This window comes from Castor canadensis, chromosome 12, assembly GCF_047511655.1.
Source record: "Castor canadensis chromosome 12, mCasCan1.hap1v2, whole genome shotgun sequence".
Classification (NCBI taxonomy): Eukaryota; Metazoa; Chordata; class Mammalia; order Rodentia; family Castoridae; genus Castor; species Castor canadensis.
In genome coordinates, this window is record NC_133397.1 from 40,885,149 (window position 1) to 41,029,327 (window position 144,179).

At 46.4% G+C, this 144,179-nt stretch overlaps 1 protein-coding gene across 1 annotated transcript; it reads right to left on the bottom strand.

Moving 5' to 3' along the window:
• Positions 1-222: 222 nt before the first annotated feature.
• Positions 223-48,428, bottom strand: Kcnk12 (potassium two pore domain channel subfamily K member 12). The gene is made up of 2 exons (XM_020171708.2): positions 46,884-48,428; positions 223-5,180 (listed from the first exon to the last, which is right to left on the bottom strand). The coding sequence occupies exons 1-2, from the start codon at positions 47,272-47,274 to the stop codon at positions 4,279-4,281; spliced, it is 1,293 nt and encodes a 430-aa protein (XP_020027297.1). The 5' UTR covers positions 47,275-48,428; the 3' UTR covers positions 223-4,278.
• Between the last annotated feature and the right edge of the window lie 95,751 nt (positions 48,429-144,179).

Consider the following 144,179-nt stretch of genomic DNA (forward strand, 5'->3'; position numbering starts at 1 on the left):
GACTTTGAGCTTGCTGGGTAAGTGGTCAAACATTTGAGCTATGCCCCCAGCCCTGTTTGCTTTAGTTATTCTTTAGATAGAGTCTCAAGCTTTTGCCTGGGCTGGCCTCAGTCCATGATCTTACTACCTCTGCTTCCTAAGGAGCTGGGACAGCAGGCATTTGCCACCATGCCTGGTTTGTTTTTGAACTAGGTAGGGTCTTGATAACTTTTGCCTGGGCTGACCTCAAACTTCCATCCTTCTGTCTCCCTCTCCTGAAGAGCTGGGATTACAGATGTGAGCCACCATGGCTGGTCTGCCTTAGTAGCTTTTGAAGTTCCTTTTGGGGACTCAAGTATGCAGCCAGGTTGGGGACCATGGCCATGGTTCATCCCCAACTTCCCTGCCATGGCTGGGTCTGGCCCAGAAGTTCCCTGGGCTCAGATGTAGTCACTGCTGTTTTGTAGTTAACTCCCCAGGAACCTTGGGAGAGACGGGCGTAAGCAGGACTCTGGGGAGGCAGGCGGCTCTGACAGAAAGCAAACAGCTTAAAGGGTGGCAGGCTGTATTTTATTCATCGTTATTTTAAACACCCTTCAAAGCCCTCTCTCCAAGTGCAAGTGTTGTTTAAGAAGCCTTGCAGGCTCACCTGCATGCTCTAACCCCCTCCTGAGAGAACAGCAGCATGGAAAATGAGTTGTGAAGCAAGGGACAGCTTCTTTAGGGAGGAGGAGAAGTGGCCTAGGGCCAGGTTAGTACAGAAAGCTCATGGCTTCTCCTCAATGCACAGTGAGGCTGGCTTTGCTCCACGCATTGAGTGATGTCACACTCCCATGTGCACAAGTGGACAGAGGTGCTCCAGAGGCAAGAGTCCAGGCTCCAAGTCCGTGCTGCTAGCCCATTGGGGGTCAGAAATGGCTCCAACGGGTCCTTCCCTCTTCCCACCCAACAGGAGGCACCTTCAGAGTCACTGTAAGGTTATACAAAAACCCCTGCGTGCAAAAGGCCCAGAGACTCTTCTGGACTCAAAACCCTAAGCTGGCTGTCTGGTTTGGCTTCCCAGACAGTGATGTAGAATTGTGCTTTTTGTTTTCTAAGAGTGTAAAAAGTTACAGTAAGACAGACCTGTATGGCCCACAGCTTCCCTGGCCTCTGCCTCAGTGGGCTGCTATCCGCCTTAGCCTCCCAGAAGCTTTTCCTCTGGCCCCTCAGCTCAGAGCCTGCAGGAAGAAGGGCCTGTCTGAGGGAGGGAGGGGCTCCCAGGTCAAGTGAGCAGCTATTTTCCAGGGGTGGGCTTGGGTTTGGATGCTGGCTTCTGTGTAGATAAAACACAACACATGCACATTATACATAAAACTCCCCCAAGGCAGAGAGGGGTCTTCCAGGCCCAGGTAGATCTCTAGTGAATTAAACATGAGAAATCTTTCTCTTTAGAGTGGCCCATGAGAGGGCTTTTCCTTGGGGAAAATGGCTAGTAGCTCTTGGTAAGGCTGCTGTGTGTGTGTGTGTGTGTGTGTGTGTGTGTGTGTGCGCGCGCGCACGCGCGCACAAGTGCATGATACCAGGCAAATGCCCAGGACCATCTGATACTGTACACAGGCTGAGGGCCTGAGATTGCCTGACTGCACCTCAGAGGGCTTAGGAGAGGACCACTTGGGTTTCTTTTTTTTTTGATGGTGGTAATGAGGTTTTAACTCAGGGTCTTGCTAGGCAGATACTCTACCACTTAAGCCACACCTGAGCCAGGACTCCCAGGGTAGCGCTTATTGTACCTTAGAGGACTGGTGTTTCTCTGGGAAGCTGTGAGAAGGAAGGGAGTTCCCCTTCTCTGCCCCCTCAAACCGTGCTTATGAAGAAGCTTGCTCAAACTGCCCCTATCACTTCTTTCCAAAGCCAAAGCATGGAAAAGGAAGTGAAAACTGCTAAAACTACAGAATAGGCAACTTAAGATAGACTCTAGGAAGCACTGGAGACAGAGAAGACTACCAAGGAATATTTAGAGTTTCTTTTCTCTAGAGGCAGGACCTGGTCCCTCCCATGAGACAAGATTCTGTATAATGCCATGCATTGGTAGGTGGGGTGACTGGGATGCCTCATTAGACCTGTGTAGCCAAGGTGACTCCTTGGCTGGAATTTACCCTCCTGTCCTGTTGCCAGGGCTCCCTTCCTATATGCAGGCTGCTATTTTGCAAGCAGACTAAGTCCTCATGGTCCAGATGCTCTACCATGGGGATCTCCACTCCCCCCTGCATGGCTCAGATCTTTAAGCTATTTCCCGTTGCCTAGGTGACATCTCTAATTGGATGCCTTTTAATGGTTCCTTCTTTTAATGGGATAAACCCGGTGCTTTATTTCCAGGTCCTGTCAGAGGCTCTGTACATGTCACTCTAAGCATACAGTCCCTTTGTGACCACAGCCATTGTTCAGATGGGGGTTTACAGAGCTGGCCTGACTGAAGGTCACAGTGGATCCAGGAAGCCAGGGCTAGGAAGAGCCTACCGCTTTAGGATTTAGTAACACTGACCTGTGTCCTGGGCAGTCCTGCCTCTCTGGCTTTGATTCACATTAGGGCCTGGTTTAAAAATCAGTCCCAACCCAGATTGGAAATGACCTAAAGACTCACTACGTTCTTGCCCATTTTTTCCCTTTCTGCCATAAACTGGAAGAGGAAAGAAAGAGGACTGCGACATCCACTGACTCTTCATGCAGTGTGTGAGTGAGCACACGCACATGTGGGTGTATGTGCATAAGTCTGTATGTGTACATGAGTTTGTGTACATATGTGCATGTGTATATGAACTTGTGTGCATAAATTTCTATGTGGATGTATGTGTTCATGCATGTGTGCATGAGTGTGTATGTGTTCATATGCATGAGTTTGTGTGTGCTTGTGTCCTCCAGGCATACTCCTTTGCCAGCAAGGGGTGTCACACTGTTGCTGGAGCTGGTGCTTTTCTAAGACTTCTGATCGCACCGTGTGCCTATAAACTCTGCCATTTTCCTCAGGGTGGCCTTCCTCCTTGTTAAGGACCGACATGATGCAGAGGGCAAGTCTGGGAGAATCTGTCTCCACTTGAGGGTTACACAGAGCATGACTTTAATCCTAAAATTACTTCCATTTACAGTTCCATCGGCTCCCTTCCTCCATCCTCACTGCATTAGAGGAGAGCCCAGTATTGAGAATCTGATTCCACTGTTCCTCACTGCCAAACACCTGAAGAGTACTGGAGACAGATGCCCTGACATTTGAAGGATGGCTGCTTTGGGTTCCTGGTGCTGCATGCCTGGGTCCCCAAGGACTGTGGGGGCCTGTGCTGTGTACCCTCAAGCTCTATAAAAAGAGGAAAGGATAAACTGATCAACAGTAGTTAAGAAAAAACCCACCCAAATCTTGTCTGAGAAAAGTCTCTGACTCTTCTTCTTGATTAATAAGGAAACGTATTCTTGTGTGCCCACAAGGGTGTGCATGAAAGGAGGGCTGGGGGATTCAAGATGTGCCGGGGCACCTTGGAGCTCAGTGCTGAACCAGAACAGGGTCTTCCCTGTAGGCCGCCCCAAGCTTCCTGCCATTAGAAATAGCTGCCCTGTGTGCTGTGTGCTAAGTGGGCTGATTCCAGGCTGAGAAAGGCCAGCTAAGCCCCTCACCATTTGCAATTTCCCAATCTGGGGGAGATGCCACAGTCCGCAAGTTGGTGCTATGTTTCATCTCATTGCATAATACTACACCATTCTCTGTGTGTAGTGGCTGTTCTATATATACACACAGGGAGGCAGCATATGGCTTTCCCCACCCCCCCCTGTCAAAACTGTGACTATATCACTTCTGACGACCAGAAGGAAGCTGCTAGGCTGGGCCAGGATTCTAAATGCTGAGGAGGTATTTCGGAGCCATGAAAAGCTGCACCATATGCTTTGGGGTTGCCAGCTGCTTATGTGCATGGGGAAGGGCTTAGTGCCAGTCTGCAAAGCCCAGGAATGGCACTCTCCTTGCTGCGCTATGCACCGGGTGTGTGTGTGGGGGGGGGGTCTGGGGTGCCACTTTTTCTGTCCCTGGAGGAGGATCTGCTGTGGGCCACAGTTCTCCAAGAGGGAACTCACCAGGAACATAGGCTCCCCCAAATCCTGCCCTTGATAACATCAGGCCTGGCCAAATAGTATTTCTTTAAAAAAAATTTTTTTTTTGGTTTCATTTTATTGGATAAAGATTAAGAAAACGCCAGCTCTTGAGAGAAGTGAAGCCAACACGCCCGGCAGCCGGCAGCCTGGTGAGGGTCCGCGGCGCAAGGGCGGGCGGGCGGTCTACCTGGAGGCGCTGGTCTCCGCCAGCCGGTTGTTCATGATGCCCAGTGCGCCCACGCCGCCCGAGAAGCCGTTCTGGCGCGTGTTGACGCACACGCTGCGCGGGTAGCCATTGGCCGTCTCGGACAGCTGCTTCTGCAGCAGTGCCAGCGACACTTTGTTGGAGGCCGTGAGGTCGCGCATGGAGATGAGCTCGCCCGACAGGCGGCGGCCCTCGGCGTCGCTGTCGCGGGCCGCGGGGTCGGCGCCGAGCGCGGCCAGGCGGCGACGCAGCCTGGAGCCCGGGGTGATGGCGTTGCGCCGGGCCAGGGGCGCGCCGGGCGCCGGGCAGCAGCGCGCGCAGCAGCGGCAGCTCAGCTTGCGCAGCATCCAGTTGAGCACCTGCTTGATGAGGATGGAGATGACGTTGAAGAGCGAGTAGATGCAGCACACGCCGAGCAGGATGAAGAGGAAGTTGCCCAGGCGGTAGAGCCCCTGGTTCCGGTAGGCGGCTTGCTGGCTGCTCACCAGGTCCCCGAAGCCGATGGTGCTGAAGGTGACAAAGCAGAAGTAGAGCGAGTCCACATAGTCCCAGCCCTCCACGCTGGTGTACATGGCCGAGGCGCAGCACGACAGCAGCACGGCGAACAGGCCCAGGATGAGCAGCACGTGGTACACCGAGGGCTTCCAGCCTGCCAGGCTGTCGGCCTCCGAGAGCGCCGAGCCGCGGCGGAAGGTGGCGGGCAGCAGGCCGCTGCGGCGCAGCTGGCGTTCCCGGCACGCGCGCATGATGAAGGCCAGCAGCGAGATGATGCGCTCCAGGAAGAGGTTGAAGAACAGGATGGTCCCTGCACAGCCGAACAGTCCGTAGGCGATGAGGAAGGCCTTCCCCCCTACTGTCGCAGGGGTGGTCATGCCAAAACCTGGGGAGATACAACGAGGGTCAGCCAGGGCAGGTGGTCCCTACGCCTCCTTCCTGCCCTCCCTCCTTCCTCCCTCCCTCCCTCCGTATAGAGGTGTGAACTCAGGACCTCGTACTTGCTAGGCAGGTGCTCTACCACTTGAGCCACTCCGCCCTCCCTTCTTTTTGGATGTTGGGTATTTGAGATAGGGTCTCACTTTCATTTTGCCAAGGCTGGCCTTGAATTGGGATCCTCCTGATCTCTGCCTCCAGAGTAGGTAGGATTACAGGCGTGAGCCACTGGCACCCAGTAAACCCTCATAATTCTTAATCTTCCCACTTGTTCAAAGTGCCAGCTTCCGAAGACTTTATCAGCTGATTTCTGCTGAGGCCTTGCTGCTGACCAGTGAGCTCTCCCATGCTATTCAGGACAGCTCTGCCCTCTAGCCTGAGCTCCCTGCTTTCTGTGGTCTTCTTGTGGACCCACAGTTGTCTGACTCCAGTTAGGGGAGGAGGCTTAACCTCTGGATAGAAGATTCACTTGCTGCTTAGAAGTCTGTGCTGAAAGTGGTCTGTCTGAGTAGCACTATGGCACATTTCACATCTCTGGCTGCAAAACTTTGGAGGTGCCCTACTTAATTCATGCCCAATGGTAGGAGAGCAGTCTATACACTGCCAATGGGGTAGGGCCAGTCCTGGGAAAGGGGTAGAGAACTTTCTCCTATTTGGATTTTTTGGCAGTACTGGGATTTGAACTCAGGGCCTCAGACTTGCTAGGCAGGCACTCTTACACTTGATCCACTCCACCAGCCCTTTTTTGTGTTGGGTATTTTTGAGATAGGGTTTTGCAAACTATTTGCCCAGGTTGGCTTCTGTATGTGATCTTCCTGATCTCTGCTTCCTGAGTAGCTTGGATTACAGGTGTGAGCCACTGATGCCTAGCTCCATTTGGCTTACTGTTTCCCTACGCAGACCAGAGAAAATATTTCTTGTAATATTCTCAGAGTAAAATCCTTAAACCTGTATGCTAATCATTTTCTAGATTTCCTGGAGGAAATGCCCAACTACTTGAACATGGTGTAACAACTCAAGTTCAGGGAAAACCCTACGATTTTAACCATTTTGAGAAAGATGGGTTATGTCTCTACATTTAGAACCAATTAACAAACAAACTAGTGGTCTACCCAGGAACTTGATAGCAGGATTTTGCTATACTTTAAAGCCAAACTTAAGTTCTTGAGTTCATAAAGTCAACTTTGAGTGGGGTGTGGTGGCTCATATCTGTAATCCTAGCTATGCAGGAGGCAGAGATCTAGAGAATAGAGAGGTTCAAGACCAGCCTGGGCAAAAAATTCATGAGAGCTCAATTCAGCCAATAAAATCTGGATGTGGTGGCACACACCTGTCATCCTAGCTATGCTGGAAGCATAAATGGGATCGCATTCCAGGCCAGCTTTGGTATAAATATGAGACTGTTTGAACACTACATAGAGCAAAAAGGGCTTGGGGGTGTGGCTCAACTGCTAGCGCACCTGCCTGGCAAGTAGAAGACCTTGAGTTCAAACTCCAGTACCACACACACACATGGATGCATGTGCGCACGCACGCACACACACAGACAAAGCTATCAGCTCTGAAGTTACACGGCTATATGGAGAGTGGGAGTGTATGTGTGTATGCTTGATCTTAGCCAAAAGACCAAGGAGTAATGCATGTGTGTTTATAAAAAGTCCTAGATTGATAATCCAAATGCCCAGCAACATATCTAAATCATGATGTACTCATTACACAGGAATACTATACAGGAAAAAGCATAAACCACTTCCAACATGGATGAATCTCACAAAAAAGAATGCTAAACAAAAGCTGTACACAAAAGAATACATTCTGTATTATTCCATTAATATAAAATCCAAAATGAGGCAAAACCAAGCTGTGGCTTTTTTTTTTTTTTTAAGGGATGCACACTTGGTCAAATTGCAAGGAAAAGTGGGAAAGTGATTTGATAAAAGTCAGAGTTGGGGCTTCCTCTGGGTGTTGACAGGGGCTGAATTGGAAGGGACTAGGGGGCCGTTGACTGTTCTGTTGACCTGGGTGGTGGTCACCCATGTCAAAAATTTGTTAAATTGTTAAATTGTGTTTTAGGAGTTTTCACGATAAGAAAACCTAAAATTTCTAGACTATTTGACTCTCAGGGACCTTAATACCCATCTACCCATCATTGCCGAGGGGGTGGGACCTGCGGTTTATTTTGGGACAGACTACCTCCATTTGTCCTGGCTTCAAGCCTGGAGCTTAGTCCAGTGTACACAGCACTGCTTCCACTCATTCAGGAAGACAAAACCCCTCATAGATCACTTTGTTAAACTCCTAAAGAAATGGGAAATCTTAAGCTTGGAAAATTAATGTTTTGTTTAGTTAAGAGAATGTTGAATTGGATTTTCCTACTCGTTCAAATTTTTGGCTAACATCTCAAAACAGAACAATTTGTGGTACCTAACTTCCCATTCTAAAGAGAATTCCAGACACAACATGTAGACTTACTAAATCTGCAAAATGGGTCTGACAAGTAGCAACAGCCCCTCTCCGCCAGGCTCTATGAAAGGCTCAAAATTGTCCAGGGGTTGGTGGAAGATGGGCGTGATGTGGGAGAGGTATGGTTGTGGGGAGTGCTCAGGCAACACAGGGTGGTGGTGAGGGGTAACCCAGAGAACCTGGGGCTGCATGCTGGGAGGTGCAGACCCTCACACGTGTCAGAGTAGAATGAGGGGAGAACTCCAGAAGAACCAGAGTGAGTCTCCCAGAGTCAGAAGCTGTGCTGGTGAGTTGTCTGGGTGGGGCTGATGGAGGCCACCCATGTGACCATGGGAGGAAGAGAGCAGCAGTGATGCAAGCAGTCTGTACCCCTAGGGTGCTATGCTTTAGATCTTTTTCTTTCTTACTTTGGAATGGGGTCTCATTATATTGCTCAGGCTGGCCTCAAACTCCTGAACTCAAGCCATCCTCTTGCCTCAGCCTCCCTAGTAGCTGGGACTACAGGTATGTACCACTACACTTGATATGTAGTTTGGATTTTAAATATCCCTGAAAGGTCCATGTGTTGAAGGTATGGTCACCAAGGTGGTGCTATTAGAAGGTGGTGAAACCTTTGAGGGGTGGGGCCCTGGTGGGAGATTCTTAGTCACTGGGGCAAGTGCCCTTAAAAAGGGACTGGGAGGCCCTGGCCCCCTCCTTATTCTCTTTTGCTCCTTGGCCATAGGTGAGCATTTGTTTGTTGGTTGGATGGTGCTAGAAATTGAACCCTAGGTCTTGCACATGCTAGGCATGTGTTCCACCCCTGGGTAGCATCCCCAGTCCCTAGCTGACTGGTTTTGCTTCACCATGTGCTTCCACCATGATGTGTGACCTCACTATAGGCCCAAAGCAATGGAACAAAAGATTGGACTGCAGCCTCCACAGCTGTGGAGGAAATAACCTTTTTCACTTTATAAGTTTATGGGGAGCGGATGGTGAGAAGCCTATGAGAACCTGACGTAAGCACAGCTACACCCAATAATCTGTAGGCTGAGTTGGCATGGCCCCAGCCACAGAAAGGGGTGAGGGCAAAAGGCAACAGCTGCTTTTCCTAAGATGTTTATGTTCAGAAAGTAGTGATCGCAGGTTCCTCCTGTTCCCGATAACTACAATGTCTGTTGCTCCACCTCCTTGTCTGCTACTGTATATAATAAACTCGCTGGAGGTGGAGGAGGCTGTTGTGTGTCTCCATCAGAGCACCCAACCCACCTGACCCCAGCTTTCTGCATGTTTGTCTTCTGTCTTTTGTCCTTTCTTAGTGTCCCGTTACTCCCAGTTAGGTTTCTAGGACGAGCTCGAAGGTTGCAAGATAAGTTGATTATCTCAAGTGTTTTGTTATAGTGACAGAAAGCTGAGTAACACATAGGGCTTGCAGCCTCAAGATGCATGAAAGTGACAGGGTCAACTGGACACTGGAAGGACGAGGTCTTCAGAGACTTAAGAGGGCCACACTCTCGAAAAGGGACTCTGTCTCAAAACAACAAAAAACAAACAAAAGGAAGTACCAGCTTTGAGATTGAGACTCATTTTCAGATGTTAAATCCAACCTTCAAATTCGTGTGTGTGTGTGTGTGTGTGTGTGTGTGTGTGTGTGTGTGTGTGTTGAGACAGGGTCTCACTCTGTGACCCAGACTTGCCTTGAACTACGTAGCCCTGCCTATCCTTGAACTCGCTATCCTTCTGCCTTAGTCTCTGAGTGCTGGGATTGTAGGTGTGCACCACAATGCCTGGCAAAACTGGTGCTTTCTTTTTTCTTTTTCAGTACTGGAGATTGAACCAAGGGCCTTGTGTTTGCTAGGCAGGTACTGACCCATGGCCCCAGCTCCAAACTAGTGCTTAAAAAAAAATATTTGGAAACCAAGGCATCTCTGCAAGATATTGTTAAGAGATGCAAAAGGAAGTTCTTTCAGACAACAGATGAAGACAAAGCTGTTTCCTGTGTTGGCCCAGTTAATAAACCTGTTCCACCTAGATTTGTTCTGTGCTGGGGTGAAGGCCACCACTTAACAGTGCCAGCCTCATGCCACATATGTGCCAGCCTCACACGTGTCAGCGTGTGTCTACCGCACAGTTGTGGAAACTGTGGGTTACAGGCTGAAGCAGTTGCCAGGCCCCACAGCTGGGAAATGAAGCTGAGACTGAAACCCAGGTCTGCTGGCAGATAAGGTCCATGCTGCCCACCTCACTGGACCATCCTCTGAGAGCACCACAGAGGATGCTGCTCTTACACAACCACATTGCAGCCCTCCAGGGCTAGCCATTTAGGTAGGACTTGACCCAAGGCTTGGGGACATAGGTGGAATGTGATGCAGAGGGGACTGATGCCTAGTTGACCACAGGCAGGGTACTTATCTGTCCCTCAAGATCTGCTCTACCTATTTACTTCCAGGTGGCCAAGCCATCTCCTCCACCCTCCAGAGCCATCTTCAGAATTTTTCTGGTACTGGAGATTGAACCCAGGGCCTCACACATTCTAAGCAAGCAATCTACTACTTGAGCTAAGCCCCTAGCCCTTTTGTTTGTATTTGGTTTTTGAGACAGGGTCTCACTAACTTTGCCCAGGCTGGCTTCATACTTGTGCCTCTGGAGTAGCTGGGATTATAGGTGTGTACCACTATGCCTGACCACATCTTTAGTTTCTAAACTCCTCTGTGTATGGATTCCTGGATTCTGCTTAAGGATCTCCTTTGGCCTTTGGGTTTAGGTTAAAGCCCTTCACCTTGAAAACTGAACCTAGAATAAGACCTGCTTCCCCACCCACCACTCACCCCCCCACAGGAGGTGGTCTTATCCTAGAGCCCCAGCAAGGTGACCAGCACCTGATATGTAGCTATTTACACCAGCCTCCCCCATTCATTCCTTCAGCAACATTTCCTGAGGACTCAGGTGGCAGCCTAGCCAGTGGACAGCTAGACAGGGTCATTCCTGTCCTCAAAGAGAAGCTGAGCTGCCTTTGTGGAGGCCCCTTGTAGTGTTTCTTTGGGGTTTTCTATGGTCTGCACCCCCTTTGCTACCAGCAGACACACCCCTGAGAGCACAGTTCTGACCCCAGAGTCTGTCCTGGGGTCTTCTTGTGGCCCTGGCTCAAACTGCATCCAGCCCAACCACTTGGTCAGGTGGTGACTGCAGGCCCCAAATGATGCTGGATTCTCTGCCCAGAATGCAGGGTACAGGCAGGTCTGCAGGTTCTCTGATAGCACAGAGGACAGCCAATGCAAGTGTCCCTCTTCCTGCCCTGTTCCGGAAGTCAAGCTCCCTGGGCCCTCTTTTCCTCCCTTATTTTCCTACAGGCCACAGTCAAGCTCAGCTCAGAAAGATAGGGGGCTGCAGACTGTCCATTCTCCTCCATCCACACAACGGGCTTCTAGCTCTGGGGGATGCTGAAGCCCTGGGTCAGGTCTATGCCAGGTACTACTGCCTAGTTATTGCTTTCCAGAGTTGGGGAGCAGTCCCCTAAGCTCTGGCAATTTATGGGGATCCAGGCTGACTCTAGAGGGCCTTGAAGCTCCAGCCAGAAAAAAGGCAAACCCTGAGAATATTCTACCCCCGCCCCACAGTCACACCCTGCAAAGGCGTAATCTGTCCCCAGGTTCACACCAAGCCTGCTGTTTTGTTTATGCCACAATTGATCTGCCATCCCAGTTTGCAGAGAGCAGACACTTGGGGGCTTTATTGTGCTGCTCTGACAAAAGCTGTGAAGCTTGTTCCCACAGCCTGTCTGGTGCCGCCTTCGCAAATGAGGCCCTGGTGACAGGGCCTTCAAGAGTTCAGCGCAAAAAGCCTGAGAGTGAGACAGGGAGGCTAATGCTGATCCACGACATGCACCCCTGGGTGGCAGCCTCTGCTGGACACACAACACATTCTTCCCACCCAGTCCCCACTACCACCCCCAACAACGCAGGCAAGGAAGCTGGTCAGGGAGGAGAACGTCTCACAGCCGGAGTTTATAAGAGGCTGAGCCGCCCTAAAGCCTGTGCCCTTTCCACTGTGCCAGACAGATGGGAGGCTTTGGCTCATTACCTTCAGGGACCTTTTCCTGCTGGGTGCTGCACTGTCAGCTCTGAGGGGGACAAATATAATTTATAGTCCAATCTCGGATTCTTTTGAGAGTAAAAGTGACAGTACTAACAATTAGTCCAGGTCAGCATGTATAAACCAGGGCTGTTCCAAGAAACTGGACTGTGTGATTAAAATGCAGATTCCAGGGCAGATTCCACTCCAGAGGGTTTATTTAGAGGGACAGGAAATGGAACCGGGAGTCCATGTTTTAACAAAGATCTTCCCACCATGAATGTGTGTAAATGAACTAAAGTCATTAAGATGCAATGCTAATAAGGCATCTCAGATGACCCTCGTGGTTGGGATCTGTCCAGCTGCAAATATTCGATTTCAATTTCCATTGACCTACTGGTGGACATTTGCTATCTCCTTAACAATCATTCCCCAGCCCTGCACTGAGCAGCAGCCAGACAGCTTGTCTGAACTGACCCAACACCTGGAATGCAATGAGTCTAGGCCAATCAGGATAATCCAGTCCTTTTTCATGATTGGCTCAAGGATGGGAAAGCCTAAGCCAATCAGTGCAAGGCATGTCCAGGAATTGGCATGTGACTCCATTCAAGCCAATGAGATGACAGCTTTTTTGAGCATTTCTGGGTTAAAAGCTTGGATACTAAGAAGCAAGAGGTAGTCCCAGGGGTGGTTGGCAGCCATCAGGAGCCAGGAAATTGGGCTCTGGGATGAAGTTGACACTACAGAAGGTTGAGGGTGAGAAAGGAGATCTTGATGACCCTAAACGCCTTGTCTAATCAAAGTAGCCACACTGCCTACTTTATCTCTGGACTTCCCTTGCACTAGCCTGTGGATCGCCTTTCCTGGGTAAGTCTTCTGTGAGGGACTCCCAAACACACTCCAGGGGACCAATGGCTAAGCAGCCCAGTGTCCAGGAAATAGTACCAGGCTTGAACTCCGGTTTGCGTTCTTTCGTGGCTGCTATTGGTCAAGCGATTGAAACAAGTCACTAACACTAACTTCTCTGAGCTTCGATTTCTTCATCTGTGAAATGTAAACCTTTCACTATAACTGTCTTTATAAAATTTAACACACTGTGCCAAAGTGTGTTCTCAGGCTAGGGGTGTGGCTCAAGTGGTAGAGCACTTGCCTAGCAAGCACAAGGCCCTGAGTTCAAACCCCAGTATCACAAAAAAACCAAAGTGTGTTCTCAGGATGACAGAATAGATGTAATTGGGGGGGGGCAGTTCTTATGATTACAAAAGAAGGAAAGGAAGGAAGAAAGAAAAAGAAAAAGAAATAAAAAATATGAGTTAGGTGCTGGTGGCTTGCATTTGTACTCCTAGCTACTTGGGAGGCAGAGATCAGGAGGATTGCAGTTCGAGGACAGCTTGGGCAAATAGTTTGTGAGACCCTATCTCAAAAATACCCAACACATAAAAGGACTGAGTTGTGGCTCAAGGTGTAGGCCCTGAGTTCAAACCCAAGTACTGCAAAAAAAAGAAAGAAATTTTAGGTAGATAAGAAATAAGTATGTTCCCCAAATTGCATGGGGCATACTTACATTAAAAATGATTTTTTATCTGAACTTCCAGTTTGCTAAACCTGGCTACTCTACCTGTGACCCAACTTGTCTCTTGCCACACCCCTCCAGGAATCCTTTCTCAGAATCAGAGTCAGGACAAAGGGCTTGCTTTAATAGTCAAGAATCCCGAGGTTCACATATAGCTGAGCCTTTGCCCAAGGCCAGCCAACTGCCTGACTTTCCAGTGCCCCTGCTCCAGACAGGGAACAGTAGGAGATGTGGGTTGTTAGGGGGCTACTGTCAGGCTGCCCTGTGGCTGGGACAGAGACCTGAATCTCTGGGAGAGGAAGGGGGACTCCTGACCATGAATCATGGAGGAGGACTGTCACTTGTGAAGGCATTGGGTCAGACACTTCCCTGGGCCATGAACCTAAGCCTTACACCTGAGGGTTGTACATATCAGCCTGCTCCATGTCACTCCCCTGGTTGGACAACTAACTGAGCTGGATGAACCTGAACCTTTTGGGAGACCAGTGCTGAAAGAAGGGATGGGATGAGTCAGGAAAGCACTGACAGGGTGATGGAACCATAGAGGGTTAAGAACTGCTGCCATCTATTGAGCCCTCACTCATTCCAGGCACTGAGCCAGGTCCTCCAGGAATATCAATTCACTTAATCCTTGCAACAGGCCCAACTGTGTTTCATTGATTTAAATCACAGCTTTCCCCCTCACAGTTGAGCACCTCCAATCATGATGCACCTTACAATCAATGGTCTGACGTAGTTCATTTGGCAGCATTTGTAATGCCTCATGGTATATACAATGTTCTTAGATTTCATGAACTGCAGTGGGAACTATCATCCCCACTGGTGACATTCATAAACTGTCAGTTTAGCAGACAAAGATGTTGAGGTTAAATAACTTGCCCCAAATCATGGAGCAAGAAAGTGGCAGAACCTGTATTTGTAGCTAGAGGAAGGAGCTTGCGATGTGACAAGGGCAAACATACAAGGGTTTGAAAGGCAGAGAAGGGCTTGCCTTTGGTTAGGGCAACAGTTCTCAACTCAGGCAGACAATACAATCACCTGGGGACATAAGACAGTCCCATTCCCCCCATCCCCAGGTGCATGGTGACCAGTTTAGGAAACGTCAGGCTGAGGTTGTCCTGGGGAAGTGACTGGGAAAGAGGTGTGGAGGATGTGTTGATGCTTAGTCCTGAAGACAGGTGGGGTTTCAAACATGGGGGAACAGAGGCCTAGGTTTGAGAGAGGCCTTGCCTGCTGGGAGTGCAGTGCCCAGAGCCAGGGTTGTATGTGGGGCTCAGCCTGCTGGTGCCTGCCTGTAGTTGTGTTCACTTCCCGTGGCTGATGGAGCCAGTAGTCTGTGGGAGAAGTTTCTGTCTACCTTGCACTCAGCTTTGTGGGAATGAGCACTGCGTGGGACCCTGGGAGCTTCTCCAGTAATCTGCCCTGCTCTGAAAAATTCTGGAAACCTCATGCTCAAAAGAAAAGTTCAGTTTCCTCAGGCTTGGACAGGGCCAGTACCACCTCTCTGGGTGAGCTGAGGGCACAGTGAGGGGTAGGGGCTGTGCCCATAGGTTCAGTGCCTCCACCTGCTAATGGGGCTTCTCCCTCTAAAACACCCAGTGCCAGTGCCTACCTCCAATGGACTTAATCGTGAGGACTAAATGAGGATGGATGTGGATCTCAGAGGCTTCCCACAGTGCCTAAGACATGGCCAGTAGCCCCAAATCACCAGACTTAGTTGGAAACACCATAGGCAAAGCATGGCCCTTTTACCACAGCCAAAGTGCTGAGTCCAATCAATCACCACACTCCTGAGGAATTTCAGCATTAGAAAAAGACCCTGTATAGACACTCAAGCCTGGCTCTGCCACTAACTCCTCTTTTCACCTCACTGGGCCTCAGTTTCTTCACCACTGGGCTCACTGCCAGCTCTGGCCTCTGTGCTATGTAGGAGGCCCAGCTAGAGAGAAGCACTATCTTTTCTGATCTCAAAATTGAGCATGTGTATGTGATATTTAAAAATGGGACAGTTGGTAGAAAAGCTGACATCTTGTATTTGTGGATGCTTATGGATTTGTCCATTTGCAGAACTAGATGGTCAGCAGCCCAAGGGCAGAAGTGTTTGGCTTCCCTCCTTCCACCATGTGAGTGTGGGGAGCAAAGACTGGAGCATCCATCTCACCCTGGATGCTCAATGAGTCAGGATAAAGAGGCACAAGTCAGCAAAACACCCTAGAAGGTGCTCCCTCTCCTGTTCTCCTGCCTGCCTTTGGCTTGCTTTTGGGATGATTTTCTTTTTCATGACGGTAGGCTGGGGGGAGAGGAACTAGGAAAACAGGGCAGAACCCAGTGGTGAAGACCAGTGTCTTTTATTTCTTTCTTGGTGCTGGAGATGTAACCCAGGGCCTTTTGTATGCTAAGCAGAGTTACCCTTCCCCACCCCCCACCCCCCACCCCCCAGACCAGTACTACTTTTTTGTTTTTTTGTTTTTGGTGGGACTAGGGTTTAAACTTAGGGCTTCACACTTGCAAAGCAGACCCTCTAGCCCTTGAGCTACACCTCCAGTGCATTTTGTTCTGGTTATTTTGGAAACGGGAGGGGTGGGAGGACTCTCGAACTATTTGCCCTGGTTGGCCTTAAACCACAATCTTCCCTATCTCATCCTTCCAAGTATCTAGTTTACAGGCATAAGCCACAGGTGCCCACCAGGCGGGTGCTTCTTAACAGAAGAAAGGTTTTGATAAACCATGAGTAAAGGTAAGTGCCTCTGTGAAGTCTCCACGCCTTGGCACAGATTTCCTGCCAGTGCTACTGACTTCCTCCCCCACTCTGTGCTTTATCTCTGGAGTTAAGCGCTTTTCTCCTCACCAGAAATCATTCAGCAAAATGAGTTATTAAAAGCTGGTTAACTACTCCTGCCTCCGGGTAGCTGCTGCTTAACAACCTCTCCTGGGGAGCAGCTGACAAGCAGACCCGGTAGAGCTGGCGGGAAGATGACTCATTTACATAGAGCCTGACTCCATCCTGCCCCCCAGATCTGTCCCTGTGTCTCTGATGACTAATTCTCTTCTGGGATGAGATCACTGCCCCTCCTGCCCCCCACAAAAAGAGCAGGGCCTGATTTTGGAGACTGAATCCAAAACCAGACGCAGCCTTGGATGGGACAAAGGCCTTGGCCAACAAGAACCAGGCATTAGAGGCAGTGAGATGCGGAAGTTCCAGTGTGCCCTCCCTCCCAGCCCGCCCCTTGCTTTTCCCACCTGAGGGTGCCCACAGGGCTGTGGTGGAGCAGCCAGTGCTGCCTCTCAGAGGAAGGCAGACCAGCTGCAGGGAGAAGGTGGGTCCACTAGCCTCTGATCAGAGCATCCATGCAATGTCAGTGTTCAGTCCCATTTTACCTTGAATCCTCCCTCATAGAGGAGCAGGGCTATAAGGACACTTATTGAGATTCTAGAGAGCAAAGAATCCTATTCTCAGTTCAACTCCTCTCAGTCAGCTGTCTTTTCATGTACCTGGAGCCGTGCTCCCTCCTTGCCAGCCATGCCAGTTACAGACCACATTCGAGGATCTCTGTAGCCAAGCTGATGGGGATACGTAGGGAGATAGCTAGATACCAAGCCCTTACGGATGACTTGCTAATGCATGCAGGCTAGTCCTCCAGGGTCTGGCTCTTTCTAAGTTGTCCCCATATTTGGCCTCCCCTGTCACCCCCCCATAGGTCCTCCCACAGAAGGCAGTTCCAGAGGACAAGAAGGCATGATGCTGTAATGCTGGAGCAGGGAGTACTCAGGAAGGTTCAGGAAAACTCCAGGTCTGCCCTGTGAGCCACTGACCTGCCTTACCCAGGGGCCTCTGTTAGGGCTTGGTGGGGGTCAGCAGAGCTGGATGAGGCAGGGCTGGTTCTAACCAAATATTCTGCTTTTTAGCTGCCCTCGCTGGGGAGGCTGATGGCTGGTACACAGGAAGTAAGGGGCAGGGGAGGGGGGACTGGATTTGCAGAGCCCCTACTCCAGGCCAGGCCCTCACTGGTACTGTCAGAGTTGTAGTCCCCAGAACAGGAATCATCACACAGGTGAGGAAACCGGGATGAGTGAAGGAAATGAAAGAACAAGGCCAGAATGCAGAGCCCAGACTCCACACCACAGCTCTTTCTATCCCTCCCGCGCCACACTCGGCCTCCAGTCAGAGAATGCAATGGTGATTTTGCTCTGAAACATTGTGCCCAGTTGTACCATGCAGGGGGACTTACTTGCTATGGTCTGAACACCTGCCCTGGGTCTGTGGCAGGAGTTTGTACTATCTCCTGTATGACAGAAGGGGCTGGGGGCTGAGGTTCAGAGATATGAACCACCTTGTCCAAGGTTACAGAAAATAACACCATCAGGAGTGCAATTCAGGTCTGCCCAAAGATCCTTCCACCTTATTGCTCTGCCCTTTTGCTCCTCCCCATAAGCACAGAGATGGCCTGTGATCCAGACTCTCTGGTGTTCTGGTGTCTCCTTTTGGTTCATTCTGAGCATCTCACATGTCCATCTCATTGGAAGTGCAGCCTTCCTAGTGTCACCCTCCTTCTCAAGTTGTCTGAACTGCCTGGACCCACCTTCCCCAGTCAGGAATGACTGACTCCCTTTCCCTTCATCTGTGTGAATCCAATTAGTCACCTGGCAGCACTTTTAGCTCATCGGGTATTTAGTCATGCACTGCCTGTGACCAGCTCTGTCCTGTTTACTATTGTTCCAGAGCATTATTTAAGACTTTGTTTTTCTACAGTGCCTTGCCAGTGAGCACGAGGCCCATGTTCTAAATTTCCCGTCACCCTCTATCATACAGGGAATAGCTGTGAAGTTCCTACCAGAAAGGCTCTTAGTCTCCATCACCGCAGATGCTGTTCCAGAATCATGGCTTCCATCTTGGTTTGAGTGTCATTCATTTATGGTTTTGAAGCCTCTCTTAGCCTTTTGGTTAAGATTAAGTATGCTATATTTCTGAGATATGGAGCCAGGGAAAGAAAACTGTGCTGTATATAATATTGTCCGTGTTCTTCAGCCAACAACCACCGGGAATACCCCTGCAGCTGAACAAAATTGGGTTTATGAGCTCATTGTAACAAAAGCTTGTTGTACACTGTGGGGAGTTGTGGAGCTTCTGTGAGATAGGACATCAGAAGGGACTAATTCTGGAATTTGGGATTGAGTTAGAGGACTTGGGGGAAGGGCTTGAGGGAGGAGTCTTTGCCCTGGATTAGATGCTGCCAGGGAGTGGGAATGAGTCTATGACGTGGGCACCTTAACAATTCCTTGCTGGAAGGTGTGAACAGCAGAGCGTGGCCAGCTGCTTGTATTAACCAGATGGGGGGTGTTGGGTCATTTTTGTGGTTTGGGTGATGTTCTTGTGTTGGTCTGTGTTTGAACTTCAGTGATGGGGTGAGTGGTCTTGTTTTCAGCTCCCCCCCACCATAGTCATAAAGCAGCCTTGTCTCGGTGCAGGAGTTCTGCGTTGCTATGTCCTCCCAGCAGAACAGTCCAGCCCCTCTGTGGGCAAGCACCTGGCTAGCCCCTGGCTCTCAGGAGCTGCCTGTGTCCTTTTCCAAATGGTTCTGCCCTCAGCATCCTAGGACAGCATCCTATGCTGTTCATCATTTTTGTAAAAGAAATTCTTTTCCAGTTGCCCGATTTATTTGGCAATGTATGTGCAGGTGTGTAAGTACACACACTTATTTTGTTCCATATATGTGAAGCATATCTCTAGGTGGTGGAAATATAATTCTTATTTTAAGTTCCTTCTCTGTACTTTTATAAATATATTCTGGGGGGACAAATGAAATAGTTCCTACTTTTAAAGTCAACAAGGCACTCCAAATAAGTACTGTTACTTTTTTTAAGTTTTAAGTTATAAGTAAAAATGAGTAAGATAAGGTCCCTAACCTGAGAACAAACAATGAGCATAATATCCTATGAAAATGACAGCAAGGGAGCTGCCAGGGGGTGCCAGAAAGCAAGAGAAGCCAAGAGGGCTTCCCAGAGGAGATTGTACTAGAGCCCACCTTAGCCAAGCAGGCAGAGGCAGTGGTCTCAGGGTCTGGGAGGTCTGTGTTGGGGCAAGGATTCAGGGGTCCTGAATAGGATAAGCCTTCCTTTGGGGCACATATGCTATGAGAAGGAAGGCCTGCAGGGAACCCCAGCCTTGAAATGCAGAAGCCTATGAAGGAGGCTTCATTCATTTAACAAATCCTGAGGGCCTACTGTGTGCCAGGACTCTGTGCTGGGCCTTGGGGTTGGTTCATCAGTGATCCAAACAAAGTTCCCTGCTCTCATGAAGCCTGCCTTGTCGTGTACAAGATAGATAATAAACTACAAATAATATACAAGTAGTTATGTGGTGTGATAGAAAGTGCTAGAGAAAAACAGAAAATAAAAAAAAAACAGAGCAGGTGAAGTGGAGTGGGGAGTCTCAAGGGGTGGGAGGAGGCAGGTGGTACAAACTCAGGGCAGGCCTTATTAAGGATGTGATCAAGCACCAGAAGAGGTGACATCTGGATAAAAGTATTCCAGGCCAGTCAACAGTGGAGCAAAGGCCCTGAGGAGAAAGCAAGGTGGAGATGGAAGAGGGGAAAAGGAAGAAAGCAGTAAAGACGAGTCAACAAATCCCTCTGCTCCCACAGCAGAGCTCAGGTGACACAGATACCACCAAAAATGAGAAAACCTGACACTCTCAGTGACTTTACCATGAAGGACAAACAGATAAACCAATGGTTTTACAAAAAAGTGAAAAAAATATAATAATATTCAAGTAGATACCAAGTGACAGTAGAGATGCTGAATGTATTTGATAACTGTTCTTTTTCTGTAAATATCAGCAAAATTGCATGCAATTCTAGAAGGAAATTGGATTATAACAACAGCCATCAACATTTTTAATAGTTCTGGACAATGTGGAGCAAATTTTTATGGCTTATCTAATTTGGTTATCATTATAACCCAGTAAAAACAATGTCATCATTGTCCTCATTTGGCAGGCGAGGAAACTGAATCCATAGAAATATCATGGCTTACAGGACATCTAACTTCCTCAAGTTCTAGCCAGCATTTGTCTCCCCTTTCTCAACCTCTTTCACTCCCTCTTTCTCTCTCTCTCTCTCCTCTCTCCCTCCCTCCCTCTCTTCCCTTCCCTCTCTCTCTTTCTCAGTGATTTGAACTCAGGGCCTTTGGCTGGGCAGGTGCTGTACCACTTCAGCCACCCCCCAGCCCTTCAGCCTCCTCGCTCAATCAGAGATCTTTCAATTATGACATGGGAATGATTGCAGAGAATATCCATTTGTATTTTGTAGTATTTAGATGCTCTTAAAGTTTACCTGTTAAAATTTTCACATGGTAGTTAGAAAAAGGAAGTGTGTCTCAGCTGCTGTGGTGAGGACAGACTTGGGGACTGGAGCGAGGAGTCCAGCTCTAAGGCTACTGGTATAAAAAGGGGTGTAGGGGGAATGACCTAGACCAGCACAGGAGCCAGGAGGGGATAAGGAAGGGAACCAAAGTGAGGCCACAAAGCAGGAGAAAGAATAAACTCGCCAAACTAGAGGAGGTAGGCAGTTCAAGAAACAGGGGTATGGGTCCACCCAGCCCCTCCTATTTACTGGGACCTTCAGCAAGCTACTTGCCATGCCTCAGTTTCCTTGTCTGTCAGATGGAGAGAGTGCAACCTCACAGGGTGATCATGGGATGGCACAGAGTGAACACTCCAACAGCTACATCAGCCCATTACTGAGGTCAGGCACCTTGCAAAGTGCAGAACAGAGAGCAGCAGGCCATAGTGGCCGAGTTCTGTCTTACCTACCGAAGATACAAATGATGGAAGACACCATGTCAACCCCCTCGCTCACCTCTGTGCTCACCTGTTACTGGGTTTCCTAACACTATGCATAGCCTGTTGTGTGCCAGCCATGGAGGTGAAGTTGCCGTGCCAAGGGGCCTGGCATGTAGCCTGGGATGAATGAGGGCACAGCTCACCCCTCAGGGCCTCCATGAGGGCTTAGTGACTGTAAGCAGTAAGTCAACTCTGATGGGAACTCCGAATGCCACCTCTGTATTCATATGCGTAACCAGAAAATAGCTCTCCATGGAAATGTCCTCTATGATGTTAATTAATGTTACTTTTTCTGCCTTCATGAAGGGATACTAGTGACATCCCTCTCAAGACCTTTTCTGTCTTCTGCAAAACCAAGGAAAAACCATCATTGCCCACGTCCCTTATTTAAAGATGCATGAGCTTCCTCGCTCTTAGAATTCAGTCTCCAAAGTGTTGGATCCTAGGGCACGCACGGTTCACTTGCTTCCTTTTAGCTCACTGTTGCCTGGTTTGACCCTCCCAATGGGATGCTCAGAGCCAACACCACAATGGATGATTGCTGTCATGCTGTGTCCCAGACCTGACCCATTGCTCACCTGTCTTCACATATTTCTTAGCTTCCTTCACCCCTCCCTTCCTCCTCCCCTTGTCCTCTTCCTCTGGTCCACAGAGCTGTCAAATGCAGGCGTTGTGCTAGGACTTGGCCCTGCCCTCTTAGAGCTTGTGGGTCAGCGCATTCTAGCTCTCTCACATAAATGTGTTTGAATCCTTTGTGGAAACAAACTGGCTTTTGGTCATACAATGATACAGGATAGCAATTTCCAAAAATCACCAAATCACAGTAGTCCCACCAAACAGATGGGATGGATACCTTTCTCTAGGGTAGTCTTTAAATTCAGACCAACTCTCTTCATCTAGGAAGGTTCTGCTGTTTCCATCTGAATGCAGAAGGTGGTGTCTGGGCCCCTGTTGAAGGCTGTATTGTGTACCCCAAAATTTACCTGTTGAGATCCCAATACTCCAAATGTCACTGTACTGGTAGAGAGCTGCTTTAATTGGTAACTAAGGAGCTGGGTGTGGTGGCACATACCTATAATCCCAGTACTTGGGATGTGGAGACAGGACTGTGAGTTTCAGGCCAACCTGGTTTAGATAGTATAAGACCCTGTTTAAAAAACCAAAATAATAATAATAAAAAGAGGTAACTAAGGTAAATGAAGTCATTAAGGGAGGCCCTAATCCAGTCTGACTGGTATCCTTGTGGCAAGAGTTGATGAGAACAGACACACACGGAGGGACAATCAGGTGAAGACACACAGAGGAAATGGCTATCTATAAACCAAGGAGCAAGACTTGAGATGAGACCAACCCCACAGTCCCCTGGCCTCAGCTTCTAGCCTCTGGGACAGTGAGGAAGTAGGCATCTGTTGGCTAAGCCTCTGGGTCTGTGATACTCCCTTGCCTGACTGCCAAAGTCCAGTATGGCTGTACCCTGGCTCCCTGTTTCCTGCAGCAGCAGAGGCAGCAGGGAGGCCAGGATGCAAAGCTTCATTCCTGAGCCCTGATCAGAAGGCTGTGTTTATATTTATCCTGCTAACTGCAGGGAACTGTTTATTCCCAGAGAAATAGCCTCTCCTGAGAGATGGGGCAGCCAAGGAGCCAGCTGCTTCCGTCAGGCCTGCTGGGCTCCCCCAGGTTCTTGTGCCACCTTCCCCCAGTCTTTCTCTGATGCTGTCTCCTCATCCCCACCTTGAGCTCAGGGCCCAGGGCCACAGTCCAGTCTTCCTCAAGATGTGTGGGTAGCTGGAGTTAGCTGCCCACTGTGCACAGCCCAAGGACTGATCTCTCACAGTTAGGATAATGCTTGGTACTTAACAGATACTCAATAAACAGAATAACAAGGGGTTTTGCTTTTAAAAAATTAGGCTAATAGCCTGCTAAACTGTAAAATGCCTCTGGTTCCCACCCTTCCTTCTTGTTCTCTTCCTGAGAACTCTGTGGGCAACATCTTCTGCGTGGTTTCCTGTAGCCTTGGGCTTGTTCTGGGGTCTTGCAGCCAGGCTGGACTTCCAGGAGCCTATGAGGGTTTCAGCTAGCCTCTGGCCACACTGCCTAGATTTTGTCTTATCTGAGAAATCACTGCTGCACCATGACCCTTAAGGTTCAGTAGGGATGGTATGAAGGGAGAGGATCAATGCTGAGGGCACCTGGCTGCTCTGGCCTTCAAGGGCTCAGGAAGCCAATATGTGCCAGAGTGAAAAGAAGAGACATGCCAATGCTTCCAGGGTTCCCACCCACAGGCTAGTGTGGGTGAATGAACACACAGGTCAGTCCACATAGTGACATGAATGTGCTGGTTTCTGTGGTACTGGGGTGTGAACTTAGGGCCGGGTACTTGCTAGACAAGTCTACTACTTGAGCCATGGCCAGTCCTTTTGCTTTTTGAGATAGGGTCTTATTAACTTTTGCTCTGGCTGGCCTCAAACCATGATCCTCCTGTGTCAGTCTCCTAAGAAGGTGGGATTACAAGCACGTACCACCATACGCAGCCCCTAATGTGTTCCTTATAAAGGAATTATTTGAGGCTGGAGCTTTATTTAAACAGATGTGTCCACGTAACTGTCAAAAAAAGAACTGTCAGGCCCCTCTAAGGCAGACCTTAACACCAACAGCAACAACCACCACTACAGGGGCTGGCAGAGCAGCTCAAGTGGTAGAGCACAGGCTTAGCAAGCATGAGGCCCTGAGTTCAAACCTCAGTGCCACCAGAAAAAAAAATAACACCACTACAAGTGCAGGTGATGCCTACCTTTTTTTTTTTCAGTTCCGGTCACTATACTGTGACACTTTCCTCACTAAGTACATGTGACATTTTATGATTGTAAAGATTATTTTCATACATGGTTTATTTTCCTTTCTCACAATCACCTAGTGGGTGGGTGCTGTTACCTTCAGTTTTCAGATGCACAGTTAGAGGTTCAGAAAGACATGGTCTCAGGTCACTTAGTGAGTGGGACAGGTGGAATCAGCCACTGTGGCTGCCTCCTTTCAGGTCTCTGACAACTCGGTCTGAGGCTCTCAGAACAGAAATCTGTGGGCAACTCAGCTGGGCCATGAGGGGCTTCAGCTCTGAGGCTGGACATCCCAAAAGGTAATAGGGTGCTTTTTGACTCTTTAAGAGAAAGGTTCTTTCTCCCAAGAAGCCAGAATGCCAGTCACTGCTCCTGGGGATGGGGACTCCTCAGACATGGTGCTGAGGCTCCAGACCCTGCTCCCCCTCAGCTCTTGGTGGCAGTGAAAGGCCAGTGACATCTTAGGAGCACACCCTCACTCTCAACTGTCTTTCTTTCTTGAGGTGACTGGCCTCACCTCAGGAGAGTGCTGTACAGGTGGACCCCCTCTGACCTGAGACACACAGACACATAAGTTCTCCCTCTCCAGCTGGCCTGTGTCCTGCCCATCCTCCACAATATACAGGTGTCCGGGGACAAAGCTATGCCAAAGAAATTCTCCTCACATCAGACCCAGGGACTGTCTTTGCCTGGGTCACTTTCTTTTGCAAAGCTGCCTCCTCAGCAAGGCTTTGTCCAGGGGCGCCCAGCCCCCCTGCTTCTCAGCTACAGGAACTCCGAACTGCAGGGGTTGCCTACTGGGAACAGCAGCTGGGGAAGCCTTTCTCGCTCAGCCTTCTCACCCTAGCCCTAGTGATGGCCCACCATTGTTCCCAGTGCTCTCATTACAACACATGGGTCCTGCGTACTTTCCTGTCTGAGTAACTCGCAGACTACAAAAGCTATAATTTCCTGGGCTTTGTTTTAAGTGCCCTGTGTTGGCAGACGTGGGCTTAGTATGAGCACTCTATAATTTTCCTGCCTCTTAAATGCCCCCACCCCCCCGAAGCTAAACATGTACCATGCACCAAACACAACCCACACTTTTTCCACCCTCCAGGCAATCTAATTACTCACAGTCTTCACCAGGGCCATCCTGCATGGTCCCTGAGCTAGGTCTCATGGGGGATATGCTCATGCTTATGACAAGCCATAGTACATTCTCTCCAAGGAGTACTATGTACCCAGTAACAGAGATGCCCTAAAAAGTTCATTTCTACATTATTTATAAATGCATGAAAAGAAAGACCCCAAATTTTTATCCAGAAGAAAGACTCAGAAGCAAATCTCGGTAGCAATATTTTAGTGGTGAAAATATGGGGATATTTTTTCCCTTTCACTTTTTGACTTCTCTCCTCATTGAATATTCTATAATAAGCAGTTTTTAAACCAAATTGAAGACAACTCACTTTGTCATGATTTTATAAAGGCAGAGTTTAAGTCTGAGTGGGGAGGGAAGCATGAGGAGATAGCAGAGCGGTAGGAGGTCAGATTATCACTGACAGAGGCCAAATGAAGAAAGATGATCAGTGAAGCTCAAATGCCCAGGGTGGGCTCTGCAGAGGAAGTGGCCTCTAGATGCTATGTTAAAGGGGAAGACAGGTGAGGGCAGAGGTAACTTGTGCACAAAGACCTGGATGCAGGAGGTCTGCTGACCTTGGCTAGAGCTGAGTCCATGGGCAGCATTAGCTACACGAAGGCTTGGAAGGGCTGGGGACAGTGTGTGGAGCCTCACATGTAAACTAGGTTTTCCCAGAGGAAGCAGTGATGCTGCCATCAGAGGAGGCTGGACACAGATTGGTATCTGAGGAGAACAGGCTGGGCCTGTTATATAGAATAGCAGCTTTCAGTCCCTGCCTGGCCTTGAGTTACTCCATTTTACAAATCAACAGTTTTGACCTAAGCAACTCCATTTTAAGTGCCAAGTTAGAACGATTGTATCTTGTTTGTACAAGTGAACAACCACCATCTGCCAGCACACCATGAGGCACAACTGATAATTTATTTGTGCCAACAAATAATTGCATCTGTAAATATATCAGATCATATCAGAAACATGAGACATAAACTTATCAATCACATCATGTGGGAGTATAAAGAAGGTGCCCCCCAAGACTGAGATGTGAAAGGCACACTCACCTATCACCTGGTCACCTGCCATGAGTCCCAGTTAGGAAAATTACTAGTGAAGGACCTCTTCCTGCTGTCCCTAGGAGCCAGCTCAAACAAAATTCTTCTTCTGCCCATGACACACAGCCCATTTCCAACTGACTCAAAATTGCATGCATTTGACAGCTCCGTGCACTGAACAGCTCTGTACCTGAGGTGCATAAATATTTTGTGTGTGGTCCTGGGGTTTGAACACAGGGCTTCATGCTTGCTATATACACATAGTTGTGTGAAGTGTAATGTGTGATCTGAGAGTTAATATCAGTAATTAAAATTATAATACAGGCACCTATGATTGCCTGTGGCTATGGCTACCAAGTGAACCCAGTCATACCTGGCAAATTAAAGTCAATAAAATTGATGTCGCTTATGAATTTACTGTTATTCAATAAATTCTGATACTTGGGGAAGACAGCTCCTGACATAGCTCACTCATGACAGTGTCTTTCTCCAATTCAGTCAATATAAGTAGCTTTCTGTCTCCTCATCATCCAGGCAGCACCAACTTTGTGGGGGAGGGACTAGCCATGAAGTTGGGGACACCTGGGTTAGAATCTCATTTCTGTCACTTGCTAGCTCCTTGATCTAAGAAAGTCACCTTACTGCTCTTTGCCTCAGTTTCCTTATCTGTAGATGATGGTATGAATTGTAGCTACCACCACAAGACAGTGATCAGGCAAAATGAGTACAAACACCTCTGAATGCTGATCATTTATCCCACTGGTAGAGAACAAGGAGTAGAATTTCCAAAAATAGAGGATAAGAATGAAGAAGAACTAGTAGTAGTATAAAAACCCCATGCTGAATCTCATTTAACTTCCTTTGTCGTCTTTGGATAAATAATTCACTCAGGGCTGAGGCCAGCTGGCATCATCTCCATGCTCCCTTGGGAAGAAGCCCACCTGGCATTAATTTTCCAGAGACAGAAACAACTGTTGACAGGGAAAGAACTATTGCTGAGAATCCTCAGTACCTCAGGCCATCCCTGTTCCTAGTTGAAAACTGCCAGTGGCTTCCCAGGAGCTATGGGCTGATGTTCTGGCGCAGAGTCCCGATACTCAGCAATTACCGCAAAGGCACATGAATCTACCTGTTCACCCAGCATTGTCCATGGCTGACTTCTCCTCCATGCTTAAGCCATTCATTTCCAAATGTATGTAAACGGTTTTGTGACGAGGAAAAGATGCACCACAAGTGCCACTGAATTAATTCAGAGGACTTTGTGGGTTAATATGTATCTTCTCTATTAATTCATGGATACTGAAAGTATATTAACTTCTACCATCTGGGCGCTGTGAAAATATTAGTCTTGTCTTTTCTTTCTTTCTTCTCTCTCTTTTTTTTGGCAGTAGAGGGGATTGCACCCAGGGTCTCACACACACTGGGCAAGCACTCTATCACTGAGCTGTACCCCCAAGCCCTATTTCTTAGCCTTTAAAGTGATGCTCACATTCAAAAAGTTTGGGAGACTTCTGGTTCAAAGTAATTATTTAATCACCTCTTAAGACCCCATTACTATGATGGCAAAAGGACAGAGAGGTGTAAATCAGCAACAACACAGATAATGGGACTGGAACGGCTCATGTGGGTAATGGCTGACCACCCGACTTGCTGACCCAAACAGAAAGCTGTCAGTCCACAAGCACTGCCTATGCATACCAAACTTCTGGGGAGACTGTCTGTTTTTAATTCTTAAATGGAAGTCGACAGCCTCAGTTCAGACACTGGAGGAAAGCCTACAACCCATCCCTAGCTTAGCTTCCTTCAGCTCTCCTCTGTCTTCAGATCTCCTCTCTGTGACTTCCATGGTCATGCCCTAGGACTCCATGAATTGAACTTTGACTGCAGTTGGAGTTACTTGAGGAGCTGGATAAAATACTAATTCCCAAGCCCCACCTCCAGAGAGGAAGATGCAATTGTTTGGAGGGGCAGAGGCACAACCTGCCCATCAAGACTTCTAAAAACTCCCAGGAAAGGACTGGGGGCTTAGAGGTAGAGTTCCTGCCTAGCATGTACAAGACCTTGGGTTCCACCTCTGGCACTTTGCAAACAAAACAAAAACCAAGGTCCCTAAACCCCAAATCTTTTAAATATGCAGCCAGAGGTGAGAACCACCACCCTAGGGTTCTCACCCCTGGCTGCACATCAGAATCATCTGGGGAGATTTTAAAGATTTCAGTGCCAGGCCTGGCTGCCAGAGATGCTGACTGAATTGGATCTCTAGAATTCAGTCCAAAAATTGTTTTGTTTTTACATTCTTTGGGTGATTTTGATGTCACTGTAGCCAGGATTAAGATTATGTACCACTGAGCTACAGGCTGGCAAATGTCAAATTTATATCTCAGTCCCAATCTGCTCCTTGAGCTCTAGACTCAAAAACCCAACTGTCTAACTGGCATCCAGCTTGGAAGCCCAAGAGTCATCTTACTGAGTTTTTGATTCTCAGTGCCTCCCAACTCTACGCCTCCTGGATCCTACTTCAGCCCTCCCCATCTCCACAAATGGCAAATCCAGTCTTCTAGTTGCCCAGGTCAGAAGTCAGTCTCTTCTCTTTCTCTCATTCCTACATCTGATCCATTAGCAAACCTTGTCACTCTACTTTCAAAACATATCCAGAATTTAACCACAGACTTTTGCTTCAGGCCATAAGAGAGGAGCTGAATACAGACTCCTCTCCCCCATAATTGATTAGAAAACTGGACAAGATCTATGAGACGATTATATCCAGACACTAGAAAGCAGCTAGTATAGAGCTATGGTCCATGAGAGAAGTGGCACAAACAAGGTGAGCCCTTCAATTGCTCAGGTTTTCTACCTAGAGGCAGTTTTCAGAGACAGAGAGATGGATCCAGATAGAGCCCAACTGTCTTCAGCCGAGTTGACCTGAGGAGACAGAGATGAACTCAGGGAGGACAAGGCAACCATAACCTGGGGTAGAGGACTGGAGAGGAGGCAACTGCCAGGAGAAAGAGCTTCAAAATTCCACATAAGGGTTACCTCGAATCTTTGCAGGTATAATGTAAAAATTCTCAGATCAAGAAAACACAACTCCCCAGAAAGAATGATTCCCAGAGCTCTCACAGAGTAGGAGTCTCTTGAGTTCCCCTCGTTGAAGGTTGGGAAGGTTTCACTGAATACTCAAGGCACTCAGTAGAGGCCCCAGAAAGGATGTGCCTTAATAGCGAAAAGGCTACTTTAGACCTGTCTCTAAAAAGCTTAAAAATGAGCCTGCTTCCTGACCTACATGTAGCTTAACTGTCTGCCAGAACCAAGCCCAAGCCTTTTTAAATAAGCACAACACAATCCAGCAGCAAGAATGTAAAATTCAGAGCTGGTTATGGAGGTACATACTGGTAATCCCAGTGCTCTGGAGTTTGAGGAAGGAGGATCATGAGTTCGAGGCCAGCCTGGGCTACACAGTGAGACCCCGACTCAAAAACAAACAAGAGCTGGGGGCATGGCTCAAGTGGTAGGGCACCTGCCTAGCAAGCTCGAGGGCCTTAGTTCAAACCCCAGTACCACCAAAACAAACAAACAAACAAAAACCCCTAAAAAAGCCAAAAACCAAACCAAACCAAAAAAGTAAAAATAAAAAATAAAAGAATTTCAAATTTATAACGTTCTATTTTCCAAGAAAGTTGTCAGACATTCAAAGAAGCAAGAAGTTGTGCCCCTCAAACAAGAGAAAAAAAATGTGAACAGAAACAGACCCAGAAATGTCAGAGACTAGGGAATATGCAAAGACATATTCTAAATATATTAAATGTGATCAAGATTTAAAGAGAAAGATAAGCTAATGAGGAGAGAAAGGGAAAGAGAGGAATCATGGACAATGTAACATCTGAAATGAAAATTTTACTGGAGCCGGGCACCAGTGGCTCACACCTGTAATCCTAGCTACTCAGGAGGTAGAGATCAAGAGGATTGCAGTTTGAAAACAGCCTTGGCAAGAAGGTCACGAGCCCCTAGGGTGACCGTATCTCAAAAAAAGTCTATCACCAATAAAAGGGCTGGTGAAGTGGCTCAAGGTGTAGGCCCTGAGTTCAAACCCAGAAACTGCAAAAAAAAAAAAAAAAAAAAAAAGAGAGAGAGAGAGAGAAAATTTCACCAGATAGAATTAACAACTGACTAGAAACTTAAGAAAAAAGATTGAACTCAAAGACATAGCAATAGAAACTGTACAAAATAAAGCACAATGAGGAAAGAAAAGGTAATACCTTTGCCTACCTGTCAAACAATATAAAATGGACTAATATATGTGTAGTTGGAGCCCAAAAAGAGAGAAGGAGGGTACAAAAAAGAATATTTAAGAAATAATAACCAAAACATTTCCAAATTCAAAAAGTTTATAAACACATATATACAAGAAGCTCAATGACCCCCAGTTACACAAAGTGACATAAAAATCCACTTGCTGAAAATCCAGGATACAGGCAGTATCAGTGGGCAGTTGAGGAAAAGGGCACATTACCTACAGATAAACAGAAATACAAGTAGTCACAGGCTCTTGTGAAATACTACGGAAGGCAGGAGACAATCTCTAAGGTGTTGAAATAAAACTCAACATACTCTGCAACTGGAATTCCATATCCAATGAATGGATATTTTTGTAAAGATCTTCTGAGAGATCTAAGCACTTGTCCTGGTTCTACCAGTCACATCCTGGACCATCCGTCACCATCATCTCTCACCTGGAATTTCCCCCCGCCAATATCCCCGCACACGGTTTTCTCTCAGCAGCAGCCAAGAGTGACCGTGACCACCTCACTCCTCAAGTCCCTGCAGTGGCTTCCCGTTTCATGCAGCCTTGCCATGACTGGACCCCTGGTGTGATGCAGTCTCTGGTGACTGCTCTGACTTCACCCTCTCACCTAACACTATCCCAGCCACACTGCCCTTCTTGCAGCTCCCATTTTAGGGATGTGGCACTGCTTTAACGGCTGGACACTCTCCCTCCAGGTAGCCACATGGCTCACTCCTTTCCTCTGTTTCAAATCTCCACTTAGAGGCCGTATTAGATATCCTTTCCCACCACCCTGACAAAAACAGCAGCCCCTTCCATCACTCTCTTCTCAAACCCTGCTTTTTCTTTTTGCAGCATTTATTACCACCCAATACTTACTCATTTGGTTGTTTGTCTCTCATAACTAGAATTTCAGCTCCATACTGCAGTGGACTTTGCCTATGAGTTCACTGCTGTATCCCTGAGGATTTTAGCAGTTTGGGAGGCACATAGCAAGCACCCAATAAGTATTTGTTGAGTAAACAGATGAATGGGGATCAGGTGTTTTAGATGCTAAACTGGAATACAGGACCTGGTCCTTGTGGGAAATGTAGACGGGTGGTCAGTGTAACACACACCTACTCCATCCGTAACACAAGCACTTTAGTCTAGACTGTTTGGTGCCAGCACCGAGGAACACGGGTTATTGGTCTAAGGTTCAGCTCTAGCTAAGGCCCTGTGCATAAGTCTAAAGGGCCAAGAGGAGCTCTGAATGACCTACGCATCTCATCACTAAGGTCTTGCAAGGAAAGCCTGGAAACATCACAAGGAGGCAGAGCCAGGCCTTGCAGACGCCGGCCCATTCAATCCTGTAACATGGGAAAATAGGGCCTCTCGCTGCAGGACCTGAATCCCCCTCCTTTGTCCTCTCTCAGCCCTAGGAGGGGCAGGGTTCTGAACTGGGATAGAATTAATCAGAACACCAGCTTGGAGTCTGCAGCGAGGGTGCCCTTCAGCCATAAATGGCTATAAAAGAAGTTTTATGGAAACACATTTAAAAAGAAACAAAGCAGGGATTTAGATAAAGGTGAAGGAAAGTCTAGGGACAAAGATTCCATGAAGTAAGGTCATTGCTACACACAGAACTCTGTGGCATCACAGCCCTGCCCCAGCGCCTTTCCCACCTGCAGGCGCTCTGGCAGGGGAGGGTGGCTCTGCTGTGCCTTTGCTTTGGAGAAGGGGCTTCCTCCTCTAGCCGAGGCTGACTTTGCTCCTCACCTCCTGTGAGACGATAGCATCTTCAGCTCTCTCCAACCATTATTAGACACATACATGAATCTCCAGATGTTCTGTAGCGATCCCCAGGCCACTACCAGCTCTTCTCTGGATCTCTTGTGTGGCCCTGATGTTAAGAAATAGAGGAATAGAAAGCAAGGAGACTGAGATTCACCAGGTATGGCGGTGTACTCCTGTAATCCCAGCACTCAGGAGGTTGAGGCAGGAGGATTGAGAGTTTGAGGCCAGCCTGAGCTACATAGTGAGGCCCTGTCTAAAAAAAAAACCCAAAAAGACTGAAGATTAGGTGAGTTACATTGAGTGCCCATCAAAAAAATCCTGCCATTTGGTTCCTGAAAGCATCTTTCGCTCCTTCTCTTCTGTTCCTTTCCGAAGGCCACAGGATCCCCTAGTTCTTATCTCTGGTCCCCTCCACCCAAATCCCTCTGCAACCAAAAGTTTAGCATCCTGGGCTGCTATATAAGCAAATGAACAAACATTTATTGCCGCTGAATCTATTACATAAGGGTCTCTTCATGACCCTGAGAAGTCCTCTTTCCTTTCTCATCGTGAGAAAGACTTATTTATAGCTTTTAAGTCAGATGTGCCAAACTCCATTAACTCTGTTCAAAGGGTACACACCAGTAGCTGTAAAATACAATTCTAACTACCATGTATCATGAGCCACTTAGAGCTCATGGAACAACACACATTGGCAATCCGCTTGAAAGAGTTTGGAATCAAGCAGTACAGAGCTAAATATACAAACTCTGAAGTATTCCTCAAGGATTTCCTCCTGATAGAGACACAGGAGCTCTTGATAAAGTGAGGGGACAACTGGCAGTGGGTTGATTTAAACGTTGGAGGTAAACAGCTAAAACAAAGGACTTCACAATTATGGGGTGGTTTCTAGGCAGTCTAGAAGCCAACAATTTAGGCTAACTAAATTGCCTGACATAATGGTACAACTACATAGTGACTACACAGCCAGAATGCTCTTCTAAAACACTCATCATCACACTGCACTCCTGATCAAGAACTTACAATGGCTCTCGATTTCTCCCTCTTCAAGTCTAAACATTTTTGACTGGCCTTCAAGGCCCTCCAAAATGACCTCACTCAATTAAAGCAATTTTGTGTCACTGTACCATACTATGTTTAAGGCAGGCTAGTCTTGACCTCACTCCCACACTGTTTTCCAGGTCAACCCACCCTGTCAAACATGCTGGAAAGAACAAAAGATCTGGGGTCGGGGCCTTGGCCACCATCCAGCTTTGCCATTCATTGTGTGAATTAAGCCAAATTACCTATTAATAAAAATATGACCACCCTCCCCCATCAGTAAGGGCTGGGGGCATGGCTGAAGTGGTAGAGCATCTGCCTGGCAAGCACAAGGCCCATAGTTCAAACCCCAGTACACAAGGAAAAAAAAAAAAAAAAAGGAAATAGAGCTCTCTGTAAATACAAGGACCAGACTAAGGACCTACATTCATTGTCTCATATAATTCTCCCAACACCCATGTGAGAAATACGTGTGATTATTATTTCCACATATAGATGTTAAAACCAAAGCTTCGGAAGTTTGTTCTTTTGTTTATTCTACAAACACCAGATTCTGTGCTAGGTGATCAGAATGTAAGAGTGGACAAGATCCCTGCTCTTGTAGGGAGGGTATGGTGAGGGTAGGCAAGTAGGGGTAAGTAGAAGACACTGCTATAGTCAGCGGGACCTGGGGAGGCACCTCAAGTGGTGACATTTTAGCGCCAGACATTGAAGCTTGACTGCAGTTGAGGTCAGCCATGTTGTGACTCAAGCAATGCCCCAAGGAGTGGGGAAGCAAATGCAAACACCCTGAGGTCTAATAGGACATCCAGTGTGGCTGCACTAAGTTGAGCAAATGGGCCAGCAATACCAGGGTCTTGCAGGTCGTGGGGAAGAGTCAGCTTTTGTGCAATGGGAAGTCACTGAAGGGTTTCCCAAAGGACAAAAGGCAGGGAAATCATCCACTGAATTTTTCAGGAAGGAGGCCTCTGAGGACCTTATCAGAACAGATCAATGAAGAAGTGGGGATGGAGTCCTGATTGGCATGGATGCAGAAGAGAAGGGAAGGAAGGAAAGGTAAGGAGGGGAAATGATGACTTCTCTTTTGGGATGTTTCTCCTACAAAGGGGGGCAGAGAAATGGAGGGGTAGTTGTAAAGCAATGTGGGGGTCGAGAGCGGTCTATGAAGAAGGAAGAAAAAAGCATGTTTGCATACAGATAGATTACAAATGCATGTACGTAGGGGAGTAGGTGATGGCAGGAGTTGAGTCCCGGAGAAAGTTAGAGGGGACGGGACCCAGTAAGGCTGGCACTTCAAGTGGACAATTCGTCCACGGTTGTAGAAGCAGCTCCATGAGGCGGGTGGATCTGGAGGTGTGGCGATCAGGCAGCTTCTGTCTGATCACTTTTATCTTCTCACTGAAGTGTACAGAATGGTCAGCAAATGAGAGTGAGGGGAATGGGAGGTGACAGTGAGAAGAAGAGGATAAGTGATGAACTGACACAGAAGGAAGAATAGTGGGGGGCTGCCAGTGTGGAGTGTTCACTTGGTACTTAGGGTCACTAAGTATAAGCTGTCCCAGTGAGCATCTCTGCCTGGTTTTCTCTAGCCGTAGTCAGTGGCTTGAGTACAGGTGAAGAGCAGGTGGAAGAGTTGGCATTTTGGGGGTGTGAGAGTGGACCCAGGGATACAACACAGGAAAAGAGGGGCAAGAAAGTCAAGGCCCCTGGAAGGAATGGATCTAAGTTGGGTAAGAAAAGAAATGAAGCCAGGTGCAGTGATGCACACTTATAATCTCAGCTACTTGGGAGGCTAAGGCAGGCATGTCTTGAGTTTGAGCCAAAGTTAGCAAGATCATATCTCAAAAGCAAAATACGTAATGTCATGGTTCTATTCATGTTTTTGTCTTGTTCTTCCAGTTGGTATATACAACTTTCCCAGATCTCTTGTATTTGGAAGGCTGGAAGGACCCAGACTTTGAAATAGAGCCTTGGTTTCACTGGGTTTTTTTTGTTGTTGTTGTTATTGGTCTTTTTTTTTTTTTTTTAACTACAGCTATATAAAGCTTGTAGATTAAACAGAATAAATCTCATTTCTAAATTTAAAAAAGAAAAAAAGCAAAATACAAACAACAGGGCAGGATATATAGCTCAAGTGGTAAAGCACTTGCCTGTTATGCACAAGGCCCAGAGTTCAATCCCCAGTGAGCCCAAAGAAGATAATGGAACCATAAGAGTCAGAGTGTTAATGAACTGCAGGTTTGTGGTCAAAGGCTCATTGTGTCAGGGGCAGCGGGGAAGATGAGAATTGGTAGCATGGGAGGAAGTGGTCAGAGGTTAAGATGTTTGAAGTCAAAAACTTTGAAGGTCATGTAGGCAGATGAGATGGTCAAGGAGCCCAGGTCTTCAGTGGGCCATCTGTGGCGGACAGGAGAGGTGTGGAGAGGAACCCAGTAAGTGAAAGAGCAGGAAATGTGTGCTGGCAACCCCAAGGCCAGAGTGAAGTCCAAACCCATAGCCAGTGTCCCCAGCACTCTATACCACTAACCACTATGAGCATTGCAAGTTATCTCTTGGTGATACAGGCTTCTTCATTCTTAAAATGGAGACATGAATAATGCATACCTGACCTCAGGTACAATGTGCATCCCAGAGTGAGACAGTTTCCATACAGTCATCTGTTCAGCATACAACCCAGCCTCTGCTGGACCACTCAGTGCACTTGGGGCCTGCAAATGGTGCAGCGTGCACTGCCCACTACTGCCTTGTTATGCACTTCTGAATCACCTGATAATCTGATATTAGGGACTGAGGCTGCCTCAGTCATTAGGGGCTTTGTGAAGGGGGCAACAGCAGTAACAGGGGCTTTCTGCACTGCAAGTTTCATTTCATTTCAAATGCACCAGGATGCCTGGCTGTGAAGAGAGCCCCACAGGTAACTCAGTCACTGGAGCTTTTTTTTTTTTTTTAAAACAAAGTGAATCATCATCTGGTTTGTAAGGAGAAGTTCTCATATTTACTTTTTTTTTTTTTAACAGGTGCTCAGGTAGAATTGAGAATCTCAGCCATTCACTTAAATTTGTATTCATTCCAAAAATAATATTTCTGGAGCTCCTCCCATGTGCCTGCTACATCCTGTGCCTGGAGTAGGAGGAAGAAAAGGAACCAGGGAGACAGGGTCTTCATTTTGTAGGAACCCAGAATCTGTCAAGGGAGGCAGATGTTAACCTAGTAATCACACCAGTAATTACATGTCACGCAACAGGAAGCATGGGGTTGACAGGGAGGATGCTGGCAGGGTCCCACGTCCTTCCTGAGGGGGGCAGGACCTCCTTCCCTCCTGCCCCTGGGGCTTCCAGGCCTCCTTCAGAATTGGCTCACATGCTACCTCAGCTTCCTCTCCTGGCCTCCCAATAATCCAAAACTGCATGGCCTCCAAACTGTTGCCTGCCTCACAGGAAGTGCTGAACAACTCAGAGCAAGCAGCATCTCAGTCCTGCAGCATTCTGTCAGGTCCTGGTGTTAGCAGCTAAACAAGCTCGCAGGAGGCGCTCTGAGTTCAGAACACTTGGCAGCAGGGAAACAGATCTCGGCCATTTGGAATGGATCAGAGGAAGTCACATGGAGTACGAGATTCAGGATTTGCATGCATAGCGACTATAACTTTCCAGAAAGCTGGGACACCCGAGTCCAATAAAAGCTCCCCCAAGTATTTCTGGAGGTATTGTGGAGGTGCTGGGCTGTGTGGGTAGGTGTGGCTTTTCTTGGTTTGTGGAATTACATTTTGTTACTGAGAAAACTTCCACCAAATTTGTGAACCAATGTCCAGTTTCCAAGGAGTGTGTCCTGGGTACATAGATGAAAGGAGGTGGAACTGTGGGTCCAGAGGCAAAATTTAGGGATGGGATGTCCCAAGGCTCAAGGATGCAGCTAAGGCCAGGGCCAGAGGCGAAATCTAAGTCAGTGAGAGAAATGGGATCAGAAGCCAGGACTTTTTATTCAAGATTGAGCTTTCTGCACCACCATCCTGGTTTGGTTTTACTACAGGGATTCTGGCTTGGCCAGGCATCCTGTGGGGCCTCAGGCAGGGTCAGGATAAAGACTCAGCTGACTCAGAGAATCATGGGAACAGCACCAGCACCTAGGGGTGCTACCCAGACTGAATGAGCCAGCTGCCCCGCTGCACACCTGCCAGTAGCCACCAAGAGATCCTTAAACCACGATCCTGGGCAGACTCTTCCCTCGGACCAGCCTTCCTGCAGGAGGTTGGGTCCCAAGCTGTTCACGTTCCCAACCTTCCTTGTGGGTGTGATCTTCTTGCAGTGAGGCTTTTTTGGTTATTTCGTTTTCTCTCCTGCTTTTCCATGTCAGACCTCAGATCATGGGGTCCCCTCTCTGGGCAGGAACTTAATTGTAATGGGCCTCCCAAGTTCCCGTTACCACAAGCTCCCAGAGTTCTAGTGAGCTGTATGTGCAACACCATGCTCTGCTTAGCGGTCTCCCAGAGAGTCTTAGGCTGTGAAGGATGGAAAGTAGGCAGCCTCATTTTAGTGTAGCCACGGAGGCTGCAAGGAGCATGGCATGGCCTGATCCCAGCCTCCCTAACCTGTGCTCCAGTACTTGCTGACACCTCTTTCCCACTCCTCTACTCCTGCCAGACTCAGAGTAGGTTGTGGATCTTCCCACTGTATAGTGCACAATTCAGGGAAAGCAGAGAAGATCCTAGAAAGTCAGGAGCCTTGATCCTCGATTCTTCCAGGGACTGACTTGCTCTGTGCTGTCAAGAAAGTCACTTAACCTCTCTGAGAAGATATCATCTTCTTTGCTATCCTAGGAATTTGGACAAGCATAGACAGTGACACAGTAAAGTGGTCACACAATCCATGGTGACAAAAGGGGGATGGGGGATGGGGAGTCAGCCAGAGGGACTGATGAAGTTTGGTTCCTAGAACACAGGCCCTGGCTGCTAGTAAAGAGGAGTCTGGGGTAGGGGGAGCTGCCGGCAAGCCCTGTAGCCTCCTTTCACCCTTGATCCTATTGTGCCCCAGGAGGCTCCTGCTTGGGACCAAGTCCCTGTTGCTTTCTGCATATCAGGGGAGCTGTGGTGCTGGCATGGAGGGTGCAGCACCCTGGCTCCTGCCCCCAACAGGCTGCTCGCTGCAGCCATCCTCCGGTGCCTGTCCCACAGTCCTGACACCAGACCCACCTCAGGGATGTTGAGCAGGGCCTGACCTTGGCCAGGAATTGACCTCTGTTTCCTCTTGGCTTCACGACCTCCTCCTCCTAAGCCTAAGCACTGCCAAGAGGACTCAGGACACTCGGGGAACAAGGAGTTCGGATCTGGGGCTGAGGACAGAGAAGCACTGGACAGCACTGTCTAACCAACCATTCAATCACTCAGTCAGTCACTAGATCTTTAAATGATCATGCCCCATATGCATGGGTATGAAGCATCATGGGTAATGATGAAGACACTCTAATTGAAGACCCAAAGAAAATGCATTTTAAAGAGCACCCTTCCAGGACAGTGGTGTAACAGCATAGGACAGCAACATACTCAAGAGACAGTGGCCAAGACATACCACAAATGCGGCAGCTGTAGGAGTGCAGAGACCCAGAGGGTCCTGCACAGGAGGGTGTAGCCTGGTAACCTGCAGTGGATGAGGAGTGCCTCTGTCTCCGCCCTGCACAGAGAGGTAGTGCAGGCCTCACCAACAGGTGTACCTAAGTCTGGGCTACAGCTGCTGCTTTGGGGTCTACCAGTGTGGACACAGGAATTAGCTACTTTAATCTCCAACCCCATGGAGCAAGAACTATTGCTACCCTCACCAGAAACAGAGGCAGGGAGAAGTGTATCCCCTCACCAGGAGTACACCGCTTGGAAGAGGCAGAACTAGGCCTGGAACCCAGGCAGGTAGATTGTAGAGTTGCTTTGTTTGGAGTCTCTACCAACCCACCCTGGCAGAGGTAAGACAACAGTCCTCCCTTCTTTAAGAAATGAAGAAATCCAGCCTCCAGGTGGTGATGTATCCTGCCCAAAGCCACACAGTGAGTGGGGGTGTGGGGACAGGCCCCCAGACAGTGACTCACTGCTCTTCCCTACACCCTGGCTCTCAAGCATGGCAGAGGGACCAACAGTCTAGGCAGAGCTAGGAGGTTGTGAGGAATGCAAAATTGCAGGTTTCACCCTAGATCCACTGAGCAGAAACCTGAATGGTGACAAGATTGCAGGTGACTCCCCTGCATGTTATGGTGTGAGAAACACTGCTGTGTAACTCACCTTTCCAATCTGCAACATCTGTTATCCTGCATTCAAGGACATTATAAAACTTGAAATGGTAAGATTCTGGGTTTTGCAGCACTGGGGGTTGAATTCAGGGCCTTGTGTACGCTAGACAAATGCTGAACCACTTGAGCTATAGCTCCAGCATGAAATTACAAGATTCTGGATGTTCCACTGGAGTTACTTTGGGATGAGTCCTCTGGGACCCAGGGAAGCAGATGGAGCTGATCCTTCAAAGGACCAGCTGGTCACCAATGACCTGCTAATGAGCTGGTATCTTAGCCCCACGCTGGGAGTTGTCCAAGCCTGGGGATAACGCTGGAAGACAAAGCCTAGTTGTCCCTAAGGAACTCAGGCAGTTGCCTAGGGATGGGCAGGGTTTAATGTATAACTTCCTGGGGCCAGAGCAGTGGCAGCAAGAGCCAGCCAAGGAGCCTCAGTTCTCCCTTCACCATTGCCTCCTCTGCACTGCGATGCTCCTGTGGTTTCAAGATCTCCATCTTCCCCAATTCCGCCCCCCACCCCCCCAAATATGGAAAGTCTGCTATTGTGAGGATCAGAGGCTGGATCTCTCCTGGCACAGCCTCCCAGTCTCTACACACATTCCAGTTTGCTGGCTGCTAGCCTGTGCAGGAATCCCAATGCTGGAGATGTCAGTGGAGCTGGACAGAGACAAGGGAAGGGCCAGAGAGCTTGGGAAAGACCTGGTGCTGGGATTGACCTCAGGAACAGACCAATGGCCTTGGCTGACTCCCAGCTGCTCTGAATCTGAGGCAGCCAAGCAAGGCAAGGGAGTTCCGCCAGGGGTTGGGGGCATTTATTGAACTCTGCCTCCAAACACGGACTTGGGGGTCAAGCCATCAGCTTCATCTCAGCACATTTTTGCAAACAAGTTCTCCCCCTTTCTTCTTCATATACAGCTGAACACTTACCCCTTCTGGAAGCCTAGGTACCCACATGGCTAGATTCTGTATGTGTCTCCCCATTTGAGCAGTGAGAGAGAGAGAGAGACATACAGACAGACAGACAGAGACAGAGAGACACAGAGACAAACAAAGACAGAGAGCACCAGCAAGTATATAAGTAGGGGCATATCTAGTTTCAGAAATATTGATAAAACTCTTTCAGAACTTGAGCTCTCAGTTAGTACACCTCTGAAATGCTGTATAACTTTGCGCAAATTCTGGCCCTCTCTGTGCCTTGTGTAAAATGAAGAAAGAAGCTAAATTGGCCCTTTCCAGGCTGGTCTTGGAGGTGCTCTAGGGCTCCTCAGATTAAAAACTTTCAGGGAGAAGACAGCATTCGAGGGGTGGCCCAATCATCTGGGCTCTGGTCCCCACTCCCAGTCAGAGCAGCTTTGCTACTGTCTGTTTTCTACAACCTGCTGACTTTTGTTGACAAAATGGTGTAAATGTTTGGGGAAAGTTCTGGAGGGCCATTAGGGTGCTTCCAGCTGGAATACTCTATAGCGGATACATTTGCTCCATTTGGCCCAATTCTGGGCAATTCAGGATGGGGCCCTTGAGCACCAGCAGGACTGAGTGGAAGAATGCTCCCCCTCAGCTGGCATGGCCTAGTGACAGCAGCAGACCATGCTGGGAGCCCAGGGAACAGGAAGGAAGAGGGTCCCAGTGCCCTCTCTTGACAGCCTGGCAGTTGCCCTTGCCCTTCACCAGTTCACCTAACACTTCCCAGAGGAAGCAGCTCTCCTCAAAGCAAAGGAGACTGCAGAGACCAGACCACCACCTGGTACAGCAGGCTTGGCCCCTGGAAATGAAAACCAGAGGATGCGTGGCCTGCTTCCAGGGAGCAGTGGCTGGACAGCTGTCTAATATCTGCTAGACTGTGTAGAAGCAGAGGCTCAGCTTGGGAGAAAACAGACAGTCTTTCACTCCAACAGGGCTGGCACAAGCAGTACCTACTGACTCAGCAGTTTCACTGCTAGAAACTCATCCCAAGGAGATACTACAGAAGGAAAAGGCCATATGTAGAAATACAATCATTGTGGCATTATTCAAAATAGCCCAAACTGCAAACCACCCAGTTACCCAGTACTTCTAGACGGAGCATCAACTAGATGGAATATTATGCACCCATTAAAATCAGCATGTAAGGCCATGTGAACCGTGGAACCAACACTGATTAGAAAATGCTAATGGAAGAGAAGCAGCAAAGCCCACATGGCTTAGTCCCCTTCCTTTTCCCTATAAAAGGTAGGACAAAGAACTTCAGGGGCACCTATAGAAATGAAGAGGTATGTTAGGGCAGTGGTGTTAGGAGTGATTTGTTTTCTGATTCACTTGATGACTATTTACTATGTGCTGGGTCCAGTGCTGAGTGCTAAGGATAGAAAATTTATTTCCTGCTCTCCATCTCCAGCTTTAAATCCAGTGGTATGTTTTTCCCCTTCAATGGCCTTTAAGTCTGTCATAGCAAGTTATAATAAAAACAAGTTAGTGAGACAATGCAGTAAGGAAAGGTGCTCTTTTCCTTCCGGATAACCATGTTTCATTTCAGGTGTCAGAAACACCTCTGGCTGCCTTACATACATGTTAGAAGAAACCTGACTGTAAATGTGGTAGTGACATTTCAATCTTATAATGTCTTAGTTTCCTATACAGCAAAAACATTAAAAAAAAAAAAACCCATGTTAAAAAAAGAGGAAAAAAAGTTAGGACTTGTTACTAATCTCGTGGCTGAATAATTAAGTATGCCTAATTCTGAAAGTAGCAAGCTAAATTATGCAGTGCCAAAAGCAACAACTCTCATACCTACACCATCTCATTTATACCGGCATGGTTTTAGCTTTACAGCTAAAAAATGCTGCCAGAAAACCTAATAAAAGGAAGCAAAAATATTTCGGTTTCTATCAAGCTGCCATTTCAGAAAGACTTTTAAATATGTTCTTCCCTATGTGTAAAGCTGACAGCAGATGCATAATTAAAATCCCAGTGGAGAACTTCCTTTTAATCCTTTCAAAGTAAACTAATAAAACATCCTTTAGCATGTGAAATGATGGATTAATATTTTTTGGATTGTTTTGAATATCTCTGAGCTAGAGTGTTGCCTCCAAAAACATGGTTTAGATCTAGAAGAACACGAACCACTGTCTTCATCTTTAGTTCATATGATCACAGGAGATGCGGATAACGACGTGCCAAAGGCCACACATGCATCTGCCATGAGTTACGTTTGTCTTGGATGTTTGTTAAATGAAGGAATTAATAAGTGGATGCAGCCACATTAAAACAAACTTCATTTCAACCCCCAGGGAAAATGTCACATAGAATAAATGGGAGAAATAATAATCACCCAGGGTTTCAGCTCCATATAAACAATCAGTATGAATAATTTAGACCACAAAGTGGATTTTTCATTTTCCTTGAGCTACTCAGATTGACTTTCTACATAGCCTCAACTACTGCTGAATAATCACAGGCAAGTTTTCCTGCTGGGTCTGTACCATGTGGACATGTGAGTTTACACAACTGCAAACTGCCAGCTCTGAATATAGGGCCCTGTTCAAGTCAAATGTCAGGACACAGGGCTGGGGGTTGTGGCTCAAGTGGTAGAGTCTAGGAAGCATGGAAATCCTGAGTTCGAATCCTAGTACCACCAAAAGCAAAAGACCAAACAAAACAAAAAAACTAAATGTCAGGACACACATTCCATCTCATTATGATGTCCCATCTGACCTTGAGTATACATGGCCAAATGGAACATTTCTTTGCGTCTCCCACGAGTTGAGGGCCTGTTCTGCCCTTCTTTCCTTCCCCTGTACACATGCGGTCAAGAATGTCAGTGTGCACACACATGTATTTGCTCTTGTGCAAAAGAAGGCAGAATAGTTGGATACGGTGACATAGGTGGCACATGCCTGTCATCCCAGCTATGTGGGAAACATAAAATAGGATTGTGGTCTAGGCTGGCCCAGGCAAAAAGTGAGACCCTATCTCAAAAATAACCAAAGCAAAGACTGCTAGAGGCATGGCTCAAGTGGTAGAGAAGGCCCTGACTCCCTCAAAGCCCAGTAATGCAAAAAAAAAAAAAAAAAAAAAAAAGATGGCAGGAAGTAGAAGGCTTCTTTCTGTCCTTTGGCCAGAGTTTACTTGCTAGTGCCCAGACCTTACTCATCCTGGCTCTTGCCTGCTCCACCGTTTAGGGCCTACAGATACTTCTAACTCATCTGACCTGTAGGGTTGGTGTGATCCTTCAAATTTTCTCTGGAATTAATCAGTCCCTGCCCTGGTGTCTGTCTGTCTGTCTCTCTCTCACATACACACAGACAGTATTATTGTGAAATACTTCAATCTCAGATGAGACTATGCACCAATTACATGCATGAAATTAAGTGGAACATGCGTTGTGTAACTTGGGCCTATCTGAGCCCTTCATTAGCTGTGTAGTCTTGGACAAGTCCCTTAACACTATGCCACATGGGCTTGGACCAAAAGTCTCCCTGTCCGGAGACTTTAGCGAGAATGACCAAGATGTGATCCAGCTGCCCATCTTGGAGTGCCCTTTAACTTTGGCCATGTAGAATAAGCGCTAATCTTTCAAAATATAGTTCTGTGCCTGACACACATAATACTGCTTATTTGTGAAATGAATGGTTAGCTATACTAAAGACAAGATGAATCATTTAGCTAATAAGATTCAAAAATGGAATGTCCTGTTTGATTAGGCAGGATGAACAGCTGACCAAATCATTTTGGTCTCCTGAATTCCTCACTGCATAAACCATAAGCACGGTGGTATTCACTGATCCAATAAAACCGAATGTGTGCTCATTTTTCTCTTTAATGAATGAGGTGGCATACAAAGAACCTGACTATCCATTTATATCTGAGCTTTGGCTCCCTGAGCTGTTGAATTCCTTAAAGCACCAGTAATAATAATACTTGTCTCTGAGGCCTCAGGACATTGAAGAGAAAGGAACAATATAAGCAGAAGAGAAACTGACATGTGGGTCTTTACTTAAATCTCATCCAAGTGCATTTTTCAAAGAGAAGGCTGAAATGATAATCATGCTATCTGGGGACTCAGCAGAACTTATCCATCTGACAGAAGTGACCAATTTAAGACACTACCACAGAATGCCACAGCAGGTGGACAGCTGACAGAGCCTCTGCTAACTCAGGGCCCGTTCAAGCCCAAACTGTCCTCAGGCTGATTTGAATATTTCCTGTGGGTTTTGCAAGCAATGTTCTGGGTCATTTAAACAAGGCCACACGCTTCAGTGTGGCATTCCCACAGTGTGGCCTTCCCACACTGCTTGCTTACATCTAAAACCACAAATCAAGGAAGAGAACATGGTTCCTTTCTGCTTGGTAAAAAAAACAAAAAAACAAAAAAACCCAATCCTGCCAGTAGATTAAAGGCGGAGGCATGGAACAATTTTTCAACATGCTGATTTGATTTTGTACACAGAGTTGAGAGAGAAGCTCTGGAAGCCACAGCTCTGAAAGAGCAATAAATGGAAGATTGATGGGAGCTCATCAGAGAGGCACGGTGACCACAGGTCACTGGAACGGGGATTTACCTGAATGGACTCCCAGCCTGTGTGGGAGATAACACTACCAACAGCTTCCTCTTTGGCCTGTGGGTTCCATTCGGAACCTAGAACACACCACTTGGAAAAAAGATGCTGTGACACCTAATATGTTCATAGGTATGCCTCTAGGTGGAAGAAGCAAAAGTGTTTGATTACATTACAGAGGGAGAGCTCAAGTCAATAATGAGCTATGAATGCATGATGTCATCCTCCAGGACTAAGCATTCTTAGTACTTTTAAAGCACTTAGAGAAAAAAAAAACTCTAGTTGCTATAGCAACTTGATGCAGTTCTTCAAAGGGGATTTTTTGAGGGGGTCATTTTATATCTTCAATCACCATAACAACATGATATAGTTTTTAAAGAGTATTTTTATCCAATTTTGTGTATACTTTGGACTGGGGCCATATTTGCCTTTTCTATTTAAAATAATCAGATCCAGCATGACACATGGAAAAAAATCACTGACGATAAGAAAGCCCTTTCCCCAGACTGTACATATACACTCAGAGACATCTCTAGCTGCTCATATGCTGCGCACGCATGCAACCTCTCTCCCAGCCTCCAGCAGCTATATGAAGCGGCCTCCACTGGTCAGTCCATGCCCTCGGTTCTCACTGGTATATGGAACCAGCTCAGAACCCAGCCATGGAAAGCATATTTATGAACTCCTTCCTTCTCAGCTCTGTAAATACCGTCCCCTCCTCCCAAACTGCACCAGCCTGCCACAGAGCCTTAGGGTGACTAGTGTGACTAGCAGAGTGCCTTCTCCCACTCAAGCAAGACTTGCCAAGGTGAAAAACCTGTGTTTCTTCTGCACTCTGTATGGGTGAATAAATAAGGAGGAGGCCAGGGAAAGTATGTGCCAGGCAAAGAGGAAAGAGGTGGGGTGTGAGGCAGTGGTGGGAGGCTGCAATCTAGCCAGAAAGGGAGGGGCTTCAGAGTATCTACACAGCATTTTCCCTAAGGTTGAGAAAACGTGAACTGTTTATACCAAAAGTGGCGAGCAGGGGTAATGAAAAGCACAGGGGAACTGTTCCTGCTCCTGGCTTCCCCTTGGCACCACTACTGATGGGGGAAAAAAGAGGGAAGGACAAAGAAAAGTGGTCAATAGGAGGGGACGCTGAGGTTGTTAGGAAGGAGAAAATCAAGGTGGGGAGGGAATGCAGAACATGGACGCAGAAATCCTGGCCTCAGACTAAAGACTAACAGACTTTCCTTGGAGGGGGTGGGGCGGTGTTAACTGTAGGAGAAACCGATGGAGGATATGTAGGGAAAGTGATTTCGGGCAAGTGGCACCCTCATCAGGGTAAAAGCTACTGAGGAGGAAATACAGGGTAAAAGAAGAAATGGGGAGGGAGGAGTGAGGAAGAAAAAGGAAATAAAAACTCTGAGAGTGAAGGGAAAAGAGGCTTTCCAAATCATCCGAGTGAGGCCACTGAGGCTGGGGGTGGGGGCGGGACGTGGGAAGGAACCAGCGGCCTTCGACAATTTCACAAATCCTCATACAGAGAACTGAGGCGCGAAGAGGTTGAGGCTGCAGCCCGAAAGCGCCAGACGCCTGGGTGAGGCTGTCTCCATTTGGATCCACTGCCAGGCAAGTCACCGCAGGGTGGTCGCCACTCACGCCACCTCCCACGCCGAAAGTCAGCAAAGAGAAAGAGGCAGAAGGAACGGGATAAGCGGAGAGGACAAAGCTTGACAAAGTAGGCATTAAGGCATTAGAGGGGAAAAGAGGAGTCAAGGGACACGGGGAAAGACAGCGAGTGAAAGGCTCAGAGGAAAGACGCGCGCGGGACGCGCGGCTCACCTATGGTCGACACCACGGTGCCCACGAAGTAGAAGGCGCCGGGGAAGTCCCAGCGCGGACGCAGCGCGTCGGCGCGGACACCCGCGGCCAGCGCGGCCTCGTAGTGCCGGAGGAAGGCGCGCAGCTCCGGCTCCGCCACGCCGTGCGCCGCGCTGAAGTTGCGCAGCGTGGCGCCCCAGCGCGCGCGTGCCTCCGCCTCGCCGGGGCTCTCGAGCGCAGAAAAGACTGTGGCGCCCGCCACCAGGTAGAGGCCGATAAGCGCCGCCAGAAGCACGAAGCGACCGGTGTCCTCGTTGAGGTGCGAGCGGCGGCAGCAGCAGCAGCAGCAGGAGGGGCGCGGCAGGCGGCGGCGGCAGCGGCGGGGCGGGGGCCGGGGGCTGCGGGAGGACATGGTCCGGAGCTCAGCCCCGGGGCCGGGGCGGCGCTCGGAGCCCGGGCCGCGACATCTCCCCCCGCGGGAGCAGGAGCGTGAGGATGGTGGCCGGGGGTCGGAGGTCGGCGCAGAACCCCTTTGCCGCCTCCCCAGAGCCCGGACGGCGGGGCGCCTCCGCCTCCTCCCGGGCGCTCAGGCCACACACGGGTCGCGCGGCCCAGCGGGCGCCCGGGCTGGGGCGCTCCTCTCCGCGCCCCGACGCCTTGTGGGTTCCCGCGGCTCCTTACCCGCCGCCCTCGGGCGCGGGGCTCCGAAGCTAGGCCTCTGCCGCCCTGTGGCCAGCGTCCACGGGGCCCCGGGCCTCATACTCCTCTCCAGACAGGCCGCGGGCTGAGGGCGGGACGAACCGTGGAGCCCGGGCGCCTAGGACCGGGACGCGGTAGCGGAGCTCAGAGAATGTCCTCGGGGGCGTCCCATGAGGCGTTCCTGATTCGGCGGCTCCTAGGCGCAGGCTGCGCGGGCAGTCCTGCTTCCACCCCCGGGGCTGAGTTGGCGGCGTCGGCTTCGGAGCCTCAAAGCCGAGCTGAGTCCTGGGAAGCACTCCCTTCCCAGCTCCAGCCGAAGAGCCACCCGGCACCGAGAGGCGGAGTCACCGGAGCCCGGGGCGGGGTGTTGGGGAGGGGTGAGGAAGGAAGGGAGGGAGGGGTGGAGAGTTGGGCTGCTGCGACGCCCCCGGGTCGTTCTGGCCTTACCGATGCGGGACACCCGAGCAAGGTGTGCGATTGCGGAGTAGGTTTCCCGCTAGGAAACCCTGTCCTACCCGCTCCCTGCGCTTCTGCTCCGGAATTCCTCCTTTATCTCAAGCCTCCAGGAAACTTTGCTCAACTTGATAGTACGCTGAAGTCTCAGGGGCTTGGGGTCACGGGGCGCCCCTCCCTGACACCGGGATCTCCGGCTCCAGCCCGAAGTTTGAGGTCCCTTCGCTCACTCTTTTGTCCTGGATGCAACCGCAGCGCTAGGATTCAGAGAAGTCCTTTTGGAAAAATGACACCGCTTGGGAAGAGAGGAGAGGCAGTTACTGGGCTCCGAGCGACCTGGGAACGAGGGCGTTTGCTCCCCCTCCCGACTGAGCGGGCTGCCGGCGTCAGCACCGCGGACAGCGCATCGGTGCCGCAGCCGCTGGGCGGGTGGCTCCAGGGCTGCGGGGGCCGGTGGTGCGGGTTGAGGCTGCTCACCCCGCTGAGCGAAGCTCCCCAAACCCTCCTTGTTTTCTTTTCTACCTCCCCACATTCCGAGGCAGGTGCGGTCGACGGAGCAGCGTGCGGACAAGGGTGGGGACGCTGCGGAATACAGACGGAGGAGGAGTCACGCGCCGGTTGGGGACTGAGGACAACAGAGGAGGAGGTGCCGAGGCCCGGCGGCCTGTCGGGTCTCCTCTCCACCCCAGCTCTCTGATCCGAGTGGCAGGAGCCTGAATACGACCCTGGCAGCGTAGAGGGTAGAGGAGGTGTAAGAGAAGCTGGTCCCTGCCGCTGGTGGCAACCAAGGGTATGCTCTGGAGCGCCCCTCTCCACCCCACCACAGCGGGTGCTCAAGTGCTACCGCGGGCTCTTCTCCACCCAACGCAAGCCAGCTTGACTGGGGCCGCAAAGTTCTGAGGCAAGAAATACCCAGGGTACAGACGGAAAACAGTCTTTTTTTGGGTAGCCAGTCCCTTCTCTGTCCTCCCCACCCCCTCCCACACGTTGTGGGGAGGAGGATCTTGGTGGTGATGGTACTATATAGATGACAAAAATAAAGATAAGAATGGTGATCATGCTTAGATACTCCAGGTGAGTGAGTGAACTGTGACCAAATTCAGAGCCACCCCAGGTCCTATGGCCAATTCCTGACTGTCTGGTCTCCACAACAGGAAAAGCATCCACTAAGGTACACTCAGAATGGTGGTGGCAACGTCAGTCCCCTGCCAGGGCGCTTTTGTTCCCTGAATGAGCCTCCACCATTCACTGAGCTGTTCACAGCTATGAAACTGGGCTCCTCTGAACAACACCTGAGGTAGACTGAGGGGTGGTCTGGGGGCAAGAGATTGCCAGAAAGCTGAGAGGCACCTGACTTGGGATGTGAATTATGCCAAGCTGGGGTGTTGGAAACTTGAATGTTTCCTGAAACACTGCTCCAGTGAACTAGCGGAGTGGACTGTATTCCTGTCTTAGTGCAGGTGGGTCCCACCATCATAGTCAGAACTGGGCTTCCTGCACCGCATGGCATGAAGCATGCCTAGTTTTGCAGCCATCTTTTTAGAATGGAGCAGGGGAGCCTATGGGTTCCCCTCTCTTTCCATTGAGAAGATTGAGCCCCCTCCTCCGTTTCTGGAGCAGAGTGGGAGCCTTATTCAAATGCAAATTGTTGTCATTGCAGACTATGGTTGTCATTGTCAACTGCTCTCTCCAAGCCTTTGTCATGTCTTCCTCCCCACCCCCAACACACACACACAGGTGTTTCCCCAGATCCTATCCTCCAGTTTCCCACTAGAGCAGCACAGCCATGGACCTCAGAGGCTGAATTCCATTAGCTGGTCAGCTCTGAACAAGAGGTGTTATTTCAGGAGTTGAGCTTCCAGATGCAGCTGAAGGGCACTGCCAGATTTCTCAGTGGCTGTCTTTGCCCAGACTCCCCAAACAGGGACAGGGTGCTTTGCTGCAGTGTCCTGTGCCTCTGTGACCAGCTCCTTGCCCAGTTGGCAGAGGACCTGCCTTATCATCCAACTTGTTCTTCTAGCTTGATTAGCAGCAAACCCCTGGCATCAATTTCAACTCTGAATGACCTAATCAATTTATGTAATAGGGAAATGATGAGTTCCCTTCACAGACGTGGGTGCTTTAGGGAACAAGCCCCACGCTAAATGTGGCTTTTGCCTGCTAAATCAATATTTAAGCCATTGACTGCCAGCTGGCCACCCTCAAAGCCTTTACTTCAGCCCTGATTTAAGGCAACAGCCTCCTAAGGGTAAGGCTTGCTGTTGCAAATGTGTCTCCACATAGGTCCATCTACCCGCACCTGCCAATCATTGCTGTGATTGTGCCCATCTGATCTGATCGTGTGACTGATGCCTGTAAACCACAATCTCCAGTGGCTCCCCCGAAAGGTATAAATGCTTAGTGTTCAAACCCTTGAGATTACACTCAAGATCCTTAATGATGAAATTCCAGACAAATCATTCCTTACTTGCTACCTCCTTATTTATTCCTCAAGTACTCCATTCCCAAGTGAACCATCAGACCTTTGCTTGTGTTGTAGCTCTTACTGGAGTGCCATTTTCTTTCCTCTCTTCTCTAGTTCTTCAGATACAGAGCTCAACTCAAGTTAGACGTTTTCCAGAAAACTTTGTGGAATATTTTGAACCAGTCACTTTAATGCCATCATTTCAACCCCAATCTTGGAATGCCATCTGCCATGCACTCAAGAACTTCACACAATAGAGCGGATGCAACCTCTCTCTTTACCTGTTTCTGTCTGTGTGCCTTCCATCTTTTATAAGAGGAAGCTGAGTGTGGTGTCACATGTTGATAATCCCAACACTTGGGAAGCAGAGGCAGTAGGATCTCAAGTTTGAGGCCAACCTGGGCTACATAGCAAGATGCTGTTTTTTGTTTTTGTTTTTTTTAAAGACAGTGCAGGAATATTATTCAGGAAAATTAGATAAGGTCAAATGACAACTCCATTCCCAGGTATATAGCTTAGAAAAACAAAAAATATATGGACATAAAAACTTGTACACTGATGTTAGTAGTAGCAAAAGTGGAAGCAACTGATAAATTCTTCAATGGATGAATGGAAAAATAAATATAGTCTATTGATACGAGACAGTCAGCAATAAAAAAGGAGTGAGGTACTGATACATGCTACAACATGTAATAATCTTAAAAACTGTACTAAGTGAAAGAAGCCAGTCACGAAAGACCATATGTTACATGATTCCATTTGTATGAAATATCCAGGATAGTCAAATACATAAAGACAGGAGCACCTCAGCGGTTGCTGTGGGGTTCAAGAGGAATGGAAATGAATGTTAATGGGTATTGGGTTTCTTTTGGGGTTGATAAAAACATTCTGAGGTTGATTGTGATTAGGACTTCACTGATCTGTAAATAGACTAAAAAGCATACTTTAAATGGCTGAATTATGTGGTATATGAATTATAATTCAATATAGCTATTTAAAAAGAAGTACAGAGCTGAGAATGTAGCTCAGTGGTAGAGCACTTGCCTACAATTGAAGAGACCCTGAGTTCAATCACCAGCACTACGAAAGGAAAAAATGAACAAATGCAAATAATTGAGAAAGTCTCAATTTATCTCAAGGAAAATAATTTCTTTAAAATAGAAATGTAGAAAATTAGAGCCACTTTAGCTGTACTACAGAGAAAATTGGTTATGAAATTAAGTTTGAACAAAGTTTTTTACAGAAAAGTTCTTTCTCTTAAAAATCAATTCATGTTGTAAAATTTTGATTAAAATTTTTGTTTAGAATTTCTAAAATGTTCATTGTCTGCATTACTTATTCCCAATTAGCTGTGCAACAGGATATTTTAAAAAAATATTAAATCTGGAGATGTTAATCTTTTCTATCTTGTGAAAGGTCATTTGAGTTGCCTTCTTTTTTTTTTTTTTCCCGGTACTGGGGCTTGACTGAGGGCTTACACCTTGAGCCACTCTGCCAGCCCTATTTTTGTGAAGGGGTTTTTCAAGATGAGTCTCAAAGAACTATTTGCCTGGACTGGCTTCGAATCACAATCCTCCTCCTGAGTAGCTAGGATTACAGGCATAAGCCACTGGTGTCTGACAAGTTGCCTTCTTAACTGTACAAATGCAGCAACCCTCCTCCTTCCATTCTCCTGGAATTAGGGTTTTGTAAAACCTTTTATGTTTTAAGTATTTGGCAAATGTCTCACACCATATTTCATAGAACTAGTGGCTGGGGAGGAGTGAATAAGCACTTTCACCCAAGGTCTTCTAGGGGTGGAAGAGAAAGACATTTGGTTTAATTTGAGGCTAGGTAGTCTTGTTGAAGAAAGTAAGGAGTGTGTGTGTATCATGCATGTGTGCATGTGTGCTGGGAGGAAGGCCCATTGAGATGACATTGTTCTGAGGAAGAAGTCTAGCTGGAGACTAGGGCTCAGGCAACTGCCTAAGTGCTTTTGTGGCACAGGACATAATTGAAGCTGGATGTCCCACTGGTCCATGGGATTTGAAGATAGGGTTAAGTCTGAACTTAACTTGAGAAAAAAGCAGCCTTGGTGCCTTCATGGGAAAGCACATATGAGCAGCAATAGATAAACAATGTCACAAATGGGATGGCATCACTTACAAGAGCACTTGCAATAGCACTTTCAATGCCTTGCTCCTTTTCCTTCCAATTGGCATTTGAAGGAGGGAGTTCCTTTAGACTGAATAAACTTCATGGGAAATATACCTCTATTTCCTTGTTCATCTTGGATCTAGATATTCTATCCATTATTGAAGTCTCCAACTATTATGGCAAAACTAGTTCCCCCTTCAATGTTTGTGTCATACATTTGGGTCTCTGTTGTTTGGTGCATATATAATTAGAATTGTTAAGCTTTCTCTCTCTCTCTCTCTCTCTCTCTCTCTCTCTTTTTGTGGGACTGGGGTTTGAACTCAGGGCTTTGTGCAAAGCAGGCACTCTACTGCTTGAGCCTCAACTCCAGTCCATTTTGCTCTGGCTATTTTGGAGATAGGGTCTCACGAACTATTTGCCCTGGCTGGTCCTTGAACCATGATCCTCCTCATCACAGCCTCCCAAGTGGCTATGATTTACAGGCATAAGCCACTAGCACCAGGCTTGTTATGGCTTCTTGATAGAGTCATTCTTTATTATTATATAATGTCCCTTTTTTGGGATGCTTCTAACAATTTTTAACTCAAAGTTTTAGAGTGGTATAGCCACCCCAGCTCTCTTGTTTATTGTTTGCAAGGAATATCTTTCCCATCCTTTCAATTTCAACCTATTTTTGTCTTTGTTGTTGTTGTTGTTTATCCTTTGGTTTTTCTGAGAGAGGATCTCCCTATGTAGCCCAGGCTGACCTCAGATTCTCCATCTTCCTGCCTCTCCTCCCAAGTGCTGGGATTACTTGTGTGTACCACCATGCCAGGTCTATTTGTGTCTTTGGTTGTTAAATGTTCCTCTTGTAGACCACATGTCATTGGATCATGGGACTCTGTATCTTAAAAATCAACGTTTGCCAGGTGTTGTAGCATACACCTGTAATCCTAGCACACAGGAGGCAGTCATGGAGGCTATTGAGTTTGATTCCAGCTTGGGTGATATAGAAAGACCCTGTTTCAAAAAAATAAAACAATCAACTTTTAAAGAATTCCTTGTTTATTCAGCTGCCTCCTGGTATATTTCTCTTTTCTTTACTTTTTTTTTTTTTTCTTTGCAGTTCTGGGGAACTAATCCAGGGTCTTGAACATGGTAGATAAGCCCTCTGCCACTGAGCTATGTCCCCAGCTTCTTCCTGGTATATTTCTGAATAATGAATGAGCAGATATTTATTGAGAACCTACCAGATTCAAAGTACTATACTAGGAAACCTCTGTGTGTGTGTGTGTGTGTGTGCTTTCTTTCTCTGTAAGAGCTCAGAGCCTGGCTGAGGGGACTGGACACACATGCATGAAGAAGTAAGTGGTATGACATAGCAAATGCAGTTTGGAGATGACTGTGTGGTGCTGGTCACAGGAGGTCAGCTAAGAGAACCTGTGTCAAAGGCTTCAGGAGTCAGAGCAAGCTTTGCACGGCCATAGGATGTGGATGGGGCCTGAGGATGGGTGAAGTTTGGATAGAGTGGAGGAAGGAGACATCCACCCAGCCAGGAGAATTGTCCTGGGTGCAAGTGTGAAAGCAGGGAAAAGGAAACTGATCCTTGCTTTCAAGGATCAGTGGTGAGCAGAGGGTGGGTATAGGTGAGAGGAAAGGGAACAGTATCTTTTATAATGTGTGATTTTATTGGCTGGCCTCTCCATGTGACTTCAACTCATGTAAAAACTGACCCTGTGCAACCCAAATCTGAGGTTTTTTTTTCCTTCCAGGGTGAGAGTTGGATATCTCACATGGGTGGGCTAGGGCCTTGATGAAGCCAATTTTATGTCATATTGTCAGTTTCCCCACATACATTGCTGCACTGAGAGACATCGGCTGTGTCTGTGAGGAAAAGCAGGGCAAATGAGGAACATTTTGAGTGTACAGCCAGGAACTCTGTGTTAAAAGCTCACTGTGCTTCGGCTTCCACATCTGTCTGTGTGAAGAATGCACTGTGTATCTTCATGTCACTGTGCTGCTTGTGAATTAAGCCACCAATCACTCCTTGTTTACAAGATGTTTAGAAGTGATGACCAGAATCCCAGGGAAGAGCAGAGCCTTAAGCTCCCTGGAGACACTTTTAGCTCTTAATCTTCCTGTATAGAAAGCTATTGCTTCTTTGTCTTAAATATGTACACGGGAGTTCTTTTTTAAAACACCAAATCATTCTGTATTAAGAAGTCCTTTAAAAATATCTATTTCAACTCTTTCTTATTTTAAAATCTCATCCAGATTTATTGATTTATTTTTTTTTTGGTGAGACTGGGGTTTGAACTCAGAGCTTTGCTTGCAAAGCAGGCACTGTACTGCTTGAACCATACATCTGGTCCATTTTTTGGAGAAGGGGTCTTATGAACTCTTTGTCCAGGCTGAGCTCAAATCATGATCATTCCAATCTCAGCCTTCCAAGTAGCTGTGATTATAGACATAAGTCACTGGCACCCAGCCTTGATATAACTTTCTAAGGCTATATAAGTAATACATAATTAACTTAAAATAATTGGAAAATTCAGAAAAGCCAAAAATATGAATATCAATTACCCCAAATTCTATCCCTTGTCCAAAGAGAATTGCTACAAAACATTTTAATGACTCTGTGCCTTGTTGGTTGGTTCTGCCTGTCTCTCTTTCTATCATTTATCTATCTACCTGTCTATCCATCTTTCTGTCAATCATGTATCCTCTATCATCTATCTAATCTAAATGTATATACATAAACACAAGTTTGGATTTAAATCATACATTTTACCTACTGCTTTAAATTTACTTTTGATTTAATATAGACCATTGAAAATATTTCAACTCAAACATATTTGTTGAGAGCCTACTACATGTGAAGCATTCTTTAAAGTATCTGGGATTGATCAATGAACTTGGAGCTTATGTTACTTTCATGTTAACAAATGTATGTAAAGTATTTGTTTGCATGGATATCTTCCCAAAGGAAGTTTTAGCTAAGTTTCATTGGCAGGTATTGTTAGATTTTCAGGTTCCCATCTCTTCCTGATCTCCCCTGTCCTTTTCTCATCACCTTTTCTTTCCCCATTAATGTATCAGTAAATGTTTGGATGAGGCTTCTTAATAAAACTGATAATTCCTACCCAAATCCACACTCTACCTCTTTCTCATCAAGAGGGTGCCAATTTTATTTAGGTGTCAATGGGTTCAATTCAAAGGCCCTGTTTTCCAGCCTCCTTCATAGTTAGGTGAGACTGTACTTTATTTTATTTATTTTGATGTTAGAGATTGAATTCAGGACCTTGCCCATACTAAGCAAGCACTCTGTCACTGATCTACAGATCAGATTTAAGTTCTAGCCAAATATTATGTGGAACTTCCAGGAAAATTGCATAAAGGAAGCTAATTTACACTGAGAAGGCAACCCTTTTGCCCTTACACCATTTTTGCTTCCTCAGTCATACTTCCTAGAATGTGGATGGTTGGGGCTTCAGCTGCCATATTGAATCAGGAAGTGACTTTGGAGATCAAAGCCACAGTGTGAAGGAACAACATAATGAAATCATTTTCTACTGTTCTTTTATAGGAAAGAATTAGCATTTATGTATTTGGCCCACTGTTGCTCAGTCTCTTTTCCTAAGTGAATATTCAGAATGTTCAAAAGTCTCTGAAATGAGTCTGAGATGGAAATTTAGACCCAACAGATCTAACTGATCTGTTTGCTCCAAGTTTTCCCTCTTTTCATTCACCTTTCTCTCTTCTCTCAGGTGGTTTATCCCCTGTGACCTCATCAGGGTTGAGTTTCCTGTAGTTCCTCACATATTCTTGCAAATGGGAGAGATGAAATGTTGGTAACTTTATCCAAAAACACTGGTCTGTCAGAATCAAGAGCAAAAGCAAAGTCAGAGAGCTGAGCATAAAGGAAAGAAGCTTTGGGGTTGCCATAGCTAATGTCTCAGTGTTGAATAAGTTGGAGGTCTGAGAATATTGGACTGACCTTTTTGGGGAATTACAGAATTTGTTTTAGCTCGGAAGTTTTTTCAAAAAGGGGGTGAGGCCCAGAAGAGAAGGAATGGAAGTCAGTGTTGGAGAGTGGACAGAAATTATGGAAGCAATTGTTCTTGTAACTGACCATTCTTCATATGATAACCTTGACTGTGGGCTGTGAAATGTGTGCAAAGACAAGAGATCAGTTCATTAGATAGCAATGAGAACACTCCCATGTTGAGGGAGATCATCACACAGAACATCCTGTTAAACCAAGAGCTCAAAGGGGGACCAGAGTTAACGATTATGGTAAACAGCCAGAAAGTGAATCTCAGGGTGGGGAAGTTGGAGGAAGCGGTGCAGTGGGATGGTGTCTACAGGGGTACAGCAAGTAGAGGTAGACAGGGAATGAGGTAGGGAGAAGAGACTGGGGGATGCCTCTCCCAGTACTACTTAAGTCATTAGGACCTCTGGAGGGTTCCTGAGGATGGAAGGTCTGCTCTACAGCTGAGCATGCAAAGATGGCCTTTTTCCATCATTCACCTCCTACCTTCCTCTCTCCCTCATCAAATATTTTCAAATCTGTCCTCTGTGCCAGGCACTGTGCTATTAGGACTTCTAAATCATTGCAGATTTCTTTGTCTTAATGACTGGATTGGAAGGTCTAATCTTCCTGGATTGGAAGATCCAGGAAGCAGAGACTTCCTTTGGGAACACTGAAATCACAGATAAGGATGCTGAGGCCCAGATGGGAGTCAGAGGCACTCTCTCTGCCATGCATTCACAATTTCCATCAGCCCAGATGTCCACTGGGCTGGTGGAGCTTGAGTGGGCTGAATTCTATCTCTGAATGGTACTGGTTCTCCTGTATCTGGGTCTCTTCAGTCTCTTACTGACCACGAAGACCCTTCTGTCTAGGCCATTCAGCAACTCACTCCCTTGAAGAATTGTCAGATGGTGAGATGAAGGAGCATGAAAAGGGAGAGTGGAAGGACCAACTTCAGAAAGATTTGCTGGGAAGGTTCAAGTCTGTCTGAGCATGCTTGAGCAGGAAGCAGAATGCTGAATAAATTCTCCCTTGGACACAATGGCAAGCTGGGAGGTGTTTCTCATTTTATGCACCCTCACTATGTTATATGTAAAGAGCACAGTATACTGTGACCTGAAGATAATAAGTCAGCAAAGCACTAGCTGGATCCACGCTGGGAGCCTGGGAGCAGCAGGCAGCTGACCTTGGCATTCCTAAGCAGATCTTATGGGGAGGAAAGCACAGCTAGGACTGGGGAGACCTCCAGTGAAGACACCTCTCTTCCCACTGCCCTTGACAGAAACAGCATCTTAAAGAGCCCCAGGATTTTTGGAAAGATTTCAGTTTTGTTTGCTCACTTCTTTTTCCAACAAGTGGAATGGTTACCAACTATATGTCACATATGCTGCTAGGTGCTGAGTACAAGGGCCAAAATTGACTTGGTTCCCGCCTTCAAGTGATCATTGTCACAATAGCAATGAAGGCAAACTATGTGGTTCTGGGGAGATGCATGTAGAGAGATTTGACTTCTGCAGGGCTGAGATGTGCAGGTAGTGGCCTGGAGGAAGGTGTGTAAATGCCAGAGAGCAGCCTAGAGGAGCAAGCAGCCTGTGCAAAGGCCATTGGCAGGAGGCAGAGCTGAAGAAGTCCACTGTGGGGCACAATGGGGCAGAGGTCGGACCCTGCAGGGCTCTGGAAACAGTATAGAAATTCCTAAGACAAAGGGGAAGCCATTGTGTTCCAAGGAGAGGGCACTAAGCAGAGGATGCCTCTGCCTCTCCCAAGGTCTCCTGTGCTTCAGGAGAGACTGGTGCAGATCCCTGACATTCACTCTCTCTCAATCTCCCTCTCTCTCTCTCTCTCTCTCTCTCTCTCTCTCTCTCTGCCCTATCTAGGAAGACACCCAGCTCCTGTCCTTTCAGCCTTAGAAATCCCTCTCAAACTGACCTTTCTTGGACCCCAAGCCCCTGCCACTGCCAGAGGGTGAGTCCCAGCCTGGACTGTTACTGTCCTCCTGTTCCTCTGCCTGAGTCTCTCTCAGCAATCCACCCTCCCTGGCCTTTTTCCTTCCTAAAACACACACCTTATCTCTATCTGGCCTATGTCTCTCTGTGAGCTCCCCAGACCCTAGAAGAGCAATTCTGGTCTTGTTATAGGAGCCCCCAAAGCTCTGCTCTTTCTGATATAACTATTGCCTTATCTCCTTGTTCCCCAATGTCCCCACCTCCTACCTCCACACCTGATGCTGCACTCTAGGGAACTTCTCCACCTTCCCCAAATACACACAGCATTGCTTTGCTGCTCCTTCTTTCTGGAATGCCCTTTCTTCTCCTTTCTTTTTACTTTGTTAACATAGCAACAGAAATGCCAGGACATCATTGACTCTCCCAGTCAGAATAATTCTGCTACTGCTGGTCCTTTTCCCTGACTAGACTTGACCTCTTGAGGGCAGTCACTCATGTACTCAAGAATGAGAGAAAAAATCCTGTGCTATGCTCCCATTTATATGAAATTTCCAGAATATACAAATCCATGCAGACAGAAAATAGATTAGCTGACAAGGACTGGGGAGGATGGGGACGACTAGAAGGAATGTTAGCAAATGTATAGATTATTTTCCTACTCAATACCTTTGGTAAATGATCAAACAATTCTGAGAGCAGGTAGGAATTTTTTTTCCTTCCTTCCTTCCTTCCTTCCTTCCTTCCTTCCTTCCTTCCTTCCTTCCTTCCTTCCTTCCTCCATCCCTCCCTCCCTCCCTTCTTTCTCTCCTGCTCCTCCTTCTACATTTCTATTAGCATGCATTAGTTGTATAGGGAGGTTTCCTTATGACATTTACATATGTGCTTACAATGTGCTGTAATTATATTTACCACCTTCACCATTCTCTCTCATCTCCCTTATCCCCATTCTTAATCAATTTCAACAGGTTTCATTGTTTTATTTTCCTGTAAGTATATAAAGTACAGTGACCATATTTGCCCTCCTTTACCTTCTCCATTTACCCTCTCCCCTTCCACTGGCACCCACCTCCCAGGTAGGACCTGTTTTACCCATCTGTCTTTCATTTATTAAAGTGTATATTGATTGTCTTAAATGGGGTTTTGCTGTGGTATTTCCTTGTAGATATATCATGGCTTAATCAGATTAACCCCTCTATTAACTTTTTCTCTACTGTCCCAGGCAGGAAACTTTTTTCAGTGGCCAAAGAAAGGTGGAGGAAAGCTCACGTTCTAAAGGCACCTTCTCCCTGAACAGGTCTGTAGTCTGGTTTCTACTAGGACTAGGTTATGAGGAGGATTATATGCATGCTGCTATTCACTTTTCATGGAAAAGAGAGGAGGCTTCCAGAGGCTTACCACCTCTTTTCTTTCCTAATCTGGACATTATTAGATCTGTCATGGTGCCAGTGGGTATGTTTTTATCATTACACTTATATCATTATAAAGTATAATGAGTTTAAAGTCATCTGGAGTGTCAACATGGACTTCAAGCCAGATGGACTCCAAAGTCTGGAGTTCCCTTCCATGGTTGGGAGTGTGATAATTTGGTGGTCAGCAGTTGAGAGCAATAGCCGGCTTTAACTTTTACAAGCAAGCAGCATTGGTTAGCAAACATAGCTAACATTGAGGCAGGATAGGTAGGACAAAGTGACAGGGAATCAGAAATCAGAAAACATCTGAAGACTGGGCGCCAGTGGCTCACGTCTGTAATCCTAGCTACTCAGGAGGCAGAGATATGGAAGACTAAGGTTCAAAGCCAGCTTGAGCAAATAGTTCTCGAACCTATCTCAAAAATAACCAGCACCAAAAAAGGGCTGGCAGAATGGCTCAAGTGGTAAAGTGCATACCTAGTAAGTCTGAAGACTTGAATTCAAACCCCAGACCGTACCAAAAGAGGAAAAAAGAAAGAAAGAAAAGAAAAAAAAATCTAAAAATAAGCCAGAATCAGGAGCTATGATTAAAAAGAAATCAGAAATCACTAGAAGCCTGGTACCTGGGACTCATGCCTGTAATCCTAGCTACTCAGGAGGCAGAGATCAGGAGGATCACTGTTCGAAGCCAGCCCGGGCAAATAGTTCACGAGACCCTATCTTGAAAAAACCCTTCACAAAAATAGAGCTGTGGAGTGGCCAGTACCACAAAAAAAGTCAATTTGATCATTAAATTATATTTGGTATAATTTTGTTTTTTGACAGAAGCAATAAAAAGGTACAAGAATAATAAAATACGTTTTTTAAAAACATTTTCTAATTTGCTTTTAACCTAGACCCTTTCCCATTCTTCAACTGCTCCTCACTGGCAACCATTATAATAAGTAGAGAACTGACCAGTCACACATCACATCTGAAGTACAATAAATCACCAATTAGTTGTCTTGGATCAATGGGATTTGCTTTTTTTTTCTGTTTGTCTTTTTCCCCCTGCTCAAGTACAAACTCTGAAGAGAAAAGCTGTCTAGACTGTTATGTGTCATCTAATACATCCACCCACCTTGCTAGGAACCAAACGAGGATTAATACCTGCAAAACAGAAATCAGCTAGAAGAGAAGCCAACATTACAATTGTAGTTAGACTGGGACTAAAATAGCTTTCTAAAACGGCCTTCACACACATGGGCTCATTTGTTCATAGTGAAAACCCCTCTGAGGCAGAGAATGATGAAAGAAAGCTGTGACCTGCTCTCACTAGTGAAGGGCTTAGCAGGTAAGCAGGGCTTTTCTGACCTATCAGTCATTTCTATGGGTGAGGGAAAAGAATGCAAGATTTTCCTCTGTGTAGATTGTGCTGGTTACTCTCAAATTTCCTGAGCACAGTTCAGCCTCCCTGAGAACATTAGAAAACACTAGACAGTTACAGGCATAGAAAACACCACCGTGGCCACTTGAGGAGAAAATGACAAAGGCAAGCCCAATTATCAAAGTGGCTTATGGCAACTCCGCTTTATATCATTGACTCAAATTCCCCGTCTTTAGCCCCTAGGGACCTGTGAGACACCATTCAGTGTAAATTATAGTGATCCCTCTTCATTCCAAGATGTTCCAAACACTCTCTGACCAGAGTGCTTAGCTGAGAAACTTAAGACCTGATAGAAAAAATAGTGGGAGAGCAAGCTAATCTATGAAGACTTTTGTAAATATTTTCCCATGGTATAATAAGGAAAATCCATTCATATTACACAGAGAATTTCAACCACAGGGTGGACAAATGGTGGTAATAATCTGTTGTAAGCTAACATTTTCATAGCAGTACTCTGTTATAAGCACTATTTTAAGGACTGTACACAGATTAACCCATCTTCTCATAACAGCCCCGTGAATTCAGTACTGTTCTCCTCATTTTATCAATAAGGAAATAGAGGCATGGAGAACCTAGGCAATTTGCCCAAGTCTACACAATTAGAAACTAGGAAATGCAGAGCTGGTCCCTTGAACCCAGATAGTCTGGCTTAATAAATAGAACCCACAGGACTGTGTGGTTGATAACAAGGAAACGAACATGAGATTTGGGCTGGGAGGGTGGGGACACAGCCCCCAGAGGGAAAATTTCCCTTAGTGGGAGTTCCCAAAAGAGTGATTTGTATCCAAGGTTTTTTGTTTGGTTGGTTGGTTTTTGAAGGGCCTCTTCCATACTAGGCAAGCACTCTACTACTGATTCACATCCTCAGTACACCACAATCGTCTGTGATTGTACAAGCTTTTCTCTCATGCAGTTGGGTTTTTTCCATACAGCAGAAATGGATTGTCTTCTTGTGTTCATGAACTGGCCAGTTGGTTCAGATCAAGAGGTCAGGCGCTGGCAGGGAATGAAGTGAAGCTAAGGATCCAGATAGAGTGGAGGAGCAAGGGCATCCCATTGTCTACTCCCTCATCCTGCAGGCACGCCACAAGACTGTGCTTCTCATTGGTCTCCTGGTCTTTGCCCAGTACAATGGATCTCCCCACATTGAGAAAGGCAGCGAATTACTTCCCTGTCCTCTATGTAGAAGTGCCCTCTTGCCTCGATGAAGAGCTAGACAGAGATGGTTAATTAGATTTTCAAGTAACTCAGCAAATGCTTCTTTAGTTTCTTGATGTGAGGGTCAGCTATAATTCTTTAAAAAGATCATTGTATAGTGTAAAGCCTTGGATTTGCTTCCAATGCTGTAAAACAAACAAATAAACAAACTATAGCATTGTGGAGGCGCAACATATTCTTTTTTGTTTTTGTATTTGAGATGAGGTCGTGCTATGTAGACTAGGCTGGATTTGAACTTGAGATCTTCCTGCATCAGCTTCCTAAGTGCTAGGATTACAGGTGTGCACCACCAAATTCAGCTCAGCAGACTCTTAATACGTAAGTTGGATGTTTTCCTCATTTGGATCAGGACAAAGGACCTGATACCCACATTCTTCCTTTCCTATCCCTACTCCCACCTCTTCACTCCGAGAAGCTCAACAGCTGCAGTCATCCTTCAAATGCCCTAGAACTGAGTGACAGAGACAGAGGGAGATGCACTGAGGTGGACTGTCCCATACTCCAGGGGACAGAGCCTCCCCTTCTGATTTAACATTCATTATTGCAGAGGGCCAACTTGTTCTGGTATGGCAAGTGCTCTTAGATGCTTATAGGAGGACGGGAATGTTCGTGTGGTTGACAGGAATCTGATCTTTTTGTAATCTGAAATCAGGACAGGAAGCCTGACCCACGTGTGGCATTGGGACAGATGGATGAAAATCAGGGCTGTGCCTGAGAACTCAAGATTGGTAGCCAGGTCCACATACAAAGGAATCATTCCTTCATGCTGTGTCCTTTAAAAATGTCTCAGCACAAGGAGAGGGAGGGAGAAAGAGACCTACACTTTTGTGTTAGCATTTCACTGCTGTGTGAGAATACCTGAGGAAAACAACTGAAAGGAGGAAAGGTTAATTTTGGCTCGCAGTTTCAGAAGTTTTAGTGCATAGTTGGCTGACTCAATTGTTTTTGGCCTGAGGTGAGTTAGAGCACCATGGTGGGGAGAGTGTGATGGAGCAGAGCTGCTCACCTTATGGCAACAGGGAAGCAGAGAGCGAGAGAAAAGGGGCCAGGCCAGGGACAATATATACCCTTTACAGCCCTCATCTCGTTCTCCTCCCCCACACCTTTGTGACCTCCCACCACCTACTTCCTCCAGCTAGGCCTCATCTTCTGGTTCCTACAACCTCCAGCAATGCCATCAAATTATGAATCCATCAATGGATTAAACTACTGATGAGATTAGAGCATTCATGATCCAATCACTTCCCAAGAGTGAATCAGCTGGTAACCAAGCCTTTAACTGGTGAACCTTTTGGGAGAGCACTTGATATCCAATCCATACCAACTCTCTAGGGTCCTAGAATGGATATTGGTTATGTATGCCTACCCAGACTCCATTGACTTTGGGAAACAACTCCTCCCCATCCTCTCTCCTTCTGGTTTGGGTGGGGCAAGTTCCTATGGTGCTCACCCTACCCTACCCATGGCCACAGGGACAGGCCAAGACCCAACCTGGCCAGACAGTGCTTCATATCCACCTGGATTCAGGGATTGGTTCAGGAAAATGAGACTCAAAGCTGGGACTTCTGGTAGATCCACTGGGGAAAGAGAAGCTTTCATTCAATGGGGATCACTAGCTCTGAGGATAATGCCTAAGTAGGGTCCAAGGGCCAACATGTGGCCAAGCCTGCCAAGTGGAAAACAGAACTGAGGGAAGGAGGGGAGAGACACAGAGTTCTCTTGCAATCCTTGGAGTGCCTGGATTCTTTGGTTATAGGAGACCACAAATTCTTTTGTTTTCAAACTAACCATTTCTAGTAGAGTGTGATGATGTACACCTGTAATCCCAGCACTCAGGAGGCTGAGGCAGAAGAATTGAGAGTTCAAGGTCAGCCTGGAATACATAGTGGAGTCCTGTCTCAAAAGAGCAAAAACATTAACTAATTATCTAATTAATTAATTAACTGTTTAAAGGAGAACAAATCTGTGGCATTTATTGCAGTTACAATGTTGTACAAACACCACCTCTAACTTTCAGAACACTTTTACTTCCTCTGAATAGAATCCTGTACTCACTAAATAGTTCCTCCCCATCCTCCCTACCCTCAACACTGGCAACTGACAATCTACTTCCTAATTCTATGAATTTGCCTATTCTGGACATTTCATATAAGTGGAATCATACACTATGTGGCCTTTGGTCACTGTTTTTTCTACTTAGCATGTTTTAGAAGCTCATCCATATTGTAGCATAAGTCAGCACCTCATCCCTTATACATAAGGCTGAATCGTATTTACCGCATGGATATACCACATTTTGCTATTCATCTGAGATGGACAGTTGGGTTGTTTATGCCTTTTTTGGCTACTACACACCTTACCACTGTGAACATTCATGTACAAGTATTTGCATGAATACTTGCTGTCAGTTCTTTTGGGTATCTACTTAGGAGTGGAATTGCTAGATCACACAATTGCCAGTTCAATTTTTTGGCAGTACTAGGGTTTGAACTCAGGGATATATGCATCCTAGGCAGGCACTTTACTTCTTCTTTTTTGTTTTTTGGTCCTGAGGCTTGAACTCAGGGCCTTCACCTTGAGCCATTCCACTAATGCTATTTTTGTGAAGGGTTTAGGGTCTCAAGAACTATTTGCCTATGCTGCAATCCTCTTGGTCTCTGCCTTCTGAGTAGCTGGGGTTACGGAGCTGGAGTTAAAGAGCCTGCTGGTGAGCCACCAGCACCCAGCCACGCCTCCAGCCCTTTTTGTTCTGGTTATTTTTAAGAAGGGGTTGTGCTTTTTGCTCAGGCAGACCTGGACCCTGATCTTTCTATTTTTACACTTCCCTCCGTTGCTGGGATGACACACCAGTGCTCAGCTTTTTTCTGGTGAGATGGGGTCTTACAAACTTTTTTCTCAGGCTAGCCTGGAACCACAAACCTGTGTAGCTTGAGATGACAGACATGTGCCACTTCACCCAGCTATTGGTTGAAATGGGGTCTCTCTAACTTTTTGTGTGGACTGGCCTTGAACTTTGATCTTCCCTATCTCAGTCTCCCAAGTATCTAGGATTACAGGAATGAACCACTGGTGCCTGGCTTTTGATATTCAGTTTTTTTGAAGATCTGCCAGGCTCTTTCCACAGTTGCTGAACACAAATTCCTTTTTTATTGTCCCATTTAACTGAACAAGATATGTTATATGCCAAAGTTGTATCTTTTACTGCCCCCAGGGCCTGCAGCGGAATGCTCTTCTCTAGTTTGGAGTCATTCCTAGGCTGGTGACCATGACAGCACAATCCATAAGCCAGAAATGGTTACAGCTAAGGAGTCTTATCCTTGGACAGTCTCCCTCTTCAGCTGCTGGGAGAGGCACGTCTGGGCAGTGTGTATCCATCCACGCTTCTTCCTGGTGGCCTCTGCCAGAGCCTGTTGAGAGGTTGATGCTGATTTGGGCTGAGTTTCAGGTTGGTCAGGGCTATGGGAGGGTCTGTTTCTCTATACATCCAGGCCTTTGAGGCTGAGGTAGGCAAGGTAACAGCCCATCATCAGATGTGGAAATCCTGATATAGGTTCTGTGGTCTGAATGCTTGTGTCTTCCAATATTTGTGTGTTGAAATCCTAATCCCCAAACTCATGATATTAGTAGGGTCTTTGAGAGGTCATTAGGTCATGAGGGACAATCCCTTCTGAATGTGTTCAATGCCCTTATGAAAAGGACCTCAGATCCAGGCTTGGTGGTTCAGGCCTGTAATCCTAGCACCTGGGAGGCTGAGGCAGGTAGACTGTGAGTTTGAGGACAGCCTGGGCTACTTAGCAAGACTTTGTCTCAAAACGAACAAAAAATAAATAAAAAAAGGGACCCCCAAAGAGCTGCTTTGCTCTCCCACCATGTGAAGACACAGTGAAAACTCGTCACCAGAGCCCTCACTAGACACTGAATCTATTGACTCTTTAGTCTTGGACTTCCCAGCCTCCAGAATAGTGAGAAGTGAGTGTCTATTGTGAATAAACCACTCAGTTGATGGAACTTGGTTATTGTAGCCTGAGTGGACTAAGATACTGAGTGCCCATGGAGAGAGCTGAACCAGGGCCAGGACACTCGGGCTTCATCTACTCAATATGTGACCCTAAGCAAGTCCCTTCCCGTCTCAGTCTGTCTCTCCAGTGTCAAATGAGAGGGGCCTAGTCAATGATCACTCTGACTGTCTTGAGTCCTGGGTGACTCATTCCACCTTGTTCCCAAACTTTCTCCCTCTCTCTCTGAGTCTTCATGAAAGCCTGGGACTTTTCAGCTGTCCTGAGGCACAGATATAATCCAGACCACCTGTACTGGCCCCTTTCTCCTGCTCTCGGCACACATGCTGGTTTCATCCACCGACCAGTGTGTAGACCTGGAAGTCCTTTGTCATGAAGCACCAGTGTCCTCCTGCAACCACCGCCAAGGCAGATGAAACAGATGTGATTGACAAGAGGACAGTGAGGTGTGCTCCCCACAAATGGCCTTTAATGACATTGGAGCCTCCTGGGACAGCTTGGGATGGCAGCTTCCTGTTTAAATACCAATTCTGGAGGTGTCCAGTTCATCCACACAAATGCTCCCACATGCATGCTTACTCTGGGGGCCTTGGAAGGCTGAGCAGGATTTGGGGCATCCTCTCTTTCTCTCACACACATGAATAGCTACCCTAGGGTCTGAACTCTGTGTATTAAGTGCCTACCTGAGAATGCCTTTGTTTAATAATAAAGTAAGAACTTTTGTTACTACTGCTGTTAGTGTCATTATTACCCAACTCATAAATCCAAGAGATATAAATGACAACTTCCAGCTGTGGTTTCAGGACAAGTTTCCATAGTAAACACTTGAGCTTCCATGTAGGGAATCCAGTGCTGGTAAGTGGCATTTGTTTGGTTTTGGTTTTTGTGGTGCTGCAATTGAACCCAGAGCCGTGTGCAAACTAGAAAGGCTCTACCACTGAGCTACAACCCCACTCCATCTATCCATCTATCTATCTATCTATCTATCTAGAATTTTTTAAACTATATTTTAAATATGACACAATAGAAACCAGCATTTGGACAACCTCTGCGTGGGAGTTGGGACAGCCTGTGGTTTGAGGAATGTTGCATTCATGTCATAAACCCCTGCTTTTCAAAGAACCAGCAGATTGCCTTATTAAAGGACAGGTTTTGTATGAATGCTGAGCTCATACTCCATCCCTGATGTCCTCTGAGGAGCCTATGTTCCACGGCTGCTGACAGGGTATGGACCTTTGGTCACAGAAACACCAAGGGACCTTGATAATGAAGATCAGTGAGGGGTGGACAAGGCCCGTGTGGAGAGTGGGCAGTGGCACTCCTGCTCTTTAAGGGCTGCAATGTTGAGCAAGAAATGCAGGTGATGGATGAGGGTGGTGTGGAGGCCAAGGGATGATTAAATGGGCTGTAAGCAGCTCCCAACTCTGAGATCCAGTGCCTACAAATAAATCTCAGGAGGACTGAGATTTCCTGAGGGTTTTGTGGCATGTGGTCCTACCCTGCCCAGAAAGCATTCCGGCTGTCATCTCTCAACCCATCTGCATCTCCCCAGCCAGGGCAGGAGATGCACCACCATAGAAGATGGACTAAGGTTTACAGCATGCACCAAAAGGACTCAGCCTTGACTGATTCACTGATGTGTAAGGACTGGGGATATGTGCAGGACACCCCTGCCCTCAGCACTGTGTGTGTGTGTGTGCGTGTGTGTGTGTATGTGTGTGCAAATGGGGGTGTTCATTCATCAATCCAGTGGAACCAGCACAGACTCCTTCTAGGATCCCTCACTCTCTGTCCCTCAGGTCAGGGCTATAGAGTGGCCAAGGCCAGTCCAATCTGTTTTCAGGGGAAAGGGCTAGCAGAGCCCAGCAGCATCTTTCTTCTCATTTCTCCAGTGAGCAAGGGGGTCTCTGCCCAGTGGAGGGCCCTCCATTCATGACCACTAGGAGCCTATGCACCCTTTTGCATAGGCAGAATAGATAGCTGCCTCTGTGGTATGTTAAGAATTAGAAAAGACAGGGGTGGAGACGAGGCTTAGTGGCAGAGCACTTACCTAGCATGTGTGAGGCCCTGGGTTTTTGATCCCTAAGCACAGGAAAAAGAAAAGTGTGGAGAAAAGACTCCAGCGCTGCCCTCCATATAATTCTGTTTTGTGCCTGATATCCCCTCCTTACTGGGTCTCGCCTTTGACTTTAATGGTCTAAATTTGAAGTAGATACGTTTACAGGAAGGGGAGGGTATCACACTTCAAGAGTCCCTTTCTTCATGTTGTATGTCTCCCAAGATAGAAGGGCACAACACCCCACCCCTGAGGCTTGGAGCAGGGTGGGGTGGAGGTCCCTGCATGGGGAATGTGTGAACTCCAGTATTCCTCTTGCAACCACTTTGCTGTGGGCATCACAGCAGCACAAGGAGCTGGTAGGCAGGGGAAAGGGTAGGCATGTTGTGAGTGGCTGCTGTGAATTTTAAATCAATTCAGTCTGTCTGGCTTACTGAATCAATGTTGGGAAAACACAGCGCTCTCCTGGGAGGAGAGGTGTTTGGTATAAATAGAAGGTATTATTATTGTGAGGCAACTGGGGGATGTCATACCGCTCAGTACAGCTCAAGGCAGCAGCAGAGCCCTTGCTGTGGGCTGCAGGGCTGCCAGCGACCTGCTTTCATCTGCTTGTCCCAGGAGAAAGGGCCCTTCCTCCACTCCCACTCATCATCACGGTGACCTGAGCAGACCCAGTGTCCTCACTGGGCCCTTAATCCTTTCTCTGCCAGAATAATGGAGCCGCCCCCATTCTCAGGGCACACTTGACAAGGTCCTACCCTTCCTGGTAATATAACAGTGAAAAGGGGCCACCACCCACCACCCACCACGTAGACTCTGAGCCAGAGCTGTACCTTCCCTTGTATACCACCTCCTTCTTTATTTTTAAACAGCTTTATGGAGATCTATCTTACAAACCAGACAATTCACCCATTTAAAAGTGTATGATTCAAAGGTTTTTAGTATATTCACAGATATGTGCAACCATCACCACAAGTATAGGACATTTCCTCATCCCCCAAAGAAACGCTACACTCTGTAGCTCTCCCCTCCCCATGCCCCCCATCTCAGCCCTAAACCACAGCTAATCTCCTTTCTGCCTCTAGAGAGTCTTATTCTGGACATTAAATTAAAATGGAGTCATATAATATGTGTCTTTGGTGACTGGCTTCTTTCACTTGGTATGTTTTCCAGATCCACTCACATTTTGGTGTGTATTAATACTCCATTCCTTATTACAGCCAAATACTATTCCCTTGAATATACCCTATATTTTGTTTTCATTTTGTCAGTTGATAGATACCTGCATTGTTTCTACCTTTTGGCTATTATGCACAAGCTTCCATATGGATGTATTTTCATTTCCTTGGGAATGTACCTAGGCATGGAATTAATGGTCGGTGGTACCTCCATGTCTACTCATTTGAGGAACTCCATCTTTTGCTTAACAACAACCAAACAACTACTATCAATTGAAGGCTTGCTAGGCAATCACTCAACAAATACTTATTTAGTTCTTTTTATGTTCTAGACACTGTTCTGGAAGCTGGGGGAACAGCACTTATGAATAGAACTCAGTGTGCACGTAGCTTTGCCACTGTAAGTTTGGCTTTTATTCTGAATGGAATGAAGAGAACTTGGAGGTTTGGTTTTCCCCTGCAGGTCTTAGGATGTATAATTGACAAACAAAACCGACAAACTGCACACACATATAAAGTGCAAAACTTCATTGATGTGTGTGAAACCATTACCACAATCAAGGTAATCGACACCTCCCCCCAGAGTTTCCCGGTGCTCCTTTGTAATTCCTCCACTGTCCTTCCTTACCCTTGTATCCTCAAAGTCCTACTGATCAAACTATGACTAGCTGCACTTTCCTCCCTTCCTTCCTTCCTTCCTTCCTTTTTTTCTTTGGTGGTACTTAGGGCCTTGCCAGCTTCAGCCATGGCTCCAACCCTTCTTTTCTTTTCTCTTCATTCTCTTTCTTTTCCCTCCCTTCCTCCCATCTTTCTTTGTTTTGAGACAGACTCTCAATATGTAGTCCAGGCTGGCCTTAAACTCTCCATTCTCCCATCTCAGTTTCCCAATTGCGAGAATTAACACTATCTGGCTCAAGCTGTATCTTCTAGAATGGACCATTATGTGCACTTTTAAGTGTGTCTTCTTTAATTTGGCATGATTTTTTTTGGCAGTACTGAAATTTGAACTCAGGACCTCAGGCTTGCTATGCAGGTGCTTTATCATTTGAGTTATCCCTCAGCCCTGGCATAATTTTTAAGTTAAATTAAATTAATATTTTTTTGAAACAGGGTTTCACTATGTAGCCCAGGCTGGCCTTGAACTCCTGGCAATCCTCCTGTTTCAGCCTCCCAAGTGCAAGGATTCTACATGTGCCCCACCACTCCTGGCCTGGCATAATTCTTCTGAATTAATCCATATTGTTGCCTGTGTTAATAGTTCATGCCTTTTTATTGTTGAATAGTATTTCCTTGTATGGGTATACGACATTTGCTTATCCATTCCCCAGCTGATGGACACTGATTGTTTCCATGCTAGTCATATGGTAGATAGATATTTAGTTTTATAAGAAACTGTTTTCCAAGGTGATGGTACCATTTTTCACCCCTACCAGCAGGGTGTAAGAGTTTCAGTTGTTCTACAACTTTCCAACACTCAGAATAGTTAGTCTTTTAAACTTAATAATAAAGTTTAATTTGCAGCTCTCAGTGACTAGCAATCTCGCATGTGTTTGTCATCTGCATATCTTCTTTTAAAAAGTATCTGTTGAACTCTTCTGTCCATTAAAAAATTGAGTTAAGAAGAAAATATTTCTGTTTGCGTTTTGAGAGTTCATTATTAAAAGTTATTTTTCTATGCTTTTGGCACTTCTGATAGCAAATGTGTGGGTTTGCACACCAAGCAATTCTCCAGTTCTCCCCTGTGCCAATTTGGTGTCCTACTATTTAAACAGATTCTGACGCTGACTATCCAGAGTTAATGCCAACCTCACAGGTAAAAGGCCAGGTCCCTTAAGACTGCCCCCCATGTCAGATGCCAAAAGCAAGAACCGCCTGTACTTGTGACTAACAGCTACAAATTAGGGCTTCCCATGACTCTCTCCTTACCAAACCAAGCCTGGTTTGTCCAGCTTGCAGTGTGCTAATCACCAAAACAACATGTTTTTGCAAAAGAGAAGGCTCATTCAAGAGAAAGGCACCCATCGAAACAGGCTCCAATCTGCCCCTGAAGACAGGGCATACGTCATCAGTGGTCTGCGCATGCGTAATACAGCATATGTACAAAACGGTCGGTTAGCATGATCTGATGGAGTTTTCCATCCTCTGATGTTAAAGATGGCACCCAAGGGACATTTGCACAGACCATATTAAAGGGCCAAGAGTTTCAATAGGTTTGAGCTACACAAAAGCTGTTTCCAAGTTCCTGAAAAACAACTTACACAACCCTTAAGCTTCTGACCCAATGATCAGAGGCGGTGACTACAGCAAGGCTGGTGGGAGTCTAATAATATATTGCTCAGCTATATTACCTCTAAAACTGGTGATTTTAAAAGTCATCTAACGGCAAGAAATTAAAAGCAAGTAAAGCCAGAGGGTTTATTCAGGGTTTCTCTTGGTTTCGCTGTTCTTGTGTTTGATAATTTGCTATAACAGCTCACAAAATTCAGGGAAATATTTACTTACTTTTACTGGTTTATCATAAAGGATATTACAAAGACACATGAGGTATGGGAGCGGGGTGCATATGTGGAAAAGACACATAAGGGGAGGTATGGGAGCGGGGTACAGGGCTTCCATTTGTTGGGAGGGGCACCACCCTCTCAGCATCTCCAAGTGTTCATCAACCCAGAAGCTCAGGAGGTTTTGTTTTGTTTTGAGACATGACTTAACTATGTAGCCTAGTGTGGCCTGGAACTCACAATTCTTCTGCCTCAGCCTATGGAGTATTGGGATTACAGGCATCCACCAACAAACCTGGCTGCTCAGTGGTTTTGTGGATATTCCATCCCATAGGCATGGTTGAGTAAATCATTGGCCATTGATGATTTAACTTAGTCTCCAGCCTATCTTTCCTCCCCAGAGGTTGCTATGGAGCTGAAAGTTCTAACCCTTGATAGCTACTGCTCATCCTCTGAGAGGGTGAGCATACTCATAGCTTAAACTCAGGAATGGAATTACGAGGGTTTTAGAAGCTCTGTGCCAAGAACCAGGGGCAGAAACCAAATATGTATTTTTCATGATGTTGCAATTATGTGTTCTGGGTATCTGGGTATGTCTTTATCAGATATACAAATTGGAAATACTTTCTTCCAGTCTGCTGCTTATCTTTTTGTTTTCTTTTAGCTTTTTTTTTGTACACTGGGGTTTAAACTCAGAGCCTCACACTTGCAAGGTGAGTGCTCTACCTCCATGAGCCACTCCTCCAGCCTCTTAATAATGTCTCTCAAACAGCAGAAATTTCTCAATCTTATGAAGTCTGATTCATCAGTTTCTTTTTAGAGTCTGCTTTGGATGTTATATCTCAGAAAACTGCCTCTCCAAGGCCACAGAGATTTCTCTCAGTTTTGTAACTGCAGGTTTTGCATTTAAGTCTGTGACTAATTTTGAGTTAGTGTTTGGATTGAGGCTCATTCTTTTGCATTTGGCTATCCAGTTGTTCCAGCACCATTTACTAACGAGACTTGTTTCTCTACCAAGTCTTAAACCTTTGTCGAAAACCACTTGTCTGTTCATGTGTGAGTCTACTCTGGACGCTCCATTCTGTTTCATCTACCTATTTTTATGGCAATTCCACCCTGTCTTGATTAACCTTACAAAAAAACATGAAGCCAGGCAATGTACCTCCACCTTTATTTTTTTTATTTTTTTATTTTTATTTTTTGTGGTACTGGGACCACCTTTATTCTTTCTCCAAGCTGTTTTTTATTATTCCATGTGAATCTTAGAATCAGGTTGTCAATTTCTTTAAAAAAAAAAAGCATCCTGGGATTTTGATTGGTGTTGCATTGACTCTTCAGAACAATTTGGAGAGAATTGGCATCTTCACAATACTAAGACTCCTTAGCTTCAAATATAGTCTATCTGTCTATTTGCTAGGTTTTCTTTAGTTACTCTGTTTTTAGTTGCAGCTTGCAGGTCTCTGCAGGACATCCATGCTCCCATACACCCAGCATAGAATAGCAGCTACTGGGTGGGCTCCAGGCCTGTTGCAAAAGTTACTCTGATTTATTCATAGAGCAAGGACCCTCTGCTGGGGACACTTGCTGGGAACATGGAGACAGTGATCAGTGTGTAACATCAGCAACTGCCAACTTTCTCTGCCAGAAAGCTGCCACCTGGGGATTGATGAACCCTTTTGGCTGCCATCCTACAGACCTGAGGATAAATCCAAATGCCTTGGAACATCATGCCCAACCCTAACTGGCATCCAAATCCACAGAAGCTAGATTGAACCTGGAGGGGAAGAAAGTATCTTCCCCCATCAATCTAACAAAAGTCAGATTAGTAAGAGAACAGCATACGAACATATTTAGTACAAGCTTTCCACGACACAGGGGCCTTCATAAGGAAATGAAGCAGGTAAACCTCTGTATTTTTCATGGTAGTTTTGATGAAGGAGTGGACAATGGTGGAGAGGCATGGCTGCATAAAACAGTATGACTTAATAGTGATGAACTGGGAGAACTTAGCAAGGCTGTTGGTTCACATCCCTTTCTGGGACCTTGTATCTCCAGAGATGGGCTGTTCCTTTCTTACTGCTATAGGGAGGGCATCTCTCAAATGAAGGCTTTGAGACCTGCTTCCAAGGAGAAGGGAGATGGTGAAAGTGACCTCTGCTTGTGTTTTCTCAAATGCCAAACTGCCATATTTGGGGGCTAGTGCATCCTAAAGCCCAGAAAGCCAGCTCTTTCCTCTTACTCAGCTCTGTGCACATCCTTCCTGACATGGGTTTGTCATCTCAGCTCAGCATATGTCCCCTGAATCATTTTCTTGGCTACCACTCGAAGTTTTTCCAAGAAAATACCCACAAATGAGAAATATCTATACCAGTGTTGTTACTGCCAAAGCCAAGAAGCAGTGGAATCAGGATGAGTTGGGGGGTTCTTCTGCTGGGTGTTTCTAAGATCAGTCTGTTCCCTTCACCCATGCCCCATTAGCTCATGCTGGCTTGAAGCCACAGAAGCCCAGCTGCTCTCTTTACCTCTAGACTCTTATTTCCAAATCTTTTCTGCACAAAGTGGGCTAGATTTATCCTCGCTCTTATGTCACAATATTCCTCGTATTGCTCCCCTGCTCCAAACCATTCATGACTCCTTAGTGACCTACAGATAAGGCCAAAACTCCTTGGCCTGGCATTGAAGAAAGCCCCAAAGCTGATCCTTCCCTAGTGCCCTAAATGGTCTGCTCCAGTCTTCCCACTGGCCCAAGCAGGCTTCTACCTCAAAGCTTGTGCTCATGTATTCTCAGTCCTGCTCCTACCCTGTCCTACCTTATACTCAAATTTTACACCTCCTTATGAGTCAACTCACTTCACACCTGTTATTTCTATGAAATATTCCTGACGATTGTGGCCCACATGCCCATCTTCTGTTCCTTAGGTTTAATCAGAAGTTTTATTTCATGACTTACACCTTCATCTTAATTATTTCTATTAATTCTTCAGTAGTTATTAGTTCTACTGGTCACCTAAGAATGAGTCTTTTTATGCCAAGCACCACACACACACACACTTGCAAACTTTTTGATTGGTTTATAGAAGTTTATCTCCTTATTAAAGTTGTATCTAACTCAAACATCAAAAGCCTGGACTCTAACAACTTTCTTTGTAGATTCATTTCCCATAGCAAGTGAGTGCCATGGATGGGATTTGAGGTCACGTCCTTGTTCTCCTCATTCTCACAAAGGCCTGGAGGACAGAAAAGGCCAAAAGCCTAATGGTACACAAGAAGAAGACTGAAGCTCAGAGACATCACTCCCTTAAAGTCATACAGAAAAACAAATGAGTCCTTCCATTTGTAAAAATATTGTGGAAAAATACATCACATAAAATGTACTGTTTTAATTATTTTAAAGCAAGCTATCTACGGCAACCATCCCCACTGTCTAGTTCCAGAACATCTTCATCCCTCCAGAAGGTAACCCAGTACTCATTAAGCAGTGACTCCCAGCTACCTCCCCCCTCCCATCCTTGGTTCTCAGAACCACTAATCGACGTTCTGTCTCTAAGCATTTGCCTGGACGTTTCAAAGAATTAAGATCATATGATGTAAAGTCTTTGTGTCTAGTTCTTCCATGGTGCCCTCTCATTTCACTACTGCCATTGAGACTTCTATCTGTGGTGCAGTATAAAATTCGTGTCAATGGCCCTATCCCAATGGTCTGAACCCTGAGCACTTCTCAGCCAGGAATCAAGTTCATAGGGGAGAAGAACATGCAACTCAGTGCCTGTCCCAATGCTCTGAGGGACCACAGCCTTGCTGTACCTGTCTCAGGGAGGTCTACCTGCTTACTTTTCTTTGGACCACCTCCCATCCCCAACAACAACACCTGGCACAAAGCTAGGCATATGGGGGCTCTCCCCAGAGCTGGATGACTTGCCTGCAGGCAGTAGGGCACCAGCCTCCTCTCACAGAAAGTTTTCAGAAGGCAGGCTCAGCCACCTCCTGTGCTCCAACGGCAGTCCCTTCTCAGCCTCCTCCAGGTCCAAACCCTGACAGGCACCAAAGCTTCACGAGTGCTACTGCAGGGCTTGCTTGGCCTTGAACCCTCCTTGGGGTTGGAGCATTCCTAGCTGGAAGAATCTCTCCACAGTAGCTTGAATTTTCTTGCTGTTCTCTTTTGCTTTCTCAACTTCCAAGAGAAAAGCGTCATCCACAGATGTGGAGGCTGATGAATTCTAAGTCTGGGGCCTGTGCCTGTGCAGACACAGCCAGCTAGACACAGAATTAAATGGCCTCCAAGGACCCTCTGCTGACTCAGCAACTGGAGAAGCAGGTGACAAGGCCTCCGGTCTTTTGGAAAGCACCACTTGCTCTGGTGTGATTTTTCTCCTGCTTTCCTACCTGACAAGTAATTCCCAGCCACTCTTGCCAAACTCTCTGGGGTTTGTTTTTTGTCTTTTTTTTCTTTTGCAAGGCAGGTACTGTTTTCTGCTCTAGGGAACTCCACTATGAAGCCCAATTTTTTGCCCTACCTCTGTCACCCGAAACCTGCAGTTGGAAGGTGTTTTTGTTTGTTTGTTTTGGGTTTTTTTAGGGAGTATGTGTATTATCCTCCTTTATTTATTTATTTATTTATTTATTTTTGCAGTACTGGGGTTTGAACTTAGGGCCTACACCTTGAGCCACTCCACCAGTCCTTTTTTGTGATGGATTTTTTTCCAGGTAGGGTCTTGCAAACTATTTGCCCAGGCTGGCTTCCAACTGAGATCCTCCTAATCTCTGCCTCCTGAGTAGCTAGGATTACAGGCATGAGCCACAGGTGCCCAGCTTTTTATCTTCCTTTAGAGGTAGTGCCAAGAGGTGGCTAGGGTAGTGACCAATTCTAATCTCCTTTGCAAAATAAAAACACTGTACTTGACATGCTAACACAGCTTCCCTCCTTCTGACAAATTTTACTCCAACTCCATTCTAGATAGACATTCCAGAACCACCACTGTTCCAGTACAAATGAGTCTATCTAGGTCTTTCCCAAAGAGAGAGACACAGTTCACAGGCTGTTCTAGTTCCTGGGTTTTGCATCCTTAGCTCTGGGTGTGGATGTGAGGAGTCCTGTATGCCTCTGTGTGCACACAACATGCAGGTGGCTCACCCTTCTAGGCACTTTCCAGGCTTTGCTTCACTGTGGGCAGCCCTGGACAGAAAGAGCCGTATGTTTGGCTTGAGGTATCCTTGCCTCAGCTTGGTCCTTATGCCTGGCTAGCTCCCCATGCATTTGTCCTCTTACAGCCTTCCTTCAAGTATGACCTAGCTGAGGTCCCACAGTTTCTTTCCAGGCCATTTCATTAGTTTCCAATTGTTAATAGAATTGATGCTATCAGGATCAGCTTTGTGCTTTCTGTCTGTCCCTGGAGTGACTTCAGCAGGAGCCAGAATCCAACTGGACTAAAATATATTCAAGAGGTGCAGCTGTCCAGATTGGAAGAGCATAGAAAGAATTCAGAGTAGCAGTAGGCAAGCAACAGAGGTGCTCTGATGAAGTAAGGAGGGATCTGGGGGTGGGGGAGAGGTTTTACAAACTCAAATTAGACTTGATAATTAAGCAAGGTATGGAAAGCATATGGGAAGATATAATCCAGCTTCAGGCTGTGAGACTAGCCCATTTGGAGGGCTTGGATGGAGAATTGCAAAGTTTAAGCAAAACTTCTATACAGTTGTCTCAAGTTATTTTTTATCGGCATGAGAAAGTTTCCTAGGTGTCCATAGCTCCAGAACTCATGCCCCAGCCTGAAATGTTCTGTGGGCAACCTCAGCCTAGCAAGAAAGTCACCCAATTTGCTTGGAATGGTGACACTAATTCCTTAGAGTCATAAAAATAGTTTTCTTAGTGAGTTAGAATTTTTAATCCAGAGAAGGTTTAGAATTAATATGGACATGAAAAAGTAAATCAAAATCATAGTATTACTAACAGTTGTGGGTTTTCAAAATTAAGGAATAATTTATGTATACTTATCTCTTAAAGTGCTTGTTTAGAGAGATTTATAGATTAGCCTTGTGAGTCCTTTCCCTGCCTCTCCCACACAGTAATTAAACTATAACAGCATTAATATTCCTCTCTTCAACTAGCAAAATTAAGGTCTGTCCAATTTCAAGGTTGGGAAAATAAGCTTCACCTCTCGGGGCAAGGTTTTGGACGAGCATGTGCGACTGGAGATACTGCTGTGGCTCTCTGGACTTCCACTTCCCTGGCGTACTCTTGAGACTCTTATGTTTTCATTCACCCCTCCATGAAGGTCCTTCCAGCCTCCATTGACCACGTGGCCCAAGTGTAGACTTGTAGTAGTCCCCACTTTCAGGAACTTAAATCTACATCATATATCTAATGCCCCAAATGTAGTGGCTAGAAACAATGACAATAGTTTTCTCACAGCTCTTCAGTTTGGGAAGGAGTGGGTGGGGATAGCTCACCTCTGCCCCACCCTATGTCAGCTGGAGTAGCTTGAAGTCTGGGGCCTGGACTCCTCAGATACTCAGTCACTAACAAGTCTGGGAATGGGTTAGTGCCCTGGGACCTTTGCTGGGGCTCTCAGCCAGAAAATCCATACATACCTTCTCCATGTGACCTTGGCTTCTTCACAGCATGGTGTTTGAGTCCAAGAGCATGTGTCCAGAAAGACAGGCACAGGTAGGTGGAAGCCATGCCTACTTTTATGGCCTAAATTCATAAACTATCAGTACTACTTCCACCATACCCTATTGAAGGAGTTGCAAAAGGCCACCCAATTTCAAGGAAAGGGGAAGTAGACTCTTTCTCTTGGTGGAGGAGCAACGATGTTCTGGAGGACATGTGGAGCTGGAGGTACTGCCGTAGCCGTTTGTGGGAGCTGTGGCTGGTCATGATTCTGCACTGGTCTCACATGGGCTAAGAGCTACCTACAGTGGGGGAAAAGGGACTCCTGGGGGTTTTCCTCTGGGAAAAGTAGCTCCGGTACCCAGGGTTTATCTTCTTAAGAAAGGCCCTGGTGTGAGTGTGTGGCAAGCACACGGAAGTTGGGAAGAGATGGACACAAATACTCAAGATGACTCTAGGATTCATGGGAAAAGCATCAATGATGTCTATTTCAAGATCCTGAAAGAAAAAGTCAATGGATCAGCAGTCAGGGTAAATTATCTCTGTCGATTTTCTCACGTGATCACATGCAGAAAAGGGGAAGCTGACACCTCAGACTTTCAGTGAACATTAAGTGACAGAAACTATGGACTCAATGTCAGCTAGAGGCCCAGGTGTCACTGGGAGTTGGCTTGACCCAGCATGTTCACCTCTCACATCCTTCCCATCTCTGGCCTCTGAAGGGATGAGGACCAGTAGCTGTCCCCAAGTCATGCTATCATTTAGCTTGTTTTGATCCTCATAGGCTGGAAATCCATCACTTAATTTTCACACATGGTCCCATATACATGCAAGGTAAGGAAGTCTTTGTGTGTGTGTATGTGTCGTACTGGGGTTTGAATTCAGGACATTGTTCTTGCTAGGCAGGCACTCTATTACTTGTGCCATGCTCCCAGTCCTTTAGCTTTTCAGTTTGTTTTTTAGATAGGGTCTCATACTTTTGCCCAGCCAGCCTTGGACTGTGATTCTTCTACCTCTGCTTCCCAAGTAGCAGGGATTGCAGTTGTGAGCCACCATGCCTAGCTCAGGAAGTCTTCATTCATTGAACATGCTGTTTAAAAAATAGCTACTTAAATGCATTTTTTGGGTGGTGGGACTGGCTTTAAACAAACTCAGGGCTTTGCAAGTGCAAAGTAGGTGCTCTACCAGTTGATCCACACCTCCAGTCTACTTTGCTCTGGTTATTTTGGAGATGGGGTCTCAAGAACTATTTGCCTGGGCTGGCCTTGGACCTCAATCTTCCCTATCCTAGCCTCCCAAGTATCTAGGATTACAGGCATGAGCTACTGGTGCCTAACCTAAATGCATTTAAAGACTTTTACTAGAATACTTATCCAGTAAAGTTTTGGGTAGGGTGAACTAGTTTCTCTGAAAAAAAAAAGCAATGGGAAAGATCTTTTCTGTAAGGATGAGCAGTTGGAAGAAAGGAAGGTGGACACAAAATAGCTAAAGAACATACTCCTTGGCTGTGAAAGCCAGGATGCTTTATGGATTTGTTAAGAGGGTGCAGCAGAATAGAATTTTCCACTGTAAGATAAAAATTGTTACTCTTTCCCAAATCTAGAAGTTTTTCTCTTACTGTCAGTCTTCCCAGGCATTTACACACCTTTCGAATCACAACATAGCCTTCAGGGAAGAAGAGACAACCCATGGTGTGTGTGATGGTGGCGGGGGTGGGAGGGGTATTCCAGGACAATGGCACTCCTGTGATCTTGTGTATATCATTTCCTGTCTCTGAGGACCACCAGTCTCCAGTCTTTCTAAGATAACAACCATGGCTATGACCTCCATGACAAGGCGCTATTTCTCTGCTACATCGAGACTTTCTCCTCTTGGTCCAATTCAGTGTCTTTCTTTAATGCAGAAAAGTGTTTTAGAGAGTACTGGGGTTTGAGCTCAAGGCCTTCACTTTTAGCTTGCTTTTCAGATAGGGTCTTTACTAATTTTGCCAGGGCCAGCTTCAGACCAAAATCCTCCTACTTCTGCCTACTGAATAGCTGGGATTTCAGATGTGCACCACCATACTAAGCCTCAGGAAAGTTTAAATATATGAGGTGCCTTCTCTGGAGAGATTGCTTACCAGGCCTCTGTCTCCTTGGAAAAGTAATGAACAATCCAATACCAATAGAAAGACCCATTGCAAAATCCCTACAGACGTGTCTTGACAACCAAGCAGGGGGAATACAGCAGATTCTTCCACGGGGGTCCAGGTCATCTTCAGCCCAGCCCCTCCCTTTCTCCTCTTCCTCTGGTGGATGCCATGGGAACATCCAGACCTGTTCTAGGCTTTGTTGCTACCACTGTCTTCTCAGGCCATGGAAAATGTACCAGGTTTGGGGATGCAAGGCTGGGGGCAAGCCCCAACTCATCCTTCCTAGCTAAGTGACTAGGGTAAATCCCTTAGCCTCTCTGAGGCTGCATTCTGGCCTAAGTGTGCCTCCCCTTCATCTAGGGCTGATGTGACTTGGGGCCAGCTTGGTGTATTCCAAAACTCTCCTCCAAATAAGTCATAGGTAGCACTGGCCCAGTACAGAGGTTTGGGTTCCCTGTCTTGGGACATTCACAGAGCAGGTCGTGTGTCTTCTTCAGAATCCTGAAGGCAGAATTGAGTGTTTCAGCTGACCACTGGGCTGCCCTGGAGACAGACAGACAGACAGATAGATGCTGCATCCCTCTCTCCCTTCATGCATCAGACCATAGCATTTCAGAGTAGTGCTCTCAGAGTAGGCTGGGTCTTAGGTGTCATCAGAGGACTTGAAAAACACAGTACTGGAGCCCATTCCCCCTAATTTCTGGCTTAGTAGGTCTTGGGGAAAGAGATGAGATTTGCAATTAAAACAATTTTCCAGGTGACAATGAGGCTGTTGGGCTGGGGACAACACTTTGCAAACCACTAAGCTAGTGCATGTCTGGGGGCGGAGGGAAGGTATTTCTTTCTACGTGAGAGCAGAATACTCCCTTGTAAGCCACAGAGAGCTTTATCAGACGGGGTGAGGTGAAGCTGTTGCATAAGGAGACCCAGCAATAAAATCAAGCTTTAAAGAGTTTCTCTCCATGGAACAGTCCACAATGGAACCACAGTGTGCTACCAGAATCCTTGCAGGACCATGGCCACCAATTTCCAACTTCCAGAAGAGTTGATTGCTAAGCCCTCTCTGGGAATTGCCCTTGGACTAAAAGAGCAGCCTGTGCAGGACAGGGAACGCAAAGCTTATCCCCTGTTTCAACCCAGGGCAACCCTGCAGAGTTACCCTAGCTCCATAGCTGCCACCAGATGATCAGAGGGCTCCCGTCCAACTTTACCTAGGTTCTATTTCTTCTGTCCTAGAACCTGCAGGGTACAGCCCAGTAGGCTTCAGTGTGAGTCGGTTCCCAGCCAAGAGACCTAAGACATGGTCAAGGTTAGCGTTCCACACTGGCAGGTAGGTTTGTTGCCCTTCGTTCCTGAAAGACCCAGGTTCTCTCGATCTGTGTCTTTATCATCACTTTGGCTTTTCCTTGGCTGAAGCCAGGCCGCAGGCCTCTCTGTGCTCCAGTGTGTGGAAATGGGAAAGAGAATGTAGACAAGGTACACTGTATATTTGGACACTTGTCTGGGAATGGCCACACTCCAAAAGGAGGCCAGGCAACATTAGTGGGCAGCCATAGCAGGCTGTGTCTCAGCTTTGGAAGAGGGAAAGAGATGATGATGGAAGACCAGGAGTTTCCATGTCAGCCTCTGAACAGGGATTTGTGTGGCCCCAACTCCAGGTGCCACAGAGTTCTGTAGCCAGAAGAATATATATGATCCATTCTGGGTATGGAGACCCCCTAAGCACTGTCATTACATGGTGAACCCCCCTAGTGCTCCTCAAAATGTCACTCTCTCTTGGCTCTGGGCTCTTGGCTCTGGGCAGATTTGGCCCTATACTCAGAGTGCTGGCCATGACTCTAGTCCTTTCTCTCCACTCCAGGAAGCTTAGCCACATGTAAGTTAGTGACAGAACAGAGATAACCTTCAATAGACTCAATAAAGAAATAATTCCCAAGTTTCAAATTTTTATCATTACCCACAAAATACTTGTAAAAATCTTCCTTCTGGTTGTGACACAAGGTGGCCAGCTTCTGCCTGCACCCTCCCAACAGGAAGAAAGGACAAGAGAGTGGGTTTGCCAGAGTCCAAATGGAAGGAAGGCTGCATTCTTGCACACGGACAGGGCAGATTGTCCTTGACAGCCCCAGGAAGTGTGGCCCAAGTCTAAGGCACAGATCATACCACACAGCCCCTCCTCTGATCCTGGCTCAGAACCTATGGTCTTGTCCTAACTTCCTGGCCTCCCTCCCCTTCTGCTAAACCCTGGTCTCCACCTTGTGCCTAAGAAGTCCACACTTTTGAAGGAAATCTGTCAGGTCCACTGTGCTGCCTTGCTTTACTTTTAGGGTCCCGAATCTCATGTGTGCACTGAGCACTGTCAGGCAAACCCTCCACACCTTCCCAGGAAGTCCCCTGCCACCTCTCCTCCTTCCTCACACCTGCATGCTTCTCCACCCACTCTGCCCAGGGGCCTTGTCCTTGGTCGGGAGAATAGAAACTACTAAAGGGGAAACTACTAGTCAGGTCCCCGGTGTTCACCGGCACCTTATTGTCACCATGGAGGAAATGTCCCTGCTCTAATCTAAAGCTAAACCTTCCTCTTGGTCTGTAAGTCTTATCAGACCTGCCTCCTCTGAGCTGCAGACCCCATACAGCTCATCTGTGCTTGGGTGTCCAAAGGCAGAGGAGAAGAGTGGCCGAGTTGGGGAGATCAGGGAGGAAAGAGCCATAGATGTTCACCAGCAGAGAGCCCCACGTCCTTCCCAACATCTCTGAAGCAAATGAGAGAATTAGGCAGAGGTCTGCCAACAGGTGGTCCCAGGGGCTTCCCCTTGGCTCTGAGGTGACCTTCTTTGGAAGGAAGTCAAGTATCTTCCTGAGTAATGGAAAAAGTAGGCCAGCCTTCCTGTGCCATTCCAGCAGGTAGCAAATTGCCTGAGGCTCCACTGAGCAGGGAGGATTTGCTGCCAGCCTCTGTCTTTGTGCTTCTTGGGGTGGGAGTGTGGAGAGTCTGGGCTGGTGATGGGGAAGCTATCAGAAGGACACTTCTCTCTTACCCGCTTGAGGGTAGGAGGCTCCAAGAGCTCCAGACGCCCATCCTCAGACAGACACCTCATTAAGAAGTTGCCTGGCTCTTCATGAACTATGTAACAGGTGACACTATAGTCACCCCATGGGGCTGTGGATCACTGAAACAGATTCCTCTGTCTGTGTTTTGGTCCTTATTATTCTGCCTCCCTCTATCCACCCCCCGCCCCCACACCTCTCCCAACGAAATATAAAGAAATGCTAAGGAGTTGGAAATGCTAATTACCCTGATTTGATCAGTACGTGCTGTATACATGTGTTGAAATTTCATATTGCATCCCATAAATAGGTACAATTATTATATGTTAATCCAAAAAAAAAAATAAATCTCTTGCTTTTATAAACAGTAAAAAAAGAAGCTGCCTGGCACCACAAGGTGAGGGGCAGGTTGTTTGTTTACCTGGTCACTGACACTTCTTCTCTCCAACTCTACACTCTCCAACCAGCTCATCCCTTGGCCAGCATTTGGGAGTCAATTTATTCAGGCCCTGACGTTTGTTTTGTTAAGGACTTAGAATGTGTGAAGAAATGGGCTTTGCTATCAGTTTTCCCTTTCTTACGACCTGAGTAAGTTGGTCAGAAAGTCCCCGCCTGCCTCTTCCCCTGGCAAACCACTGGACTAGCCCAGGTCCCAGGCAGGGTAAGGAGCCAGGGCTTAGTCCCCTTCAGCCACTTCACAGGCTGTATAGGTAGATCTGAGTTAGGAAAGGGGTGGAGCCGGGAGAGGTCTTTCTCTGCTTGGTCACTCACTGTTCCGTAGAAATGGTAAGTGCCAGGAGGCAGAGTCCAGGACTAGGGGGCTCCACAGCCTGAGTGTTCATGACATGGCACAGAAGACTTGAATTGTGAGGAACAACCGAGCAGGGTGGGCAAGCTGCCCATTTACATTCCTCTTCTAGGCTGGCTTTCCACCCGCGCCTCCAAGGGATCCTCAGACTTGGGCCCAGGGTCTCTTCTGGGAGCATCTGTAGCTGTGGAGGATGTTGAGTGATGCTTTCATGTGAGCTCAGGCAGTGAGGAGCACAAATTATCTCAGAAAGGGTCTGGAGGCTGTTAGGGGTTCAATTGTGCCCTTCCCCCACAAAGTTGTGGTGAAGGCCTAGCCTCCAGGACCTGAGAATGTGACCTTATTTGCAATCAGGGTTACAGCCGATGCAACCAGCTAAGGTGAGATCATATGGGAGTGGGATCATATGAGTTACATAATTCTGTATAACTCATATCCTTATGAGAAGAGGACAGCCACCCACGCCACTTGACAATGGAGGCAGAGATCGGAGTGAAACATCCACAAGCGCCCCACGAAGCTGGGAGAGGGCTGGCAGGACTCTCCCTCGAGGTTTCAGACAGAGCTCGGCCCTGCTGACCTCTTTGCTTCAGCCTCTGGATCTGTGCCTTCTTGTCATTTTAAGCCACCCACTTTGCAGAACTTTATTACAGCAGTACTGGAAAACTAAAATAGAGGTGTGGGGCACTCTTCCCTGCAGCTCCACTATCATGGCCTTGCCATGGCCTGGGTCCTGCCAGTAGATGGTGCCAATATGTCCTGAGGCTTGCCAGACCCAATGTGCTCCTGGAGAACCCTTGATAGGACCCAGTGACAATCAAGGCAAGGTGCTACCTGTGTGACAAGCCCCATGGGGTCGGACAGAAGAGAGGGAGGTTTTCAATGCATCTGCTGGGCCATTCCCGGGAAATCTAGAAGATGCCCTTTCTCAGTCTGAGACAGTGGCATTCCAATTACTGTCTTAGCAAAATAGCACATTAATGAGGTCATGAACCTTCCCCGTCAGATAGAGAACACTGGTACTATGCGTGTTGGGGAATGTAGAGGCCATTGAGACCTTCCAGCGTGTCTCCATCCCATGCTAAAGGAATCATGCTTGGGGTCCTCAAAACACAGCTCTCTCCAGACCATGCCTGGTGACTCTGAGAACCAGGTTCATGCTCTCCAGGCATGGCTCTATTTTCTAACTCTGTGAGGTGGCCTGTTATATCCTTTTTACAGATGAGGACACTGTGGCTCAGAGAGGTTGAGGACTTGACCCAAAGTCACACAGCTGATGACTGGTCACATAGTCTTTAACTGCAAAGCCCAGCTCTCTTATTCTGTCCAAGTGGGACAGTCACTGTTCTTCCCTCAGGACACCTGCCTGCTTTCTGACAGGAAAACCATTACCCTTAGGAATTGAGGCAGTGTGACATGTTGTGGATGGAAAACGTCGGCGAGGCAAGTCCTTCTGGAGCATTCTTTATGCCTATGAATTCAGAGAAGTCTCAGTGCTCAGTTCATGGCCTATTTTTAGCCCTTCTCAATCTTCAGGGGCCCAGCTGAGGCCTGAAACTCTGCCGGCTCCTTGGGCAGAGCTGCAAGCAGATTGGACTGTACCTATTGAAATGCTTGTGGCATGTGAGTCGTTGTGCTTTTCTAGTTAATTCTAACCTGTCAGTTTTCGTTTTCTTCTTTGAAGTCCAAACAGCAATGTGCCACCTCCCTAAACAAAGGGCCAGCAGTGACTTTGGCTCCCCTCTTTGAACTGGAACCACAGAAGATGCCAGAATCAGAGTCAGGGCTTGTGATAGACATGTAGGGGAAAAGATCGTAGGGTTGCATAAATTATGGGGAGCCTTCTCCAGGGGAAGCAGCACAGCTATTCAAGTGCCGGCGTATTTCTCAATATGAAAGGGTGTTTATAACATATTCTGGAATAAAAAAGAACAGGCTACAAAACCGTGTGTAACACAAACCCATTTTGCATTTTAAAATACAGCTCCATATCAAAATTGTCAGGAAGGTAGATTATGAAATTATTGTAATTGTTAGCTCTAGGTGGTAAGATTTGGGGTGGGTTTATTTTCTTCTTACCTACTTAACTCTTTTTTTTTTTCTAACTTTCCCTCCAAATTAATTGTGTTTAAGTTTAAAGAACAAATTTACTGCTAAATGTGGAGCTGAACCAGAAACCCTGGCCCTGAATTTCCGTGGGATTCACATTTGGATGAATTCTGTGTATCTCCATATTTGGTTCATTTTTTTAGTTTGAAAAACTTAAAACCCACAGAAATGTTTTAAGAATGGTGCAATTGATACCCAGTTTCCTTCACCTGGGTGGATGGAGGAACAGAATTTTGGCCACGTTTGCTTCCTGTCTCTAGTTACATTTCTTGGTTATCTGCCATCAGCCACGCTGGATGCAGCAAGGCTGGTCCTAAGGGGCAGAGCAGGTTGGTCAGAGGGCACAACCTGAGACCCAGGGGAGGTGGCAGGAGGAGCAAATGTGGATGGGCATCCAGCAGAGATCAGTAGGACAAAGGCTGGGAAAGTAGGTAGCACAGAGCTGGCCATCCAGGGATGGAAGGCAGGAAGAAGTGAGGCTGAAGGTGTGAACACCGGGGAGGCCCGAGGTCTCAGGTCAAAAGTCAAAGTGTGAGAGGAGCTGCCAAGAGGAGCGACAAGGACAGCTTTGTGATTTGAAAGGCCTCTCTGCCGCCATGATGAAAATGGACTTCAGAAGAACTGACGGAAGGATGAGGGGGAAGACCAGGAGGCTGTTAACAAGGTCCAGGGCAAAGACAAGAGGCCTGGATGAGTGGAGGGGGCAGAAGGAGGCAGCATAGTGACCCTGGAAGTGACTGCTGGGCCAAGTCACAGCAGGAAATGGCTGGGGACTGGAGAATGGAGACCCGTGCTGTTTCACTCCCTGGGGATAAAGGCCGAGAGCCAACAGTGAGGGCAAGGGAGAAGAGGTGCTGACCTTAGGGATGGGTGTGCTGTGTTGAGCAGCCCCAGGGCATCCAGATGGAAACCCCCAGCGGGCACTGTGTGGATCTCAGGGCCCAGGACAGGCTGGAGATGGAAACTGGGAGTGAGAGAGTTATTTGGATGGGGGGGCACCGTTCCTGCTGGGTGCTGGTGTATTTGTTAACACTCCGCCTTTCACTTGTCCACTTTGACAGTCACTTAGAGGGTCACCTGACAAAAGGGAGACCAGTTGCTCCCTGGATTCTCCACACACTCCCACCTGTGGCCTGGCCTGGCTCAGCTCTGTGGGGTTTATACTGTAGGCTGACAATTATCAGATGCCTGTATCCTCTGCTTGGGACCTGTCTGAAGTGATACCTGACAGGTCTGTCCTGTGGTGCAAAGATTCACAGATCCCAACCCACTGAAGGGAAGGAAGGCGGGAAAAGCTCTATGGGGCACCATGCTGGAGGCTGGTGGATTAAGAGGCACCTTTGAGCCAAGTCCCTACAGTGTATGGAACTTAGGAAAGGTCAGAGGTGAGGAAATTAAAATGCTCCCTGTTCTTATGACTGCCTGTCCTGCTCCACCTTCACCCTCTGCTTGGGCTGTGATGGTGGAGTGGGTTTGTAAGACCAAATCAACCAAGCCCCCTCAGAGGCAGCGTGGTTGCCTGGACCTGACCGTGTCCTTCTGGAGCCCACGTGCTGATGAAAGCCCATGACTGTCCTCAAACAAGTCCCGTCTACCTGAATCTTCTCAGTCTCCTTCCCAGGACCTGTGCTCCACCAACCGGCCCCGCTCTGACTTCCCCCAAACTCACTCTGGACAGTCTTAACCTCTGAGACAAGAAAGCCTTAATTGGTTCTTTGATTTTTACTATTATTTTTTTGAAACAGGCTCTCAATATGTAGCCTAGGCTAGCCTTGAACTCACAATCTTCTTACTTCAGCCTCCTGAGTGCTGAGATTACAGGCTTGTACCACCACACCTGATGGGTCTCTGAATTTTTTTGGTGGCATCCAGGTTGAACTCAGAACCTTGGACTTGCTAGGCAGGCACTCTACCACTTGAGCCATGCCCTCAGCCCTTTTTGCTTTAGTTTTTTTTCTAATAGGGTCTCCTGTCTTTCCCAGATTGTCCGGACTGCCACCCTCCTATTTACGCCTTCTTCATAGATGGGATGATAAATGGTTGCTCCATGCTCAGCTTATTGGTTGAGATAGGGTCTCACAAACTTTTTGCTGTGGCTGGCCTGGAACCACAATCCTCCCAATATTTATCTCACCAATATCTGGAATTACAGGTATGTGTCATTGCACCTAGCCTGGAATTTTTAGAGATTACAATTTTGATGCTTTGTATTTTGCTGAGTGGAACCATTAGCCCTTGTTTACTACTTTTGGTGCTCCTAAGGCAGTGTTGGTCAGGCCAGAGTGCAGAGAGGGTCCCCTTCCCTAAGCCCGAGCAGTTGCCAATTCCTGGGCCTTGCTGATCTGCCTGTCTTGTCATGACCATTGACAGATGAAAAGCATCAGTGTGTAATCTGTAAAAACCCCAGTCTATAACCCAGACAACAGTGGCTTATGCCTATAATCCTTGCTACTTGGGAGGCTGCGATCACAAGGATCATGGTTCAAGGCCAGTCTAGACAAAAAAGTTCCAGAAACCCCATCTCAAAGGAAAAAAAGCTGGGTGTGGTGGCACACCTGTCATCCAGGGATGGCAAAAAAACATAAAACAGAAGATTGCAGTTTAGGTCTGGCCTGGGCAAAAAGTGAGACCCTATCTCCAGAGCTAAAAAGGGCTGGAGGTGTGGCTGAAGCAGTAGAATACCTGCCTAGCCAGCATAAAGCCCTGAGTTCAAAACTCAGCATCATAAAACAACAACAACAACAAAAACAGCACAGTCTGTGAAGCTCCTAAGGCAAACATCTGAGGATGCAGCATGCTTCCTGGTGAAGGTTGTCACAATGTAATGTCAACTGGCATCTTCACATCTGCTGAACTGGTACAGGGTGGTAAGGTTGTATATGCAAGGAACCCTGGAGAATAGAGAAGCTCCTGACCTTCTGGAGCTTCCCAAATAAAATGACAAAGACACAGCCTGCTGGATGCCTGCGCATCCTCACTGGAGCTGCTGGTGGGAAATTCTTCATGTCACTGCACCAAGGGGAGTGGTGGAGAAGGTGGGAAAGTTTGCTGGAAGACAGATTGGAAGCTGGGGGGTGGACTGATGGGGTGGGGAAAGAATGAGGTGGCAATGGATGAAGGAATGGTACGACAAGGCTGAGGGAGAGCCCAGGAACTGGGGCGGCAGTGGGCCTGTGCTGAGACGCTCAGGAAGCCAGCCGTGGAAGCCCATTGAGTGAGTGGCTTCTGCATGCAGGCACACGCAACCCAGCCCTGCCACTAGTCTGTTTGAACCTTGTCTAGTTAGCACCAGAGCAGAGGTTCTCAGGAACAAGGCTCCCCGCTGGAGCTGTCCTCCTGGGACCACGGCCCACGCATGCCTGGTTATAAAGGATGCTGGAGCTTCTGCTGTGTCTCACCAGGTCCATTGCCTCTAAGATGCTGCTAGCTCTAAAAGGACTTTTCCTAAGGCACAGGAAGTTGGTGGAATGGCCAATGTGAAGGACTTCCTGACCAGCCTGGCACTGGCTTTCACAGCCAGAGGACACCAGGACCAAGGACTCATCTTGCTGCCATCTCCGAAGCTCTGTGGATGCTGCTGGGGTTGGAGGTGGAGGCATGATTTGGGCCTGAATGATTCAGACAAATGCAGTGGTGATGATGCCCTCCCAGCATGCCTTGGGGCAGTGGGGGCCCATTAGTCATGGGTTGGGGTGAAGAGAGGAGGCTGAGGAGCAGGGAATAAATCAAGAGTGAGCAGTCATGTCTCAAACAGGCCTGTGAGGGCGGGAGGTGGCTACCAGTGTCCCAGGAAGGGAGGCTGAGACATGAGTCACCCGGAGACACGGACCTGGCAACACCCGGCCTCTCCGGGAGGGAGGAGGCAGGTGCTGGAGGCTCTGAACCATAGGCTTTGCGTCTCACTATATCCTTTGTCATTCCCTATCTCTGCAAAGTTGTGTGATTGAGAGGCCTCTGTTCACAGTTCTTGCGTCATGCTTTGTCCTTAAACCATCAGAAACTCCACTGCCACCCAGTCGTTGTTCTAGACTAGTTGCCAGAACATCCTCACCTCCAGAGCTGCTGGTGGGACCTCCCCGTGTTACTGGGACTGGTGTGGCGATGGGAGGAAGGCTGGTTCCCGTTCCTACATTCACAGAGGCTTGTTCCTCTCCCAGTTTTCAGTATACCCTTGTTCCCTTCTCAGTTGTTACCCCTGGATCATACAGGAGGTCTGCTGCCTAGGGAGGAGAGTTTTTCTAACATTTTGACAAGCACCAAATCCACCCCTGGAGGATGTGGTCAGCTCTCCAGCCAGCTGCAGCTAATGACCATGTCCTGCCCGGAGGGACAGGGCCAGCCCAACTGATAGTCACGGCCCTTTCACTTCCCTCTGGGACCCATTTTCAAGGGAGCTGGAGGCCTGAATCTGATCTCCTGTCCTAGATCTTGCTGGTGTGGACACTGGAGTCCAGGCCTCCCTCATCCTCTGCCCTGTGTTTCCCAGCCCCATGGTCATGACCTCACCCCCACCCAGCACGACACTGTCTCCTTCACCTGGATCTGCAACTCCACCTCACTCAAGCCCTGCTCAGAAGATGACATCGGAGGTCTTTTGCCAACCTTAGCAGAGAAGCGCAGAATCTATCTGCAGGAATTGAAGGCTGTTGGCTGCCCGTGTGAGGGATTTTGCTCCATCATTCGGGGCTTCCCAGTTTGATTCCCCAAGGGCGCATAGATTTTGCCACAACTCCACGTTTGCAGTATCTTGCCTTCTGTTTATTTATTATTTCTCTATCTGGCAGTGCTGAGGATGGAATCCAGGGCCTCACATGCTAGGCAAGCACTTTCCCACTGAGCTGCACTCCCCAGCTCAGTATCTTATCCTCACAGTTGGGTTTGATTATGCACACCTGTATCCCAGCACTCCAGAGGCTGAGGCAGGAGGATTGAGTCCAATGCCAGCCTGGGCTAGAGCGAGACCTTATTTCAAAAACAGAAAACAGAAACCCTTCCCATACGTGTTTCAGTGGGAAGTGGATACAGCAGCATGCCGTGTAATTAGCGGGTAGGCCATGCTTCAAGTAAGGAACATGCGATTCCTTCTCCCTAGTTTGCCCCTGCACATTGCTTCCAGGACTGCAGAGCAAAGCTTGCATTCTAGCCACAGATAGGCCCCTTGACCTTGAACCAGGCAAGGCTGACAGCCCTGGCACCGCTTTTCTGATGTGCAATAACTCTGAGGCATCCTGGAGCCAAAGCCACCATCCTTTCCAGAGCAGGAAAGAGCCTTCAAGGAGTCTGGATGCTTCATATCCTGCCTCTGGCTTATGAAGCACCTTACTCTCCTTGGGACGGAGCAGAACAGCCATTCCACTAAGCCTGTCTATGAGCCATCTCCATCCCAGCGTTGAGATGTGGTTGGTAATTTTGTTACTGAATCCCAGGGCAGAGGTCAGACTCTTGGCGCTCCAACAGCCCAGATTCAGTCACTCATTCCTAAAAGAAACCCAGACAGAAAAAGTGATAGTAAAGCAGGAAAGAAATTTATTTTCAATGTGGCCATACTGGTAAGACAGATGAAGGGCTGCCTGCAGGGTGTCAAAAGTAGTCTTGAGGTTATGTCGAGGAAAGAATAAAGGCAAGAGCATAACTCATGGCCCTGGTCAGGTCCTAACCTGATGGCTCATTGTCCTGAGACTGTCACACCCAGTTCTTTGGTGGCAAGGTTGCTGCACTGCTTGGGAGGGCCGGTCTCCACTTCCTTCACAGGGTGTTCATCTATCAGACCTGCAATCCTGGAATTTAAGGTAAAATGAGGAAAGAGTAATTCAGAAAAGGACAAATTGGAAGGCTAGAGGGGTAGCTTAAGTGGTAGAGCACCTGCCTAGCAAGCATGAGGCTCTTGAGTTCAAACCCCAGTACTGAGAAAGAATGAATGAAAGAAAGAGAAAGAAAAGGAAAGAAAAAAGAAAAGAAAAGGATGTGCAAGGGACAGACAAAATGGAGTCAGGTTAATCACTGGATCCTCCTTCAATTCAAGATTGTCTAGAGGGCTGGCTATCTAGTACAGCTGTGTAAATTAATTACAACTTAATAAAGTGTAAAAACCATTGCTCAGCTGCACTAGGCACATTGCAAGTGCTCACAAGCCACTCGTGGCTTTCTTGATGGCTCTATCAAATCCCCTTGGGCCGACTCATCTGTGAAACTGACACTGCCTGAATGCCTCCCTGACCTTACAGTGATCTTCAGAGACTTTATTTACCTTCCAAGCTTCTTCCCAACCCACAGCATGGGCTGCTCTGGCCTGCCTCAAACAGACCTTTCTTTTCGCTAACTCAGTGTTTCCACCCTTGCCCACTTTGAAGAACAAAAACTACCTCCGGGATTTTAATATGCCATTATTTCTCCTCTTCTTGTCCTCCCAGATATTCTATATTTTGTGTTTCAAAAATAAAGTTCCCTCCTCATTTTTCTAATAAAAATTATATGCACATGGTACTTGAAAGAGATAAAAGAAGAGTTTATTACAGAAAGAAAATCTTGCAGGTCCTGGCGGCTCACACCTGTAACCTTAGCAACTTGGGAGGCAGAGATGAGGAGGATTGAGGTTCGAAGTCAGCCCAGGCAAATAGTTTGAGAGACCCTATCTCGAAAAATACCCAAAACAAAAAAGGGCTGGTAGAGGTGGCTCAAGTGGTAGAGCAACTGCCTTAGCAAGCATGAGGCCCCCAGTACCTCCAAAAAAAGAAAAAAAGAAGGAGAATCTTATGAGCCTGTGTCAGAATTGGCTGCAGGACTTCTTAACACAAGAGCGCTGGACCCCTTGGGGTTCTGATTCAGGAAGCTTGTGCTGGGGCTTGACAATTTGCATTTCTGACAAGTTCTGGGGTGCTGCTGGTGCCGCTGGCTGAGGGGACCACACATGGAGAATCACTACTCTACAATGGTACATTCACACACGCCCTCCCTAGATAGAGGCAGAGGAAAGACCAGGCCTGCTCCTTCATCACACAGGTTGCCTTCCCTCTGCCTCCTCCCTCTTCAAAATGAAGCATCCATAAGACAGCCAGCCTTGTTCTCAATAACCTTGAGAGTGCCTCTGGGAAATTTTTTGTATTCTTATGCCTATGGGGGTCTCTGTCTCGGCAAAGATTCCATCCACTCTAGCCAGCGTGAAAGGGGAAAGGAAAGAAGGGAAAGAATGAAGAACCCTTTCTTGCCAAAGCAATATTAGGCACACATTTTCAAATCGTACCTCCAAGTTTGGGGGTTGGAGTGTGCATGGGTGTGTTTGTGCAATTGTCCTTAGATTTCTGGGCACAATGTGTAATCATCAAAGGTGAAACCTGTATGAGGTTCAGTGACTCTGAACAGCGTTGACGCAGAACACAGACTGCCTTATCAGCCAGGACTCAGAAGGGAATGGTAGCATAGCTAGCATATTTCTTCGGCTTTGACATCTCAGCAATAAGAAAGTTCGTGGAGTAAATGAGTAAAGATGGAGAACTTTTCAGTTCTGTGTTTATAGGTTTTGGCTTTTCCCGAGCAATCCATCTCAAGGTCTCATCATAACTCACATCTTGTTGGTCGTCTTACACTATTTATTTTTTGCTCTGGAAAACAATCTCCTTCTCTGCCACCAGGACTGTCAAGCAGTAACAGAGTGCCTGAGCTCATTCAATTGTTTATGGGGCTTTCTCTGAAATCCTCAGCCTTTTCCTACGGATGACAAACGCAATGGAAACTCTCTTAGCAACATCTGAAAAGGACTCAATTGTCTTCTGCGGCCTCGATTTGCTCCTTGTTTAGTATGTGTTGCGTTGTTCAGCTAGTCCTTTTCTAGTCTGGGCTGGTCAGTCACACCTGGAGTGTCACACTCAGAGAAAGGAGCTTGAAGAAGAGAAAGTACTATACCAGGAAGGACTCAAAATTTTGCTTGCAAGGAAAGGAAGAAGGGACCTGAATGGTGTTGTCTAGAAGAGGATACAAGGCCTGGAGTATACCAGGCCTTGTCCTAAATATCCAAAGAGCTGTTCGTTAGGTAGAGGCACCTTGAACTTGCCTCCTGGGGCCTAAGAGGAATTCCTAAGTTGTGGTTCAGGTTGTTCAAGTTATTCACTAGGGTCTCCTCCTTGGCCAGCATGTAAAGGCACTGTTCTCAGAGCTTTTTTTCTCTCTTCCCTCTCTCACTAGGCAATCCCATCTCTTCTTGTGGCTTTAAATATCATCTTTCAGCAGATAACTCCCAAATGTATATCCCTAGCCCAGATCACTTTTCTAAAATGTAAACTTGTATATTCAACTGCCTACTCACATCTCCACTTGATATCTTCCTGACAGCTCCAGCTTCGTATGTGCAAAAGTGAACTCTTGATCTGCACCCCCTAACCCAAACCCTGTCCTCCCACAGTTTCCCCATCTCAGTAAATGGCACCAGCCTCCACCCAGTTGTCAAGTCAGGGATCCGGAGTCGTTTTTGGCACTTCCTTCTCACTCACACCCCACATCACCAAGTTCTGTGGATTCTTCCTCTAAATGCTCATTGAGCCCCTCCTCTCTGCCTTCTTCCTTCAAGCCACCATCACCTCTCCATGAGACCATTATAGTGGCCCTCAAATGGCTTTTCTTGCCTTCGTGTAGCCTGCCTGGAATCCACCCTTCCACACAAGAGCCAAAGAAGCTTCTGCAACTCAGCACCTACTCACATCTTCCACCTGCTTGAAACCATTCGTTGGTGTCTATTGCAATTCAAATTAAGCCCAGGCTCCTTCTAAGACCTGTAGGTCCTGCACAATCTGCTCCTGGCGCCCTTTGTCATTTCACCTGGAACTGTCCTCCCCATCACTCTGCACTTGAGCCACATTGGCCTTTTTCAGTTCCACAAGTGAACCAAACTCATTCCTGACACCTCTGCCTTGGCTTACTTCCCTCAGTGTTTCCCCACTCCTCAATTTTTTAATTCCCAGCTTAGAGACCAACATTTCAAAGAAGCTTCTCTTTTAGTTTTCTACTGCTTCAGACCAAACCAATTCAGAACCTGGTGGCTTAAAACAAGCACCTCCACATTATTTCTCTTGAGTCTGTGAGTGCCTGCAACTTAACAGGATGTTTTTCTGCTGGTCTTGCTTGGAACTCCCTTGAGTGGTCACAGTGAGGATGCAGCTGGGCTGAAACATTCACCATGGCTTCTGTCCCAAGCCTGGCTTCTTGGCAGGAACATCTCAGATAGAACCTTGGAATGGCTGGGCCTCTCTGTGTCATTCCAGAGGCTGGCCTCTCCTTGTGGCCTCTCACTGTGGTCTCCCCAGCAGGACAGCCTGACTGATTTGGGCCTAGACTGATCCCACGGAAAACCTTTTAGAGTAGAGAGCTGTGGGTATGTGTCCTTGTCAGTGTGTGTGAGAGTTCAGCTGTGATGGTGCAGTATAGTGGAGAATAAGGTTCAGGTCTCACCTCCACTGTAGGGGATTCTTGCTTATTAAGACTCCCTGTGAGTTCCCACAAGGGCAAGGACTTGTTTTCTCTTACACATCTTCTGCATCTAGTACCTGGTTTATACTAAATGCTCCATAAATATTTCATGAAAGGTATGGATGAATGGGTCTGTTGTGTTTTCATTGGTATTTCGTTATAACATTGATCCTCCATTTAATCCAAATGCTACTGATTGGAAGCGCCTCTACTAGTTTGTGTCATGGAGAGAGAAAACAAGCGCTACTGATTACACCATGACTGGCCATTCTCTTACCATTTAAATGTTTGTTTTATGCTTATTGGAAAAACACTTTTAGACTTATATGGACATAGAAATTTATTGCACATGACACTTGAACTACATAAGAAAATATAAGTAAAATTGATCAGCTAAAGTAGTCCCCAAATTCCTTCATATTCAGAGTCTATCTCTTCCAAATCACAAGTATTTTTTTTAATTTTTAATTTTTCTCTTTTTTTGGAGACAGGGTCTCACTATTTACCCTAGCTACCCTAAGCTGGCTTTGAACTCTTCATCTTCCTGCCTCAGTCTCCCAAGTGCTGGGATTACAGGGTTGTACCATCATGGCTGGCTCCAAATCACATCTTGACTCTGACCACTGATGTCTTTGTTTTTCCAAACTGTGCCTTGAAGAGTGCTAGTCTGATGAGACATTTTTCTTTACTTTGGTGGGGGGAGCAGGAGGTGATCAAACCCAGGGCTCAGGCATACTACGAAGTGCTCCACCTCTGAGCTATACCCTAACCTTAATGGTACAGCATGTCTTAGAAGAATAGTCCACCATTGTCTGCAGGCTGTCTTCCAAGCTGCCATCAGTGTCCAACAGTGCTGATTTGTATAAACAGGTGATGACAAGTACATCCCAACTGCCACCTGGATGATAAGGATGGAAGATAAGCCTCAAGTGCAAAGATGTTAAATTGTAAAAACAACAACAAACAGAAAACAGAATCAACGAACTATGGCAATATCTAATAGGCTAATTCTCCCTACTTATTCATCTTGTCCAAATGTTTTTCTAGTTATTTATTTTTCCCTTATGATTAGGCACAGATCTTATTTATACAAATAAATAAGAATAAATGGCACATAAACAACTGATATAGCAATACAGGCCAAACCAGACCTAATCACTTGGTTCATCCTTTCATGTATCGATCAATTATAAGAGTGGAAATAAATACTTGGTGGTCCCTCCCAACTGTGTGCTTGACAGACATTGCTTATCCATCAAGGTTCTGTTTTTCACTGACACCGGGAGGAGGCCTTAAATTCTCAAGGCAGCAGTCCAGACGGCCATTACCAATTGATTAGAATTGGTAATGTTGCCCCCGGCCAACAGTCACCTAGCGCAAATGGAGGTGAAAGGTAGGAATGTCTAAATCTGCAACCAAGTCTTTAACAAGGCAGGATGCACATTTTCAACATCACCATTCTTCTTTAGGACAAGTCATATCCCTGTATCAATTGAAGGACACTTAAAGTCTGCCCCAGGGCCCACAGATGCATGGCCATGAAATTGAGTTCAGAGTCCTGGACCAGACTACCCATGAACAGTTCTGTAAGCCTCCCCTTCAGCAACGCTGAGAGCCAGCAGCTGTCTTAGTTTCAAGTGCTCCTTCTCCCTGCCCTCAGGTATTCTGCAGCCTCCATTCCTGAAGAGTAACGACCCCTAGCTCAGTTAGACCCACCTTAGAAGCCTAGCACCTTCCACACGGTGCTTCTGAATCACCAGGCCTCCTGTTCCTCCTGTTATATAGCACATACTCTGTCTGTGTAGGTCTGGGTTTGGACTCAGAGATACTGGTTCACAGATTAGAAAAGCAAGATGCTAAGTGTATCAGTCAGCTCCAGCTGCTATAACAAAACACCACAGACTGAGTTATTTAAACAATAGAAATTTATTTCTCACAGTTCTCTGGAGGCTGAAGTCCAAGACCAAGGACTGGCCAGGCAGTTTTCATTCTGAGTGTCTTCTTGTCACTTGAGGACAGCTGGCCCCTTGCTGTGTGATCATATAACCTCTTGTGTGAGTAGGGGGAGAAAACAAGCTCTCTGTTCTCTAAGGACACTAATCAGATTAGATCAGGGCCCCACTCTTAGAACCTCATTAACTTGAATTACTTCCTAAGGGGCCTCATCTCCAAATACAACCACTGAGGGAACACATTTGGTCCATGACATTGAAGAACAGAACACTGGGAGAAATATCCTATGTTGTGGGGTCACTGCGGGAAAGTGAGTTTTCTGTGCATTCCTATGCTAGGCCTGGCCTCAACACTTGAAACAACTATGCCAGAAGGCTTATCAGTGACTAAGACCAGCGCTATTTTTTTGCTGTCAAGAATAATCAATCCATTGTCTAATTATGAACCTTGGAGTTTCAGAAATCTGTTTTCAATGTGTTGTAATAGAGCTTCTCTCTGTGGCAATTCCTGCCAGGTAAGCCAACTCTGCAGGTGCCAGGCAGAGAGGGTTTGTGTGGGAGCTATATTTAGTGCCCAGATGGCAGGTGGACATCAGCCACACTGACCCAGCACCACTGCTCATCACCACAGCATGTCGGGATGGCCCCTGAGGGCTTGTGTGGCAACATGGAGGTGCCACATGTCAGCTCAGACCCCTCCGTCCCTATCTCAGATGGCTTTGGAAAAGCTGCCTCAGGTGGCACTGTGCCTCTTTGTGGGCACCATGCCCTGGGCCTGCTAGCTTTTTAAGGGCCTGCAGAAAATATTTCAAACCTGAATTAAAAATTTATGGGCTGTAAGAAACAAAAATTTCTAAATTGAATCTAGCAAATGTTACTTGAATGTCCATAAAATGCTAATGGTAACCTACAATTCAGCTCTATTGTTATATGTACATAATATATATCTAATAAATATGTAGTTATTTTATAATATTTGCATATGATAGTATGATCAATATGGATCATTTATTTTCAAAAAGCTAAAATTATAAAAGTCCTTTCACATTTTCTAGAGTAAAGAAATGCTATTGACACGGGTGTGTTTTTGTGTTTGATATGCTGTAGGAGATTCCCAGGTGTACCTGCTAATGACCACAAAGATCCTGGTCCTTGAGCAAGACCTGATCCCTACATCACCTGCTGCCATGTTTCTGAGGATGTTTAGCTTGGTCAGATATGATCTGGGCATCATCCAGTTTAATAGTCACAGCAAAGCTACTCACAGTGCTGTCCAGAAACCACCTGCAACATTTGGAAGGGTTGGTTTTTTTGTTTTTTTGTTTTTGGCAGCACTGGGATTTGAACTCAAGGCCTCGAGCTTGCCACACAAACATTCTTACCACTTGAGCCACTCTGCCGGCCTTTTTTTTTTTTGTAATGGGTTTTTTCAAGATTGGGTCTTGCAAACTATTTTTCCCAGGCTGGCTTTGAACCTCTATCATCCTGATCTCTGACTCCTGAGTAGCTAGGATTACAAGCACAAGCCACTGGCATCCGAGTTGGAGGGCTTCTTAAAGATGCAATTTCTGGAGTCTTGGGACCTGTTGGATCAGATTATCAGGGATAGGGCCCCAAGAAGCTATACTTTTACCAGGCTTCTGGTGACTCCAATACACAATAAGGAGTAAGAACCAGAACTCCATGGTACCTGTGTCCTGTTTGGCAAAGAACTGAGCAGAACTGGTGAGAAGTCAGTCCCAGGATATGAAACCAGGACTCTCTAAGGTAGATTCTGGGATCAGAGTCAGGACCCAGGGACAGGGTCTGACTGGGTGGGATAATAGGTAAAGCCACAGATGGGGACTCAGAATTCTCTCATGTACCCCAAGCTAGTCCTCAGGGCTGGTGTTTCAGCCCTGCCAAGAGCTCTTTGTGCTGAATTAAAAATCCACAGCAGGATCAAAGGGTATGAGTTATTCAGTATGCATCACCCATCAATATTAATTGAGTCTCTACTCTGCCCCAGGCACTGACCATGCATCAGTGAGCAAAAGTACACATTCTTATCTGCTTGTGGGGCCCACAGAGACCTAGCCCAGCTGCTGCAACGATGCTACTCCGCCTGCTGGGAACTAGTGGGAGTTGCTGGGAAGTGCAGATGAGGTCACTGGCCAGAGGAAGGGGCCTCTGTGGAATGTCTGCTTGCGTTAGTCATACTTTCATCACTGTGACAAGTACCTGACAGAAACAACTTACAGGGAGGAAAGATTTATTGTGCCTCACAGCTTCAGAGGTTTCCGTCCCTGGCTGGCTTGCTTCATTGCTATGGGCCTGTGGTCAGGCAGAATACCATGACAGCATGAGCCTGTGGGGCACAGTTCATATTCAAACTGTAAGACTGCTGAAGGACTGGATGCCATCAACCAACGAACCAGGTTCGTTAAGTAGGGCTTAACACCTATGTCTCTCACCCTCTGTTCCTTCCTTTCTGTTTCCTGCCCATTCTACTTCCAAAATATCTCGTACAACCTCCTCTTCATTCCCACTGCCACTATTCTAGAGAAGCCACTGTCATCCCTCCCTAGGATGACTACTTTTGCTACAGCCTCCAGCTTAGCCATCTCCAAACCACTATCTTTATAACGTGTGCCAGGGATTTGGACACCAAAGTGACTTCCTGGTGTACTTAGGATAAAATCCAAACTGCTGCACATCATTCACAAAACTTCTTATGGTCTGCCTTTCAGCCTCTTTGGAGTCCACGTCCCAGGTCAGGGACCCTTAGGTCACTCTGCTTCCTTTTCAAGTCTGTGGGCTTCAGGACGTGCTTGAATACCTGGAATGCTTTTCCTAAGTTCTTTCCTATTACCTGAGTGGATGCCACTCCACTCATTCTTGAGGCATCTTCTTAAATGTCACTTCCGCAGAGAAGCCTGCCTTGATATCTCCTCACCCCCAATAAGAGCCCCTTTCTCCTTTACCTTTACTATTTTTTTTTTTTTGAGATAAGGTGTTGTTATGTAGCCCAGGTTAGTCTTGAACTTGTGATCCTCCTTCTTCTCCTGGGTGCTAGAATTATAGGCATGAACCACCATGCTTGGCCTTGCCTTTACTTTTTATTCATAGCAATTATATGGTAATTATATATATATTTGTGATTATTTGCTTAATGGTTAGATCATAGGCTTCTCCTTTGTTCCTTCTGGTGAGCATAATGTCTAGCACATAAGTGCCCAACAAATATTTCTTGAATGAATGAACAAGAAAGTACATCCTCCTTCTGTGCATGTTCTAGAGTATTCACCTTTGATACAGGAACCATAGAAGTCTGTGTTAATAGATTTAAGAACATACATGTGGAACAAGACAGTTGTATGAGTTATATACTGGATAATAAGTCATTCCAAAGTGTAGCAGCTGGAAACAATGAACATGTGCCATGTCACAGTTTCTGTAGGCTAGGTATTTGGAAGCAGTTTTGCTGGTGGTCTGGCTGCAGATCTTTTGTGACATTGTGTCAACATGTTAGCGAAGGTTAGAGTCATTTGAATGCTAGATTGGGGCAGGAAGATTTACTTCCAAGATGACTGCCAAGTTTGTGCTGGCTGCTGCTTAGTAGACTGGTTTTATCCCAATGTGTGTTTCTTCATAAGATTGGATATATCTTTTCTTTTCTTTTAGTTATTTTTTGGATGTTTTTGCCTGGGCTGGCCTCAGACTGAAATCTTCCTACATACAGTCTCTTGCGTAGCTAGGATCACAGGCATGTGTCACCCAGCTCAGCTTATTATTTGTTGAAATGGCGTCCAGTTAACTTTTTGCCTATGCTAGTCTCAAACTGTGATCCCCTAATTTCTGCCATCTTAGTAGCTGGAATTCTAGGCATGAGCCAATGTGCCTGGCTTGTTTGAGGATCTTGACATGGTGGCTAAATTCTTCCAGAGCAAGAGAGTCAAGAGAGCACAAGCCAGAAACCACAATGTTTTATGTGACCTAGTCTTAGAATTCACACTATGTGTGTAGAACCTTCCGGTTATACAAGTCAACTCTCCTCATTGACAGAGAAATCCCTCAGAGCATGAGGACCAAGAGATAAGGATTGTTGGGGGACCATCCTACGCTCTACCTACCAACGGCTCAAGTATAGTGTTCCTATATGTGAGTGTGAAAGCAGGGATCTGCTTTAATCTCTGGGATAAGCAAGATTGGTTTGGTGAAAGTTGACTCCCTCTGTATTCTGAGAAATAACTAGCAGCTGGAGTTGTCCATGGATGGAAGGAAAGCAAGCCAGGAGGGAGTACAGCAAGAGCAAAGGCAGAGAGGAGTGCGCATGGTGAAGCATTGGGTCAGGGAGGAGACGTGCCAGAGCAGAAAGTTTACACAGTGAAGTAGAGACAATGAGACAACGGCATTGGGTGACACCTAATTCAAGAGGGCTTTGGAAATCTGTCAGTGGCATGGTTTTGACAAATTATTAAGAAACAATGGTAAGTGTGGCACAGTGGTGAGAGCAGTGCTTAGGGAGCTATAGTCTGGGAGCTGGGCATGGGAGAAACAGAAGGCAGAGACATGAGCTTTGGCTGGGTGGGAAGATGTGTTAAGATGCTGGCTTAGGAGTGGAAAAGATCGTCGAGTTTTAAGTGGAAGAACTGATGCTGCCTAGAAAGACTGAGTGCTGAATGCTGGAATGAGAAGATGGGTGGATTTCATTTTTTTCATGTATACAAAGGTGGAAAAGCACCTGCTCTATCACTTGCAGGACTGAGCTGGGCATCAGGTGATAGCCAATCAGCTGTGAAACCATGTGGATAGGAGGAAAGTTATAGACACCCAAGGGCTTACTATTGTTGAAGGAGCACTTCACTTGGTGAATAGGGCTTACTTTAGGACAGAGGCAAGGAAAAGAATAGGGCTTATGTGGACACAGACATGTCCATGAATGGGCCCAGCTCCCTCCCCTCCAACCCATGGATCTAAAACCTAATACATGTCTTCTCCCCTCCTTTTGTCTGTGCCCCATCCTCCCAGTTACTCAGTCTGTGCACATGGCTCTAGGTGCTTTAGAGACCTGAAGTCTTCCCCTTCCCTTTTATCTTACGCCAGCACACAACAGTCAGGGACAGCATTTGTGGCCAGCTCCTGCTAGTGACTGAGTGGCCTTGAGACTAGGTCACAGAGATCCTGATGCTGTACCCAAAGTGACCTAGTCAGAGGAGACACTGACCTAGCCAGTGGACTCTGAACTGCAGTGACTTAACCTTCACACCTGTCTAATCTCCACCAATCCAATTAGTTCCTTGCCCCAAGTTAATTTGCAAAGAACTTGAGGCTGCATCCCTTTTGTCATGCTCATTCTGCATACTGTTGCAGCATGTTTTGCCACGATGTTTTTATCTCCCACAAATTCTTGACACCGAATCCCCAATGTGATGGTGGTAGAAGGTGGGGTGGTTCCGCCCTCATGAATGGTATCTGTGGCCTTTTAAAAGAGGCCCTAAACTGGGTGCCAATGGTTCACACCTGTAATTTTAGCTATTTGGAAGGCTGAAATTGGGAGGACTGCGATTTGAGGCCAGCCTGGGCAAATAGTTTGAGAGATTGAGAGACTTCTGTCTCCAAAGTAACCAGAGCAAAATGGACTGGAGGTGTGGCTCAAATGATAGAGCTCCTGCTTAAGCATGAAACCTGAGTCTAAACTCCAGTCCTACCAAAAATAAATAAATAAATAAAAATAAATAAGGCCCTCCTTCCACTGTGTGATGGCAAAGTGAACCAGGATGCCAGCCTTTACCAGACACCAAATCTGCTCATGTCTTGACTTGGGATTTCCCAAGCATCCAGAACTGCGAGGAATAAATTTCTATTTACCATTCTATTACATTAGCCCAAACATAAGGCATGTTAATAGCGATGCGATTCTGGATTTGTCGTTCCCTTAACACTTTCACGAACAGTATCACTAACAGGTATGTAACAAAGAATAACATATTGTGTGAGGTTTAAGTACCAGTTTCACAACTTATCAACCAGTTATAATAGCCCCCCTTAACCACGGTCTTACTTATCTACTACCAACCACGACCTGGCTGGTGGAGTGGCTCAAGTGGCAAGAGTGCCTGCCCTGCAAGCATGAGGCCCTGAGTTCAAACCTCAGAGCCACTAAAAAAAAAAATAGAAATCCACAACCATGACCTGAAAATAGTAAATGAAAAAATCCCAGAAATAAATCACTAATTTTAAGTTCTGTGCCATTCTGAGGGTTATTTGAACACAAGCTCTGAATGGTGACAGTCAATCTGATAACCAAGATGGCTACCAAGCCAGGTGTGGGGGCGCCTGCCTGTAGTCTCACCAGTTGGGAGGCTGGGGCAGAAAGAGCTCAACTTTAGGGCTAGCCTGGGCTACACAGTGAAACCCTGTCTCCAAAAGATTGTTTTTAGTTAATTAAAAAAAAAAGTGACTAATGGGTGGGCGATATATACAGTGTGGATACATTAGGCAAAAGGATGACCCAACTTTTTGAATCAAGAAATATAAGGGGGAAAATAGTAATAATAAGATATTTTGAGAGACAGGATGGGAGAGACTGCAGGTCTTGGAACAGATCCCCGAAGATAAGGGGGCCTCCTGCACTTTCATTCTGTAGGCCTTTGTCTCCTCAGTTAGGGACTGGGAACCTCACTGAAGGACAGTGAGAACTGAAGGAGGTTCAGTGGGCAGGCTGTCAGGGCACCATGTAAAGGCTGGGCCTCCACCCTGAAGAGCCTGCTGGCTGGCTGGAAAGACACTTGAAAAGGAAAAAGTCTGCTTTTTTGGGCTGCCTGGGCTTTTGTTAATAAATTTCCAGTGGGAAGTTTCCGCCACTTGCCTTTTTTTAGAGACATGAAGAGAGGAGAATTGAAAACATTTCCTATGTTGAAATGAAAGGCACTATTTAATCTTGTCACCATCTGCCTTCGCTCCAGGCTTGGAGCCCGCAGGCCCGGCTCCCTGTTTCCTAGCGACAGGGTAGGCACACCTTCCCCATTAGAGACACACCAACTGCAGAGAACGCTTTTGCCCAGGGAACTGTGAAGGAGCCACCAGCCCAGCAGTGGGGCCCAGACTTCCCTGGGATTTTTCTTCAACCAAACAGGTCACCCCATCTGTCTTCCCAAGGTCACACAGAAGCAGGGCCTGCCCTTAATTAATTTGCAAAGTCCTTGAAGTGACCTTAGTGTCCCAAGGCCCCTCTTTTTCTCTCACCAAAGATCCTAGGGCTGATATAACAAAATACCACACATCTGGTGACTCACAACACCAGAAATCGACATAGAAATCTATTTTCTTTTAGTCCTGGAGATCAGAACACCCCAGTCAAGGGCTCAGAGGGTTGCTTCCTTCTGAGGCTGAGGGAGGATCCATTCCGGGGCTGTCTCCTAGGTTCTAGTGGCTCTAGAAACCTTTTGGGTCCTTGGTGTGTTGATGCAGCATTCAGATCTCTCGTTCCACCTTCACACAGCCTTTGCTTCCTGTGACTCTCTCTCCTCCTCTTCTGCCCCTTAAAAAGGCACTCATTATTGGATTTAGGGCCCAACCTAATCCAAGATGATCTCATCGTGACAGCTTCCCTAATTACATCTGCAGAGACCCTTATTCTAAATAAGATCACATCTGAGGTCCCTGATGACATAGCTTTTGGGAGGGCCACTATTAACCCATGGCAGAGGCTTTCATGTCACATGGGTTCCTTTTGTGTGGGGGGAAAAAAAAAAAGGTTGGATAACACTCTGTTAGGGACAGTGTGTATGATATCCCCTAACCCACAGCTAACAGGTATATAACATCAAAGTGGAGCTTGTGACAGGAGAAGCGGTCACCCTCATGGCAGCATATCAGGTGTGGCACTCACACAAGAGAAGTTTTCTGACAAGGGTCTTCAGGTGACCCTGCCATTCAGGGGACAGCAGCCCCATCCTACATGGCTGTGCAGACAGGAGAGGTATGTCTGCTTTGCCCTCCTAGCGGAGCAACAGGGCTCCCACACTTCCTTTTGCTCCCTGCAGGGCCCTGTTGGGGCCTTTCTGCATCTGGGGACAGGTGGTGATCAATTGAGTGTCTGCTAGTGGTTCTGGCCCACCTGGAAGTGGGTTGTAGTAGGGGCCTCCCTAGCTATAGGAAGGATCCTACTTCTTTATCTTCCCAGTCATGTTCAAAACAGCTGTCTACAGAACTGGAAGGGTCTTCTATTTCCCAATAGCCCCCTCACTTATGGCCAAAGTTGAGATCCTCCTGTCTTCACCTCCCAAGTACTGAGATTATAGTTGTGTTAGTTTTGCAGTTTTGTTTTTAAAACATCACATGCAAAGGCTTAGTGGTAAAATGTGTGCTTTGCATGCGTGAGGGCCTGGGGTTGATCCACAGTACCAAAAAAAAATCATATGCAAAAACAAAACAAGAAAACAAAAAAGAAAATCCATAAAATTGTCCTATGCATTTTTCTGAATAGGTAATGCATTCTCATCTTTCCAGATTCAAAAGGAACAAAAGGCTATTCTGTGAAAATTCTGCCTTCCATTCCCATCTCCAAGCACCCAGTTACCATCCCTGAAGTCACCCATGTGATGCCTCAGTCTTCTATCTTTTGCATTCTCAGGAGACATGCATATAGTCGTGTGTTTTTTTCTGCATAATTGGTAGCCATATGCCTGATTTTGTAACTTGCTGTTTTCACCTCAAAGCATATTAGGGGTCTTTACTCATCAGTCATAAAAAGCCTGCTCATAGATTTTTTTACACTGTAGAAGCATCCATTTGTACCGCAACTGATAATCCACTGTAATGTCAGGAGATGTTCCCCTGTCCTGTAGATGAAACATAGGCTATGTCCTATGTTTTCTATTGCTGCTATCAAAGTTGCAATGAATAACTGAATACGCATCACATCACACATGTGTGAGAATAAACCTACAGGGTACATCACTAGAAGTGGCATTGCTGGGCTCCCCTTCCTTTGTCACAAACCTCCCAGATCCTCAGACTCTGGACTGAATAACAGCCTGCAAGGCCCTGGCCTTGTGAAGATGGTGAGTGCTGTGCAGTTGGAAACCTGAAACTCCCCTTGGTATGGTGGTTACATTATGGCATATTAACACTGATGTGATTCAAAATGCAGGATCATTGCTAGGCTGCTATTAAACCTGTCACAAGCCAAAGCTTTGCCTCCATGCTTGGTTCGTCTGGAGGCTTCTCAGGGTGGCCCAGGGCCAAAGACGGCAGGCCTAGGTCTGAGCCCTGGCTCCGCTCCATGAGGCCTTGGCAAGCCATTCGCCCTCTCCGATACAGTAGTACATTAATCCCTGTCACTCCCTTTCTCTCACATTTGAGGACGGATAGGAAAATATGTTCTGGAGCTTGCTGTGATCCACCCACCAACAGCGATCTCATCCTATTTATCAGTAATAACAGTGGACTTGATATGAAGTGAGCCCATTTCGCCCTTCTGCCGATGGGTCTATTCCCAGTTTTGTGTGTTTGGTTCTCTGGGAGACAGACAGGTTAAAGGGACACCTTCCATTCTGCAGTTACCCAGCCTGCTGGGCCTTAAGAGGTGTGGGGCGTCACTGTGAGCCTTCAGCTGGGGGAGGCAGGCTCTTCTGCCTGAAGCCTCAGACTCTGACAACTAGCATTTTCCTAGGATTTTCCACCTTACAAACGCTTTCTCGTGTTTCTCAGTTAATATGTACTTCAGACAGAGTCTTGGTGACAGCAGATTTAAGCAGAAAAGGAATCTGGAGAATGTTTTGGGGGTAGTTCACAGAATTCTTCACTTAAATGTGAAGCTCAGAAATCAGGAGGGAAGGGACGGGAAGCAAGGCATGCCGAAGCCTAAAGCATGACCAAGAATGACAACAGACCCATGGTTTCAGACACTAGATGTCCCCACAGGCAGCCACTGCCCAGGCTGGACATAGACACCAGATGCTAAAGTGACCTTTTACCATAAACTGTCATCTCCAATGGAGCCTCATCTATGCCTGACCTTTTAAGTCACATCTTCCAGAATCGAGCCCCTTCTGCTCCACATCCGTGATGAGTCTCTCTCTCTCTCTCTCTCTCTCTCTCTCTCTTTCTAGAAGCACTGGGGATTGGAACTCAGGGCTTCATGCTTGCTAGGCAGACACTCTACCACTTGAGCCACTCCACCAGCGCTTTTTTGTGTTGGCTATTTTCAAGATAAGTTCTCATGAACTATTTGCCTGGGCTGGCTTCGAACCGCGATCCTTCTGATCTCTGCCTCCTGAGTAGCTAGGATTACAGGCATGAGCCATGGGTACCTTGCCCAGCACACTCTCTTAAAGACATGTGGAGGGGAATCCAGTCTTGAGCATGGTGTAGATGTGGGGGAGAAAAGGGTGACTCTACTCCCCAGAGGCAGTCTATTACAAGGACATTCTTTGCTGCCAGTTATCATAGGCTATTGTAAGTTAGGACACTGGACAGCAATGCTGAATACTAGAAATGCACTTTGCTCAGTAATGCTTGAGTTGCTGCAATATTTCAATACTTGGTTGTTACAGGAAAATTCTTAGCTGTAATTGATGGTTGTTGCTGTAATAGCATATTGCCTGTATTTCTACTTCTACTAATGGACTTAATGTGCTAGATTTTAATATCCTTGAGCCTAGGCACGTGCACAATTCCTTTAAACAAAACAAAAAACAAAAATCATAGTTATTTGCATAAAAGTGATCAGTTTTAAGAGATTGTTAATGTCTTTGGTGGTTTTTGTGGCTGCAAAACACATGGTATTTGAATTGGTCTCTCTGATTACAGTATTGATTCTAAGTCTACTTAATTTATCAAGTCATGTTCATGCCCTAACTTTATATACTAGTATCTATCAATAAACATTGTCATACTTGAAAAGAAAGAAGGAAATAAAGGAAAGGAAGGGGAAGGGAAAGGGAAAAGAAAAGGAAAGGGCAGGGCAGGTGTTCGCAAACATTTTGCACAACCACCTCAGGGTTTGGATCACTTTAAGCATCTCTCATCTGCTAAGAGATGCAGGGAGTTGCATGAATCGGGATCACTGGGATCTTCATATTGGGACCCCTGCCAATCCATACAATCCAGTGTGCACTAGGAGATTATTAGCCAATGCCTTATCTTCCCACTATTCTGTCCAATGTGCTAATGACAGGCAGTGGGGGGGGGCAGAGCACAAATCCCCACCTCCCTTTCAGACCCACACCCTTAAACTACTGTCATAGTGGCTTCTTTAACCATGAAAATAATGTTTTCATTTGTTCTTTGAAAAATATTTGCTGGGAAACAAAGACCTTCAATAGAAACAGTTTTTGGTTTTTTTTTTTTTTTTTGAGACAATGTCTCACTATGTAGCCCAAGTTGGCCTGGAATTTGCTCTGCAGTCCAGGCTGGCCTCAAACTTGCAATCCTCCTGCTTCAGCCTCCCAAGTGCTGGGATTACAGGCATGTACCACCATGCTCAACTAGAAACTAGATGTTAAAGAGAAATGGGAAGCACTGCCAGGCTGGGGGGCAGTGGTCATTCTGCATGGCTGAGTTGGAGCCCAAGAAATTAGCTGGGAGGTGGTACAAAGAGAGGTATGCATGTGCTCCCATGGGTCAGCCTCCCTGGGGAATGGTTCTAATAGCAGGGAGGAGTGGAGGGACAATGTGCTACAGAGGGCTGGAGCAAGGAGGTGGACTCCACACCTGCACCACAGGCCCCAGCTTAGGAGATGAAGAAAGACCCTAGTGAGCACATGTGGGGGATTGACCAGGGTTCCCCAGGGAATCCTGCCTTTGGCCCCTGAGCCACACCTTTTCTCCAAGTGTCTCTCTCTGGCCACAACTGCTGTTACCATACCACCCCCAGGGGGCCTGACTTCTCTTTCTGACTCTGGTCTCAAGGTGAGCCTCCTAGGCCAGTACACTTGAGGCAATCTGTGCGTTACATGGAGGATGGTTTCAATTCAAAGTCATTGCCAAAGGAATAAACTCAAAAGGTTGAGGTATGGCTTTGTGATTAGTGCTCATGGGTTGCCTCCTCCAAGGAACTCCAGTTCTCCCGCAGGCTTCCACAGGACAGTGGTGGTCAGAGGAGCTGGGTAATGGCTGCTCCAGGCCCTCCTGGATACCAGGCGAACTGCTAGCAGATGCAGGTGTGGGGTGGAAGTCCCTGATGACCTTCACACACTCTAGTGATTAGAGCATGCAACTTGCACATTGCAGAATAACTATGACTGTTCTGCAGGATACACTTTGGGATTGTGGACCCCCTTCCCAGAGTCTCAGGGACAGGGCTGATGCCTCGGATGGGGAAGTGTAGAACAGGCTGGAAGAACCTCAGCAGACCTGCTGTCCAGAGTCCCCTGTGCCCTTCCTTATGCTCACAAAAGCACAGGGACACTCAGCATTCTGCCACTCTCACATCTGGGTGAGATAGTAAGACTGTGAACCAAGTCATCAGGAATCACGATTCGAATCCTGCCTTTACCACTTCCTGTCTGTGTGACCTTGGGCAAATTCCATAGCTCCTCTGAACTTTGGTTCCCTCACTGGTAGAAAGGGAAGAGCTCCTGCCTCATGGGGATGCTGTGAAAACTTGATGACAAACTTAGATAAGGTGCTCCGTACACTGCCTGGCAGGAGGTAATAAAACCTCATAACATGTTCAAGAAATAGAGTATTGTACTAAACTCGCCCCCATCCAACCTCCCCTGTCCTTCCAGGCCCAGCACCCAGGATGGCTTTCCTGATGCAGGCCCTCACCAGGTGGACCTTCTCTGTGCAGCCGGCCAGCATGAAGCTTTGCTCTGGGCCTGTCCCCCTGAGAGCCAGAGACCACGCTGGAGGAAGAACCTAGGGGTGTGGAGGCCCAGGGCATGGGTGGGAGGTGGGGAGGGTGGAGATGGGGGTGCCCCTCCTCCTCAGACTGTCACTCCTGAGCCTGCCTCTGAGGCAGCCCTCACCTATCAGTTCTGGTCATTTTCTCATTCTGTGCACACCACCATACTGCTTCTGCTGGAAAAGGTCAGATATTTTTCACTGACTGTCAGCAATTTTTTTTAGTTCAATTTGGTAACTGGGAGCTTTCTGAGTCTACTTTGTTGCAGGGCAGAGCCAGCGTTTACAGCTTCCATAGTAATGAGCCTCTGGGAGGGACACTGAAGCCAGAGCTGAAGCACGACTGCTGACACTGCCCTCTGTCTGACACCCCTAGCATGCTGGGCGGCAGGGTTGTGGTCTTGCTCTGAAATCTTGGTGGAGTAGACACTGCGCAGAGGGCTTGGCTTGCCAGAGGCTCTGCTCTACCTGGACAATGTGTCGGAGCTCTGGACCTCTCCTCTGGAGGAAGACACTCATCGCCACCCCCACCCCCAAAGACCCCATCCCAGGGTGGCCTGGGGCAGAAGCTGCTTTCTTCTTTCTCCAAAAGGCCAGTCCACCTGAGTCCCTGCTCCGTTGGGGCCGAGGTGGGGCCTGAGGAGCCTTGGCAGCAGAGAGACTTCTGCTCACGTCAGGTGGTCAGGCAAGCACTGAGCCACTCAGCCCCTTCCTGGGATGCCAGAGGCTTTGTGACTCCAGCATTCCAAGGAGAGCTCCCAGGACACCAACCCTCTGACCCCTCCAAGGTGTGTGTTCCAAGTTTATCTGTCTAGGCACACGATCTCTCCAAGACCTTAGACAGGGTTGCTGTGGCTTAAATGTGTCCCCCAAAATTTATGTATTGTAAATAATCTCCAAATTTATATGCTGATGATATTTGGAGGTGGGGCCTTTGGAAGATCAGTGGAGTTAGAGGAGGTCAGGAGAGTGGGACCCCTATGACAGGATTTGTGGCTTTATAAGAAGAGAAGAAAGCTCTGAACCTGCATGCTTGTTCTCTAGCCACGCGACACCTTCTATCAGGTCATGAAACAGCAGGAAGACCCTCGTCAGATGCCAACACTTTGATATTGGACTTCCCAGCCTCCAGAACTGTGAGAGATAAACCTCTGTTCTTTATAAATTACTCAGTCTGTGGAATTCTGTTATAGAATAGAAAATGGATTAAGACAAGAATTCTTTCTGACTGATGATGAACTTGACTTAGGTCACTCCTGAGTAACTCTCAGAATCATGGAACAGAGGAACTACAAAACCACACAACTCCCAGAGTTAGAGACGCACAGAGAGGTTAAATGACAGACTCAGCAGTTAAGGGAAATAGCAGGGCTAGAACTCAGGTCTCCCATCACTTAGGTCTCCCTCTCCTTCCTACTATCTTAGATTGTAGGGTGGATGACTACCAAGAAGGAGGAGGGGGTTACCCCACTCCCCCACCTGACAGCCTACACACATGTGCACTTGTGTAGCTATAGCCCCCTCCCAGAACTGGAGTTTGCATGTTAGATGTATGTGCATGTGTATTCATTTCTTTCATCCATTTGAGAAGTGGTAACCAAGCAACCATTGGGGTCTTGCTCTTCCCTCCAGCCTTCATGGCAATTTGAGGACCACAGAAAGGGAGGGGCTGGGCCCAGGAAGATTAGTCCTCTGCAGCCAGCCACTGTCTGCAGGTATTACCTGGTATGACATAGGCAGTGGGCCTCAGGTGTGGCATCATCTATCTAGACCCAGGAATGTCACCTCACCTACATGTCCAGGCTGGTGAGGAGCCAGTGCACTCCTGCAATGAAAGGTTGGGGAAGAGCCTGACGAATGGATTAAGAAAATGTGGTATCTATACACAATGGAATTTTATGCAGCCATGAAGAAGAACGAAATGTTATCATTCACTGGTAAATGGATGGAATTGGAGAACATCATTCTGAGTGAGGTTAGCTTGGCCCAAAAGACCAAAAATCGTATGTTCTCCCTCATATGTGGACATTAGATCAAGGGCAAACACAACAAGGGGATTGGACTATGAGCACATGATAAAAGCGAGAGCACACAAGGGAGGGGTGAGGATAGGTAAGACACCTAAAAAACTAGCTAGCATTTGTTGCCCTTAATGCAGAGAAACTAAAGCAGATACCTTAAAGCAACTGAGGCCAATAGGAAAAGGGGAACAGGTACTAGAGAAAAGGTTAGATCAAAAAGAATTAACCTAGAAGGTAACACCCACGCACAGGAAATCAATATGAGTCAATGCCCTGTATAGCTATCCTTATCTCAACCAGCAAAAACCCTTGTTCCTTCCTATTATTGCTTATACTCTCTCTACAACAAAATTAGAAATAAGGGCAAAATAGTTTCTGCTGGGTATTGGGGGGGGAGAGGGAGGGGGCGGAGTGGGTGGTAAGGGAGGGGGTGGGGGTAGGGGGAAGAAATGAACCAAGCTTGTATGCACATATGAATAATAAAAGAAAAATGAAAAAAAAAAAAGAAAGAAAGGTTGGGGAAGCAGAGAGCTTCAAACATGGGAGAGGGGGGCAAGAACTATGTATTTGAGAATGTTCCCTCAGCTATCATGTTAGTCAGTATTTCATTGCTATAACAAAATACCAAAAGACCAAGCAGAAGAAATTTATTCAGCTCAAAGTTTAGGAAATGAAAAGTCCAAGATCACGATACTGGCTTCTGCTCAGTTCCTGTTTAGCTCTAGTGAGGGTCTTGTGGCAGATGGCATCATAGTGGGAGCACATGCAAGAGTGATGACATGTGAGACAGGAAGCCAGAGAAACATTCAGGAGTCAAATTCACTCTTTTATAACAACTCAGTCTTGTGGGGACTAACTGGAGTCCCCTAAGAACTATATTAATCACTTTCAAGGACAGTACCCAATGACCTAATTAACTTGCATTAAGCCCCACCTTTTTCCAGTGTCACCGCACTGAGGACTAAGATTCCAGCACACAATCCCTTGGGAGATACTACTTACACTATATCTGAACCACAGCAGGTAGCAAGATGACAGTGCTGGGGTCAGGGGAGCCTAGAGCCAGAGACCCCAGCTTGGAGGCTATCACATCAACTGGCCATTTCCAGGAAGGCTCCAGCTCATCTCCAAGTGACTCAAATAAGATTTGCTGACCACCTGCTAGGTGTCTGCTCCCAGAATGGATGCTGTAGGAGAGATACAAATATTCAACTTCTGGCCTCTTGAATCCTACATTCCAGATCACTTGAAGAGAACTTAGCACTTATCAGTGATTGCTATGTGCCAGGCATTGTGCTAGGCACTTTGTGTGAATACCTTGACATCTCTGTAGCCTAGATAATATTGCATTCAGATAAGAAACTAGGGCCCAGAAAGATTAAAAAAACTGACCCAACATCATACAGCTTTGGCATGGCAGAGCCAGGAATTAAGACCTATTCTGATCACATCTCTCCTTGTAAATTGATTAGAGTTGTGACATGATAGGGAAGGAGAAAAAGGAGGGGAAGCCAAAGCAGTGGAGGTGGGGAATTCAAGTTCCACTGTTAATTTTAGTTCAAGAAATATTTATTGTGCCACCATCACAGAGGACCCCAAGTCCCTACCCCTAGGCACTCACTCCATAGTCCAGATAGGATGCTTGGTGGTAAGGGAAGAAAGCACCAGAAGTACTCAGGGCCACCTGGTTTGTAGCCTCAGAGACACTTGGGACATGGGACAGTTGAGAGCCAGGTATGCAGATCCTACAGGAGTGTGGACAGACCAGAAGAAGGAGGGAACTGTCAGGGAAGGTGACTTCCCCTCTGCCTCTCAGGGCTCAATGACCAAGTGGATGAAGTGATCAGTTGGTGACAGGCAGATGAATAGGAGAAAAGGATCATGTTTATTACATGCACTGGGGCACCACACAACATAAATGTGAGAACCACAAAACCCTGTGTGATCTAAAAACTTATATACCCTCTTCAGGGGGAAGAAGGGAAGGAGGATGCAGGCAACCTGGGGAAAGTAAATGATCTTTGGGAAAGACGAGTGGACACTGAGAACATGTGACACCTGTGACAGTGGGTAGACTGGGCCTGGCATCAACCTTGAGAGATCTCTTTGAGATGTATTCATTTCTCTGGGTATCATAAGTATATGTGCCATTAAGCTTATATGTACGTTTCTCTTGAATGTGTGTGTGTGTGTGTGTGTGTGCACACGTGTGCCTGCTACCCATCTGCTGTACCACTGAACTAAACCTCTAGTCCAAATCTGGGTAATTTTATGCTACGTCTGATGGAGAGTAGATAGTCATGGAGAGTCACAATAAGGCCTGGAGGGTGTTGTGGTTTGGATGTCAAAGGTCCCCTGAAGGCTCATGCCCAGTTGAAGGGTTGGTCCCCAGCTGGTAACCCAATCATTGAGAGGTGATTGGATTACAAGTGCTATGATGGAGTCAGTGGGTTAATCCATGATGGATTTATAATTTGATGGTATAATTGGGGAGTGATAGAAACTTTCAGGGGTAAGGCCTAGTCACTGAGGGCTGGCCTCTGGGAGGTATATATTATCCCAGGACCTTCTCTGTCTCCCTCTCTGCTTTTTTTTTTTTTCTGGTATTGGGACTTGAACTCAGGGCCTTCACCTTGAGCCACTCTGCCAGGTCTTTTTGTGATGGGTATTTTTGGGATAGGTCTCATGAACTATTTTCTCAGGCTAGCTTCAAACCGTGATCCTTCTGATCTCTGCCTCCTCAGTAGCTAGGATTACAAGCATGAGCCACCAGCACTCAGCTCCCCTCTCTGCTTTTTAGATGGCATGAGGTGAGCGGCTCTGCTGCACTACACCCTTCCACCATGATTCTCTGTTTCACCTCGAGGCCAGAATCAATGGAGTCAGCCAACCATGCACTAAGACCTCTGAAACCATGAGCCAAACTGTATCTTTCCTCCTTTAAGTTGATTTTCTCAGATATTTGTCACAATGACAAAAAAATTAACACAGAAAATTGATACTGAAAAGTAGGGACCTTGATATGACTACCAGGCCATGAAGTTCAGAAGCCTTTGGAACTAGTTTGTGGAAGAAATTTGTAAAAGTTTGGAGGAAAAGACTGGAAAAAACCTGAAATACTGTAAGCAAGGCTTAATGGGCAATTGTGGTGAGACCTCAGAAGATCAGAATATTTTTAAGAATGCAACCAGAAAGACTATGCTCATGAGATTTCAGATAGGAGCAATAACTCTATTGGAATTGGAGTAGAGGTTGTTTGTGTTGCATTGTGGCAAAGAATTATGTACATTTTGTCCATGCCCCCAGACTTTGTGGGAGGCTAAGGTTAAAGGACTAATAAATCTTATGAAGAAAAATTTAAGGCATTTCAGTATTCAGGTTGTGGCATGAATATTGCTGACTGCTTTTACTCAGATTTACTGTGAAAATCAGGAGCAAAAAGCAAGTGGAAAGATTTTTAAAATGTGCAGTTTGGCCAGAAAAGGACCATGTTTTAAGTTACAGACAAAGAGAGTGTGGTTGAGAAGAAGATTAGTGACATAAAAAGAAGTCAACTACTTTGCACTGGGACAATAGGGAAGACAAATTGGCAGTATCTGAAGAAAGAGCAAGACTCTACCCATTCCAGGCTCAAGGGTAGAAAGGTTTAAACTCATTCAAAAGACTTTCATTTTAGAAGGGTGCACTGCCAGGGTACCTTGCTCAAAAAGGGATACCTGGGAACCTGTTTTCACAGGATGTATTTCATCATGCTCATCTGCCAAGCTGAGGTGACTGGAGCTATGGTCCAAGTGTGCCTGGTTACTACTCAGACTGGCAACATGGTGTCCACCTGGCACTGGCTTTGCAGAAATGTAGGATGCAAGAGTTGTGCAGTTGATGAAGCTTCCACCCAGATTTCAAAGGAAAGCAATGTGCAGCAGGGTCAGAATTCCTGAAGGGAGTCCCTGAGAGTGATGTGTGAAGTTATGATAGTGAAGCCAAGGATAAAATGGAGACCCCAGGAAGCTGGAGATGCCAGGGATGTGGTAACATTTACCAAGAAAAGCTATAGGCAATGAGTTGAGCAACCAGGAAGAGAGGCCATGTGGGCTGCAGACAGCAAGGCCATAGTGGCAGGTCCAAATTCCTTGGATTTCACATTATGTCACCATGTGCCCCAGGTGTCAGACATGAAACTACAGGACTTCATATTTGCCTTGCTGGTTATGGTATTGCTTTGGTCCCATCCTTCCTTTCTATGCCCCCACTCCTTCCTTTGGGAATGGTAATGTTTACCCTGTGCTGGTTCCACCACTGTATATTGAAAGTGTATCATTTCTTTTTGATTTTACGGGAGCTCACAGCTGAGTTTGCCTTGAATCTCAGGGGAGGTTTTAGACTTTTGAGCAATGTTGGAGCTGTTAAGACTATAGGAACTCTTGGAGATGAACTAAATGCATTTTGCATTATGAGATGGACATGAGCCTTTGGGGCCCAGGGGCAGAGTGTTGTTGTTTGAATATGAAATGTCTCCTGAAGGCTTGGTCCCCAGGAGGTGGATCCAGTCATTAAAATGTGATTGGATCATGAAGGCTCTGACCTAATTAATTGGTTATTCCATTGATGGATTCATAATTTGGTGGCAATATTGACAGTAAGGAAACTTTCAGAGGTGGGGCCCAGTTGGAGGAAATACATCCTATGGATATGCCTTTCGTGAGGGAGCTAAAGCTTGTCTCAGGTCTCCCTGTCTCCCCCTCTGCTCTACCATACCCTTCTACCATGATGCTCTGCCTCACCACAGGCCCCCAAACAATAGAGACAGCCAACCATTGACTGAAACCATGAGCCAAAACAAATCTTTCCTCCATTAAGTTGATTTTCTCAGTGTTTGTCAGGGCAATGAAAAAACTAATATAGATGGTATAACCTCTTGGTAATAACTGGGAGATGCTTAGCAAGGCCTGTTCCTTCAGATTTCCTGTGAGTCCCTTCTCCTTCACAGAAAGGATGTTCCTTTCCTCCAGGTGTCAGGAGAGCACCTCTCATCGAAGGTCTATTAGTTGCCTCAGGGGAAGGTCAGAAAATCCTTCTTAGGTTTTTGGCCTACTGCAGGGGAGAAGAGCAGGGAAAGGAGTGAATAACCTTCCTGCTTCTGCCATTTTCTCAGATCCCTTCAGATTTGGGGGTAGCACGTCCTAAATTTCACTGAATGTTAACAGCAATTTCCCCAAGGTCAGAAAGCAGACGTGAGTAGACCTGAGACTGACATCTGCACTTCCTGACTTCTGTGACTTCTAAGACTGATCTTTATCTCCAGCTCTGAAACCCAACCCAGGCCAGGACACACTGGCCACATCACTCATGGAATCAGGGTCTTGGAAGTCTTAGTAACGTCCCCTCCCTGCCGGACATCAGCCTAGGTTTGAACCATGAGTGATGAGCCCAGTTTCCACAACTTCATGCTGGTGGAAAACCTTCAAGAAAGGGTGTGCTCGAGGCTTCATTTTTAGTAGCAGCAACAGATTCATGAGGTCAGAGACTTGTCGAAGGACACACAGCAAACTACTTCACAACAGAAGGGGGAGGGGGGAGTAGCAGGGGGGCAAACACCTCCAGAAGCAGTGTGACCTCTGCCCTTGCAAGTTATCTATTGGCCACTGGATCAGCTTCTTTTGGCCATGCCCAGCCCATTCCTCCAATCAGCTCTCAAGGTTTAGAGGTATAGGGTCCTCCAGTTCCCCCCCACTTTCTTTTTGTTTCTTGATTGAAAAACTTGACTACTCTGTGACCCAACCAGCTGCAGGGTTTCCCAGCAGATTTGTTCAAGCTGGGGCCTTGACCGTTCCCATGTACTGACAAAGAGGTTGTTGTCCAAAATACTGAAAGAAACAGACCCAGCCCTGAGCCAAAATTCCTCAAATTCTCAATATAAACTCCATACCCTGGCCGCTTGCCAGGGTACCTTAGTATCTTGTCCCACAGTTACCTAGGCAGGACATCCCTTTCCTCTGGTGACCACTGGAGGTCAAGCTCTGTAAGCAAGTTCCCTTAATAAATGTTTTGGACTAGTTTCCCTGGTGTTCAGTGCTTCTTTCTTTGGAACCCCAACCGGCCCCCTCTCAGGATGGCTGGAGATACTCCCTTGGAAACGCCCCTGATGTTGCTTCTGGGGCAGCTCGAGCCTCAGTTACTGTGGGATGAAATAGGAATGAAGCCTTTCCGTGTGCTACCTCAGCCCTCTCCGATGAACTGCCTGGTACCTCCTGCCTCAGAGCCGTAACCTGAGACTTGCACATACACACTGACGCCCAAACTTCTTCTCAATGTCCAAGGACAAGAGATGGACTTAAGGGCGGCTCTAGGAAGGGAATCTGTGGTAGGCTGACTAATGGCCTCCAAAGATCTCTGCATACTAATCCATGGAAGCTTTGAGTGTATATACAACTTTGTGTGGCAAAAGAGTCTTTGCAGATCTGATTTGAGGATTCTGGTACGAGATTATCTTGGATTATCTGCGTGCACCCCAAGTATAATCATGATTATCTGTGAAGGCAGCCTTTAGAAGCTAGAAAAAGCAAGGAAACTGATTCTCTCCTAGAGCCTCCAGAGGGATGGAGCCTGCCAGTGCCTCAATTTTAGCCTTGTAAGAGTTATCATGGACTTCTGGCCTTCAGAGCTGTCAGAGAATACATTTGTACTGTTTTAAGCCAAGCAGTTGGCAGTAACTTGTTACAGCAGCCTGGGGAAACTAATACAGTACTTTTCTAAAGATGTTCATAGGGATTTACCCCTAGGTCAGCACAGCCCAGAAAAGCAGGGAGAAGGGCACACTTGGCTTCTTCCACCAAATGAGACTTGGAGGCTGGTGGAGGCCCAAATGGGGGTAAAGCTGCATCTCTCCCAGCCATTGACTTTTCCTGGCCTCCTGGCTTACTCCCTCACACAGCATAATCTCCAGCCTCCCCCTTCCCAGGGTCTCCTTATGCCCCACCTACTTCTCCTTCTGCCCCCATGAAATGCTCTCCTTCCCAGCCCCAATCTGCTTCTTGGTCTTTGTCAAGACAGCTCCTCTTTTTTTTCTCTATCTATTGACAACTCAAAATCCAGAATCCAGTCTCAATTCTCCTGGGTTTCTAGCACAGTAAGAAAGTAGTATGAACAATTGTAATAGGCAGCATGAGAGCCCTGCTTGGGAAGGGAGTTGTCCGTTTAGGAAAATACTGTTGTGTTCATGGTGAGACAAAAGACCCCTGGACAGGGTCAGGAAGGAAGGCAATGAAGAAAGCGAGAGCTGAGTTGCTTTTTACAAGACAAGGCAGATGATGAAGTGGAAGTAGAAATGGGGGATCAGAGTTTACTCACAAAAGGGAAGGGACAGAGAGACCAGTGACATGGCAGGAGCCAGGGTAGTAGATAAGCACAGGTACTTTTAAACACAGGCTGAATAAGTTTTAAGTTGTTTGTGTTTGTATAAATTCCCTAACACTAGCAGTCTTTATGTGTGCCTTTTTACTTTGGTTTTTGTTTTGTTCCTTTTAACCTAAGCCAAGGAGAGAGACCTACCTCGTGGCTGGCACAGGGTAGAACGAGGGTATTTGGCATGCAGAAAGGATCTACAACAGCTTCCTACTATAAGGGAGCCTCGGACCAGAGGTGAGTACAACACTAAGCATTTTTCTAAGACTTTTCTGAACATTTCACTCATAATTTCACTTAATCCCTGAAATGATCTAATGAGGTCTATATACCATGATCCTCACTTTATAGAGGAGAAACTGAGGCACAGAGAGGTCAAGCAGCTTCCCAAGTTCACACAGCTGGTGAATTAGCATTCCCCCCCTGGCAGGTGTAGCTTTAGAATGCCTATTCTTGGGGCTGGGGATTTAGCTCAGTGGAAGAGCGCTTGCCTGGCAAGTGCAAGGTCCTGAGTTCGGTCCCCAGCACCAAAAAAAAAAAAAAAGAATGCCTATTCTTACACTGGAGCCTTCTGGCCCCCTCTCTCCTGTGAAACTGTGAGCTCTACCACTTCCCCCAAAATTCAAAAAAACCCTGGGCAGGATAGCTGATCTAATTCCATCTAAGGCCATCTAATCTAACTCCAAAAGGGACAGGATTACCCCAGTTCCCACTTGGGCAGTACAGTGCTACTCAATTTTCTATACTCTCTCCCCAAACAGACAGGGGCTCCTGAAGCCTGGACTGGGGATAATGACTTTTTCTAAAAGGTATTGTAACCAACATTTGCAGAGGGTTTGAGGTCTTCTCTCTGAACTTTTCCATGTACAAGCTAATTTACTGATAAAATTGAAGTTTACTGAAGCCACATAGCTTGCACGGATCATGCGCTGGTGAGGGGAGAACTCTGAGCTGGAACATGAGATTAGACTATTTTTAAAAACAGTTCCACCTCCTCAGGCCTCCCCCTGAACAAAAAGTGCAGGGCACATTTGCAAGTGGTCCTGAGCTGGAAATACTTTAGAGCAGGGATGGCTTCCCCAGCTTCTAGGCAGGGATCCTTAGGATTCAGATTTACCACTAATCTTGGGTTTGTCCTTCCCAAAAAGGACTCAGGTTGCAGGATAATGGATGCACATTCATCCCCAAGGCCACTTTTACACAAATGCAGTGTGGAAGGCCAGCCTTGCACTGTTCCCATGAACACTGCTCCTTGCAAAGAAAGAAAAATGGCCTTCAATTAGCTTCTGCTCCAGCCCAGGGCAAATTAAAACTCACTTGAGCTGGGAGAGAAATGGGAAGACTAAGCAGTGATCTCCCCAATCCTGATGACTTTCCCTTGTCAATTTCTCCTTTATTTAAGAACCACTTCCTCAGAAATGACAGACTGATGTCACTGTCTGTGTCCAGGGACTTTCTCAGCATTTGCAACCAAGGCTTTGAATAAAGGGGCAGCTGTCTATCTAAACACTACACCCAAAACATGGCACTGTGGGAACTGGAAAACTGCAGATGCAGGAAGGCTATGTTCACCTTCCCCTGCCCTTGTTCCCTAAAGCAGGCTATAAAGCCCAGGAAGGGCACTCTGACCTTTTCCCTATCTGCTCTCCCAGTGACCATCCTAGGACAGGTGTTCTGCTGTATGGTGCAGGGAAGGAATACCACAAGAAGAATCTGAACAGGCCTTGCTAAACTCCACCCAGTTCATTACCATTAACCCAGACCCTTTTTTTTTTTTCCAATCATAGTTCTTCACAACTATCTATATTGCCTGCTCCCTCTCCCCAAAACCCAGAACTTAGCATTCCTGGATAACTGAGGTAGGCTAGATAGGTATGCAAAGATGCAAACTGCATGGTGGCCAGAGGCTGGTGTAACCCCAGAGCTGTACTATGCAGCTCAGTACTATAGCACTGTTTGATGGCTCAAACAGTAAAAACAAGACCACCCAAACCATCTGGGACCAACATGGCAGACAGAGACAACTGCTAGCTATCATTTTCTTCCTTATAATGACACCTCCATATCTTAGCCTTGCAAATTTGCTGTTTTCAACATACATCTGATGGCATGACACATCCCAAAACCCTAGAAAAGGACAGAAAAGGGGAGTAAACCTTATTTTGGGAAAATCCCAATCCATTTGTAGAATTCCCCATCTTTTCCTCATCTTAACTCATGAATAATCCTCCTGTCCATTAAAATTTGTTCAGAAGATGAGTTCTCCAAAATCCCTGGTGTGTAAGGGTGGGATTGAGGTGTGTGGGGGGAGGGGGAGATAGCAGCTCTCTTTTGTTCTCTTCTTGATTGTGTACTCTCACCCTGTAATAAAACTTCCTACTGTTGTGGTGTACAGGGGATGGCCGTTCCAGGGGTTCGTCTTTGCTGGGCTTAGGAATAAGCTCTCAAGACACAGATAGTGCACACACAGGAAGATTTACTAGAAAAAGTAAAGTCTGCCGCTGGAGCAGTGCAGTGGAGCCCGGAAACCGGTGGCTCCCTGCTGAGGTGAAGGCTGGAGCTTTTTATGTATGCTTTAACTCTGGGTTAGGATAAGGCTTAGGTGGGGTCTTTCCATTGGTCGTGGATTCACACACGCGGGCTGTCTTTGATGAGCTGGTCTATTTGCGCCTTATCAGGGGAAACAACCTTGAGAGCATCCTGTCAATCAGCCCCATGGCAGATTTATGAAACCCTGTATCTCCTCCTCAGGGTGCAGGGCTCACAGTGCTTTCCATGGGGGATGGGATACTGACTCACTCATCTGTCTCTTAGGTTCCCAGACCCAACACTACCAATTTCTTACTTCGTCCCACATCTGAATTCTTTCTGTGCCAGTGACAAGGTCCTGGGAACACAGGGTAACGGTCTCAATCTGCTCTTTCTCCAAAACCTCCCCAGCCTTTACCACCAGGACCATAACCTGAGCTTCAAGTTGTGCTAGATGCCAGGGCAGCCAAAGACTGGGCTCCTGTCCTTGAAGACCAAATGTGTGTGTAACTAACACACAGGAAAAGATGTAGCAAAAACCAGTGAACCCAGGGCTCCGAGAGGGGAGTTAGTGAAGACTGGGGTTCTGGGAAGGCTTTTGGGAATTAGAGAGACTTCATTTGAGCCTTGAAGATCTACTCTTCATTCCATAGGGGTTTCCTGAATGGGTTTCTTGTGGCACGCCCTGGGGAAGAAGCAGTGACAGGGAAAGATTAAAAAAAAAAAAAAAAAAAGTTCTGCCACCATGGTGGAAAGAGAGAGATTGTTACAGGGTTTATAGACTGATTTTGCTAAAAGCGCTGACTCCACTTGGGCCTGCAGATGCCTATAGATTTCTGATGGATAACTAAAAGCAGGATAAACACTTGACATCTCTGCCTCCATTTTGCATCTGTCTCTTTTTCTCTAAGTCATTCTGTCTTTGGATTCCAGGAACAAGAAGTATGATTGAAAATCTTCCAATGAGTCTGAACTACTCCCAAGCAACAGCAACTTTCTTATCTCTGACAAGGCCCCACCTCACCAACCCTGAGACAATGGCCAATCAGGCCACAACTTGACCAAGAGACTAACCGTGCATGCTTCTTGCTCTAGCTTTTGTTCCTCTGCCTGTTTAAACCTAAACCTAAAGCTCAAGTCTGTACCCTCAAAGATAGGGCTGAGGATGCTGGTCCTCTTATCTTCCTGTTGCGAAGGCAAAAATTTTGGCTCTAGGGAGTCCCAATAGATTCGACTAAGCACTGCCACCCATCCTGGAAAGCTAATTAGAGATGAGCAATTATGAAGGCAGGAAAGTTTTATTCACTGTTACCACCACACTGGGAAAAACGGAGGTCTAATGACCTAAAATTTGTCTTCAAAGTGTTTAGAGCAGGCTCAGTGTTCTTTAGGAATAGAAATAAAGAAAAGGATGGGGGCCTCCAAGTAGCAGTCCAGGGCCTTAGGTCTGACTGTGGTCAGGTTGATCATTACTCAGGCCATTATCTCAGAATTGGCTATGCAGGACTTTGAGGATGCCAAGAAGGTCTCTGCTCCTCAGAGGGGGTAGTTTTGGTCCTTTATCTTAAGATGCTCATCAATTAGGCCTGTTGTACCACCACCAACAGGTGTTGGCGAGGATGCGGGGGAAAAAGGAACCCTCTTACACTGCTGGTGGGAATGTAAACTAGTACAATCACTCTGGAAAAAAATTTGGAGGCTATTTAAAAAGCTAAACATTGATCTACCATTTGATCCAGCAATACCACTCTTGGGGATATACCCAAAAGACTGTGACACAGGTTACTCCAGAGGCACCTGCATACCCATGTTTATTGCGGCACTATTCACAATAGCCAAGTTATGGAAACAGCCAAGATGCCCCATTACTGACGAATGGATCAAGAAAATGTGGTATCTATACACAATGGAATTTTGTGTAGCCATGAAGAAGAACAAAATGTTATCATTTGCTAGTAAATGGATGGAATTGGAGAACATCATTCGAGTGAGGTTAGCCTGGCCCAAAAGTCCAAAAATCATATGTTCTCCCTCATATGCAGACATTAAATCAAGGGCAAACACAACAAGGGGATTAGACTTTGAGCACATGATAAAAGCGAGAGCACACAAGGGACGGGTGAGGATAGGTAAGGCACCTAAAAAATTACCTAGCATTTGTTGCCCTCAATGCGGAGAAACTAAAGCAGATACCTTAAAAGCAACGGAGTCCAATAGGAGAAGGGGACCAGGAAGTAGAGAAAAAGTTAGCTCAAAAAGAATTAACCTAGAAGGTAACACACATGCACAGGAAATTAATGTGAGTCAACTCCCTGTATAACTATCCTTATCTCAACGAGCAAAAACCCTTGTTCCTTCCTATTATTGCTTATACTATCTCTTCAACAAAATTAGAGATAAGGGCAAAATAGTTTCTGCTGGGTATTGATGGGGTGAGGGGGAGAGGGAGGGGGTGGAGTGGGTGGTAAGGGAGGGGGTGGGGGCAGGGGGGAGAAATGACCCAAGCATTGTATGCACATATGAATAATAAAACAATAAAAATTAGGCCTGTTGTTCCTGGGATCCAAGGTAACTGTAGGGGATAAAGACTCAGGAAAGCTCAGATGAAAAAAAAAGAAAACAGAGAGCATCAGAAACAAAATGGAGTTAGCTGGGTCAGTGACTCGGCTCTCCTCCTTCAGTGTCTTGCGATCTTAACCCTCAGGCAATGCTGGTAAGCATGATTTCATGTGTCTTAGGTAGAGAGCTGACAGAAATTTGGAGCAAGGTCCAATTCTGATGTCAGAGACCTGAGGAGGAGTTGGGGGTTGTGTGTCAATGGATCCAGCCAGTGGGTTCTAGAGCTGGTATCCCTTCCCCAGTCCCATGGAAAAGGAGCCACAACCAGGCTGACTGGATCTCTGCCAGAATTCTTGCCCTTCAATACCCACCTCCCTTTCTTCTGAAGTGACAGAGACCTAATTTTGGCTGAATGTATGGCTGTACAAATGGAGACTGCACTTCCCAGTCCTACTTGTAGCTCAGGGAGGCCAATGACTGTCTTCTGGCCAATGACTTGGGAACAGAAGAGATGAGGGCAGCTCCTGCAACCTTCTTAAAGGTCAGCCACACCCTTTTCGCCCTTTCTTAGTCCTTCCTTCGGCACATTGCCTGCAACTTGAAAACCGCCTTAGGCCAGGCACCGAAGAGGTAGATGTCAGAGCTGGAAGGACCTAGAACTCTGTACCATGGAGCGGTCTGCTCGCCCTAGGCCGCCTACCTCCAGACTTCTTGAGAGAGAGAGGGAAATGAGATTCTGGTTAGTTTGAGCTTTCACTGTTTTGTTGCTGCTCTTATCAAAGACTGTAATCTGAACGGAGACGGGGAAGTGGCTACCTGTTAGGTACTCAGCAGTCATGGCCCATCTGATTCATGCCTTTGCGTTTTACAATGCAATCATTTTTTTATTTAAAATCAGATTCTGTCATCTAACATATGGGAAGCATTACCATTTGTTTCAGCCTCAAAGTATCTTCTTTATGAACTGGTGTATATTACCTGAACTAAATGATGTATTTAACCGTGATATTTCCACACATGCATGTAATGTCATTAAGAGGATCTGGGAGCTGGGAGCTGGGGGCTCACACCTGCAATCCTAGCTACTCAGGAGGTAGAGATCACGAGGATCACAGTTCGAAGCCAGCCCAGGCAAATAGTTTGTGAGACCCTATCTTGAAAAAAACCCATCACAAAAAAGGACTGGTGGAGTGGCTCAAGGTGTAAGTCCTGAGTACCCCAGTACCACAAAAAGAGAAAAAAAGAGCTTGGAAGTCAGGCACCAGTGGTTCACACCTGTAATCCTAGCTACTCAGGAAGCAAAGATCATGAGGATTGGGGTTCGAAGCCAGCTGAAAGAAAATAATTTGTGAGACTCTATCTTGAAAAGAACAGGGCTGGAGGAGTAGCTCAAGTGGTAGAGCACCTGCCTTGCAAGCCTAGCAAGCATGAGGCCCTGAGTTCAAGCCCCAGTTCCACCAAAAATAAAAAGAGCTTCTTGGAGAGGGGGATGTATCAGTTTAGCCTTCAGATGGATAGGGCTTAGGGAATCAGAGGAGAATATTCTAGGCTGAGGCTAGAAGTATAAGAAGTGAGCTTGGAGCTAAAAATGATCTTTTCTATCAAAGTATTTGTTACCCTCTTAGATTACTTAAAAATTCCTCAGATCACCATCTTAGGTGACTTGCATGTTTAAAGGCTCCTTGCTTCTTCTTCCGGATTCCTGTATGACTCCATTGCCCACCAAACTATATGCCCTAACCCATCCCCCAGGCCTTTTAGCCATCGAGGGAGAGTGTGAACCTTTGACCTGGACAAATCCCAGGTGAGGGGCAGGCATGACTGCATCAGGGATATAAGGAGGAGCCACCGTTTTGTGTTTGCATGTTTGCTTAACTGGAGTGAGCACATGCTTGCACCCTCTTGATAGAGAGAAATTGCCTTGTCAAGATTTTCTGTCTCTTGTGTGTCTGTTTTCAGCACCAGAGGGTTATTAATTCCAACAATTTGCGTTCTCTGTCTGGGATTTTACATTCCGTCTGGGAAGGGGGTCCCAACCCTTTCCCAGGGAGACGCACCCTGCTGCCTGGTTGTGGTGCCCCGAGGTTTGACAGAGGGGAACAACTTTCCGGATCTGCAAGTGAACTCAGACTGAAGGATTTCTTGACAGCATGGGTAAAAGAGCTCTGAAGACACGGACTGCACCGACCACATAAGTTTTGTGCATAAACAAAGACAAGAAACGTCATGGGGGTGACCAAGTAATGTCTTGGTGGTCAGGATACTGGAGGCTGTGTGATGTGTGAATGAGATGTGTCAGGTGACACGAAGTGAAAGCAGAGTCCTGATCTGCAGTTCTGAGGCAACCTCATACTGTTTAAGGTAGAATTTGATTCTTGAATCTAATCCAGGTCAGCAGTTTATACTGACCCACCAGCTACCAAGAGGTGCCTCAAGATCCCACAAAGGATGTGGACGGAGATGGACAAAGCAAAAAAGAATCAGAGTGCAAGAAACCTCCAAGGCACAGGGGGGTTGAGCTCCTGCTAGAGAGAGCATAGTTGACCAGAAGGGAGAAATGAGAAATAAAGGCAGCAAAGAGAGGGGCCAGGAAACAAAGGCCCAGGATAAAATACCCTAGAGAAGATGTTAAAATATTGGGATGATAGCCCCCATACTAAAGGGAAAAAGAAACAAAGAATGGTTAAATACTGTTGTTTTATCTGGACCCAAGAACCGATCTTAAAGTCTTTGATTTTTTTGGCCAAAATTTGGGTCTGATGAGGACTGGATCTGTCAACTATTAATTGAGCATGTTAATGACGAGAGCTCAGTCACTCAAGAGGAGATGAAATATGCCCTGTGTTGGAGACAGAGTCCTGTAGTCCTGTTTCCACTTTAAGAAAAGAAAAAGGAAAAAAAAAAAACCAAAACCCCTTTCTAACTGGGACTTACTCTCCTCCCTACCTCCCTTTATGTCTACTGTTCCTCCATCTCAAGTGCTAGAGCCGGCCCCAGCACTGCCCTCCAGGTTTCCACCTCTCTGCCTCCCCCTCCTAACCCTTCCACCTCCACCCCCCTTCAACTCCCAGCCCCTCAGGCTTCTGTTTACAATTACAAAAACTAGAAAATTGGAAACCTAGATCCATAGAGGAATTATTAGGGGAGGCATGAAAGGTATATGTAAAGAAAGAGGAAGAAAAACAAAAACAAAAAGCAAATATTATATTATCTATGATCGAGTAGGTTAATAGGGAAAGGCCAAAAGGGAAAGGCCAATCCTACATCCTATTGGACCTCAACCAGCCTGGCCTCTCTCATTCCAGATCCTGTCACCCAAGGCTGGCCTGAGTACAGTCAGGCAATAATAGCTACAGCCCTTCTAACCGAAGAAAGTAGAAAAATCACCAAATCACCTTTGGGGGAAATCTAATTATTAGCACTCCCCATCAAGTTATAACAATCTTAAACCAGGAAGATGGCTGACAGATTCTAGGATCCTGAAATATGAGGCTATCTTGCTAGAAAAGGATGACCTGACTCTAACTACTGATGAGGCCCTAAATCCAGGCACTTTCTTGAAAGGGGAAGCAAGAAGAAGGAGCCCCACACATAAATGTTTAGATATTATTGAATATCAAATGAAAGTAAGGCCAGACCTCAGGGAAACTCCTCTCCAGACTGGGTTCCATTTCTTTGTGGGTGGATCCTCTCAGGTAATTGAGGGAAAAAGGCATAATGGGGAAGCCTTGACTATAATAGAATCAGGCCAACTCCCTAATAATTGGTCTGCACAGACTTGTGAATTGTTTGCTCTAAATCAGACTCTTAAAAATCAGCCTACTAAATTTCCCAAAGAGACCAGATTACCTTGGACTGAATGCCTTCCCATAGCGCTACTCAGGATAAGGACGGCCCCTCAGAAGGACATTGGCCTCTCCACTTATGAAGTGCTTTATGGTCTTCCTTACCTTAGCTCTGTTACTGATGTGCCTACCTTTGAAACCAAAGACTATTTCCTCAAAAATTATATACTTGGATTGTCCTGTACCTTGCTTTTTCTTAGGAAAAAGAGGTTGTTAGCACAGGCTCCTCCACTTGACTTTCCCGTTCACCCATAGTAGCCTGGTGATCATGTGCTAACCAAGACCTGGAAAGAAAATAAGCTAAGTCAGCTTGGGATGGACTCTTCCTGTCCTGCTGACCACGGGCCGTGGAGCAGGAATGGACTCATCACACACGGGTAAAGAAGGCACCCCCACCTGACCAGAAGGAACAATGGGCTGTGCTCTCACGTCCAGACAACACTAAAGTGACTTTAAAAAGACTATAGTGACTTTCATTTGGGAAATGATATGCTTATTATTAATGTAACTCAGAGTGCTTTTCTCTTAATTGTGGAATTCGATGCATGCCAGATCCTTCCTTATGGAGGCCTTATGCCCCAACTCCAGCTCCAAGGCTATTCCTTTTATATGTAGCCCATCTGGGACCCACAGGGAAGCTGGTACCCCAGGGTGGACGGATGTGGGGTGAAACACTGGACATAAAGGATATACTTCTCCCTTTTATGACAATCTTAAGGGCTGGACCAGACTGGTAAGAATCCAATTTCCACCATCCAGAACAATCGACAGTCTTTTAACAGACTACAGTCAAAATTACAGCTATTTCAGACACACCCCTCACCTACTTGTAAAGATAAACAATGTAACCCACTTAGATTAGTCATAGAAAGCCCTTGGAGTATGACATGAGAACCATCTATATTTCGTAGATATGGGTTGGGGGCAGATGTCTCAGGGACAGACCCGTTAGGTGCCTTTGAACTCCATCTAACTCCCAACCCTACCTAGGTGACACCCTCCACTCCAACATTACCTCCACGTTTGTGTAACAATCGAACTCAGGTAACTGTAGAAGAAATCAAGTACCTAAGACAAACTGTGGCTATCGAAATTGGGTACAGGGATACAAATGCTTGGATGGAATGGATAAAATATTCTGTCCACACATTAAATAAGAGTGATTGCTATTTTTATACTACATGGAGGCCAGAGTCTCAGGTGGTCCCATTTTCATCAGGATGGTCCTTGGACCCAGATGGAATGTATTGCATGTTGGCTCTGTTTCAGGATGCCAAGGCTTGGGGCAGTAAATCCTGCTGGACACTATCATTCTGTTCCCAGAGATCAGAGGTCCTGCAGGTCAGCCCACGAGGATTATTAGGCCACCCACCCTAGACGTCAATTATACCCATGTAGAGGGGGGGTGGATAATTGACAAATGTGGGAAACCTGACGGGATGCAGTGAAAGCCGGTCCTTCAACAGCCTCACAAACCAGTCCACACTCTCAGTGGGCAGAGTCGATGTCTGGGTATGGTGGAGGACCTTTACTTGATACTCTCCCAAGTAACTGGGCAGGCACCTGTGCTTTGGAGCAGTTGGCAATCCCTTTCATTCTAGCATTTAGATCCCCAGCCCATGCCATAACATCTAGAAAAAGGAGAGACATAGACACTAAAGCCAACTGCAGAGGCTCCTTTGATTCCCATGCTTACATTGATGCCATTGGGGTTCCTAGAGGGTGCCAAATGAATTTAAAGCCAGAAATCAAATTGAAGCAAGATTTGAATCAGTATTCTTCTGGTGGTCCACTATAAATAAAAATGTCGATTGGATTAATTATATTTATTATAACCAACAAAGGTTTGTTATTTGTTAACTATACCAGGGATGCCATCAAAGGAATTGGGACCAACTAGCCAGATGGCTTGGGAGAACAGGCTAGCGTTAGACATGAGGTTGGCCACAAAGGGAGGGGTTTGCATAATGATTGGAGCTTTGTGTTGCACGTATATTCCAAATAACACAGCCCCTGATGGAACTGTTACTAAGGCCCTACAGGGATTAACTACCCTAGCTAATGAGATAGCTGAAAACTCAGCTATAAATGATCCCTTCACTGACTTAACGGAAAAATGGTTTGGAAAATGGAAGGGTCTCGTCTTAACCTCCTTGATGGTAGTGGCTGGAGTTTTAATTTGTAGGATGCTGCATAATTCCTTGTGTCCAAGGACTAATACAGTGGTTAATTGAGACAGCCCTCACCAAACAATCACCCCCACCCTACCAAAATAACTTGTTTCTATTAGAAACACAGGAACACAAGAGCCAATGGCTCCTAAATGAGTTTGAAGAAAAGAATTTAAATTAAAAGAGAGAAAACTGTAAGAAAAATGATCTTTTCTATCAAAGTATTTGTTACCCTCTTAGATTACTTAAAAATTCCTCAGATCACCATCTTAGGTGACTTGCATGTTTAAAGGCTCCTTGCTTCTTCTTCCGGATTCCTGTATGACTCCATTGCCCACCAAACTATATGCCCTAACCCATCCCCCAGGCCTTTTAGCCATCGAGGGAGAGTGTGAACCTTTGACCTGGACAAATCCCAGGTGAGGGGCAGGCATGACTGCATCAGGGATATAAGGAGGAGCCACCGTTTTGTGTTTGCATGTTTGCTTAACTGGAGTGAGCACATGCTTGCACCCTCTTGATAGAGAGAAATTGCCTTGTCAAGATTTTCTGTCTCTTGTGTGTCTGTTTTCGGCACCAGAGGGTTATTAATTCCAACAGAGCCACATGTGGTGTTGCACATTTGTAATTCCAGCATTTGGGAAGCTGAGGTAGGAGGACTACAAGCTCGAGGTTAGGCTGGGCTATATAGTGAGACTGCTTAAAAAGAAAGAGTGAGCTTGGCTTGGGACAGGGGAAACTACAGAGGAGAGCGAGCCAGATTGTAGACAACTCTGATCACTCCATTGAGAATTGGGCTGGGTGGATCTGTACAGCTTTGAATGTCTCCTAGAGAAAGTTCTTCCCTTTGTTTAACTTAAATGAAGCGTGTTGCAGTTTAAGTCCCCCTCTCCTAATTGACAGGGCATTGAGCCTGGCTTTGCCATCCAAAAGTAGAGCCTTGGGCTGGAGAAGTGGTAAAGTCCCTACTTAGCAAACACGAAGCCCTGAGTTCAAACTCTGGTGTCACCAAAAGAAAAACAGGGCCTCTGTGTTGCCTTAGACGTTATCAGATGTCACTTCACAAACAGACAGGCAGAGTCTGTTCCTTAAAGTTTAAGCCATCAGTCCTGACCAGGCACATCTGGTTCTCAAATGTGTTACTGTTATCCTAAAAGCCCAACTCCCAGCACAGACTGATGAGCTGGTGAGGTGAGGAAGCCCCTTTCCTCTCTTGGCATCTGGCCTGGGCCTTGCCAAGGCCCAGCTTCTCTATGTTGTTCAATAACTCCACCCTTCTTTCCAACACCCTTTGCACTGTTCCAAGAGAGTAAAGAAACCAAATCCAAGACCCTCTGGTAGCTGCTCCAGGCTGGGTCTGTGGCAGGAACTTTATGCCCTGCCCTCCTTCCTGCTTCCCAGAAACCTCTCTGAGGTGGGTTATCTGAGATGCAGGATCATAAACCCAGAACTCTGTACTGGAGAGAGAGCATTTTCACTCTCCTGAGACGTCCAGGCCCAGGCCCAGCTGCCAAAGATTTTCTGCACCTGGAGAGCAAAACGAACAAGTTGGGAGACAGGCAGGGTTTTAGTTTGGGTTGTTTTGTTTTTTGAGATAGAGTCTCATTATGTAGCCCAGACTGGCCTTGAACTTTTGGTCCTCCTGCCCCAGACTCCTGAATACTGGGATTACGGTCCCATCATGCCCAGTTCCAAACAAATATATTATTTCCCTGTGACCAACATCAGTGTGCTCTGGGGTTTTGTAGGCTGTCTCTGGGAAAGAAAGATAGGGCATTTGACTTGGGGGTAATGTGTGCTGGACACAGACTAACCAGGCTAGTGGCAGTTCTATTCAGTGGGAGAAAGCAGACAGGGGCAGAGGAAGGAGGGTGAAAACTGGGATGCTGTCTGTCACGCAGGGACCCTCAGTGACTGCCCTGTGCCCTGTGCCAGTTTTGCCTCCCTCCAAGGACATCCTGGAAGAGTTTGTGTAGAAGACAAACAGAATTTTTCTCTAGTAACAAATTTACTTCCAAGCTTTGTTTAGCCAGAAGGCATTCTACTCTCCATTCTAAGTTTTGGGTAAGTGTGACATGAGCAAGGCCATCACATAGCTGATGTCATTCAGGCTCCAAGTGAAGAACCTGTGGCTTCAATTATCAGTGCAGCCCCATCCAGGCAATTTTAAGCTTCCCCTTAGGCTTTTTGAAATGCTTTAAATAGGCTGGTAGCCCTGCCCCTCCCACCTGTCTCTTGCCTGTAGCGACCAGAATCTCAGCTCCAAGGAATGGCTCCCCCCAGCTGCTGTCCTCCAACAGGTGTTTCTGGGCATCCCAACCATCTGCAGTGCTTCAGGGGGAGTCCTAACCTGGGCTGTCACTTTCTTGGAAATTCCAGCAAGTTCTTCACATACCTGGAAATGCAGATAGCTGAGTGTGTGTTCAGCAGAGGGCGAGAAATGGGGAGAAGGCCTCTGTGACTAATTCAAACTGAAAAGACGTGGAAAATGCTAACTAATGCAGCTTCACCACACTCCTCACACCCTCAGGCTACCCAAAATGTTGTTCTTAAACAAAGACAAGAAAAGCATGTGACTAGAGATTTCCTTCTCTGTGAGAAGGACTGAAAAAGCTGTTTTCAAGTCCCTGCTCCTTCCTTACTTACTGTGTGACCTTGGGCACAGAGCTCAACCTCTTCGAGACTTGTGCCTTTACCTGAAATGCAGTGTTATAAAAATCAAATGAGAAATTCACATAGAGTATTTAGGTCTGAGACAGTAAGCATTCAGGCAATGTTTGATGTTACTGTATTGTTTATCCCACATAATATCAGATTATATTGTCTGACTTTTTTACCTGTCTCCCCTACCTTACCTCTAAGAGGTGGCCTTATGCCCCTGTTCAGCTATTACTGGAGAAAGGAAAAGACAAGGAGAATCCCTCAGCTTCACAATTGCCACACAAATCACAGGAACTTGAGATCCATGATGAAAAGCATTTTGAGGGATTTCATAAGGAGAGTTTCATAAGGTAGATATTTAGCAAGGAGTTATTTAGCAGAACAGAATAAAGTAGGGAAACCTAGGAAAGGAGAAGAGAGCATCTCCTACTTGACACTCAGGTTCTTGTCTGGGGGTTTTTATCTGGAGGACTCCATCTTGAATTCTCATCTAGACACCTGGTCACCTCACCTAGCAACCCCTAATTTTGCTAAATTTTCATGCATGAAGACAGTTTAGGGTGGATCTATTACCTGTTGGAATGGATTAAAAACAGACACATGAGAGACAGAAAATCTTGACAAGGCAATTTCTTTTGATCAAAAAGGTGCAAGCATGTACTCACTCCAGCTGAGTACAAAATGGCTGACAGTGGCTCTCCTTATTTCCCTGACACAGTTGTACCCACCCCTCACCTGGGATTTGTCCAGGTCAAAGGTTCACATTCTTTCTCGATTGGCTAAAGGGCTTAGGGCACGTAATTTGGCGGGCACTTTTCCTGGGCAATGAGACTGTACAAGAATCCAGAAGAAACAGGAACCCTTTAAACAATGCAAGTTATCTAAGATGGTGACCTGAGGAATTTTAAGTAATCAAAGAGGGTGACATATACTTTGATAGAAAAGATCATTTTTCTTACATACCCAAAACATGGCTAAGGGTCTTATTATTACTCAAAACATGGAGAAAATTGGTCTAGGGTGAGCTTGTTAACAGGGAATGGGAATATAATGGAGGGAGTGAACTTGTTCAAAGTATACTGTACGCAGGTATGGAATTATCACAATGGAAACCCCCCTCTATAATTAATGTATGCTAGTACAAAAATAAAATAATTTTTTAAACCACAATGACAATGTATAACATTTAGGCCATCCATTTGTAAAACACGCCCTTTTATTTTTTGTCTCTGTACTATTCAAAGAGTTTGCAACTTACTTACCATCTAAATGAAGAAAGGAGAAATGTGCTTTATTCTATGTCTCCCCATTCAGGAGATTATTAGTTTACTTAACATCTAAAAGAAGAAAGGAGGATCATGGGAAGAAAATGCTGTTTTAACTGTTATTTCTTGGTTCTGTTTTAATTCCTGAATCTGCCTTTTAAATATTTTTTATTATTTTTAATCTCCCTGTTGCCTTATCTATCCATCCTGCCTATAGCCAAGAGCAATGTCTCCCCACAGAGTAGGGCTCCTAGGAAGAAGCAGAGAGATGTCGCTTTGTTCCTCTCCCACCATACTGTGTGCCAGACTTAGCTTATGAGGACTCACTGACTGACCATCAGCAACCACCTGATGTCTTGCTCCACCACAAATTCATTTTGCACTGGTTATTTTGGAGATGGGGGTCTCTTGAACTGTTTGCCCAGGCTAGCCTCCAACTGCAATCCTCCTGATCTCAGCTTCCCAAGTAGCTAGGAATATAGGTGTGAGCCACCAGCACCCAGTTTGTATGAAGATTTTGATTTTGAATTGAGTTAGGGTAGGCAGGCAGAAAGAGAACAGTAATACAAAGGAGCCAGCAAACAGGTACAGTACCATATCTGGGTACTGTAATATCCTGTTTTACCACTGTACTGGAGTTACTATTAGCCATGGGTGACCAACTAACTTGGTACACCACCAACAGTCCCCAGCAAGGACTTTCCCCACCCTAAAGGTTAGCCAGAGGTCTTATCTACACACACTTCCCTCAAATTACCATCTTGTCTCTGAGGACACATAGTTAAGCAAACCACTCCCCATCCTCTGGCTCTTGGAAAAGCCCTGTCATTTCCAAGACTTCGCCACAAGTATGTGCATTTCTTTGTCATAACCATTAAACTCTATCCATAAAGTGCCAAAGACCTGGGAAACTTGGGTACTTAATTGTTTGGTCAAGTTGCTCACCCTCAATTTCCTTTGGAGGTGTACTTTTGCTTTTGCACTTGCTTCTGCTTAAATATATATCTTACTCTATTAAATCCCTTCTGTGTGTCTGTCCTTGAATTCTTTTTTCAGCCAGACCAAGAACCTGCTATTTTTCTCCACTGACAAAACTACTCAAAAGTAAAGAAGCAACACAATGATCACTCCATACACCCAGATTTCAAGATATGAAGATATGGTCAGTTTTACTTTATCCTTTTCACATTAACCTCTATGTGTCTAATTCGTCATTTCAAGAGTGTTCTATAAAATGGTTACTCCCCACCACCACCCTTGCAAGATAGCACCACTTCTGTCCACCCCAGGGTGAATTCTCTTCAACCTCATGAGTTTAATCACATCTCTGCTCAGCTTCCACATTACTATTAATCTAGCAGATTTAATTAATTCCATTTTGTTTCACTTGAATATAGGTTTTTCTTAAAAGCAAACTTTATGCTGATGGGCTGGTGGAGTGGCTTAAGTGGTAGAGTGCTTGCCTAGCAAGCATGAGGCCTTGGGTTCAAACCCCAGTACCACCAAAGTGGGGGAAAACCCCTTGCTTACCAATGCCATAAAGAGAAACACAGTGACATTTGCAAGTCTGGAAATTGCACAAATATAAGTGTCATTTATTCGTTCAAAATATATTTATGGAGTAAATATATTCTATGACAGGTCACAGGTTGGAATCTGTATATGAGATAATAACAAAAAAGAGTAACTGATCCAGCTCATTTCTCTCTCCTTCTCAAACACTTTCTTTTCTTTTTATGGTGCTAGAGAATGAATTATTGTATGAGAGACAGACAGAGACAGAGAGGGAGAGAGAGAGAGACAGAGAGAGAGAGAAAGAGACAGCAAGACAGAGACTGAGAGGGAGAGAGAGAGAGACAGAGAGTCAGAGAGAGGGAAGGAAATCAAAATGTTAGGGACTGGTGGAGAAAATGTCTCAGAGCCTGACCAAAGTTTGGTCAGAAGAGAGTATTTGACAAGGTGGAAGAGAAGTGAGGTGGCAAGTGAGGGATTCTTGTGGTGACAGAACTGTTCTGAACCTTGAGTACACCCTTGTCAAACTATGGTGTAGTATAGTTTTGCAGATATTACCATTGGGGGAAACTAAGTCAACAATATGTGGACCCAGTAGGGAATGGTGGAGCTGTCTGTAATTAGGAGGCTGACGCAAAAGAATTGAGAGTTCTAGGCCAGCCTGGGCTCATAGCAGGATCCTTTCTTGAACAAACCAAAAGAATGAAAATAAGAGTACATGAATCTATTATTTCTTACAATTGCATGTCAATCTACAACTATCTCAAAATATGAAGTTTACTTAAAAAAATCTGAATTAAATATTTATAGTCAATTTAAGAAACATTAGAATAAGGTTGTTAATAGATAGATATAGATAGATAGATAGATGATAGATAGATAGGTTAATGTCCTGTGGAGCAATAAATGGAAACCTTTGAAGTTACCTTTATTCCTATACAAACATAACATGCATTTATGCTGGAAATAAATCTTCAGGTTAATATGTTACTTTATAGGATTAGAGCCCTTAACTAATAACAAACAGCAAAGCCAAACAATGGTGCAATCTCTTGAAAATTAAATAATCTTTAAAAGTACAGGCAGTCATCCTCTTGGCCATATATATTTAGGTACACACACACACACACACACACACACACACACATTAGGGGAGGTTCTGAGGATCAAACCCAGGGCCTCACAAATGCTAAACACCTGCTCTACCACTATGCTCCCAGCTCTCAAACCTCAAATGTGTGTGTGTGTGTGTGTGTGTGTATAGACACACACACATATATGTGTATAAATATAAAATAATAATTATTTTTTGCTTGTTTTGGTGAGACAGAGCTTCACTTTGTAGTCCAGGCTGGCTTTGGAATCATGATCCTCCTGCCTCAGCCTCCTTAGTGTACTGCCACAATTGACTTTTTGGGTTTTTTGTTGTTGTTGTTATTGTTGTTTTTTTGAGACAGGTCTCACTATGTAGCCCAGGCTGGGTTCAAACCTGCCAGCTTCCTGCCTCTGCCTCCTAAGTGCTGGGATTACAGGCATGTACCACACTCAATCTAGCTGTGTGTATGTGTGTGTGTGTGTTTTGTGTTACTTGTATTAGTAGTACTAGAGTTTGAACTCAGGGACCTGAGTTGCTCTACCACTTGAGCCACAGCCCCAGTCCTTTTGTTTTTATCAGACAGTGTCTCCCACTTTTGCCCAGGCCATCATTGGACTGTAATACTCCTATCTTTGCCTCCCAAACAACTGGGATCACATGCATGCTCAACCATGCCCTACTCCCAGCTTATATTTTTATAATACTATCTGTACTTGGGTTCCCTGAAATTCCAGCCTTCTAGAACTTCCCCACCTCCTCTCATATTGCCTAGTTATTGTAGGGCTACCCCAGGTCCCAAAGTATCCAACACTTCCCTCCTCATCTCCACTTACCACAGCCCCTGGGTTCTACCCTATTATCTTCACCACTCTGACTGAGGTTACCTGATGTTGGGCTAAATAGAAACAATCCTTCCCTCTGAACACATCTGCAATACCAGGAAAAGAAACACATATTTTTCTCTTCAGTTAGTCTTTCAAAAGCCAGGTGATACCAAGCCAGAAAGATAGCATGCCTTGTTGAGTTTCCTTGGGGAACAATGTCTGTGCAGAAGCCTCCACTCCACCCCCAGCCATTTCCTGAAAGCTCCTGTGTGCTCCCTCCCAGCTGCATGACCCTGGGCATCCTTCTTATTCTTCCCAGAATCTCCAGGCACAGTCAGCTCTCCAGCACACATGTCTGCACCATGGTCTCAGGGGCAGAGCAACCAAGAAGTCCAGCCTTAAAATCAAAGGGAATCTGTTAGGAAAATTAATGTGTCCAATAACCAATGCCTTGATTTTTATTAAAAGAAACTTGTGGCAATATCCCTGAGGAGGACTTACCTAGACAATTATACCATGTCCATCTCATTTCTGAGATTTAAGTGGCCTCTTTCTTAGGAAAAGGGGTTCCACCAGAGGTTTCTTTCCTCCAGCTCTGGGCAGACTTCAGAAGCAGGAGACAGCATGAGGAGGAAAGCTAAGGGCTGGCCTCCTTGGATGAGTCTGGGTGAGAGCCACTGGCCTGGACTCTGCCAGGGCCAGAGCATCCATCTGAGATTTTGCTCAGAGTTTATAGCTTACTAAAGAATGGGTCTTTAAAGGAATCTGACCTTTCTACACAGCCCATTCTTGGATTATCTCCCCATTCAGGTCTCTCAGCCCTTCCTTCTGTGTAGCTCTCCAAGAATGATTAAGCCATGTCTTTTAGGGGTTCTTTTGTTGCTCACTGTTAATGAATTTCTGTTCAAGGGCTGGGGGCGTGGTTCAAGTAGCAGAGTGCCAGACTAGCAAGTGTGAGGCCCTGAACTCAAACCCAAGTATTGAAAAGATTTTTTTTTTTAAATCATGACATTCACACAAATATAAAAAAATCATGTCAAAGATTTTATTTATTAGTAAGAGAATCAGCAAAATATTAGAATGGTTCAAAGGAGAATTCAAAGCAGCACACACATACATTTAGGTAAGAAAGAATGCTGACATGACCATAAAAATAAGCAAAATTGAACAATGTGCATGTTCCACTGGACATTTCTATAAAGAAGGATCAGGCTGGCAGAGTGGCTCAAGTGGTAGAGTACCTGTCTAGCAAGCATGAGGTCCTGAGTTCAAACCTCAGTACCACCAAAAAAAAAAGAAAGAAAGGAAGAAGAAGAAGGTAAAAGACTCATAGAACCTAAAAGAATGCACTGACTAGGACACAGGACATCCTGAAATTTTTGGCTATTCCAAAGTCTTTGACAATTTTTTCTGACATCTTCAATGTACCTTCAATGGGAAACAAATGGAGTTTTCTATATAGCTGTAGATCTCCCTTATAAAAAGGTAACTTCTAGTCTGATTTTAGAGCTTCTCTTATGCCTGCTGACTCTCAAAATAATCAGCTCGAAATAATCCTTATGCCAAAGAAGCATATTTGGGGATGGCGTATTCTGGTCTCCTACACAGTGCTACAGTTTGGATCTGGAATGTCTCCCAGTGACCCATTTGTTAAAGGCTTGGTCCCTAGCTTGGTGTTATTGGGATGTGGTAGAATCTCTAAGAGGTAGGCCTAATGAGAGGTCTTCTGGTTATTGATGGTGTGCCCTGGGACCCAGACCCACTACTCTCTTTTGTTCCCTGGTTCATGATATAAGCAAGTTTTGCTCAACCATGCACTCCTGCCTTGATGTACTGACTCACCACAGGCCCAAAAGCAGTGGCACAACCAATTATGGACTGAATTTTCAAAACTGTGAGCCAAAAATAAAACTTTTTCTTTATAAGATGATTACCTTAGGTTTTTGTTACAGTAACAAAGACTATTCATTTTCTACAAGTTAGTCTTCTAGTGAAATAATCAATAGCCTAACAGTTCAAACAAAAGCACATGCTACTTGCCAATCAAATGAGATCGTGATCAAGCAGGCCATACCTGTGACTGGGACTGTTTTACTATGCATACTCACCCCTTGCCCTAATTCTTTTTCTATTTAAACAAAAAGCTGACATCTATACCCCAAAGATGGGCTGAAGTGCTGCTTTGCCTCTTCCTGAGGCATGTCCATGCTGTGTAACAAACCTCCTTTCTCTGCCCTTCACCACAACGCATCTCTTTATTTGGCATGTTGGGGTGAGTGGCCAGATTGACATATGGAACCCCTGGAGTTTGGGCCTGGGGCCTAAAACTCTAAGTTTCAATAGGAAACCAAAAATATTTCTTCCACAAAATATGACTATAGGAGATCAAGGAGAGTCACCCCAGAATATGCCTCTTTGGCGGAAGGATTATTTTGAGCTGAATATTTTGAGAGACAGCTGTGAAAACAAAGAATTTACCCCTTAGTAAGGGAAATTTACATCGGTAAAGGAAATCTCCAATTGTAAGGATATTTCTTCTCACACCAGCAAGAGACAGCTACTTTATCAAAAGAAACTCTTATCCATGGTACTGTTAAATCTGCTTAACAAATCTTGGTAAAATCTTGTTTACCAAGCTTTTCCCCCAAATGGATTATCAGCAGACAATGATACTTACGCCTGAATTCTAAGCTACCTCTTAGAGATTTACTGCTTTCTCAGGGTACCCATAATGTTTTCATAGAGCATAAATGTTTAAATAAACTGCTGCTTGTTTTTCTCTTGCTAATCTGTCTTTTATTATAAGGGGGCTCTAAACTAAGGACTCAGAAAAGGGAGGACATCTTTTTTTCCTTCTACACTATGCCATCCACTATGGATTCAGTACATGGCTAGCCAAAACTGAGATGCACTCCAAGTATAAAACATACCTCAGATTTCAAAGACTGACAGTGTAAATGTGTAAATGTAAAACATCTCATCTATAATTTCTATATCAGATGTTGAAATGACACGTGTAGCTGACATACATTTCTGCTGGTTGGTGCTGGTCTGCTCTATCATTTGCAGCCTTCCTGCAGCTCCCAAGATGCAGCCTCTCCCTAGGCTGGCATTCCTCCCACCTGTCTCCATGGCAGTTTGCTCTTGAGCTGTGCCTCCTCTCTCCCAACACCTCTTGTCCTCAGATAGTACTCTGAGATTCTTGCTCCGTGTAATGGGAGACTGAGGCTGCAGTACAGAGCTGAGGAATGAGAAGACTGGAATATATTCCCTGCATTCCACATCTTTCTATGCAACCAGGAAAAATCCTGAACCTCTCTGAGTCTCACCTTCCTCACTTCTTTTTTTTGATGGTACTGGGGTTTGAACTCAGGGCCTCACCACTGGCTAGGCAGGCACACTTACCACTCAAGCCACTGTGAGAGCTCTTTTTTTTGGGTGATGGGTTTCAAGATAGTGTCTTTCTAACTATTTGCCTAGAGCTGGCTTTGAACTGCGATTCTCCTGATTTCTGCCTCCTGAATAGCTAGGATTAAAGTGTGAGCAACACACGGGCTCTTCCTCACTTCTTGAATGACACAGCATAAGTCCATCTCTTCCAACTCCAGCGGTCCTGTTTGTGAAATGGAATCTCAGCCCATATTCTGCTCAAGGATATAAAGAAAGAAAGGAGCATTTAAATTTCTTGTTTTTATTTGGTGACCTTGTCTTCTTTGTTTAGAAGAGCAAACACAGCAGATATGCCAGGCCTGACTGTTTGACTCTGAGCCAGAGTTGTAACTTTTAGCCTTGAAAGGGCATAAACTCAGGGCTGGTTGTGGCCCTGGTCTGGGAGGCACAGAATGTAGCAAAGATGGGATGAGTGAGCTTGGAGAGTCCAGTCCAGTGAAATTTAAGCCAGGCATGATTTGCAGGGATTTCTTATTGGAGTGGCAGGAACTTTGTTCTTGGCATGGAGTCCATTTGCCTCCATCCAGGCAAAGAAGGTCCTACTGCCATGTTTTTGCCACATCATTCTCTCTCTCTCTCTCTGTCACCATTCATTCAGCTAACTTGTACTAAGTGTTTCATATGTGCCAGGTGCTGGAATACAAACATGGCTTCCCATTACTATATATATATTAAAAAAAAACAACCTGAGATAAGCAACTTACACAACTTACTTTAGCTCGCAATGTTGGAGATTCCTGTCCGCGACTGATTGGTTCTGTTGTTTTGAGCCTTTATCAAGGCAGCACATTATGGAGCACATTGCCAAGCAAAATCCCCTCTATCAATAGGCAGGGAAGCAAAAGAGAGGAAGAGAAAGAGACAAGGGTCCCACCATCTCCTTCTAGGGAGTGCTTCCAATGACCTAAAGACCTCTCACTAAGCCCCACCTCCCAATAGCACCAACCTAGAGAGTAAGCCTTTAACACATGAGTCTTTGGGGGGACATTCAAGACCCAAACTATAGCAAAGATGAATGAATACATCAAGGTCTGCACAAGCAGACCTGCCCTGCAGGGAAGACAGAGCCTCCCCCAGACATCACAGTATGAGGCAACCACTGGTGCAGAGAGCTGTGCTGGTCATGGGACTGGAGCTCAGAGAGGGCTTCCTCAGGAAGGCCCCTGAGCTATGATCTGGGGTTGGCTGGGAGCCAGCGGAAGGGAGGAGGGAGAGGGAAGGCTCTCTAGGCAGTGGGAACAGCTTGAGCAAGCCACCGAAGCAAGGCACAGCTTGGTGTGGGCTGGAATGGTGCTGATGGAGCTGAGAATTCAGTGGTGGGAGAGGCAGCTGGAGAGGCAGCAAGAGCTCGCCTCCAGGGAGCATCCAGTCCTTCTGCCTAGGTCAATTCCCCACCCCCACTTCCGCTTCTCTCCCTTTCTCTGGTGCAGTGAAGATGTGAATTCTTGTTTGCAGCCTCTTTTGGACTCTAGTTCCTGTTCTCTTGCTAAATCCCAACTTCACTCCTTCAAGACATCAGCTGTG

Bases quoted from the DNA above. Each gene is read 5' to 3' on its own strand.
- Kcnk12 (XM_020171708.2), bottom strand. From the start codon at position 47,274: ATGTCCTCCCGCAGCCCCCGGCCCCCGCCCCGCCGCTGCCGCCGCCGC. The intron at 5,181-46,883 runs GTGAGCCGCGCG...GTATCTCCCCAG, and splicing joins CACCGTGGTGTCGACCATAG to GTTTTGGCATGACCACCCCT.